The sequence below is a fragment of the Giraffa tippelskirchi genome, chromosome 11 (genome assembly GCF_054371585.1).
Source record: "Giraffa tippelskirchi isolate mGirTip1 chromosome 11, T2T-mGirTip1v1.2.pri, whole genome shotgun sequence".
In the NCBI taxonomy this organism is placed as follows: domain Eukaryota; kingdom Metazoa; phylum Chordata; class Mammalia; order Artiodactyla; family Giraffidae; genus Giraffa; species Giraffa tippelskirchi.
The window spans coordinates 3,635,016-3,754,951 of record NC_137285.1 but is presented as its reverse complement, the minus strand read 5'-3'; the positions used below and the strand labels follow the sequence as shown (position 1 = coordinate 3,754,951).

Sequence of the window (119,936 nt, the reverse complement as noted above, 5' to 3'; positions counted from 1 at the left end):
CCAAGTAACATCTGATTTGAAGGAAGGTTTTGATGATTAAAATTTGAAATTACTGATTTAATCCATCCTCCTGGTTTTATTTTTTACAGTGGTCCTTGTTGGTTATCTGTTTTAAATACAGCAGTGTGTACATGTGAATTCCAAACTCCCAAACTATCCTCTCCTGCCTTACCCCGACCCTTCCCCTCTGGTAACCATAAATTCATTGTTTCTGTTTTGTAAATAACATTATAGTTTTGATTTGCATTTCTCTAATAATTAGTGGTGATGATCATCTTTTTATGTGGCTATTGGCCATCTGTATGTCTTCTTTGGAGAAATGTCTGTTTAGGTTTTCTGCCCATTTTTTGATTGGGTTGGGTGTGTTTGTTTTGTTAAGAGTTGTATGAGCTGTTTGGAGACTAATCCCTTGTGGGTCACGTTGTTTGCGATTTCTTTTGTTGTGTAAAAGCTTTCACATTTAATTGGGTCCCCTTTATTTTTGTTTTTATTCCCATAACTCGGAGATGGACTGAAAAAGATGATATTGCTGCTATTTATATCAAAGAGTATTCTGCCCATGTTTTCCTCTGAGAGGTTTATAGTATCTGGTCTTACATTTAGGTCTTTAATCCATTTTGAGTTTGTGATGCTTTGTTGAGAAAAATGAGATTCAGGGAGCAGCAAAGATTCATCCAGGGTTACCAGTGAATAAACAGCAAAATGTGAATAAGAAACATTCTCTCCTGATGCCTTCCCCTCAGAGCTCTTGGGCTTTCAGAAAGCAGCCTTAGATAAACAGTTATTCTAACCTGGTTCTCTTTGAATTAGCCAAATCAGAAATCTTGGAGAAGAGCCTAGTAGTCACTACACAAAGGCTTAAACTTAAGTCCTCCTATCCCTGGTACCAAAATCAAAAAGTTTTAATATTGTATATAATTCAGGTTTTTTTTTTTGCTTTTAACCTTTCAAGTACATAAAAACAATGTTAATAGAATGAACTAAGTTCAAGTCATAATGTCTCAAAATCAGTGGGGCGGCAAGGGTCAGGGTGGGGAAGCATTTTTGACGAGTGCAAGTTGTGAGCTCAGTGTCCAATTCATGTGTTTTTATTTGGAATGCTATAGAGGAAAAAAACCTGATTTTTGTCTATGTAAGTGGAAATAGTTACAGCTTGTCTTCAGTCTCTGGTTATGGACAAAACTGAAGTAGATGCTTGAAAAAAAAGGTTTAATCGAGGACTATCCAGTACCTGCTTTCAGCCCTTATCTTCCATACTGCTGCTGCTGCTAAGTCGCTTCAGTTGTGTCCGACTCTGTGTGACCCCATAGACGGCAGCCCACCAGGCACCACTGTCCCTGGGATTCTCCAGGCAAGAATACTGGAGTGGGTTGCCAGTTCCTTCTCCAGTGCATGAAAGGGAAAAGTGAAAGTGAAGTCGCTCAGTCGTGTCTGACTCTTAGCGACCCCATGGACTGCAGCCTACCAGGCTCCTCCGTCCATGGGATTTTCCAGGCAAGAGTACTGGAGTGGGGTGCCATTGCCTTCTCCGATCTTCCATACATCAGGTGAGAAATACCCAAAGGTTATATCACTAACCTTACACATGGTGACAGCCATTAGCAGCCAAGTGTGGTGATCCCAGCACCAGGGTTGCACCCTCCCAGCAGCGACCCAAGAAGCCCTCACAAGCACAAAACTGGAGGCCTTACCTGAGGTCTCCAGCAGCCTAAGCCATGCATGTTTTAACTCTGAGCATACCTGTTAAGGATGATTTTCCATATTTAATATGACACTTGGAGTGAGTGAGTGCAGGGAACCTCTGAAGTGCTGCCACAAAAGCCAGTTTCAAAACCAGTTATTTGGTGTAAAGAACCTGGGGTTTCTGAGCCCACAAGCTTGGGGTGGAATCCAGCGCTGCGCCAGCTGAGCACCTCCTCAGCTGGAGCAGAGCACCGGCCCCAGGGTGGGGGCCGATGAGGAGGACCTAGTAAGTGCTCCCCGCCCCTCTGTCCATGAAATGAGGGGACGCTTCCACTGCTGGCGGACACTGGGAATGGTCAGAGCCAGATGGGCTCCTGACTCACCATGTCGTACAACTTGAAGACAGCCGGGCCTGCCCTGGGTCTTCCACCTAAGACAGCCGGGCCTGCCCTGGGTCTTCCACCTGACAAAGGTAACATTCGGAGTTTACTTACTATAACGTGCAATTGTGTCACTACTTGAAGACTTCAAAGTTCATATGAACTTTAAATATATTTTAATGAATGCAGGTCTGGAGGTGCACTGCTGCTTTAGAATTCTACAAAAGCAATGGGAAAGAGGGTCCAGAGAAAAACTGCTTGTTGGAGTTGAGGTGGCCTCAGTTTGCTGAACAGCTGGTGAGTTTTAGCTTCCTGACCGAAGACTGCACAAGCCGTGAGATCACAGAGCGGCCGGCTCTCCTGGCTGAGCGCAGGGGAGGGAGAGGGAGGCGGGCCTTGCCTCTGCACAGCCTGGATGTCTGAGGCACGGGCCTGGGCCAGGTTGTGTCTCCTACTTAGCAGGTGAGCCTAAGGTTGGAAAAGAGTGACGACCCTTACCTTCAGCTCACCCTTGCCATCTCCAGTGCCAGAGGAGCCTGGGTGGATGAACATACTTAAGGCTTCGTCATCCAAATGAAAACAGATGTGAGTTCATTATAAATGGTTCCCCTCCTGTACTCTGCCTGTTGGACAATCATCCCCTAGAACTGGAGGTCTTTCAAGTCCCCCTTAGATGCTGGTATTTGCTGACACTCTACTGGGGCGGCTCCCAGGTATGAAGTTCCTGCCAGCCCTGGGGACCCGACCTGGGTGACATTTCTGTTCTTTCATTTGACTTGATAGGCCAGCCAGCTGCTGCCTCAGACTTCTGTACCCGACACGTATGTTCTCTGGGGTCCCCAGGCACCTTGCGTACCTGCTGGCTCTTCTGCCTTTGCTGCGGCTGGCCTTCGGGGCTGTGCCAGACTGTCCTGTCCTTGCTCCTGTGGGGTGCTGCTGTTCCTGACATTCAGTTCTCTGCTCTCCTTCCACACATGCTTCCTTGGAGGCTTGTATAAATCAAGGTACTTTATTAACAACAGTTCCATCTGTGTCTCTGCCAGAAATGCAGTGGAGGCCTCCTTCCCCAGGGGCTCGGAGAAGCTGTTAAGGCATCAGGTGTTCCCTGAGCCAGCGTGCCGGCCGCCTCACACAAACAGCCTGTGCAGCCCGAGGGGCTAGTTCTCAGGGGCCTGAGGACCCCGCTCACCCAGTCTTCTCAGCTGGAAGGAGGCTGACCCAGAAGGCCTGCAGCCCGGGCCTTGTCGCTAGTCCTCTGTGTGCCGGGTCTAAGGCGCTGGGATGTCGCAGTTCCTGCCCAGTCAGCCTGGAGCAGATGTGAACCTGATGCCCCTCTGCCTTCCTCTTCCCCCACGTCCAGGTAGGAAGTTAACCATCTCTTTCCAGGCGGTAGTTGAATTCCTCCCCAAAGCCCCACCCACCTTAGGGAAGCTCAGTCATAGGAAGTTCTGACCCACACTAGGCAGGAATGAAGCGTGGCAGCTAAAACCGCTGCCCACGGCTCCTGGTGCTGCCCGAGGCAGGGAGGGCGAGGGGGCGTGGGCGCCTGTGCCTCTCCTTACCTGGACATGCTGGATCACCCTTGCCTCTCATGTCCTCCACGTAGCTCTGCCCTCTAGACTTTCGGAGATCACTGCCAAGGCCTAAAAAGCTGAGGACAAGAGCCTGGGTGTCTGAAGTCACCTGCTTGCCCCTCATCTCTGGGGCCCTAACTGAGACCTCAGCTTACACTTTGCTTCTGACAGCTCTGGATATACCAGCTGACTCACTCTTTTAACAATTAATGAGACCGGTGGTTCTGCACAGCCTTCTTTAGTGACTTAGATGCATCCCTATCCCAGGAGATAACATGGCATTTCTGTCTCTGGCACTGCCGTCTTTTAGGGAAGACTGGGCAGATAAAAGATCCTCATTATTCAGAAAGAACTGGGACCTGGAAAGCCCTTTTAGAGTTAAACCACTGTAAACAGAGACCAAAGTTTCACATAGTAAATAGTGAAAAAGGCTTGATTGGAACAAGTATCTGTTAGTAAAGTGTATTTGCAACTATGAGCTAATTCTTAGAAAAAGAGTATTTTATATATATATATTTCCGTCCTAAAGTTATGATTGTACAACAGGACATTGTTTCATGTTTGATTTCCACAGTACAGTCAGCCACAAGGGTGCTTTGAGTCAAGGCCTGCTCCGGTTTTCCCGAGAGCTTCTCTTCAGCCCCGTGATGGCCAAACCGCCTGCCGTGCAGCTTCTCCCGTGTTCCTGGACCTCCTTCTCAGTCCTCAGTGGCCAGGGGCTGCACTCATGTGCTAAGTGGCAGCAGACACAGACTCCATCAGGGTAGAGATGGCTCTTAGCCTGAAGAAGCCAGAGCTGGGTGTCTGCCTAGGCGTGTGCCTGTGTTTGTGTAGCTCTGTGCTGCCCTGATCCAGAGATCATGGGACCTGTGTTCTAGCTCTTTCGCTGATTTAGGCTGTAGCTCTGACCATTCCAGTCTGTTCTGATTCTCCTCTGTGGGGAAGTTTGTCTGGTTAACCCACAAAGCTGTTGAGGATCCAATGAGGAAATAGTCATGTTTTACAAAGTTAATTGCCATGCAGCCTGGGGGTTAGCATCGTGAAAGCTTGCACTTGAACTTCTGCTCTGCTGGAGTGCCCCCCCATACCTGCTTTCCCATGTCGTCCAGAGTTGGAGTGGGCAGGAACCCTTGTTTTCTAGGCAGGCGGCCTGCTCCAAGGCAAGGAACTCCTCTCACCTGTACCTGCCCAACCAGAGGGAGAAGGGAGATGTGTCAGGCTCTCGGTGCTCACAGGATTCCTGGCCGTCTCTAGACAGGATGGTTCCCAACGTGAACCAGCTAAGATCCAGCCACTGGGGGGTGGAGTGTGACCGAGGACAGTTTCTCTGGCTGGGTGGCTCTGCCCGGGGAGCCTCACTTCCAGGGCAGGTGAGGGCTGAGCCACAGGCCGCCGTCTCACCTCCATTCTGGGCAGTGGCGACCCCTGAACTTCCCAAACACAAACCTCTTGATGTCTGCCCGTCTTTGAAAAGGAGAGCCACCAGAGGTGCCCCTAGGGCAGTATTCTGCTGTCAGCTGCCCTGCACCCCCTAGGGAGCAGAGTAGTGGGCTCAGGTAGAGAAGGTGGGGCAGTTGCACCCCTGCCTGCTAAATCCCCTGGCCATAGCCTCTGGCAGGCGGAACACCTGCCCTCAGAGGGGAGCTGCACTCCTGTAGTCCGAGTAGGGGTAAACTTTCAGAGGGGCCCTCCGGCACCCCTTCCTCCACAGCACCGCCAGCCCCGCTCCCACAGCCCTGTCTGAGCTGGGAGTCCCTCCTACCTGCCCACCGCTGTGCCCAGGGCTGCGCCTGCTTCTCCCCCGCCCTCTCTGCTCCAAACCCCCGTCACCTTGGCAAGTCCTCCAGGACAGCCTCACCCGAAGGCAGTGAAAGCACACAAGCCAAAAACAGCGCGCTGTCCACCAACGGGGCAAGGGCTCAACAGTCTGAAACGTTCACCTGCAGAGTATGACAGGGCAGTGGGTGAAGGAGCTAGTTACATATACAAACACATGGATGAATCTCATGTTACACTGAATGGAAAAAAAAAAAATTATGTGCTGTATGATTCCATTCTTTAAAAGTTCAAAACCAGGCAAAAGTGTTATCTCAGGTGCAGAGACACGGTAACTACAAAAGCCAGGGCCCTGGCCATCTCTAGAGGTTGGAGAGTGGTGGGTTTCACCACTGCTCATCTCATAACTCATCAACCTCTGCAGATTTTTAACGTACTCTTCTAGTCATGTTATTTTACAAAGTTAAAACAACAACCCAGTCCCTCCATACCTTGGGCTTCTCAGGGCATCAACCCCTTGGCGTGCACACCTCTCCCGTGATGGATCAGCCTCCGTGGAGAGCTGTCAAGGCCTGAGAAGCGGAGGCTCAACCGCTCAGGGGGCTCTGGGTCGACAAGCGGAGGGCCACTCATGCCCCCCGGGGGTGGGCTTGTCCGGCCCTTACTGCCGGCACTTCCTTGCCCCAGCCTGACTGCATCCCCAGAGAAGTGTGTGTCAGTCTGGAGCACTGGCTGCAGCAGCCTGTCCCTGAACGGGTCTTACCTGAACAGGATCTGCTATGATGAGTTGCCCCAGCGCCATAGGTCTAACTTGAATCAGGTGGGGTACTCTTGGTTTCCACTGTTTGTTTATATAATGTGGTCATCTGTCCACTCACCTGGAGTTGGTGGGGGAACATTACAGGGATCCCCTCCCCTGCCACGCCTGGAAACCTTTGATTATGTACAGGGATAGCAGTCAAATAGCAAAATACGAACCCCTCCTTCCTGTAAGGCACCTCAGTAGATGAGGCAGAGAGAGCCAGAATCCTGCGTGTGGGAACCTGCAGCAAGTCAGGAGAGGGGTCCCTAGGGAAGTAATGTGTGAACTAGGGCCTGAGGGATGAAGAGGGAGACAAGAAGCCAATTCGTTGAGCATGTACTGTGTGCTAAGCCACTTTCGTCCAGACGACCATTGTTTAAGGTAGCTGTATCATCCCCATTTTATGGATGAAGTAGCTGAGGCTCAGCAAGGTGAAGAGCCCTATCCAAGGTCGCTCAGCTAACCAGCAGAATGAGGACTTAAACTCCAGTCTGATGATCCAAAAGCCAGGCAGTGAGGCGGCTGCTGTCACAGACAAGGCCAGAAGTGGTGGTGGCCTCAGTGGATCCAGAGAGAAGCAGACGTGCGGGCCCAGCAGGGACCTGGAGGGGGAAGTGACAGGGGCAGGACGTGCTGCGGGTCCACCTTGATCAGCTGGACAGACAGCATCCCGCTGGATCATTTACTGCAATGGAGAATGAGGGGAAGGACAGAGGTTTAGAGGGAAAAAATCATCTAAATTTGATATATTCTACTTCAGTTTAAAACCTGATGAAATGAAAATAAACCCAGCACAATCCCACGCCTAGAAACTCCCTCTCTTCATGCCCCAGTCCCAGTGTTCTCTACACCCGTTCCTGGCCCTCCTCCCGGCGTCCAAGGCACCCAGTTCTTTTGTGATCCTCCAGCCTTCTAATACCTCACCCCAGGCAGGTCAGAGCTGGGAGGCCCACCAAGAGGATGCTGTCCTCGGCCACACCATCTGCCCCCTGGCACCCCCGGCTTTGTTCAGGTGTCTCCTGACGCTCCCTCCACTGCAGAGGCTCTGCCGGGGGGAGGAGCTGCTTGTGTGCCGAGCTCCTCAGGGTGGAGTCTTCCAACCCCTTCCCTCGCCACCAGGGCCCAGAACGTTCTGTGTGCGCCCAGCCTCCACAGTCACAGGGACCTTGTCTTGGTCTAATGCGCTTCTTTCTACTGCAGTTCCAAATATATTCCTACTGTATATAACAAGGGGCCCCAAGTTTTCATTTTGGATTAGGTCCTGCACACTGTAGCTGTCCTGTCCCTGTACGGTAATGATGGGAGACCCTGAGTGGCAGGCAGCCTTTCCCAGCTGTGGGAGTGAACCTCATTTCTAGCTAGGAAGGCCCACTGTTTTAAATCAGAAGGAAATAAAACAAAAAAGAGCTCACTTACTTTGTTTCTATGAAATACACAGTTTTATGTGCAGTTTTATGTTTCTTCATGGGTAATAACTTAGGAGGGAACCTTGGGAATAGAATACAGAAATAACAAATTATGGGCCATTAACCGTGGTTAATTGTTTCTTTATAGCCTAGTGTGGAGGCGCATCTGGGTTGCTTTGCACTCGCAGTCACAGGTAGGGAAGGAGGTCTGCTTAAGTATAACCTAGCAGCTGGTGATCCCAGCCTGGCTCCCAAAGCAGAGACTGCCGTCAAGGCCTCACCTCCAGTTAAATAGTGTTTCTCTCACAAGCCGACTTATTGAGCAATCATGGACCACTTACCTGAGGTCCCTTAGGCTCTCAGGTGTGGAGGAGGTCCACGTGTTGTCCGGGCATCCAGCAACAGCTTTTGGGGTGTAACCCACCCTGTGCCCAGTAAGCTGGATGAGTCTGCCACTCAGGCTCCAAACAGCTGCGGGTCCTTGCTTACTTTAGTAAACACCTGTTGAAAAGACAAAATGAATTCAAAAAGTGTTGGACTCTGCTCAAGAAAGGTACAGAAAAGCTCCCCTGGTTATCACCGTGGGCCTGCCCGTCCTGATGAGCTAATGGATGAAGCACCAGGACCGCTGAGTGCGAGTCCTCCCAAGTCAGCCCCCCAGAGCAGTCACAGTAGAGACGGCATGAGCACAGCACACAGAAGAGAAAACCCACCCCCACGGTCCTTCTCTCAGAGACACAGCCAGCATCAGTCCAGACTGGCTGTGGACGGCTTTCTGGAAAGCACTCGGTCATCCTGTTCCCTCTGTTGAGCTGACCCACGTAACTCAGTGGTCCCACCCCAGCAGCATGGCTGACCTCCTTCAGTTCACAAAATACAACCCAGGTTCCTTGCTCTGACAGCAGCTGGCTCCCAGGCATACTCAGCTGTTCTTCACCCCATGGACCTTCTCCCCTAACTCTTCTGTCTCCTCTCCCCCAACTTCCACATTTCTATTACTGAGTCCCTGTCCTTGCCTGATCTGGGGGACATGGAGGGGGAGAAATAAGCCCAGTCCCCAGCCTGAGCTTTCCGCCTACTGAGTCCATGGGTTACGCAGACCTTCGTGGTAAACCCCGAGGAGGGCTGTGATGGGGCTCTGAGCCCCCAACAGGGGGTGGCTCTAGTTTGGGCATCAGGAAGGGTTTCCCTGAGGAGGGTGATTTCTGTGGCAAGCAAGAGGTGGTAACCAGGCACCAACCAGGGGGCAGGAGAGGCTGTGAGGAGCGCACACCGAGGCCAGACCAGCAGGGCAGTGGACCCGGAAGCAAGGCCCTTTAGGGGGAGGCACTGTAAGGCCAGTGGGGCTCAAGTGCAGGGGGCACAGAGGGAGGTGGGCTCGGCTCAGATAAGTGAAGTCTGGGCTCGAAGAGGATGGTCTGTGTCCCTAGAGCCATGGGAAGCCCCCGGGGGACTTTCAGTGGGGAGAACACCGGAGTTGTGTTTTCAAGAACCTTCAGGAGGAGGTACAGAGCCTTCGTGCTCAGGCTGCGAAGGGAGCAGCCACACAATAAAGAAAAGTATTTGCCCTGCAGAGAGGGGAGAAGAGCACGGGAAGGACGACCATGCCACCTGCTGCAGGGTTTGTGTGCTCAGAGGGAGGTGTGGGCTGGGGCTGGACGCGGGAGAGGGAGGCAGAGCAGAAGCAGGGGACGGGCACGTTCTCGCTCACCCCAGAGAGAAGAGGTGGCCAAGGACTGAGCCGAAGGCCAGGGAGGAGAAGGGAGCTGGCAAAGCGGGCCAGGAGGAAAGGAAAAAGGGAAACAAAGCAATATGCTGACAATCTGTAGGGAAGAACGCAGTTCAGCAAGCGCCAACCCTGGAGGATAAACCGAAGCCAGCGCCATGGAGAGAAGGGAAAAGAAAGGCGAAGAGGAAGCCCAGAGGGCAGAGAGGAAGCCCAGAGGGCAGAGAGCCCGAGCCCTGGGAGCTGCAGTGGGGGAGGGGGCCTGGAGGCTGGCGGATCAAGAGGGCCCTCAGTAAGGAATTTGGACACGATCCTGAGGGCCAGCAGAGGGCTGTGAGAAGTTTCTGTTTAATTAGAAACAGGATCTATGCTCCGTGTAAATAGAAACAGGATCTATGCTCCGTGTAAATAAAACAAGATGAACCCCCTCCTGCAAAAAAAAAAACTCTAGCAACAAAGAAAGGTATATGTTAACAAGTGAAAGTTCTGCCAAATGCCCCTCCTTCGGTGTTATTCCAGACCTCTTGCTGCCACTCACCAACATCGTTAGTTATGTGCAAACAGGATTCCGCTACATATAATCTCTGCACCTTTCCTCATTCGGTCAGCACCCATCTTGAGTATCCTGGGTGGATACACGCAGATGTGCCCACGGGTTTGAACAGCTGGATCGTCCTCCACAGCCTGTGGATGTACTTGTGTCCTAGGATGCTCATTTATTTTCTTTAACCTAAAATGGCTGTGGAGGTGCATAAGGAGAGGAGTGTTCTGCGGGGCGTTAAGTCCCAGGTTGGTTCTGCCATTAGGTAACTGGCTTTGGGGTGACACGGCCCCTCCTGGGCCTCAGTTTCCTGGTTTACTGTGTGCTGGGCACTATTATATCATAAAACAAAGTGAGTGTTGATATTTCTCATCGATGAAGGGCTTTAGGTAGAGGACTGTCATGATTAGATTTGTGCTTCAGAAAGATCACTCGGGTTGCAGTATGAAAAATTGTTTGCTCTTCTCATTCACATTTGTCTTACAGTCTGTCAAGGACTAGTTCAGTTTCCCTCTTCCAAAAGTTCCCTCTCCAGCACACATAACCTCTTAACTGGAATTCTCCTCTACCCGGTTCTCCCCTAGAACATAAAACCCCTAGAAGTTGAGAATCGTGTTTTTCATCCTTGCATGCGCCACAGGGATAAGTCTATACAAGGGCTTAATAAATCTTGGCAGAGTTGTCCATGCACTACAGAAATCATTTTGGTCGACAAAAGAAGGAGTAACTGAGCCACTCGATACTTGTTTGGGACCCAAGCCTCCTTTTGATACAGAGTTTTATCCACAGGCCTCGAGATGCGTATGATTAAGCACTACAGGAGGTATTTTCCTGGCTCTGACCTGCCCGGAGTGCTGATGTTGAATAAGACTGTCTGGAAAGACGCTCTAAAAACCAGCCAGGTGTATTGTCCTTGTGCTTTAAGAAGATCCTGCAATTCGGAAGCCTGAGAGCTTCCTTTTCACCTTGCACAATATACTGAGAGCTTTGCTTTCACTGGACTATTGCTGAATAGGAATGAGTGACCTGCTTTTTCTTCCCTTTGAAAGTTTTGCTCATTAAATACAGTTTTCTTAGATCCATGCAGTTTAGTGTTATGGAAATAAAAAGCTTGTATCGAACACCTGCAACTTGAAGATCAGTTCTGTTTCATAATTTAAAATAACTTACAAAAATGGAAACAAATGGGACCCAACTAAACTAAAAAGCTGTTGTATAGCCAATGAAATCAAAATTGAAATGAAAAGACAGCCCACAGATGGAAGGAACATCTGCAAACAGAGCGACCGACCAAGGGGTCAGTCTCCAAAATTCACAAGCAGCTCATGAAGCTCACTGTCAAAAACACAACCCAATCAAAAAATAGTCAGGAAACAAAGAAAAAAAAAACGGTCAGAAGATCTAACCAGACATTTCTCCAAAGAAGACATACAGATGGCCTACAGCCACATAAACAGATGCTCATCACCACTAATTATTAGAGAAATGCAAATCAAAACTGTAATGAGGTTACCACCTCATACTGGCCAGAATGGACACCATTAAAAACTCAACAAATAAGAAATGCTCGAGAGGGTGTGATGAAAAGGGAACCCTCCCACACTGCTGGTGGGGGAGTAGATTGACACAGCCACTATGGAGAACAGTATGGAGGTTCCTTAAAAAACTAAAAATAAGAGTTTCCATATGACCTAGCAATCCCACCCTTGGGCATATACTCAGACAAAACTATAATCTGAAAAGATAGACGCACATCTATGTTCATAGCAGCACTATTTGCAATAGCCAAGTGAGTGATGGGAGCAACCTAAATGTCCACTGACAGATGAATGGATACAAAAGATGTGGTGTGTGTGTGTGTGTGTGTGTGTGTGTGTGTGTGTGTGTGTGTGTGTGTGTGTGTGTGCGCGTGTGTGTGTGTGTGTGTGTGTGTGTGTGTGTGTGTGTGTGTATAAAATAATGGGATATTACTCAGCCATAGAAAAGAATGAGATAATACCATTTGCAGCAACAAGGATGGGCCCAGAGATTACCCTACTAAGTGAAATAAGCCAGAAAGACAAACACCATGTGAAATCACTTATATGTGGAATCTAAATACAGTACAAATGAACAAATCTACAAAACAGACACACACACAGAGAACAGACTGTGGTTGTCAAGGGGGTGGATGAGGGAGGGAGGAATTGGGAGTTTGGGATTAGCAGATGCAAACTATTTTATATACATATATATATATATATATATATATGTGATGGTTAAAAAAACAAGGTCTTACTGTGTAGCACAGGAAGCTGAATTCAATATCCTGCAATGAGCTATAATCAAAAACAATATGAGAATATAGATATGAGTCATTTTGCTGTACAGCAGAAGTTAACACATTATAAATTAACTATACTTCAATAAATTTTTTTAAAAGAAATCAATAACAGGATGTAATGTGGGAAAATCACATAAATGTGGAAATCACACAACACACACCAAAATCACCAAGAGGTCAAAGAAGGAAATTAGGAAATTCAAGGAAAATTGGGAAATTCTTTGCGATAAATGAAAACAAGAACAGAGTGTATCAAGCAACTCCATGCAGCTGAAGCGCAGACGGAAAGCTACGGCTATAAACGGTACCCTAAAAAACCTCTCATTAATTACTAACCATATACCTTAAGAGGATTCCCTGGTAGCTCAACTGGTAAAGAATCCGCCTGCAGTGCAGGAGACCCTGGTTCGATTCCTGGGTCAGGAAGAGCCCCTGGAGAAGGGATAAGCTACCCACTCCAGTTTTCTTGGGCTTTCCTGGTGGCTCAGATGGTAAAGAATCTGCCTGCAATGCGGGAGACCTGGGTTCAATCCCTAAATCAGGAAGATCCCCTATAGAAGAGAATGCTACCCACTCCAGTATTCTTGCCTGGAGAATTCCATGACAGAGGAGCCTGGCAGGCTACAGACCATGGGGTCACAAAGGGTCGGACACAACTGAGCGACTAAAACTTTCTATATACTAAGCACATACACCTTAAGAAACTAAAAAAGATGTGCAAAATAAACCTAAAGCAAGCAAGAGGGAACAATACACATTCTAGCAGAAATAAATGAAGTAGAGAACAGAACAACAGGAAAAAAAATCAATGAAATAACAAGTTGATTCTTTGGAAAGACCAACAAACTTGACAAAAATGAGAAAAGAATCAATTAAAAGATGGAATGAGAGACATGATAGCCATTCTTATAGCAATAAAAAAAAATAAGAGGATTTTATGAACAAATGTAAGCCAACAAATTAGATAACCTAGGTGAAATGAAAATATTTCTATAAAGACACAAACCACTGAAATGGAATCAAGAAGAAAAAGAAAGCCTGAACAGGCATGTAAAGCAAAAGGACTGAATCAGTAATCAGAAAACTTCCCACAAGGAAAAGCCCAGAACCAGACAGCTTCACCGTTGACATCTACCGAACATACATAAATGAGAATCCACACACTCGTTAAAAACAACAACGACACAAAACGAGGGCCTTCCCTGGGGGTCGAGTGGCTAAGACTGCTCACAATTCAGGAGACGCGGGTTCCATCTCCGGTCCGGGAAGACCCCACGTGCCATGGAGCAACTAAGCCTGCGGACCACAGCTACTCAGCCTGTGCTCTGGAGCCCGGGAACCGACTGCCTGTTGAGTCCACGCGCCTTAGAGCCTATGCTCCGCAACAAGAGAAGCCACTGCAATAGAAGCCTGTGTACCGCAACCAAGAGTAAGCCCCACTTCCCACAACTAGAGAAAAGCCTGCACAGCAGTGAAGACCCAGCACAGCCCAAAATAAATACATAATTTTTTTTAAAAAAGCAATACTCCCCACATCTGATTTACCTTAATTCATGCACTTAACATTCCAAGTTTGTATGCAATATTGTTCTTTACAGCATCGGACTTTACTTTCACCACCAGACACATCCACAACTGAACGTTGTTTCTGCCTTGGCTCAGCCTCTTAATTCTTTCTGGAGCTATTGGTCTGCTCTTCTCCAATTGGACCCTACCGACCTGGGGGACTCATCTGGTGTCATATCTTTTTGCCTTTTCATACTGTTCATGGGGTTCTCAAGGCAGGAATACTGAAGTGTTTTGCCATTCCCTTCTCCAGTGGACTGTTTTGTCAGAACTCCCCACCATGACCTGTCCATCTTGGGTGGCCCTACACGGCATGGCTCATAACTTCACTGAGGGACCAGAAATTGCCAACATCCATTGGAGCATAGAAAAAAGCAAGGAAATTCCAGGAAATATCTGCTTCATTGACTATGCTAAAGCCTTAGGCTGTGTGGATGACAACAAACTGTGGGAAATTCTTACAGAGACAGGAATAAGACCACCTTACTTGCCTCCTGAGAAACCTGTATGCAGGTCAAGAAGCAAGTTAGAACCAGACATGGAACAACTGGCTGGTTCAAAATTGGGAAAGGAGTACATCAGGTTGTCTATTGTCACCCTGCTTATTTAACTTCTGTGCAGGAGTACATCATGCAAAATGCTGGGCTGGATGAGTCTCAAGCTGGAACCAAGACTGCCGGGAGAAATATCAACAACCTCAGATATGCACATGATACCACTATACTGGCAGAAAGTGAAGAGGAACTAAAGAGTCTCTTGGTGAGGGTGATAGAGGAAAGTGAAAAAGCTGGCTTAAAACTCAACATTCAAAAAACTAAGATCATGGCATCCAGTACCATCACTTCATGCAAATAGATGGGGAAAAAGTGAAGACAGTGGCAGATTTTACTTCGTGGGCTCCAAAATCACTGTGGACAGTGACTGCAGCCATAAAATTAAAAAACTCTTGCTCCTTGGAAGAGAAACTATAACAAACCTAGACAATGCATTAAAAAAACAGAGACATCACTTTGCCATATAGTCAAAGCTATGGTTTTCCCAGCAGTCATGTATGGATGTGAGAGTTGGACCATTAAGAAGGCTGAGCACTGAAGAATTGATGCTTTCAAACTGTGATGTTTGAGAAGACTCTTGAGAGTCCCTTGGACTGCAAAGAGATCAAACCAGTCAATCCTAAAGGAAATCAACCCTGAATATTCATTGGAAGGACTGATGCTGAAGCTCCAATACTTTGGTTACCTAATGCAAAGAGCCGACTCATTTGAAAAGACCCTAATGCTGGGAAAGACTGAAGGCAGGAGGAGAAGGGAACGACAGAGGATGAGATGGTTGGATGGCATCACCGACTTAATGGACATGAGTCTAAACAAACTCTGGGAGACAATGAAGGACAGGGAATCCTGGCGTGCTGCAGTGTGAGGTCGTGAAGAGTTGGACATAACTTACTTACTGAACAGCAGTACTTCCCAGTCTGCATATTCAGTGCAATCCCTATCAAAATCCTAGGTGCCTCTTTTGCAGGAATTGACAAATTGATCCTAAAATTAATGTAAAGGAGGGGCTTCCTTGGTGGCTCAGTTTTACAGAATCTGCCTGCTAATGCAAGAGACACGGGTTCCATCTCTGATCCAGGAAGACCCCACATGCCACAGGGCAAGTAATCCCAGCACCACAACTATTGAGCCTGTGCTCTAGAGCCTGGGAACTGCAACTACTGAGCCCACAGGCCACAACTTTGGAAGCCCACGTGTCCTAGAGCACGTGCTCCACAACAAGAAAAGCCGCCAGCCCTGCTCAAAGCAATGAAGACCCAGGACAGTCAAAAGTAAATAAACAATTTTTTAAAATCAATGCACAGGACCCAGAATTGCCAAAACAATCTTGAAAAAGAACAACATTGGAAGACGCACACTTCTCTGATCTCAGAACTTAACAAAAGGGTTCAGTAATCAAGACAATGTGACAGTGACAAAAGGATACATATACACACATATATGTGTGGATATATATGGAATAGAAATTTGAGTCGATAAAGAAACGCTCACAGTTTCGGTTAACTGATTTTTGACAGAGGTAACGTGACAATTCCATGGGAGAAAGAGTCTTTTCAACACTTTTGTTCTTGGATAAGTGGATAGTCACATGCAAAAGAATGAAGTTGGGTCCCTACCTCACACGATATATCAAAGTTAACTCAAAATGGACTGAAGGTCCACATCTAAGTATAAAATTCTTAGTGAAAAACCACACTCATATATCGTTATCACCTTGAATTGGCAATGATTTCTTAGGAGAGCAAAAGCACAAGCAACAGAGAAAAAACAGGTTGTATTTCATCAAAATTAAAGCCTTTTGTGATTTGAAGGGCACCATCAAGGCAATCCACAGAATGGGAGAGAACAGTTGGATATCATGTATCTTTCAAAGGACTTGTATCCAGAATATATAAAGAAGGCTTACCACTACCATAAGAAGACAACCCAGTTTTTAAATGGGCATAGGATTAGAACAGACATTTCCCCCAAAGAAATACAAACGGCCAACAAGAACATGAAAAGATGTTCACCATTAGTCAATAGGGAAATGCAAATCAAAATCACAGTAAGCTATTATTTCACATCCACTAGGATAGCTTGAAGCAAACAAAAAATGCCTGGGGAGATGGAAAGGACAAGGCAAAGATGTGGAGAAATCAGAACCCTCATATACTGCTGTAGGGAATATAAAACGGTGCAGCTGGTGTGAAAAGAGTTTGGCAGGTAATCAAAAAGTTCGTATCAGGATTATTTTTAATAGCAAAAAGGTGGTAATCCAAATGTCCACTGACAGATGAATGGAATAGCAAAATGTTGTATACCCGTGCAATGGAATACTATTTAGCCATAAAAAGGAATGAAGTACTGATACATGGTACAACATGGACGGATATCATACTTTGTTTCACTAAATGCAAGATGTCAGACACCAAAGGCTATATATTGTATGAGTCCGTTTATGATGACAGTCAAATCCATGGAGGCAGTAGATTAATGCTGAGTGGCTGCTGACAAGCATGCAGTTTCTTTCTGGGGTGACAAATGTATTTTGGAATTAGTGGTGATGGCTGCACAACTTTGACTATACTAAAACCTACCAATTTGTATGCTTTAAAGTGGTGAATTTTATGTATATATAAATAAATAAAAATTACATTTAAAAAAGAGGATGGTTGGAGTTCAGGCCAAGCTGGCCGAGTAGGAAGACCTGAGCTCACCTCCTCTCACGGGCAGGCCAAAATTACAACTTCACAGAGCAACTCCTGTTGAGGAAGCCAGGACCTCGAGGACCTAGATACAAAGATGGAACCATGTGGCAGGATGGGTAGGCGGGGTGGAGCAGTACAGCCAAGACCCATACCTCTGAGTGGGGGACCCACAAACTGGAAGATGAGCGCTACTGCAGAAGCTCTCACCAAGGAGCAATGGGTCTGAGCCCCACACAGCTCCCCAGCCCTGGGGTCCTGCCCCAGGAAGATGAGCCCACAGAATGTTTGGCTTTGAAAGCCAACAGGGCTTACTTTTGGGAGTCCCAGAGGACTGTGGGAAAGAGAAACTCCACTCTTAGAGGGTGCACACAAAATCTCACACACTCCAGGACCCAGGGCAGAGGCACCAGTGGGTGAACACCAGCCTCAGAACCACCGCAGCCCTGCAGCCTGCCATGGCAAGACCTAGCCCACCTGCCAACAGGCCAGCACGGGCCCTGGGACCACCTGCGCCCCTGCTGCCCACCAGCAGGCCAACACCAGTTCTGAGACACTGCGGGCCTATCGGCCAGCCACCCTGGGGTCTGGTCCCCCCATCCGTGGGCCAACACAAGACTTGGGACACCCCAGATCCTGTAGCTAGCTGTGTCAGGAAATGGCCCTGTCTACCAGCAGACCCACACGAGCTCCAGGATCCCCAGGGCCCTGTGGCCAGAGCCCTGGGAACTGGATCTGCCCACCAGTGAGCCAGCACGAGCCCCAGTAACCCCAGGCCCTCGGCTACACCCCCCAGCAGTTCAACACCAGCTCTGGGACCCTGGGCCTTGCAGTCAGAGACCACAGGACCTAGCGCCGCCTGCCAGTGTGCAGACACTAAGCCCAGGACCCGGCTCCATCCACTGATGGGGGGCTCCAGCACGGTTAGCCTGGGCCCTGACCTCGCCCACCAGCAGGTGGGCACCAGCCCCAGGACAACCACAGCTCCACAGCCTGCCTTGTCAGGACCCAGCCAACATACCAGCAGCAGCTCCAGGACCCCCACCCCAGACCCCATGCATCCAGCCCTGCCCACCAGCAGGTCAGCTCTGGGACACCTTGGGCTCCTCAGCCAGCAGCCCTGGAGTCCATCCCCACCCCCAGCAGGCCAATACCACCTCCACGGGACCTCAGTCTCCTCAGTTAGCTATGCCGATCCAGCCCACTCACCACTGCCCCAGAACCAGCTCTGGGACACCTCGAACCCACAGCCAGCCACATAGGAACTGACCCCACCTACCAGAGGGCCAACACTAGATCCAAAAACCCTGGGCCCACAACTTACTGTCCCAGAAGCCGGCTCTGTCAGTGGGCCGACACTAACCCCAAGACCCGCCAGGGTTCTGCAGCCAGTGCCTCCCGATCAGGCCCTGCCAGCCAGTGGCCAGCAGCCTCCTCCCCCAGCAGGGCCTAGCAACCTGACTGGACTGAGGACCTGCCACATCCACCATACTGCCCACCATAACAGAAGGACCTATGCAGCCTACATGGGGCACCCCCAGAGCACGTGGACCCGGTGAGCAGAGGGGGGCGCAGTGCTGGGACATAGAGGATGTCTCCCACAAAAGGCCACTTCTCAAAACTGGGGAAACAGAACCAACTTACTAGAGACATAGAAATAAATCAGCCAATTAGGCAAAATGAGGCAACCGAGGAACACGTCCCAAACAAAGGAACAAGATAAAACCCAGAAGAACTAAGTGAAATGGAGATACAGGCAATCTACCTGATACAGAGTTCAAAGTAATGATCATAAAGATGGTCAAAGAACTCACAATAAGAATGGATGAAAACAGTGAGAAGTTGAACAAAGTTAAAAGCTATAGAGAAGAACCAAATAGAGCCGAAGAACACAATAACTGAAATTTAAAATACTTCAGAAGGAATCAATAGAAGATACAGAAGAATGGATCAGTTGAGATCACTGAAGCTGAACAGAGAAAAGAAAAAGAAATGAGGACAGTTTAAGAGTCCTCTGGGACAACGTCAAGCATACTAATATTTGCACTGTAGAGATCCCAGAAGGAGAAGAAAGGGGTGGAGACTATATTTGAAGATAAAGAGCTAAACATGTCCCTAACCCAGGAAAGGAAACAGACATCCAGGTCCAAGAAACACAGCGAGTCCCAAACAGGATAAACTGAAAAGGGGTCACTTCAAAACACACCGCAATTAAAATGGCAAAAATGAAAGATGAAGATACTGTTAAGAGCAGCAAAGGGAAAGCAACAAGTTATGTACAAAGGAAATCCCATTAAGTCTACCAGCTGAATTTTCAGCAGAAACTCTGAAGACCAGAAAGGGGTGGTATGATATATTTAAAGTGATGAAAGGGAAAAACCTACAACCAAGAAAACTCTATTCAGCAAAGTTTTCATTCAGATTTGACAGAGAAAACAAAAGTTTTACAGACAAGCAAAGACTAAAGGAGTTCACCTCTAAACTAGCTTTACAAGAAACGTTAAAGGGACTTCTCTAAGCAAAAAACAAAAGGCCACAACTAAAAACATGAAAATTACAAAAATCAAAAGCTCATTGACAGCAAGAAATATACAGAAAAGGTAGTAAATCAATCACATACAAGCTAATAGGAAGGTTAAAAGACAAGCAGTAAAACCAGTCTATATCCACAGTGAGTATTCAGTGGGCACGCAAAACAGAAAGATGTAAAATATGTCAAAACCAGTAATCATGGGGGAAGGGGAATGTTAACTAAAATGCATTTGAAATTAAGAGATCAGCAACTTAAAATGATCATGTATACACACATGTTGTTACATCCAAACCTCATGGTAGCCACAAACCAAAAATAACAGATACATGCACAGAAAAGAAAAAGGAATCCAAACATCAAATCATAAAGGACAGTCATCAAATCACAAGGCAAGAGAACGAAGAAAGAAACAAAAATGAACTACAACTCCAACGAAACAATTCACAGTGGCAGTAAGTACAAACCTATCAATGACCACTTTAAATGTAAATGGACTGACAATTCTAATAAAAAGACACAGAGCAGCTGCATGGATAAAAAAACAAGACCCTTATATACATATGTTGCCCACAAGAGACTCACTTCAGATCTGAAGACAGACAGACTGAAAGGGAGGGGAGGGAAAGAGGTCCTTTGTGAAAATGGAAATCAAAAGGAAGCCAAGGCAGCAATAGTTAGAGCAGACAAAATAGACTTTCAAACAAAGATTGTAATAAGAAACAAAGAAGGGATCAATCCAAGAAGAAAATGTAACAATTGTAAGTACATATGCACCCAACACAGGAACACCTAAATATATACAGCAATATATATTAAGTGGCATAAAGGGAGAGGTTGACAGTAACACAATAATTGTAGGGGACCCCACTTACATCAATGGACAGATCATCCCGACAGAAAATCAATAAGGAAAACATTGCCTTAGGTGACATACTAGACCAAATGGAATGTACATATACATATACAACATTCCATCCAAAAGCAGTAGATAATACAGTTTCCAAGTACATACAAAACACTCTTCAGGATAGACCACATGCTAGACCACAAGTGTAAGTTCAAGAAAACTGAAATTGTATCACGCATCTTTCCAACCACAATGCTATAAGACTAGAAATCAACTACAATAAAAAACTGCAGAAAACCACAAACACGTGGAGGGTAAACAATATGCAACAAATATATGACAAAGGTCCGTATAGTCAAAGCTGTGGTTTTTCCAGTAGTCATATATGGATGTGAGAGCTGGACCATAAAGAAGGCTGAGCACCAAAGAACTGATGCCTTTGACCTGTGGTGCTGGAGAAGATTTTTGAGACCCTTGGACTGCAAGGAGATCAAACCAGTCAATCCTAAAGGAAATCACCTCTGAATATTCATTGGAAGGACTGAGGCTGAAGCGCTAACACTGGCCACTTGATGCAAAGAGCTGACTCACTGCAAAAGACCCTGATGCTGGGAAAGACTGAAGGCAAAAGGAGAAGAGGACGGTAGAGGATGAGACAGTTAGATAGCATCACTAACTCAATGGACATGATCTGAGCAAACTCGGGGACAGGGAAGCCTGGCATGCTACATTCCACAGGGTTGCAAAGAGTTGGACATGATTTGGTGACTGAACAACAAATATGCTACTAAGCAACCACGGAAGAAATCAGAGAAGAAATTTAAAAAACACCTGGAATTGAATGAAAATGAGAATACAACAACCCAAAATCTGTGAGATGTACTAGAAGCAGCCCTAAGAGGGAAATTTATATTTGTACAAGCCTACCTCAGGAAACAAGAAAAATCTCAAATAAGCAACTGAACCTTACACCTAATGGAACTTAAAAAATAAGAACAAACAAAACCCAAAGTTAGTAGAAGGAAAGAAATCATAAAGGTAAGAGCAGAAATAAATGAAATAGAGACTTAAAAAACAATAGAAAAGATGAGTGAAACTAACAGCTGGCTCTTTGATAAGATAAACAAAATGGATAAACCTTTAGCTAGACTCATCAAGAAAAACAGGGCCCAAATCAATAAAATCAGTAATGAAAAAAGAGAAGCCACAATCAACACCACATAAGTACAAAGGATAAGATTACTATGAACAACTATATGTCAACAAAATGGACAACCTAGAAGAAATGAACAGATTCCTAGAAATGTACAGTCTTCCAAGACTCAACCAGGAAGAAACAGAAAACATAAAAAATTTACCAGCAATTAAACTGAATTAGTAATAAAAAAAATCCCAACAAACAAAAGCCCAGGACTAGATGCCTTCACAGGTGAATTCTACCAAACATTTAGGGAAGAGTTAATACCAATTCTTCTCAAACTATTTCAAAAAACTGCAGAGGAAGGAAAGCTTCCAAACACTGTATAAGGCCAGCATAATTTGAACATATCTCAGTTAATTACTTGGATAATTGGGATTCTTACAATAACATATGTGCATTCACTCGATGTGTTTATTGAGTAAGCCCTATATCTAGTCCCTTTTCAACACGTAAAAGATTGGTGGGGGGAATAGCCACAGCTTATTGATGAAATCACACTTTGAATTTTCTCAATGCCTCTTAACTACGGTCTTTCTGAGCTGTGCACTGAGGTTACCGAGGTTAACACAGCCCCTGGCAAATATGAGAATATGACTTCAGAGAAATCTGGCTTTCTGGTATAGCTTTTCTAGGTGTAAGTTACAGCAAACCTCTGAATGATGCCTTCTTGCAATTCTCTCTCCCTTTCATTTTTAAAGCTCTGTTGGTAATTTACTGTGTAATGTCTTACTCACTTTCCAGTTGTTTAACCTTTCTCTTGGCAGGAAGCAGTTGCTTTTTGTTTGTTTAATGAGGAGAGATGTTAGAAAGGCCTGCCTCAGATGTCTTGTATTATTGTATTCAGTTCATGCTAAGATTGTTAAGTATCCTGAATCTTAAATTAGGGATCTTCTCAGTCAGAGGCTATTAGCACTTACATATTTGCATTAGATTAGCATGAACTAAAGGAAGGGGGGAAAAGCCTCTCATGGGGCTGAGTTGGACCATGTTCTCATAGGACTTCTAAGCCAATTTTGCTGTCCTTTTCCAAGCATCAAAACCTGTAGAAAGGGCCTTAAAATATGGACTGTCAGTAGTGTGGCACATCACCTCTCAGATCCATGTACAGATGTACCAAGGTGCAATCACAGAAAGGCAGTTTAAAATCTATTTCATTTGAAATCTTTTCTATTAAATGGTAAACATTAAGAAGAAGAAAATCGTTTTACATGTCAACAAAGTTCACAGCAAAAAACAGAACTAAGTAGCCAAACAGAACATTTCTATAACGTTTGAGCATTCAGTACCTTCCTTGACGTCATTTCTTAGGGCACTCAAGCAGGCAGCAGCCTGTCACCGCACAGCCCCTGTCATTCCCTGCTCCAATTCACTAAACCCTAGGCTTTCCCCGGAAACACACAACCCACGTGGAGATTCTTCTGCCAGTCAGAAAAGATCAATTCAAAGGATGCAGAGATTGATACGCCACTCTAGAGTGGGTATGAATGCCATAATAAATTGTTGCCTACACATGGAATTGTGTTTTAGGTTGATAGCGTGTGGGCAAAAGCAGCAGGAGCATTAAGTTTAGACCTTATATTCGGGGTTTCTTTCATACTGACTGGGTTCTCTGTGGCTGCCAATGAATGGATCAAGTTCAAAAGCTAAAGCCAAGTTGGCAATTTTTTATTTTTGCCTTCCTCTCTGAAAAAATACAATAAATGAGTAAGGTGATATAGCCAATTTACACAGAGGCTTGATGAAAAACTTCAATCATTTGTCTCTCTTTCCTTCTCAGTGATACTTAAAATTCTAGGATTTCAGAGTCACATTCACAAATACTTTTATAAACACCACTGATCAAAAAAAAAAAAAAAAATCACATGGCTACCGTATGCCCCAATGGAAATGAGGATAACATCCTAATGCAGAAATGAGAGGGCTCAAAATAACATATTAACCATGAGTGAGGCACCTGGGATTACGAAGGCAACACTGAGCTTTCAGAAGCTTGTTGCTGACAGGAGTGGAAAGACAGGATCTTACATCTCCCTTTCTTTCCTGGTTCTAAAGTCGTCGGCAAAATGTCTGCTTTTATTGTTTTGAAGTGGCCGAAACAACTGCCATAAAATGTGCAAAGCAAGTTATATAAACACATTCTCCTCCTAAAATGCCACCTCCTTTGTGAAGCTGTCTTGATTCCCCACTCAGAATGTAGAGCTCCCTTCTCTACATGCTATAATTTATACCTCCATTAATGTTTGCAAACTATTTTCTATATGAGTAATGTGTTTACAGGTCTCCTTCTCTTACCAAACTCCCTCTCTCTGAAAAGTTCCACAGCTCAGGGACCAAGTCATTATGTCTCTGGTCACCACAAAGCCAAGCAGAGTTCTTTATAAATGGTAGGGGCAAAATAAATGTTTGATGAATGAATAAATATGGTGGTGTCAGATTTATGATGGCTGGAAGTTATGATGACGTTAAGAGCAGTTGCTCCCCCACCTCAATCTCTTTTCTCTGTATTTGGCATCGTGATTATGTGCACTGAAGAGGGAGAAAGATTGAGAGATTACATTTTCTATTCAATATGTCTATTCTGATAATGCTCAAGTAAAAACTGTCTTTTGGAAAAATTTCCAGTGTTGAAGTGAATTTGGTGGGGAAGAGTTTCAGTCACTCAGACAAAAGGCATCTCTACTTTCTGTGATGGCAGTGTGCGGTCACACACCAGAAAAAAAAGGGCAAAATACTAAAAGCTGAGAGGACTCCGTAAGACTCTACACACCAGGTGCTACCTACAAAAACTGCCAAGAAGAAGGAAGGAACCCTGAATAGTCTTTGGTTCTCAAAAGTGGAAGTCTCCCTAGACGCTAATGAGGGACAACTGTTTCAGGTGCACAGAGTAAAAGGAGACACATGTGTCTGAAGAGAGAAAAGTCAACTTTAGGCAATGAAAAGTCATCTCAAAAAAGTTTTCCCCTCCATTTTCATTTGTTTCACATGTTATTTTACTACTGGACACAGGATTTGGCAAAACGTTAACAACTGGTTATTTGGAAATTTCTAAACAATGATCACTCTCTCCTACAACGAACGTTTTCTCCTTCCAAAACAAACACGAAACTTTGCTTTGACAGGGGCAATTTCCAATCTCTTAGCACTGAAAGGCATAAAAGAAGATGGAAAATTGTTTGAAATACCATATAGCACTTTTGAGTTTATTCGGCCATTATCCCAAGGGCTGGATTTAATCAAAAGATGAAAAGTACAAGCTCAAAAGCTTAGCTGACAAGAAGCAAGTCTTGGGACTTTTGTGTTTAAGCTGTAAGCCAGGTTCTCAGAAAAGTAATCAGAAACTAGACTGGCTAGAAATAAGAAAGAGCCTTGAAGTGAGAGGTGTGATACCGTGGGTTGTAGCTGTGACTTGGTCTCTCAAAAACCCTGGCGACCTTGAGCAAATTACCCAAACTCTCATCTGTAAAGTTCCTTCACAATTTCTAAAGCCCCTTGCAGCACAGTCAATTTTTTTCAATATTAAAAAAAATTAAAATTTTACAAATTTATTTGGCTGCACCAGGTCTTAGCTGCAGCATGCAGAATCTAGCTCCCTGACCAGGCATGGAACCCCGGCCCCCTGCACTGGGGAGTCTTAGCCACTGGACCACCAGGGATGCATACGTACATGCACGCTCAGTCATGTCTGACTCTTTGCGACCCCATAGACTCAGCCCGCCAGGCGCCTCTGTCCATGGAATTTTCCAGGCAAGAATATGGGAGTGGGGTGTCATTTCCTTCCTTCTCCAGGGAATCTTCCTGACCCAGGGATCTAACCTGTCTCTCTCTCGTCTCTTGCATTGGCAGGCAGGTTCTTCACCACTGCGCCACCTGGGGAGCCTAGCATGATCCATTTTTAATTGTCTAATGTTTCTTAAGTCATCTATTAGTTCATCCAACACTATGAATACTTATTGAATACCTTCAATAAATATAATAAAGGACAGCTTCTGTCCCCAAAGAGTGGTTAAGTCAGTGAGGAAAGTGAAGGCTTCACCCATAGCTGCTAGGTGCTCATTTATCCATTTAAGTTCTAAACAAAGGTCACAAAGGAGCGCACAAGGGACAGTGAATGGAAAGGGGAGGAGAAACTACACGGAAGCTCTTGGGAGGAAAAGAGGGTAATTTATCATTTCAGTCCATCAAACTTATTGAGTGATTACCGTGTGTGAGCCACTGTGTTGGGCACTGGGGATTCTGCGGAGACCTGAAGAGATGAGACCTTTAATGAAGCTTACTTGCATTCTCGGTGGTGAAGAGAGAAAAACCAGTTAACACATAAATGAAATCCAGATTGTGCTTAGTTCTAGGAAGAAAACAGTGATAATGAGAGAGAAGAACGGCATGTGTCTGTGGTGTGGACTTCATCAGCACAGGGAAGGCTCTTTGGAGATGGTGGTGGATCAGCTGACTGAGACCTGAAGGCAGGTGAGAATGAGCACAGCCAGCACAAAGGGGCTAGTGGTCCAGCTAGAGGGAAGCAGGAAAATGCTGGGACTGGAGAGGGCTAGAGCAGAGAGACCATCTGCAGGGTCGGCTCAAAGAGCAGTTACTTTTGGAAAACGGAGAATTAAAGCGGTATGGCTGACCCTTGAACAACACAGGTTTGAACTGCATGGGTCCATCTACACGCTGACTGTTGCCAATAAATACTAGAGTAACTCTACGATCCACAGCTGGCTTAAACTTCAGATGCAAATCTCAGATGAGGGCGGCCGACTACAAATTTACACTGGGATTTTTGACTGTGAGGGCTGTCAGCACCCCGACACCCCAGTTGTTCAAGGGTCAACGGTAGTTCTCAACTAAGGGTGATTTTGCCTCCCAGGGGACATCTGACAATGTCTGAAAGCATTCTGAGTGGTCAAACGATTTGGATGTGAGCTGGGCGGGTACTACCGCTGAGACTGAGAAAACCTGTACTAAAGGCATTAGCTGCCCAACGATGGGTTTTAGTCGTTGTGTTATCAACTCACGGTTTTGCCAACTTGAATCTTTTTTTTAACTGCGGAAACAAATTAAAAATAGGTTTCAAGGGGACTTCCCTGGCAGCCCAGTGGTTAAGAATCTGCCTTCTAATGCCGGGGACACAGGTTCGAGCTCTGGTGGAAGAACTAGAATCCCACGTGCTGCGGGGCTGCTAAGCCAGCCGACCGCAACAAAAGATGCCACAATGACGATGCCACGTGCTACAACTAAGGCCAGACACAGCCAAAAATAAATGAAATAAATATTCAAAAAAATAGATTTCAAGTGACCTGCCGCTTCATCCACTCTCTCAGGAAACCCCACTGCAGAGGTTCTAGGGGCTCTGCGACCCGCTGAGGAACTCCAGAAGATTCTACGTGTGCAGCTGAACCCGTGGGAACGGGGCCTGAGGGGACGCACCCCGCTGCTCACTGGGGTTACCTCTGCCCAAGGGACGAGGTTAGGGGCAGTGTAAGAGGAGTACATATTAAGTGCTTTATTTCCAAAATTACCAACGCATATTAAAAATAACGCAAAGCGGGGTCCACACAGGGAAGAGCTGGAGATGCCCTCAGGCGCGACACCTCTGTGGCCTGGGTCTCCACCGCCCTTCGCCGTCGTCGTCAACCCGCTCCCTCGGGCGCTTGCCTCCGGTCCCCTGCGCCGCCCCCACGCGGGCCCCCTGGCCTCGCCGGGACTCCTCGCTCCCGGCCTTGGCCAACAGGAACCCCGTGGTCCCTCAACCCAGGCCCCTCGCCGCCCGCGAGATGCTCGCCGCTGCTCTCTCACCTCAGCCGGCAGGCGTCTCCTCGACGTAAGGTTTACCGCGCGGAGCGGCCCCGAGCCGAGAGCCCCGTCGAGGTCCGTGTGCGGCGCCTCGAGCTCGGCGCGGGTCGCTCAGGCCGGAGCGAGCCCTCAGAAAAGCGAGAAACGCCGCAGAACCGGCGCCGCGCCGGCGGCCCCAAGGCTCTGCTCGTGGGCTGCGAACCGCCGCCCAGCGGGGCACGCGGACGCGGCGTGGGGGGCGGGGCTCCCTGGGGGCCTGCCGGCCGCCTCTCGCTGTCATTTGCATATGCGTGAACGGCGCGAGGCAGGGCGCTCAGGAGCGCGCGAGAACTAATGAATTATTCACGAGGCGTCTCGTCTCGCCCCGCCCAGGAAGGCCTCGATGATTATTCACAAGAGCCGGAGGCGAGTTGCAGCCAGAAAAGGCGGTTGAGTGCCAGTCAGTGGAAGGCGTCAACCGGCTGAGGTGAGAGCTGCGCAAACGCGAGGAATACGCAGAAAAACGGGCGCTTTGAACGTTGTTCGTTCTCTTAGTGTTTTTTTTTTCGTTTCTTTTTACCTGAGGCTTTAAGTTTGATTTGAAAGTATTTCCCTTGAGGCGTGAAGTACTCTGAGGAGTAGCGAGAAAGCTGGGGCTGAGAGGAAGGACAGAGGGAACCCCCCAGGTTCCATTTTCCCCCAAACGCTTGATGATGAAAAATGTCACGTTTACTGAGGGGTCGGGGCGGGGGGTGGGGGGTGGAAAGAATTGTACTGGAAACACTCACATTTCCACTATCAAGGTAGCTTTTAAATGAGATATCGGTGGAAAAGAAGGAATCAGTTCTGGTGGAGGGGGGCATTGGCGGGTTATCGGTCCCCAAAACAGACCGATACCTGCGTATTCCGACACGCAGTCGGATGGGGAGCTTTGGAGGATTATCTTCTCGATCAGGTTTTCTCCAGCCGTGGAGGCGTTTTGTCAGAATCAATGGCTGGCGCAGACCGAGAGGGGAGCGAGAAGGGTGTGAGTCCCCACGGGCTGACCTCAGCTCCTCTTTCGCCTTATCCAGGATTTGCCATTTAATCTTCTGGATTTCAGTTCCCCAAACAGTGCAGAGTGTGTCTTGAAACTCAAGATTAGCCAGTCACCAAAATGTGTTCAGTTGCGCAGAGCAGTGGACTCTGTGTGCAGTAGTACATCGTGGACTTGGCTGACGAAATCGAAGAAAAAGTAAAGGAGTTTTAATCTAATTAGGATAATCTGATTTCTCCTCCACTGGGCCATAAATCTCTTGAGATGGGAACAGTATTTTACATCTTTGTAAGCCTACTCAAAGACTTGTACATGGTAGTCGCCCAGTAAATGTTGAATAGAATGAATAATTGAAGTAGCATGAAGAAGATATTAAAAAACCAAAAGAGCATGAACAAATACCCAGTTAATACGGTGGAAACCATTTACTCTGAGTGAGCAGGGAGTAGGGGAATTAACAGGACCAAATGGGATTTGTTAAAATAGAGAATAGTAATTTACGGGACCAAACTCTGTGAAACCTCTGAGTAACAGGGTGAATTTTGGCAACAAAGTCCCCTTGCTGGACTTTCCTAGTCTTTGTAGTTTTATATTTTACATTTAAATCTATGATCCATTTTTAATTAATATTAGTATGTGATGTCAGATTTAGGTTGAGGGTTTTGGGGGTTTTTTGGTCTATGGATGTCCTGTTGTTCCAGCACTATTTGTTAAAAAGACCATCCTTCCTCCACTGAATTGACTTTCCTTTTCTTTAAACGTGAAGGGATTGGGTTAGTTGCAGAGGATGTCTCCTCCTCCTTCCAACTTTATGATGCAAGCCCATTTATGTTGACATGTACTTCCTTTGAGTAAAGCCATCCTTCATATCATATACATGTAAGGAAGGCCATCTAGCTGCATTTTAGAATCCAGCTATTGGATATTATTCCTTTGCTAGAAAATGGATTTTCTTGTTTTAAAAAGGTTTTGAAAGATTGGGAAAGATGGGTGGAAAGCATTAGGAAATCAACTGTTATTGTCTTTGGGCACATGTAACGAAACTGTTTTTTTGTGTGTCACTCAGAATGCCACCTCCCCTTCTACCCCCGCCACCTTCCAAGGAGGCTTAGGCCTTCAGAAACTAAACAATAGCTGGTTAATCTTTATCTGAATCTTGGATTCACACATAAAAGGGTAAAGTAGTAATTGTGCCTCCATTTTAAATAGGGCAGTTGACATGTAGGTCAAGAGGTAAGCCCAGAGTGAGTCTTTATCTGAGAAAACACAGAAATTTTGCCTTTCTCAAGAAGATCATAATCCTTGTCAGAGTAGACATATCAAGCATAAGAATGAATGGTATCGAGGCCCTGTGAAGTTTCAGTTGTGTGTGAATCCAATACACAAGCAAAGTGTAAGACAAATGTCAAAGACATTTGAAAGTTAGAGTTCTGTTCTTAAAACTCACACTGAAATTTCACATTTTGAAATCTCTCTTAGGTTTTTAGATAATGAGTCAGAACAAGGTGATTAAAAAAATCAGAATAATTCTCTGAGAATACATGATCTATGGAGTCATAACCTCGTGGGGCTGTCAGCTTGTAAGCTTTCAAAATTAAGCAGAGTTTGTACTTGAATAGGAGACCTCCACAAAACACCTGCTCAAAGGGAAAACAACAGTTGCAACAGAATAGTTAGAAGTTGAAAGGAAACTGGCTATTTAAAACAATTATTTAGATCTTTTTTGCCTTCCTGAAGCCAGTTTATTTTAGAACACCAAAAAGAGACACTACCATGTTTAGAAACCAGCAAAAAAGCCCAGCAACTAGGAAGGTGCTGGTAGTGCATTATTTTGGATGCAGTGAAAACAAGGGAATTTCATTGTGTTGAGTCACTGTAGGAAAACCCCTAAATTATGAGTCAAATTTTCTTGATTTTTATTCTCAGTTCTTCCACTAAGTGGTTGATTGACCTTGAATAAATCAGTTGACTTCTCTGGACCTTGATTTTTTTCATCTAGAAAAATAAATGTTTGGACTAGATCATTTAAAGTTCCTTCTACCTCTAAAATTCTATAATTCTTTTCTAGACCCTTAATTCTTCCTTGTCCCTGTATTACTTCTGTGTTGATTCAGCATATATTTTTTGAGCACCTACCTACTTTATTCTAGAACTGCATAGTGCAAATCATTGCAGATGGTGACTGCAGCCATGAAATTAAAAGATGCTTGCTCCTTGGAAGGAAAGCTATGACAAACCTAGACAGCGTATTAAAAAGCAGAGACATCACTTTGCCAACAAAGATCTGCATAGTCAAAGCTATGGTTTTTCCGGTTGTCATGTACAGAGACAGAGTTGGACCATAAAGAATGCCGAGTGCCGAAGAATGGATGCTTTCAAACTGTGGTGCTGGAGAAGATTCTTGAATCCCCTGGACTGCAAGGAGAGCAAATCAGTCAATCCTAAAGGAAATCAACCCTGAATATTCATCGAAAGGACTGATGCTGACGCTCCAATACTTTGGCCACCTGATGGAAAGAGCTGACTCATTGGAAACGAGCCTGATGCTGGGAGAGATTGGAGGCAAATGGAGAAGGGGGCAGCAGAGGATAAAATCGTTAGATAGCATAATCAACTCAATGGACATGAATTTGAGTAAGCTCCAGGAGATAGTGGAGGACAGAGGAACCTGGTGTGCTACAGTCCATGGGGTTGCAAAGAGTCAGACACAACTTAGCAACTGAAAAACAACAACCCACTTTATTCCAGTACTGCATGGTGCTAACGACTCCAGAATGATCTAAACTAGACACAAAAGTTTATATGTGATTCCATTTATATGAAATAATGTCCAGAATAGGCAAACTGATAGAGATGAAAAGTAGATTAATGGTTGCAAGGAGTCAGGGGAGGGGAAAATGAGGAGTGATTGCTAGTGGAAATGGGGTTTCTTTTAGAGTAATGAAAATCCTCTGAAATTAGATAGTAGTGATGGTTGCAAAACTTCATGAATATACTGAAACCTACTGAAATACCTTAAGACAAAAACTTAAAAAATAAAGAACGAACTAGGCAGATACAACTTTGCCCTCATGTTATCTCACAGCAGGGTGGGGTGGATACATAAATGCGAAATGATACGGTATATATTACAATGTGCACATAACTGGGACTTGATGGTGAAGCAGGGAATAATTCCTTGAGAAACTGATACTAACCCCGTGTCTAGAAGGTGAGTAGGAATTGGAAAGGAAGGAGGATGTTTCAGGCAGAGGGAACATTACAAAAACCTGAAAGCTGAGAGAATATAGGTTAATTAAAGTAGATCAAGTTCATGGGGTTGCAAAGAGTCAGACACAGCTGAGCGATTAACACTTCTTTTCGGCTTCCCTAGCAGCTCAGTGGTTAAGAATCTGCCTGCAATGCTGAAGACCCAGGTTCAATCCTGAACTGAGTGACTAACGCTTTCAAAATAGACAAGGGACTTCCCTGTTTGGGAAGAATCTGCCTGCCAATTCAGGGGACATGGGTTTGATCTCTGGTCTGGGAAGATCCCACATGCCGCAGAGCAACCAAGTCCATGTGCCACAACTACTGAGCCCATGTTTACAGCCTGTGAGCTGCAACTGCTGATGCCAGCACACCTCGAGCCCATGCTTTGCAACAAGAGAAGCCACCACAGTGAGAAGCCCACACCCTGCAACTAAAGAGTAGTCCCCTCAGGCAGCAGTGAAGATCCAGGGCAGCCAAAAATAAATAATTAAAAATTTAAAAAGTAGGTAAGAATAGCTGATCCATAAAAGTATAAGGGAAAATGGTTAGAGATGTGACTAAGGAGGATTGAGCCAGATCTTGAGAAGTTTGGATTTCATCCTGAGGGCACTGGGGGCCCACTGAATCATTTCAGTCCAGGAAATTACAGAGTCCCGTTGGTAATCTAAGAAGAATACTCGGGCTGCAATACCAAGAACAGACTGGAGATGGGTAAGGCCAATGACAGACTGGTGGTTGAAGAAATCCAGGCAATAGATGAAGCTGATCTGATCTAAAGCAGAGATGACAACCATGTGCATAAAGTGAGGAGTGGACGCTTGAGAAATATTAGGAGACTGGATATAGGAATGAGGGAGGGAACAGAGTTGAGTGATAGTTTTTAGGCTGGAGCAGTCTAGGTATTTGATGTTGTCATTCACTCAGCTAAGGTACAGAAATTGGTTTACAGCACAAGAATTCACATTTGGATATGTTGGGAAAATCCAACTGAAACTGGTTCATTGTCAGAGGTACAGATCTGCAACTCCCCAGCGAAACCTAGGTTAGGGGTATATATATAAGAGTTGTTAGAATAGAAATAGTAATTGAAACAGTGAGAATGTATTTGTTCACCCAGGGAGTGTGTTTAAAATTTTAAAAAGAAAAAAGCTTCCTAGGACAGAACCATGAAGAATACCAAAAGCTTAAAAAGGGGTAAAGAAAAAAGCCTGAAGATGACAATGAGAAGGAACTGGGAGGTGGGAAGAAAAGCAGGAGTTCAGGTACTAACGTAAGATTTTTAAAACTACACATGCATATAATGAAATGTGTGTCAGACAGTGCTCCAGATGCCTTACAAATAATGGCTTATTTAGTCCTCACAGCAAGCCTGGGATGTAGATACTATTACTGACTGTATTTTACAGATGGGAAAACTGAGGCAAACATGTGCATGAAACGATATGGCAATTGATTGCAGGCTGGGATTCGATCCTAGACAATTTGGCTCCACAAAAGTTCATGTGCTTAACCACTATGCTGTATTTCCTCTCCAGATAAATACGTGTCCTGATGAACACTATAAGGGCCCTGAAAAGCTGGATTTACTGTCTTCATTTTACAAAAAGGATACTGAGGCCCAGCAAGACTAAGTAATTGGACCAAAACATAGAGTTGCTAGGTAGTTGAGCAGAATTCGAACTCAGGTTCCTTAACTCCAAAGACTTTCTCCCAGACTGCACTAGCAGTGCAGTTAATGTTCTCTGTATACATACATGTGTCTATGGAAAACTTAACTTCACTAATTTTATAAATGTTAATTCCCCAGATACGTACCAGATGCTTAATAGTGACTAGCTTTGAATCCCTTCTCAAAAGCAAGTACCCTGGAGGTTTGAGCTTTCAGCGATAATATCAATGAAAACCAGGTTATTCATATATTCCAAATATATGGATGTAGTAAAATGCAGTGTGTTCTAATAGCCTGATACTATTTTCAGGGCTTGATTTTCTAGAAATGCCATCAAAATACCTTGTGATCCTAGAGAAGTTATTTAAAAACCCACCAATATGGAAAGCCACCCACTTGAAATCATTATTCCCTATTATTTATTGTCTTTAGTAACTACCCCAATAGAGGGTAGTTTACCGGGTCAGAACCGGAGTGTAAACTCTTACAGTTACTTATTTTTCCCATTTTATTTCTTGAAGTTGTAAAGGAGACAGTGATCATGTTGAGTCAGTTTTGAAGGTTACGCTCAAAAATGAAGGTTATAATCTGAAGTCAACAAAAGACACCTTGGAATCTTTAAGGACCAAAGGACTATCAGGTGGCTGTCAGTCTCATTTAAATCTTGTAAAAGAGTGTCCCCTAGTGCTGCTCTGAAGAAGTAAATTGAGAGAAATTATTACCTGTTTATAATCTCTGTCACCACCTTGTGGCAATGTCCTTAAATAATTCTGCCCTCTTTTATTTGCAAAATCTTCCAGAATCTTGCATTAATTTATACACAAAATCAAGTCATAGGCTATCCTAGGTGATCCAGAATTTCTTTAAATGGATTATTTTACTAATATTTTGGTCAGAACTCCATAAAATCTTGAAAAGAAACTACAATATAAATTAAGTCCTTTAAAAAGAAAAAGGGAAATTTGCTTCTTTTTTGTTAGTGAAGTGAGATAGTGAAAACTGTATGTATTTTTAGCATTAATGCTTTTTTATTGTGGTAAAATGTGCATAAAACTCATCATCTCAACCATCACTGAGTATATAATAGAGTGGCACTAAGTGCATTCACAGTGTTATACAACCATTGCCACTACCCATTTCTAAAAATGTTACATCATCCTGTGTTCTTGCCTGGAGAATCCCAGGGACGGGGGAGCCTGGTGGGCTTCCGTCTCTGGGGTCGCACAGAGTCGGACGTGACTGAAGTGACTTAGCAGCAGCAGAGTGAAACTCTGTACCAGTTGAACGCCCCATTCCTTCCACCCTCCAGCCCCTAGTGACCTCTGTTCTATTCTCTGTCACTATGAATCTGACTACTTTAGGTATCTCTATTCATATAAGTGGAATCATGTGATAGGCATCCTTTTGTGTCTGGTTTATTTCATTTAGCATAATGTTTTCAAATTTATCCATGTTGCAACATATATCTTAATTTCATTACTTTTTAATACGGAATAATATTCCATTGTATATACCATATTTTAAAAGCCCATTCAACTGTTCTTGGACCTTTGGGTTGTTTCTACCTTTTGGCTATTATAAATAATACTGCTATGAACATTGGTGTGTGTCTGTTTGAATCCCTCCTTTCAATACTTTTTGGGCTTCCCTGGTGGCTTAGATGGTAAAGAATCTGCCTGCAATACAGGAGACATGGTTTTGATCCCTGGGTGGGGAAGACCCCCTGGAAAAGGAAATGGCAACCCACTCCAGTATTCTTGCCTGGGAAATCCAACGGACAGGGGCCTGGTGGAGTGCAGTTCATGGGGTCACAAAGAGTTGGGTACAACTGAGCAACTAACAGTTTTTGATACTTCTGAGTTTACACCTAGAAGTGGAAGTGCTGGATAGTATGGTAAACCTATTGCATTTTTTGAGGACCTGCCATACTGTTGTCTACAGCAGCTGCTCCACTTTACATTCCTACCAGTAGTGTACAAGGATTCCAATTTTGCCACATCTTCACTTGTTCTTTTCCATCTTTTTGAATAGCCATCCTAATGGGTATGAAATGTAAACTTTAATTTTTGAGTTGACCTCGAAAATCAATTATACATGAAGTTAATTCAAGAAATACTTTTTAAGCCCCTGTTACATAGAGAGCACTGTTAACACTCGGAGAGAATAACAAGGATGAGTAAAATACATTGTCGAACCTTTCAGTTCAGTTCAGTTCAGTCGCTCAGTCGTGTCGACTCCCTGTGGTTTAGGGGATTTGTAATTTATTATTCTCCAAATGTATTTGGGAACGAGTAAGTCAACTTATATTTTCCTTGGGTGGTTGGAAAAACTAATCCAGAGATCTTACTCTAATTTATAGAAAATTGATAGTGGAGATGTTTATTAAACTAATTTTCCAAAGAATACAATCAAATGCTAGTTATACAGTTCTTTGGAAGATTCACAATAAAAGGATTATGTTAGGCAAGGTCTCTAATTAATTTTTTTTTTCTACAGGTTAGATTTGTTAAAAGAATCCTGATACATTACTATCATGGCCACTGTTCAGCTTTCTCGCTCTATCAGAATTCACAAGACATCTAAGGTATTTATTAAGAATTAAAAGAAAATCAATGACTATTTAGTGAGTTAATTCAGAATCATGACTTTAATCTTTGGTGTTTTTTAAAACAGCAGCTTTATCAGTTAATTGGCACATAATATCCTGGCAGAGTGTGTCTACATTTTAACTGGCTAATGGACTGAGGATGTTCAGGAAATTAGACTAGATTCCTATGAAGTGACTTCCTGGGTGCTTGTTTCATGTTTATATATTTAGACTTTCTAGAGTAAAAGAGTTTTGTGCAGTTATGAGTCCAGAGAACTACCAGTTGAGGGGAGAGTTCTAGATGTCAGGCTCGAAGCGTCTTCAGATGAAGGTTCATCTCATGAGACATTCATAAAACGAAGATCATGGTATCCTGTCCCATCATGGCAAATAGATGGGGAAACAATGGAAACCATGACAGACTTTTATTTTCTCAGGCACCAAAATCACTGCAGATGGTGGCTGCAGCCCCAAAATTAAAAGACGCTTGCTCCTTGGAAGAAAAGCTACGACAAATCTAGACAGAGTATTAAAAAGCTGAGACATTACTTTGCCAACAAAGGTCTGTATAGTCAAAGCTACCATTTTTCCAGTGGTCATGTATAGATGTGAGAGTTGGACCATAAAGAAGGCTGAGCGCCAAAGAATTGGTGCTCTTGAGCTGTGGTGTTGGAGAAGACTCCTGAGAGTCCCTTGGATTTCAAGGAGATCAAACCAGTCAATCCTAAAGGAAATGAATCCTGAATATTCTTTAGAAAGACTAATGCTGAAGCTGAAGCTCCAATGCTTTGGCCACCTGATATGAAGAACTGACTCATTGGAAAGGACCCTGATGCTGGGAAAGATTGAAGGCAGGAGAAGGGGAAGACAGAGGATGAGATGGTTAGATGGCATTACTGACTCAGTGGACATGAGTTTGAGCAAGCTCCAGGAGATGGTGAAGGACAGGGAAGCCTGGCATGCTGCAGTCCATGGGGTCACAAAGGGTCAGACACTGAGTGACTGAACAACAACAAGAGTAAAAGAAATTAGAAACAAAAAAAGATATTTAAAGAGAAAGAGATATTTCTTTGTTATACATTCACTTCCTGACACACTTAGGAAACTTCTGATACACACTGTGATGCAATTATAAGAACTGAAGGAGGGGGCACTGAGAGAAACTAGGATCCTGGGGGACCATGCTGGGGCCAGGCAACCTTGCTGGGTTCATCTGGGCAAGTTTATCTTGTCCCATGACAGTCATTAATGAATCATTCATTTATTCATTGAGAGCTCAGTATTATATAAAATATATGTAACACTGTGTTCTTTTCTGAGAGAATAAAAAAAAAGAATCTTCATGTTCCAGAAGTTTAGGATCTGGTTGGGGAAATGACTTACAGGAGGTAAGTCAATATACAATGCAGTATATACATTAAATATTTGTGACAAGAATAAAGCAATACAAATGATAGAAATTTAGAGATTTTTGTATAGACTGGAATAGTTTGTATATTCCTCAGGAAGGAGACAGATTTAAGGTGGGCCTTAAATAATGAAAAGAATTAGGATGGAGGAGAGAGAAGAGAATTCCATGAGGAAAAACTAGCATATACCTTGGCTCTAATAAGTAATGAGCATGGTATGTTTCAGAGAGGAACAAAGAACCCATCCTTACTGGAGTGGAGCTTCATCATGTCAGACAGAAGTAGGAAAATTAATCAAATAGGAACTTTGGGGACAAATTAGTGTGGATCTTAAAAGCCAGGCTAAGGAACTTTTGCTTTATTCTGCAATCAATGGAAAGTCAGCAGTTTCACCAGGACAGTTGAGTAAATTACTGTTTTAAGAATATTAAGCTGTAGCAGAGGTAGGAAGGATTGAAGTTGAAGGAGAATTAGGGCAGAGAGAAAGCCGTCATCTTTCTGGCTTGAATTCAATATATTCAACAAGCAGACTCCTGATCTCATCGAATTTCCTAAGTGTGCTTCCTTCCTGGGGTGAAAATGCTTAGCTGGGTAGATGAATTGCAATCAGTTTGGCAGTTATTTTTCTCACTGTCAATTAACAAATTGACCTTTTGATATAAACAGATCTTTGTAGTTTGGACTGCATGAACTACTCCCAGCAAATTTCAAGTGACTGTATGATTTTGCTATTTTTTTTTTTTTACTGAAAACAATAATTACTATAGAAGCTAACATTTATTCAGCACTTACATGTGCTGGGCACTGTGCCAAGGGCTTGGTATTATTATTTCAATTAAGCCTTGAAATAAGGAGAAAACTGAAGCTCAGATAAGTACTATAACTTGTCATAGGGCTTCCCTAGTGGCTCAGATGGTAAAGAATCTGCCTGCAATGTGGGAGAACCGGGTTCAATCCCTGGGTTGGAAAGATCCCCTGGAGAAGGAAATGGCAACCCACGCCAGTATTCTTGCCTGGAGAATCCCATGGACAGAGGAGCCTGGCCGGCTACAGTTTATGTGGTAGTAAAGAGCTGGACACGACTGAGCAACTAAGGCACACACGTAGCTTGACAGCTGAGCTCAAGAGCCCATGGGGTCACAAAGAGTCAGACACGACTGAGCAACTAAGGCACACACATAGCTTGACAGTTGAGCTGTCCAACATTACTTACGTCATTAGCACACTTTCGTATTAAAATAACTTATCATAGTGTTTTCTATTATTAAGCCCCAGTATTTTCATGTATTAGACATTTATAAAAATGTGCATGATACCTCTTAAAATATCAGACCAGTTGAGCTGAGAAAAAAATTCCTCGAGTATAGAAAAATAACAATTTTAGAGGCCTTTTCCAATCATTGATCTTCATTACTACACATGGCCCTTTTGATTCCATATTTAAAATAAATGTCTTTATATTTTTAGATTATTTAATTTTACAGATGGTTATTAAGTATTGTCTCTAAGTTTTGGCATGTTTTCAATATGTTGTTATATATACATGTCATGCCAGCTATTACCCAATTAACCCCAAATAAACCTTAATTTCTCAGAATCTATGGGTACAAAAAGCAATTTTCTCTAAAATTTTACACACTTACAAATGCAGACACATGCACGTTCCATACCAAATTCCCTTTAAACTGTAATCTTTCCTACTTCTGCTATAGCTTAATATTCCTAAAACAATTATTCTACTGACCTGATCAAACCTGCTGCCTTTCCACTGGTTACAGAATAAAAATAAAAAGCCTTAGGCTGGCTTTAAGATTCCTATTAATTTTTTCCCCCAAATTCCTCTCATACATGCAAGAGTAATAATTATATGTTTTTAAAAACTGAATATAATGTGGTTTGACGAAAAGGATGAACTGATAATTCATTTTCACTATATAGTGTACCCAAGAAGCAGCTTAAATTGCAAAATCATGTCCAGAATGTCCAGAAGACATTCTAGAACCAGATCTAGATATAGAAAAGCTTTGGAGGAGTTCTCTTTCATCTAAAGGCATATTCGTGGGTAGTACCTGCCTCCAAGTAACAGAATTATTAAAACCGAACAGTTGAAACTGCATACCATAGTTTAAAGACCTCTGAATTTGAACAAGGTTATTGGAGCTTTACTGTCCTGACTGCTAATAACATGGATTCATTTCACCTGCTTTTGTACTTTATATAAGAGCACTCATACAGTAGTACTCATTTGTACCAGGTTTCCTGTGCTCAGCTTCATGTGTGAGAGTCACTTATATTGCAGAACTTCTGCTTAAGCAAAGCACAAAAGGTGGAAATGCGTGGTAGCAGAATAGTCAATGAGGAGTAGTTACGTGGCTAGAGAGAAGGGCGCGTGGGAGAGGGTGAAGGAGGAGGGGAGGGCTGGGAGATGAGGCAAGGAAAGTGGGCAGAGATAAGGTTTGGGCAGTTCTCAAATGCCACACTTGAACTCTATCCTGTATGAACACTGGGAGTGTCGTGATAAGATTTGTATTCTTTAAAGTTAATGATGACGGCAACATGAAGGACAGATTGAATGAAAGGAACGATTGGCAGGGAGGTCAGAGGCTACTGAAGTAATAAAGGGGAGAAATGAGCACGTGCTGAGCCAAGTCAGCGAGAAGAGAAAGGAGAAAACGAGTTGATTCTAGAGAGAATTAAGAGTACTGTGTGATTGGATATGGAGTATGGAGGAGGGTGAGAAGCCAAAGGGGACTCTACGTCTGGCTTGGATGATTTGACTGAAGTGGACACTGATTCATTTGTTTGAGATTGAACCTTGGGATGAGGTTTCAGTCAGGGTGAGAGCGAGAAACTGAGTCTGAGAGGTCCACAAAGTGGTCTGGGCGCAGACGTTCAGGAAATAGACACGTGGACGTCAAGCTCAGAACAGAAATGAGGACATTTTCTCTATGCTGGCTGCAGGCGAAGCGATGCGACTAGACGAAATGACTCAAGAAGAGAGAGCTGGGCAAAGAGAGAGACTGGAGACAATTCTGGGCTGGGAGCAACACCCAGAAAAGGCAGAAAAACTGAAGGAAAAAAAGAGACTGAAATAGCTATGGAGGAAAAAAACAAGAAAATAGTGTAAGGGAAGCTGAGAGAGAGTGTGGGCAAAAGTGTCAGACACTGCAGGAGCGTCACCCAGTATGGGACCGAGATGAGGCCAGTGATAGGATGTGCTTGCTGACTGGAGAGAACAGTGCAGAACGGAGGGGGTGAAGGGCAGATTGTGGCGCCTTCTGAGGAGTGTGTGAAAGGGAAGACCACATAATCAGAGTACAACTCCCAGTTTTGCCTCAAATTCACAGATCATTGTAAAATAAATTATATTAGTCTTGAATTACTTGAATACATGTCTCTGCCTTTCATTCTGCCTTGCCAGTGAAGATCTAATTTAAAGCAATATTCAAAGCCTTGTTTCCTTTTGATTATCTATAAAGGTATCAGACTTAAAGTCTTGAAAAGTCTTTCCATTTTGCTTGTGGTAATGATATGATGGGCTGAATATATTAAAGAATACTAATCTTTTTCATTTTTTCCTCCCTCCTAGAAAACAGTTTTCCCATCTCAAATCACTAACGAGCATGAGTCACTGATAATGGTGAAGAAACTTTTCGCTACTTCTATCTCATGTATAACGTATCTACGGGGCCTATTTCCAGAGAGCTCTTACGGAGAACGCCATTTGGATGGTAAAGTCTTAACTAAATGGTTACTTTGGCTGGTGGAGTGGAGCCCTTTCCCTCTATTTGGCAGGAGTAAAACTTTAATTTCTCATGGAGTATGCTAATTCCAGGTCATGGGCCTGTTTGTCAGGATCAATTTGCTAATTCATTTTCCATTTTAATTTCACTTTGTGTAGTGGTTTTACTTGTAGGAACCATTAGTTCCTGGCTAGATACCAAATGACAGGCTGAAGAAAAAAGAAATCTGTATGGACAAGCCCGGTAATTCTAAACTACACCTACAAAAGCAGCAGCCAGGTTGAAATCTATGTGGGTGCTGTACGTTTGCACTATTTTGTGTCTCAACTTTGAGATAGACTTCCACATTGAGGAACTTTAATTGAGAAGTTTTTTAAAATTCTTTCTGTTAACAATTAGAAATAAGCTAGAAAAAAATGCATACCCATCCCAAAGCCATCTATTGATTAACAATGGAGATGTCAACAATTACTATTCCAATCAGTTCTGTTCTTTTCTCAATTTTCTCTCTTTTCTAGTTTTCTTCCTTTTATTTCTTATGTCCTTAAATTTATGATCTCATTTCCTTGTATTACAAGCTGTTTCTGTCTCCTTTCCTTCTCTTGTATTAAGAAGAATGTACCTAGGACTCTTCAGTTTTTCAAAAATCTTTTTATTTTTTTAAAAAGCTGGATTGTGATAACCATTCAGAAAATCTTGCTGATTTGTCACCAAAGTGGGAAAGTATCATTTGGAAAATAAATATAGAGGGCTACAAGTTTCCTTGTAAGATGCTATTTTTCAAAATCTAATTTTACTTTGTTTCTCACATCTGTATTTAATGATAACTTAGGCCTCATTCCAATTTATTTTTTCTTAAACACCATTTGCTTCTCTACATGAGCATCAGTGACATCCATGTGTGCTATAAACACAAAAGCATATTTGCAACTGTGACAGCCTCATTTGTGTTATGCTCTTCTGATCAGGATAGAAATCTGTAATAGTGAAAATGTTTATATGCAGCATATAGTTGCCGTTTCTCCTCTTGTTTGGAATATAGAATTGGAGAAAGACACGTTTGGGGTAATTAATTAAGCACTTACTGTGTGCCAATCACTAACCTATGCATGGAGGGCAATACCATTGTTTACAGCTCTATTTTTTGTGATAGTTTTAATGGAAGTTATATATCTTCCTCGTAGTGTTTGTACTTAAAGTAGCACATGACATAAAAATGCCTAGTAATACTTTTCATATCCCTCAACAGCAACAGAGGTAACATCAATTTTAGAATAGGAAAACACTGAAAAGGTGAAGTGGTTTATACGAAGTCATACATGAATCAGTAATCGATTTTAGACTAATCTAAACCAAACCTTTTTTTTTTCTTTTTTTCTTTTCTTTTTTTTAAAATAAATTTATTTATTTTAGTTGGGGGCTAATTACTTTACAATATTGTAGTGGTTTTTGCCATACATTGACATGAATCAGCCATGGGTTTACATGTGTTCCCCATCCTGAACCCCCCTCCCACCTCCCTCCCCATCCCATCCCTCTGGGTCATCCCATTGCCCCAGCCCTGAGCATTTGTCTCATGCATTGAACCTGGAATGGTGTTCTGTTTCACATATGATAATATACATGTTTCAATGCTATTCTCCCAGAACGTCCCACCCTCACCTTCTCGCTCAGAGTCCATAAGACTGTTCTATGCATCTGTGTCTCTTACTCTGTCTCGCATATAGGGTTATCGTTACCATCTTTCAAATTCCATATATATGCATTAGTATACTGTATTGGTGTTTTTCTTTCTGGCTTACTTCATTCTGTATAATGGCCTCCAGTTTCATCCATCTCAATAGAACCGATTCAAATGTATTTTTTTTTAATGGCTGAGTAATATTCCATTGTGTGTATGTACCACAGCTTCCTTATCCATTCGTCTGCTGATGGACATCTAGGTTGCTTCCATGTCCTGGCTATTGTAAACAGTGCTGCAATGAACACTGGGGTACACGCGTCTCTTTCAATTCTGGTTTCCTCAGTGTGTAAACCAAAACTTTTAATGATTTTCTTATTCTTCCTTCCTATAGTAAGGTGGTTGAATTTCAGATGGAAAGTAATATCTGAGAATAATCCATGAAAACATTTTGTATCCTTTTTTTTTTCCCGCTGAGAGAGAAATACCAGAGAAGTGATTTGAAATTGAGGTGTATATTTTAAATTGCTTGATATAGCTGGTCTCAGTACTACCTTATGATAACTTAGAGTTCAGCAGAAGCAAAGAAGTGACACAAATTGATTTCACAACCAACTCAGTTGTATACATTGTAGAAGAGGAGACTGCTAATCTATAATAAAAATGGGAACTAAGCCAATTGTCAACATAGGATTTGTTTTAAAATTAGACATTTAGAGATTCAAAATGTTTTTATAAGCTATAAAACTAAGTAAGTTGTATAAATAAAATCATGAAAGGAAATACCCTTATTCAGCATGGACAATTTTAGTACAGCAGACTATGTTTCTATTTTTGTAGACCTCAGTTTAAAAATCCTCAGAGAAGATAAAAAATGTCCTGGGTCACTGCATATTATCAAGTGGTAAGTAACTGAAATTCCACCAAAGTCGAACAACGTTGTTTTTATTATGGCTGAAATTACCCATAAGACTTTATTTGGTAAGATCATTTCCTTGAAACTATTGCCTTCTTCCTTTCTTTCTTTTCATGTATTATTTTTTTTTTTACAACTTCCTAGAAATGTGTAACAATTATCCAATATTATTTTAAGGTACTGATTTAGTTTTTTTTTTTTTTAAGGATACAGACTTTCTTTATACAAGGAAGAAAAATACCAATCAAAATTTGGTTACTCATCAAATATATGTCAGTGTCCTGAACATTACAGGATGCAAAAAGAAAAATAAGATGTGGTTCCCTACCTCAAAATTGCTTACCTATTATTTATTATAAGTACTGTTAATACATGAAAACATACTAGGAGTTTCTAGAAAATGGTTAAATGGGTGAAAAGTGAGATGGTTATCAAAGTATTTCAAAGCAAAAAAAAGTAAATTAGTTTTGTAATTGGGATTCTTTTTGGCTTTGCATCTGATCCAAATTGACATCAAGCATTTATTTCTTGACAGGATTCAAGGTTGTTTTGATGCTTTGGAAAAGAGATACGTAAGAACGTCTTTAAATTTATACCAGGATCAAAGACTCACCCTTTATCCCTTTAAAAGAAAATTTCAGCCTTTATTTCGTTATTGTGTTTCACCAGCGCAGCAGTCCCTACACACGCCTCCATGAACCAGTGTCTTTTTACTTTGCCTCTCTGTTGTCCTGTTCATGTCTCGTTTACATCAGTTAGAATTGACACCATCAGTTTTCTCTTTTACATACTCATATCTTTTTGACCACAAAATTTCCTCTGAAGTCACTGGAAGAGATCCACAGGATGTGGGACAGGGGAGACAAGAATCTGGCATTTAGCACATTGAGCTTGTTCGTAATAGTGGCGATGCAATGTGCAGATATGAAAGGAAAAAATGGAATTGAATACTCGATTTTTATTCTATGTTAGTTATTTCATTATCTATGTTTGGCACATGTATATAACCTGTTCCCTCAAAATAGCTAGTATTATAGCTTGGATTTTTTAAAATGCAGCCTGAATTTTAAGTGCATTAGATTTTTCTCACTGCCCAAGACAGCTGTGAAGGGTATAAACATTAGAAGCTCCAGTCTAGTGGAAGAGATAATTTAATAAATGAACTTTGCGCTGCAGCTTCCTCCTTTTCCCCATCCGTGTCTTTTTACCCCTTCTCAATTCCTATTCCTTTAAGAAAACTTAAGGTGAGTAAGCCTTACATAGGATCATTTAGTTGCACTGATACATTTCCTCTTTCATTGAACAGTCATTAGTTATGAGTTATTCAACACTGACCAGGAGGTTGAGGAATACAGAAATAAAACAGACATGAGATTGTGCACACAAAGAGCGTATAGACCACGGCAGAAGATGAATGACATCCATATGCACAAACGCTGGTGTCGCTGTCCGTTTTGTTAAAATACTGAAGTACTCTATATCCAGTGTTAAATAGAGGCTTCTCTGAGGCCCCAAATGACTCCCACCATGTCCTCCCCCTCACCCCACCAGTCTCTGGGGAGTCTGGGATCTCCCCAGACCACTCCATAATCTAGCAACTAAAGGGCTGACAGCTGGCTCGGGGAGCTTCCAGGAACCCAACCTAAGGCTAAGTTGGCACCTTTTCTGATTGGTCTCTACCTGGGCCAGGTTGGGCTATTAAATTTTGAGTTTTTTCATATCAGTTTGATATTTTTATTTAAAAAATTGTCTTTATCACAAGTATAAATAATCATAATATTCATTAGAAAATGAGGCAATGCCAGAGGCAAGATATTGATCATGTGCAAAGGAAGTATGGAAAAGGTGGGATTATAGCCAGTGAGAGGCATGAGGGAAATCTTTGGGAGAAAATGACTTCTGAGATTTGAAGGCCCTTAGTATTTAGACGGGTTGAGAGGGGTAGAAGGCCATCACCAGTACACCAAACAGCACTCATTCATTCTCCTGTCCATTCATTGAGCAACATTTCTTGAGTGTCCATCACTGAGGGGCAGTGCAATGCAGTTAAGAGCTCAAGGTTTGGAAAAAGCCAGTCTGAAGGGAATCATAGTTCTGCCACCTAATCCCTGTGTCTTGGCATGTAACCTACCTCTTAGGGTTTCTTTTCAGTAATATTAGAACCTACCTCAGGGTTGTTTGAGAATCAAATGAGTTAATAATCCAAGGCAGCAGTTTTCAAATGTTAGCTTGCGTCAGAGTCACCTGGAGGGCCTGGTAAAACACATATTGCCAAGTTCCACCCCCAAATTTCTGGTGTGAGAATTTTCATTTCAGACAAGTTCCAAGTGATGCTGAGGCTGCTGGCCTAGGGATCACACTTTTTAAGGCATCACTCTCACCACTGTTCACCAAGTTCAAGCCACACAAGGATTCTAGAACATGCTGAGTGCCTTTTACCTTTATACATATTGTTACTTTTGCCTGCAAAAGTTTCTTCCCTACCCCACACCCTTTATCTGGCTAATTCCAATTTATCCTTCATGTCCCAGCCTAAATATTTACCTCCTCCCAAGAAGCTTTCCTTGACAAGCCGCCCCACCCCCGCCACCCTTCTCCCAGCCTACATTGTCCATCTGTTTAATGTTCACAACCTAACTGCTTCATAGCAGTTAACACACTTGTGATGATGTACCTATCTGTGTGGGGTTTTTTTTGTCCTCTCCTGCTGGTCTGCATGTTCCCTGAGATCAGGGGCCATTTCTACTTTTGAATGAATGAATGAGCTATTAATTAAATAATGTAAGTTAGAGTTTCACTGGGTAGTCCTAAAATCAATTGTATGCAGTAACCAAAATGGCCACACAGCGTCACTAAAGTTTTAGTCCTTTGGGTGAAATAGGTGAATAATTTGATACGAAGTTATGGTCCTGAAAATTTTCTCATCTGTATCATAGTGTTTAAAAGTTTGTGATAGACTTGATTCTGTCTCTGTGTATCTATGTATTCTGTTATTCTTTAAAACAGAGAATCTGATCTGTAATGTATAGGTAGGGAGGGCAGGGGTTTTGTAGAACTTGTATCAGACTTTAGATTTTTTACTCTAGTAGGTTTCTTTCAAAGGGCAAAATGTTTTAGAGATGCTAATGGCATATTTAACTCTTGTAATGAATTATTTTGTGTATCTTTTGCCTCCCAAACTAGAATGTAACTTTATAGAGAGTAAGTATAGTTATCTTTTTTTTTTTTTTCCATCCTTCCCCTCCCCAGCAGAACCTTGGGTATGTAATAGACATTCACTTGGATGAATGGATAATTAGTACCCATTTCTCTGACCTTCTGAATAATATGTTTTTCTACCCAAATTTTTGTAACCTCTCTGATGTCATAGTTTAACTAGACTTTATTGAAAAAAACAATAACACAGGTGCAGGTGTGTAGTAACGATAGTTTTCTTTTCTCTTAAAGCTACACATGGCAGTACTTACAGTAAGTACACATTTAAAGACCAAGCCTCTGTCTCTGCTTCATTGTCTTTTGGCAAGTGAAAGGTGAAACCGTGGACTCTCTCCCATCCTTCCTGAATTTCATTGTTTGTCCTATGACATTTTGGAATGAGAAAAAAAAAAACTCTATCAAAACTGTTACTAAAATGTCACAGTCTATATATTTCTTTGGCATATTATAATAACTGAGGAAATATATAGGATATACTATCTGTTCTCTCTACTGGCTATTAGGATTTCATTTTCTGAGTTACTTTACAGACTCAAGGTTCCTTGTTTTTGAAGTTTTGCAGACTTTTTTGAAGTTTTGTATACTGCTGGGTATAGCATAGTATATGTCATTAAGAACAGAAAGAAAATGAGACGATACTACTGACAGTCTTAGATATATAAATTATTTTAAAAATTTAAAACCATAACCAATAATTTAGAATTTATTTGTAGCTCAGTTATAGTAATTATAAATACCTGGCTATCAATTTCCTTATACTCAGTGTTCATGGAATACTCTAAAGACTCGCTATGTTCACAAAATTAGAGCTTATCCCACCTCTAGCTTGAAATATATATCTCAGGATGTATATAATCTCTGCATATATGTATTTCAGTACTCAATTAATATAGCACAAATTGAACTCTTCACATAGCAAATGTATTCTGTAAGGAGTAACCTAGTTTCAGAAATTAAATGCTGTTTATTTTTCCTTAAATAGCTTTACACAAATCCCAAGGAACCTGAGGTAAGAACACCCATAGAGATGGGCAGTGTATGTATATTTAAATATGTTTACCTGAGTTGAGGCCGTAGATTATGTCACTAGACTACCAAATGAGCAAAGTAACTCCTAGTGAGCTCTTTCTGTGTGTTTTATTATAAATGTCACCAATTCTTTATTATGAGATTTAAAAAAACTACCTAGCAGTACTGGGGAAAAAACATTGAGTGGAACTGAAGCCTAGTCCCTCACATTTACCAATGAGAGTCTGATTTATGAAGACCACACTTCCTTTTCATTTTGACTGATGCTGAATCCTTTCTATTTGTGGTCATTGGGGCATAAAAATGCTAACTAAATTCTCCCCCTTCTGACCTTCTCATAGATTTCAGAGCTTTACCTTTTTCCTTCTCTCTGTAAATTTCTTCCCTCTGCTTATTGAATCCTACTCATCCTCAACATCAACTTGTGTCTGAAACTTCCATGAGAGCCTCTTTGATTATTTTGTTCACACTAAGTTCTTCCTTCTCTGAATTCCCTTTTCCATCAGGACCTCACAATTCAACACTCTTGATTCCTATAGATTACTTTATCTTCCTAGCCAGACTGTAAATTCTTGAGGACAAGGGTCTTGTCTTCTTTTCATCCCCCAGAGGGACTGCCATCGTACTGGGTACACGGTGGTTACCTGTGCTGCTTTGAACAGCAGCCGAGGTCACAGCGCAGGAGTGGAGGGAGATGCCCTTCCTCCTTTCTTCTCATTCTGACCTCTAATTTCCTCCCAGCTTTCTTTCCTCTTCCCCTTTCCTTGCTTTCAGTTTTCCTTCTGTAAGCCTATGAATTTAGCCTAAATGGTGACCTTCACAACTAAGCTGAGCATTTTTTTAGCCTTTACTATCCACTCTTTGGCAAGATTATAAATAGCTGTTTGAGCAAGGCCAAAGTAAACTGGTGCATGCAGGTGGGTGACAGGTGGGTAACAATTCCTCAGTGCCCAAGCTGCTTCTATTTATCTTTATCTCTAGTTTAGTTTTCAGGGTTTTTTCCCAGTACATTTGAAGAGAAGTTTCCCAAAGTAAGATCTCCAATAAATTGTTAATAAATTGGTCATTTCCTTCATGCAATAGATTACTATGTTTTCTTCTGCATGCGAAACTCCTAGTCTGAAATTTTTTGAGGCATTTTGAGGTAGTACGATGCTTAGGAAATTGGGCTTATCTACAGAAAAATATTACAGGGTGGGAAGAAAACTGTTAAATGAAATTTGATGTAGGCAATATATATAATAAAGTTAGAAGGCAAAATCAGCTTATTATAAGTTCTGAGCCATCATTTGTGACCCAGAAAAAATATTCTGAACTCTTACATATTGTTTCGTATAGCAATGATCCCTAACCTCTGTGTTCATGGAACACTTTTGATTACTAGATAATTTGGTGGCATGTTTAAGAGTATTAAAAGACTCAAAAAGACCCCACACATCTCACAATAATTATGGTATAACTATGGCACAGCGATGCCCAGAGCCTGAGAGCATCCATGGGTTACACTGTTTCATGATCGTTCTTTAGCATCAAGTCACTGGGAGGACTATTTACCTCTTTGATCTCACTCTTTTATATACTCTCAAAACAACATTCTCACATAAACAGTCTTACCTAATATGGTACCATGTTTCTTAACTCATATTGGTAGAAGCATAGCCTCTCCTAAGCAGAATTGCACAAACAATAACAACATTAATATTTACTTGAAGCAAAAAAAGCATGTTACATATGGACTAAAATTTGCAGCGCTCTTGTGAAGAGTCTGTCATGGTACACCCGTTGAGAACCTCTGGCTTAAACAAGTGTGCTTATTCTGTCCAGAGACCAGCAGAGTTTGGGGCACTGCACAGAGCTGTGGTGCTTCTGCACCTGAGGTTTTGTTCTGGTTGCTCCATCTCAAGAAAGATGAACTGACAAAAGTAACTAAAGCAGTGAAGAGGGACAGTGTAGCTTTTCTGCAGATGCATGCTACAGAATGTGTGGAGGATATTAATAAGACGTGTAACCTAACACATGATACACCCATAAAGAATTACTATATTTGAATAAAAGACACTTGTTCCTTGGAAGAAAAGCTATGACAAACCTAGACAGAGTATAAAAAGCAGAGACATCACTTTGCCAACAAAGGTCCGTATGGTCAAAGCTATGGTTTTTCCAGTAGTCATGTATGGATGTAAGAGCTGGACCATAAAGAAGATTGAGTGCCAAAGAATTGATGCTTTAGATTGTGGTGTTGGAGAAGGCTCTTGAGAGTCCCTTGGACTGCACAGAGATCCAACCAGTCAATCTTAAAGGAAATCAACTCTGAATATTCATTAGAAGGACTGATTCTGAAGCTGAAGCTCCAATACTCTGGCCACCTGATGTGAAGAGCTGATTTGTTGAAACAGACCCTGATGCTGGGAAAGATTGAGGGCAGGAGGAGAAGGGGGTGACAGAGGAGATGGTTGGATGGCATCATCAACTCAATGGACATAAATCTGAGCCCAGGAGATAGTGAAGGATAGGAAAGCATGGCACGCGGCAGTCCATGGAGTTGCAAAGAGTTGGACACAACTGAGCAACTGAACAACAACACAGATCTTACCGTTTCACCATCTGGTTTTCTTTGTGACTATTAGAGGTGGTCAACACCACTTTTAATAGATCATTTCAGAAACTGAACTGTAGATGGTCCCTGTTTCTAGCCACAATATACTTTTGGAGACTTTTTTTTTTTAATTCTGTAAGATGAAATCCAATTGAATGTGAACTCTATCCTGGCTGAATATTTATTCATTCAGCAAGTATTAATTAGGTTCCACTTATGTGTCTGACACACAGGAATTAATGGGATAGACAAGGTCCCTGCTGTCTGGAAGCTTACATTAAGCTTATGAAGGAGGATAAACAATAAACAAACAAAAGTTAGCAACAGTTTCAGATACATCATAAAGCTATGAAAGTAAAAGAAGGCGGTATGCTGGAGAGTGCCAAGTGGGAATGGAGGAAGAAAAATTGGAGGGCTGTGCCTGGAAGGTCTCCCTGTTTGCACTGAGACTGAGTGCCCAGCAGAGCCACCCTGTGCAGCCTGTGAAAGGCACCAGCGTGGGACTGGCGTGACAACACAGGAGTGAACACCGCAGACGCCAGAGGCAGACCCCAGCTGCACTGCTCACTAGCGTCATCTGTGATGGTGTAGTACCTGCTCCCAGTCTGGCTATGTAAGAACAACCAGATGTAGAGCATTTAGGGAAGTGCCCAAGTATCACGATTACTATCATCAACTGCAGACAACATACCCCAGAGGGCAGAAGGCGTTTTGTATGTTTATGGACAGAGAGGCTGCCCTGAGCCTGGAGCTGAGTGAGTGGGGTGGAAGGAAGAGGCGAGAGAGAAGGTCAGAGAGGTCGGCAGGGCACAGGTGAGTCAGGCCGGTGGACCAAGGTAAACCGGATTTTATCCTGAGGGCACTGGGAAACCATTAACAAAGGAGTGACACGGTCTGATTTGCATTTTCCAGACTTTTTTTGGCCATAGAACAGAGAATGAATTTGGAGGAGGAATGGTTTGGAAGCAAGCAGATCAGATGGAAAGAGCTGGTCTTGGCGTGGATAGGGTGAAGAGAATGGAGGTGAAGAGAACCAGATGGCCTGGGGATGCGCTTTGGAGACAGGCCTGAAAAGTCTTGCCAGTGGGTTGGAACATGGAGGGAGAATGAAAGGCTGTATATGTTGCTGTTGCTCTGGTCCATGTGGATACATTCAGTATGATTAATAGAAACCATTGGGGAGCAGCTTAAAGGCTCATCTTTATTAGGCAACACATTAATCTGAAAAGCAGGAGCATGTTTTATGAGGTGTTAAGAAGAGACTAGTGCCTGCTGTAAATATACCTTCTTTGATCAATCAGACACAGATTGAAGTTATTAAGGATGAGCATCTTCTGTAAAACATTGGGCTTCCCTGGTGGCTCAGACGGTAAAGAGTCTGCCTGCAATGCAGGAGACCTGAGTTCAATCCCTGGGTCAGGAAGATCCCCTGGAGGAGGGAATGGCTACCCACTCCAGTATTCTTGCCTGGAGAATTCCATGGAGCTAGAGGAGCCTGGTGGGCTGCTGTCCCTGGGATCACAAAGAATCAGACACAACTAACAGTGTAAAACAATTACAAACACGACTCTTCTATCAGTTGCCCTACAAACCAAATAAAGTGTCAATTTTTTTTATCAACCACTACAGGATCTACTCTTGATACGATTAAAATAAAAGTTATCTTGGAGCATCAAAAAGCTAGAGCTGGTTGAGAAACATGGGCAGGCAGGAAGAACAGGCATTGTTTACCTGACAGGGCAACTACACCCTCATCCACGAAGAAGGGTGTTGTGTATCTTGCCTGTCTGGAGGAAACCTGTTGCTGTAGGCTCCTCCAGTCTCATACATCTCTCCTATTGGACTCACAAAGCAGCCTTCTGATCTTGGTTTGATTTCTCGCTTAGATTGTTTTGCTAGAAAATTTTTTTTCTCTTAAAATTAACTCCATTACAAATCAGTCTTTTAAGAATGTAAGCAGCATGAGCCCGTACCCCCAGGACTGGTTCACTGTGATTAATGGGACACCAAATCTCAGACAGACACAGGACACGACGACGTTGTGAGTTTTTCCTCATCAATTTAACATTCCCATGCCCACACTGTCGAGGAACAAACCACTAAAGTGATGCAGGAAGAGTATTTTTTGTGTTCTGACTTACACTCACACCCTTTGCCTGTCTTCGGCACCTTCTCCAGCTCTGTGGATAGATTACTGTTGACTCTTTAACAACAAAGGGGTTGGGGTGGTGACCCCCACGCAGTGGAAGTTCATGTATAATTTATGGTAGGTCCTCCATGTACAGAGTTCCTCTGTATCCTTGGTTCTGCATCCTCTGGATTCAACAATCATGTATCACATACAGCTGTAGTATTTACTATTGGGAAAAAAAATCCACGTTTAAGTGGGCCTGCATGGTTCAAACCTGTGTTGTTCAAGAGTCAACTGTATGTGTATCTGGGTCAAATGTTAGCTTCAACTGCTAGGCGATCATTTTATTTTATGGACTACATCTCTCATGAGGAAATCTGTCCCTCTCTATTTCCAGCTTATTTATTTATGTTTGTCTCTATTTACACCTAGCAGCGGTTTCTAGTTTTTAGTGCAAGATCACAAAAGTAAAAAGAAAAGATCTGATACCACAGACTCGGGTTCTTTTTCGAATTTTTCTAGTTTACCTGCTGCCATTGTAGTCTTCCCTGAATTACTACCATCTTAACTGCTCTCATGGTTCCCACTTCTCTCGACTCTTAAAATAGCCAAGGTGATCTTTAAAAAATGCAAATCACACCCATGCTTAATACCATTCACCATTCACTTCCTGTTTACTTGGAATAAAGTCCAAGCCTTTTAGTTACAAGGCACCACAACTTCCTCTACAACCTCATCTCCTACGCTCTCCCCTTTGCTCACTCATCATCAGCCAGTTGGCCTCCTCTGTAATCCTGAAGGAGGCTTCCTTTCCTCCTCTGGAGCGTTAGCCTCGCTGTTTCTTCTGCCCGGGGTGCCCCGCCTTCCCTGACGTCTGCACAGGACTGACCCTTCTTGTCAAGGAGGCTCAGCTCAAACATCACCTCATTAGCGAGGGCTTCCTTGACCCTTTCCAACCCAATCAGCACGTCTCCCTTCCGTCCTCTGTCACAGGCTGTGCTTCATATTGTCCACAGCACTTATTACTACCTGAAATTATGTTATTTGTTTACTTATTTACTGGCCATTTCTCTCACCAGTCTGTATACTCCAGAAAACAGGGACCTTTTCTGTCATGTTCACCACAGTGACTCCAGTTCTTGACCCAAAGTAGACATTCAATAAATATCCGTTCCATGAATGAATGGTTTCTTAGCTGGTTCCACTGTTACTGACAAAAGCCAGGTCAGACACTTGACTCTGGGCTTTAGTTTCTCCAGCTTTAAAGCAGTAACAATAGACGATGCCATCTGACTCATTTTCAGCTTGGAGGAGAAAAACTGTTATCTTTTTATCTGGAGATATCACTCCTGAATAATGTCATGCTATGAAACAAACAGGTATGTAGGAGGGATAGAAGGCATACAATGAAGGTGTATACTGCTACTAGATAGGGAAACCCCTGATAAGTAACACCTGTTACTAGATAAGAAAACCCGGAGATTTTCTGAAAGTAATATCTTTCTTTCTTCCCTTTGATATTTCTAGAAAGTGACTGAGATATACCAGTTCAAATTCAAATACACAAAAGAAGGAGCCACTATGGATTTTGACAGGTAGAATCTAATTGTTTAATGAACATAAGAAATACATAGGATTGAGGTAAACATATGCCTCTTGAGGCCAGAGATAGGCCTTATACTTCCTTGTAACTTCCCCAATAATCTTACAAAAAACCTGTTGTTACAAAAAGGGGATGTAATAATTGTTTAAATTTCTGAAATCCATGGATGAAGGTGGTGGGAGAAGAGGCTTCCTTTGCTTCTTTCCCTCTTCTCCTTGTAGGTGATATTAGTAGGTCTAAAGGCAGTTAAGTTTAGTGGTTAAGAGTCCTAATTCTTAAGGCAGAAAGATCTAGCTTGGATCCCCAGCTCTGACTATTTCTGGTCATATAATTTTGGACAGAATATTCAGCCTCCCCAGATGTTAGCATTCTCATCCACACAGTGGAATTAATAATATCTACTTCATATGGTTGCTGTGATTGTTAAATCATAATGCATAGGTAAAGGTTTACCCATCCCTGGCAGGTAAGAAGCACACAGCAAATGGTATCTGGTGGTCATGGTGGTGATGGTGGTGATCTTCATGGTGGCTGGTGGGTAGCACAGAAGTAGAAATTATATTGATGAGGCTGTGCACGTGGTGTTGATTGAAGACCTCTATGAGGCTCTATCTAACCACTAACCCAAAGCTTCTGAATTGCAATGCCAAGATAGCTATCCTCTCTACCCTCAGTACAGTCAGATGGGGGCTGGGATAGGTGAAGCCCCTGCTGTATTTACCTGTAGACACAAATATTCTCATCTGCTCACCCCCGTATGTCATACGAATATAGCCATCTATATTGTATCCTTGTATGGAAAAGACTGGAAAGCACTGCATTTTCCTATCAAGTCTAAAATTTTAATTGTTTTATTCCTCTCCCAGCTTTTGGATTCAGATAGAGCTGAGGATTCCTAACGAGATGGAATAGAAGCGGGGCGGGTGGAGGATGGAGAAAAGTCCTGGGTGGCAGAGAGCTCCACCTCAGAGGCGTGAGTCTCCGAAAGGAATGGCTCTGAAGAGAAATGTGGCCTCATTCTCAGTTTTCCATACAATGAGCTCTGTCTCATCATTTACTACAAGTTTTACAATTTCTCTCCAAGATTCATACCCTTATAATCCTCCCCCTTGTAAAATTTCCGGACCGCACTAGGATGTGAAGAGGAAGTAAGTTCTAGGAATAAGAATTAAGGTACTAAACATCATTAGCTAACATCTTTAAAATACTTTACAGAGTGTTCAGAGCTTTTCATGTATATTCTCTTACATAAAACAGCTGCCTTTTGCTCTCTAAATTTCAAATCTAAGTACCACTGACAACCAGATTAATCTCTTTTGTCACGAAGGTGCATATATCTAGAGGTGAGCAGTATAACAGAAATAACCAAATCTTTCTGCTACTCAGGGGAAGAGAAGGTAATGCATACTAGACCAAAGCTGGGCCTTTGTTCGGGTGACTGTTTATACAAAATTACCTTATCACCTCTTACATAGTAAAGATGATTTTCCTTTTAAAAAACAGTACAGGGAAGTCTTGAATGTGATTTTACATGAAACGATTTCATGACTGTGATGTATACTGAAGGATCCCATGAACTTCATGGCTATCACCCTTCCCTCTGATTACTTATTTCAAACTTGCTAGATCCTGGCAGACAAAACTTTAAGTTGTTCAAAACTGAAAAAGGAGCAAATGTGTTTACTTAATAATGTTTGTTTTATGAATTCACACTACCTCTAGTAGTTCAGTTACTAAGGATTACTTTTCAGTATTGCGTACTTACTACGTGAAAGGCATTGTACAAATATATTGCAGTCATAGTCCTTCCTGGAAACTACTCAAATGTGAGACTAATCAGGGGAAAATTTTTGGAGAGAAATAAAAAATGTTTAGAGTTGGAAGGTAATTTAGCTCAATTTGTTCATTCACTCATTAATACAACAAATGTTTATTGAGTATTTAGTGGGGTTGGGCACCAAACTTAGTACTGTGGAGATGAAAAATACAACTACTCGGTCTAGGGGGGACATACAGTTACACATAGGGGTAAGGTATAGGGATGACCAGAGAAGACTTCCCTGAAGAGATGACACATGAGTGTCAGGAAGACAGGTGGGGAAAGCTCAGTGTAAGCAGAGTGAACAGCATACACAAATGCATAGGAGTAAGAAGGACTCAGGGACTAGTTACAGATGAAGGTGGAGGTGAGGGTGCGGCTGGTGAAAGGCCATTGTACACACACAGTTCTCGAATTTTATTGAAAAGTAACGGATACAATATAAGAAATGTAAGAGAGTGACACGAGTGGATTTTCCTATTAGGAATATATACTAGGAGTGGTGTGGAGAATGTTTTGCAGTGTGAACAAGAAGGAAAACAGGAAGAATAGTCAGTCATGGTGATGATCCATGCAAGAGTGAGAAGGGGATGCCTCTGAGAGATACCCAGATGGTACAAAGGCCAGAGATGATGACTGATTTAATTTGGAGAGGTATAGAAACATGTGTAAGCTTATCTCACAAAGGAGCTAACTGACCTAGTGTGTCTAAGTGACTTGACCGGAGTCATTCATCTAGTTAGCAACAGAGCCAATATTAAATGTCAAGTCCATTGTTCTCAGTATTAAATTATGTGGTCATTTATAAATCAAATTAAAAAAAATCAGGTCACATTTAAAATGCCTTAAGGGAACTTGCTACTTAAGAACCCCTTTGTATATACATTGCAAAAAGTACAATAACTCCTTTAATTTACATTCTAAAATAGTCTCAAGAGTGTCCTGTGTTTAGTTTATATCTGCTCATACAGTAAAAATTTTTGTTCTTTTTGAAATAGATTTTCAATATTATATGTGATTGAAAAGTGTGCTGTTTTCTTATGTGATTATAGCAGTAACACAAGCTTTGAAAGTGTGACAAACAGTGAAGGTATTAAGAAAGCCAGTGTTCTGCTGATCCGTAAACTGTACATACTGATGCAGAACCTTGGACCCCTTCCTAACGACGTTATACTGACTATGACACTCCACTACTACAATGCAGGTGGGTGGAGACCTCTAATCAAATCCCCTCTTTAGTGCTGAAGTAGTCTTTTGGATAAACAGGATTTTGGCAAGCCTTTGAAAGAGATAGTTGTTGTTACACACGAAAGACTAATCTGACTTGTTCTCCTGAAAGTCACAGTTTTCTTGGTTTTCTGCCTTTTCCATTTTGCAGTGACCCCAAATGATTACCAGCCCCCTGGTTTTAAAGAAGGAGTGAACTCGCACTTCCTGCTGTTCGAAGGGGAGCCTGTAAACCTGCAAGTGGGAATGGTCTCCACGGGCTTTCACAGCCTGAAAGTAAAAGTCACAACCGAGGCCACCAGGGTGTCTGATCTGGAGAACAGTCTCTTCCGCGAGAGCGGCACGACCGAGATTGCCCATCAGGGCCTCGACTGCGATGAGGAGGAGGAGGAAGGCAACAGTGAGGTAAGGCAAAGCCACAGTGCCCCCCTCTACTGCTTCCGTTAAACCCAGCTGGCATGGCAGTCCAGTGGAGTGTGCTGGGGATAGAAATGAAACAAAGCTAGCCCCCGACCTCGAGTCTTTATTCTAAAAAAGCACTGTCTTCAAGAAGGAAATACTTTGTTAAATGAAACTGTCCATGTCTAGGAGGAAAAAAATAGACTTTGTTGGGTTGGCCAAAGATTTTGTTTGGGTTTTTCCATAGCACCTTACGCAAAACCCAAACAAACTTTCTGGCCAACCCAATAATATACTTCTTTTTACAAAAGGTACCCATGAATTTCAGAAATTTGGGATTTTCTTAAACTTAAAAGAGCATATTAAACATTTTAAAATATTCTAAGTGTTTATTCATACTCACTGGAAGTATAAGTAAGTTCTTGATGACCAGGGTAGAAGTGTTATGGATAACCCTAAGTTAGAGTGCCTTCATTTTCACTGCTGTAGAATATTCTACTCTTGATAGACATATTTTCTCTTTGTAATTGTTATAAACATTCATGTATACACCTCCTTGTACACATATGTAAGAGTGTCTCTGAGGACAATTCCAAAGAGTCCTAGGGCTTGCACATTTTCAACTTTCTTAGGTAATGAAAAACTGTTTTCCAAAATGGTTGTACCAATTTGTGTTCTGGCACCAGTGGAGGGGGTGCTCGCCATCCTTGACAACACCTAGTATTACCCACGTTTATGGTTTCTGCCTAACCGCTGGATATAAATGGTAATGCCTCATGATTTGATTTTGATTTGCATTTCCCTGATTATTAATGAGCTTAAGCATCTTTTCACGTGTATTGGCTGTTCTGGTTTTTTATGTATATAAAGTAACTATTCAAGTCTTTTATGCATTTTTCTATTGGGTTATTTATCTTTTCCTTGTTGATTTAAAAATATATCCTAAATAATAACTTGTTTCCATTATTTATGTTACAGTATTTCTTTTTAGGTTTATGGCTTGTCTCTTCACTTTCTTTAAGATGCTTTTTGCTAAAGGGAAGTTCTTAGTCTTAACGTAGTCAAACTTTTCCTCTAACATGTGCTTTTGGATATTCTTAAGAAACCCTTCCTTATCTGAGGTCATTTATTATACTTTCCTTTATTTTGTTATAAAAGTTTAAGGTTTTTCTTTTTACAGTTACATTTTTATTCCACTTGGAGTTAATTTTTATTTGTGTGGTAAGGTAGACCAGACTCCTTTTACATTTTAAAATCCAAGTGTAATACACATACAGAAAACAACTTACATCATAATATATATCTTGCACGCATGCTCAGTCATATTTGACTCTTTTCAACCCCATGGATTCTAGCCCACCAGGCTCCTCTGTCTACGGGATTCTTCAGGCAAGAATACTGGAGTGGGTTGCCATGCCCTCCTCCAGGGGATCTTCCCAACTCAGGGATTGAACCTGCATTTCTTTATGTCTCCTGCATTGACAGACACATTCTTTACCACTAGTGCCATCAGGGAAGCCCATACATCATAATGATACAGCTCAATAAATGTTCACAAACTAAACCCAAGGACTGGGATGGGAGGTGAGAGAGAATGCCTCCCTCAGTACAGCTCCCTAGGTATCTTGCTTGCCTCACCCTATTCCAGCCCTACTGAATACACGTGTGACATCAGCACCCAGATCAAGAAACATAATAGTGCCAGCACTCCAAGAAAACTCAGTCCTGCTTTGCAGTCACTATTCTATCCAACAGGAATATCTCTATCCTGGCTTCTATTAGAATAATTAGTTTCTCTTGTTTTTTATTTTATAGATGTGGAATCATGGAGTGTGAAACATTTTTTCACTTCTTAAGTATTCTGAACATGTTTTTTAGTAAAATAGGCACATTTCTGGTAGATTTGCTAGGAGTAGAATTGCTGGGTCACAGGATATGAGTACGTTTAGCTTTAATAGATACTACAAAACAACTTCCAAAGTGCTTGTGTCAACTTACACTTCCATCAGCAGGTTTTGGTTGCTCCACATCCTCACCAACCATTGGCATTTTCCATCTTTTTAATTTTAGCCGTTCTGGTGGGTGTGTAGTGGTATGTCACTGTGGTTTTAATTTGCAGTTTCCTGATGACTAAGGAAGATGAGCACCTTTTCATATGTTTCTTGGCCATGTTGGATGTCCGCTTTTGTGAAATTTTTTTTTAAGTCTTTTGTCATTTTTCTATTGGGTTCTGTTGGGTTTGTCTTTCATTCTTAAGAATTTGTAGGAGTTCTGAATATACATTCTACATAAGTCCTTTGTCAGATACATGTATTGTGAATATCTATTCAACTTTATGAGTTGCCTTTTTACTCTCTTAATGGTGTGTTGTGATGAAGAGAATATTAATTTTAGCATAGTTCAACTTATCAGTCTTTTCAGCTATCTTTGGCAGTTTTTATTTAAAAATTTTTTTTCACTCTAAAGTTTACAGAGATGTACTCTATATTTTTCCTCTAACAAGGAGAAATAGCTACAGAAACAGAGGTGAATTTTAAAATTACAAGACACTTCCATGAATAACATCACACCACAAATATAAATAGCTGAGCTTTCTCTCCCCCGTCTTCAAGTACTCGCACTCTGGTGATATTATTCATGGAGGGCTGCTTATGTAGTTATTTCCCTATTTTTGTATCTGGTATTTATTTGTGCCCCATTTGTTTTTCTTAGGTTATACTGGCCCAAATCAGTAATTCTCTATTTCTCTCTTCAAAGTCATCTTTTGGTTGTGCTGATCCCTTCTATGGCTTTGTTTCTCTATTTTGCTCATGTTTTGCTTTCATCTTTGTCTTCTTATATTTCTCTGGTTTGGTTTGTCTCCCTATTCCAAACTGACCTCTCCATCAATATGTAGACATATATATTGTATGAGTACCTCAAATTCAGCATTAAATGGGATTTCAACTTCTAACCAAACATGCTCTTCCTCCTTCCAGGTTCCTTATCTTTGTATTGCATTAAATCTTTACCAAACAGCCTGATCAGGAATGTGTTCATGTCCTATTTTCTTCTCACTTCTCACATCCTTTTGGTTACCATTTCTGTTTCATATCTGAAATACTTCAGACCATAATTTGGTCATGGATCAGAAATGATGAAAAGAGACAAACTTGACATTTAAAAATTCTTAAACGATAAGAACTCTTAAAACCAAACTCCACTTGGAAAACAGGACACAGAACCCAAGTAAAGAGACCAAGGAATCCCAGGACAAAACAGGTTTATGCAGCGCTGTCTGAAAACCCCATCCTAAATGTGTCCTTATCATCTCATCTGCTTCAGCCACATCTTCAGGACAGGCCATCCTTCCCTGTAGGGTGTCTTGAGCTTTAGGCCTTAGGGCGTAAGGCACACAACACAGCGCCACCTCACAGTGCTCTGTGAAGGGGCACCTGCTTTCTCTGCTGCGCTCAGCTGGATAGGTACCCTAGAGAGAGACTCTTGGACAAGCTTCTTCTTTAAAGAACTCATCTATATGGTTACAATAACCTATGGATATAGAATTTTTAAAAAATTTTATGCTAAGTTTAAATCCTGAGGGAAAAGTACTTCTTTCTAATACAGGTAGTTAACCCAGGCTTCTTAAACGACTCTAGTAATTACTAACACATCCAGACAGCTATAAAAAGATGGACGGCTAATGTTCCACCGTGTCAGTTGTAGAGACCAATGTTCTTAGTTTTTTAAGCCATTAAAGCTTTTCGGGGCTTCCCTGGTGACTCAGGTGGTAAAGAATCTGCCTGCAGTGCAGGAGACCTGGTTCAGTTCCTGGGAAGGGAATGGCAACTCATTGCAGTATTCTTGCCTGGAAAATCCCATGGACAGAGGAGCCTGGCAGGCTACCGTCCATGGGGTCACAAAGAGTCAGACATGACTGAGTGACTAATACTGGTGGCTCAGTGGTAAAGAATCCACCTGCCAATGCAGGATACATGGGCTCCATCCCTGGTCTGGGAAAACTCCACATGCCGTGGAGCAACTAGGCCCTTGGGCCACAAGTACTGAACCTGTGCCCTGGAGCCCAGGGGATGCAACTCCTGAAGCCCACTCTAGAACTGTGCTCTGCGACAAGAGAAGTCACTGCCATGAGAAGTCTCTGCACTGCAACTAGAGAGAAGCCCCAGCAGCAGTGAAGATCCAGCACAGCCAAAGATAAAGAAATAACTAAATATTGTAAAAGAGAAAGCTCTTTGGGAATTTGTATTTTTATCAATTTTTAAGTGGGGATCCACAGGCGGTAATTTTCTAATTTTGTGAGCTCTTTATGAGTCTTTGTACCCTTAGAAAGGGTTGCTTTTTCTTCTTGATGATTTCCACAGAAGAATACATATAACAATGTATGGCTTACCTGAATGCATTTTTTGCCCTGTGTGAAGGTCATTTCTTACCTTTTTTGCTAACACTTTGGATTTAAGTATAAATGATTTGTTTTTGAGAAATCAGAATGTACAGTATATTGGTGCCAAAGTAAATGGTACCATTTAAGTGTGGACTAGAAAGATACTTTCTGAAATTCCTTACAATTGCTATGTATTCTAGTCAGAGGATTAAAACAAGAGCCTTTTCACTCAAAACCCTATTTTCTCCCACTAAACTCTGAAGTTCTGAATTTTTGAAGTATAGGCTGTTGATTTTCATATCATTACATCTCATGAAGCATATATGCCTTGTCTGATACAATGTAGTGTTGGCAAGAATATCTTAGATTCTTGGAAACGGAGTTGATTATTGAAAACGTTGGAGGAGGCACATTATCTACAGAAAATATTCATACTTCAAAACCACACATCATTCTCTTTATCACAGGGCTATAGTCCTTTTCACAAAGTTTCTTTTTGTCTAATAGGACATTTTTTTTCAACTAATTTTTCTGTTCTGCGTTACAGAATATAATTGGTATCCTCTGTTAACCATGAAAATAGGAATGAAAGTCGGTTGACTTTCCCATCAGTCATATAAGTCATCTTTTTTTCATATATGAATCACTCTTTAACATATCAGAGAATTATTTCCTTCCTATTGTGAGTAGGAAGAGCCACTCTGATGAGCTGTGTATGTATCACTTTTACATAAAGAAAAAAAGAGTATATTGATAGATGTTGTTGTTTAGTCCCTAAGTCATGTTTGACTCTTTTGAGACCCCATGGACTGTTGCCCGCCAGGCTCTTTTGTCCATGGGATTTCCTAGACAGGAATAGTGGAGTGGGTTGCCATTTTTTTCTCCAGGGAATCTTCCCAACCCAGGGATCGAACCAGTTCCTGCATTGGCAGGCAGATTCTTTACCACTGAGCCACCTAGGAAGTCCATATTGATATGTAGATGTGTGTGTATATATTTATATATATATATATATAAAATAGCAGAAGAAAAGCATAGTGAGTAATCTTAGGTAGTAACACTTTGGATTTTACTATTATTAAGCCCTAGCCTAAGAGGAGTAAGTTTTGTTGTTCTTGTTTCTAAAGGAGTAAGACCGAGAGTGTTGTTTGGTTTAAAAAAAAGTGCCTGTAATAACCTGAAATAATACAGTGTTATCATTATACTAAAACCAGTGTAGTATTAGGTTAGGAGCAATCTTCTACTGTTTGGGAAAGTTTGTGAAGAGTTGACATTAATTTTTCTTTGAATTAAAGTAAGCCATCTGGGTCTAGGCTTTTCTTTGTGGGTAATTTTAAACTTATTAATTCCGTCTTTTCAGTTGGTACGGATCTATTTAGATTTTCTATTACTTCTTGAGCCAGTTTTGGTAGTTTGTGTCTTTCTAGGAATTTGTTATTTCATTTATGTTATCTCTATGGACATATACAGCAAATGACAAGAGATTTATATAGTACCTCTTTATAATGCTTTCTTATATTTTTGTAAAGTCAGTAGTAATTTTTGCTGTTCTACTTCTAATTTGATGGCTTCCCTGGTGGCTCAGATGGTAAATAATCTGCCTGCAATGCAGGAGACCTAGGTTCGATTCCTGGGTCAGGAAGATTCCCTGGAGAAAGAAATGGCTACCCACTTCAGTATTCTTGCCTGGAGAATTCCATAATTTGAGTCTTCTCTCATTTTCTTGACTATACGTTTGTCAATATTGTTGATCTGTCAAAGAAGTGGTTTATGGATTCATCAATTTTCTCTGTATTTGTTTTTGTATTCTCCATTTCACAAATTTCCCATATAGTCTTTACCTCCTTTCTTCTGCTTGTTTTCAGGTTTAGTTTGCACTTTTCCAGTGCAAACTAAGTTGGAATCTTAGGTTCTTTGAGGCATTTATACCTATGCTTTGGCATAGTCAATAAAGCAGAAATAGATGTTTTTCTGGAACTCTCTTGCTTTTTCGATGATCCAGCGGATGTTGGCAATTTGATCTCTGGTTCCTCTGCCTTTTCTAAAAACCAGCTTGAACATCTGGAATTTCATGGTTCACGTATTGCTGAAGCCTGGCTTGGAGAATTTTGAGCATTACTTTACTAGCATGTGAGATGAGTGCAATTGTGCGGTAGTTTGAGCATTCTTTGGCATTGCCTTTCTTTGGGATTGGAATGAAAACTGACCTTTTCCAGTCCTGTGGCCACTGCTGAGTTTTCCAGATTTTCTGGCATCTTGAGTGCAGCACTTTCACAGCATCATCTTTCAGGATTTGAATTAGCTGTATGTATACATATATATATATATCTCCCCTCTCTTTTTCCCTTCCTCCCATCCTGCCCACATCCCACCCGTCTTGGTCACCACAGAGCACAGAAGTGAGCCCCTCTGCTCCACAGGCCAGCTGTCTGTCTTACACACGGCAGTGCACGTACGTCAATCCCAGTCTCCCAGTTCATCCTGCCTCTTCCCCTGCAACCCAGGGCCACACATCTGCTCTCTACATCTGCATCTCTATTCCTGCCCTGTAATAGGGTTATCTGTACCATTTTTCTAGATTCCACATATTCATTAATATACGATGTTTTTCTCTTTCTGATTTCTACGGTGAGACCTTTTTTGACGCAAATCCTAGAGTAATGAAAATAAAAACAAAAGTACACAAATAGGACCTAATTAAACTTAAAAGCTTTTGCACTGCAAAGAAAACCATAAACAAGACGAAAAGACAATCTTCAGAATGGGAGAAAATATTTGCAAACGAAGCAAATGACAAGGGATTTATCTCCAAAATATACAAATAGCTCTCGAAGCTCAGTATCAAAAAACAAACAACCCAATCAAAAAATGGGTGTATCTTCTTTTTTATTCATCTCAAATAATCTTCTGACTTCTCTTTTGATTTCTTCTTTGACCTATTGGTTATTTAGGAGTATGTTGTTTAATTTTCACATATTTGTGAGTTTCCCAATTTTATTCTGTTCTTTATTTCTAATTTTATACCACTGTGGTCAGAGTGAAAACTATAAAACTTCCAGGAGGCAACAAAATGTCCAACGAAAAGTTTTTAAGCAGCTCCCTGAAAACACAAACAGCAAAAGGAAAAATATCGACATACTGAACTTTATCAAAATCTAAAACTTCTCTTCCAGAGAGATATCACTGAGAAAATGAAAAAGCAAGCTAGAAACTGAGTGAAAAGTAGTCCTACTACATAAATCTGTCAAAGAACTTGTATTCATAATATATGATTTTTATATGTACAGATTATATTCATACAGATTATTTTCAACTCAAGAAGACCAACCCCATTTTAAAAAATGCCCAAGAATGTGAACAGACACTTAACCAGAAAATAGGTACCAATAGCCAAATGAGACATAAAAAGACACTTTATGCCATTAGTCATCCGGGAAACGCAAATTTAAAACCAAAATGTGATACTAGTCTGCATTCACTAGAAGGACTAAAATCACAATTGAGAATGCCAAGTGTCGTCAAGGATGTAGATCTCTTGGAATTTTCACCTCTTTTTCGTGGGTGTGTTACATGGTACAGCCACTGTGGAGACCATGTTGTCAGTTTCCTGTAACGTTAAACATACGCTGATTATGTGGTACAGCAATCTCACTCCTAGTTATCCAAGAGAAATGAAAACGTATAATCACAAGAATACTGGAACACAAATGTTCACAGCAGCTTTATTCATAATAACTCCTAACTGGAAACAACCCAGACACTCAACAACAGGTCAAGGGATCAGTAAATTGTGGTATCTCAGTACAAAGGATTAGTAGTAGCAATAATAAGAATAAAGAATAAACAACTGTGCAAAACCGTGAATGAATTTTTAAAAGTCAGATAAGAGTACATACTATATGATTTCATTTGCATGAAATTCTAGACACAAAACTAATCTAAAATGAGAGGAAACAAACTGATGTTTCCCTAGGTGTGGGGGTTGGATGGGGATTTAGCGCAAAGAAGCATAAAGAAACTTTAAGGTGATGAAATGTTCTCTACTTTGATTGTAGTGAGGGTACATACAGTTACCAAGGCTCATAGAAATGCATAATATACTTAGAGTAGATGCAGCGGTGTGTGTGTGCTGTGTGTGCTGCGTCGTTTCAGTCATGGACTGGAGCTCTCCAGGCTCCTCTGCCCATGGGGTTCTCCAGGCACAGATACTGGAGCGGATTGCCATTTCCTTCTCCAGGGGAGCAACAGTATATATAATAGTATATAAACTTTGCCTTATTACAGTTAAATTCTAAAAAGCAGTGATCCATGGTATTAGGTATTAACATTAAAGCCCTATTGGTGACTGTTCCAGATTGGAAACAACCTAAGTGTCCCTCAATGAAAGATTGGTTCAGTAAGTTTTGGTAGACCAGCTAAATGAGGTGCTATTAGCCATTGAGAACATAGTAGACAAGTAAAGGGCTTCCCAGCTAATGCTAGTGGTAAAGAACCCACCTGCCAATGCAGGCGACATAAGAGATGCGGGTTCGATCCCTCGGTCAGGAAAATCTGGAGGAGGGCATGGCAACCCACTCTAGTATTCTTGCCTAAAGAATCCTATGGACTGAGGAGCCTGGCATGCTATGGTCCATAGGGTCGCAAAAAGTCAGACCACAACTGAAGCGACTTAGCACAAATGCAGAGAAGTAAAATTATTGATCTGGAGAAAATATTTGTACCTTTTTTGGTAAGTGAAGGTAAGATAAAAGAAGCCACCTAATACTCTCCCAATATGTAATATAGTTTGGGTTATGTCAATAATTTGCAGTAGACTCTTTCATCTATATAATTCTCTAAAGAGCCGAGTTATGCAGTAAGTCATGATTGCTTTTCCTTTCTTGTCTAAATTTTTGCTTTTCCTACAGTTAATAATTGTTCATTTGCTTAGCTTTTTCTCTACTTATTCCTAATTCAATTCCAAACTTTCTGCAGATTATCTAGACCTGCACAGTCCAAAATGGTAGCCGCTCACCACATGTGGCTATTGAAATTTTAAATAAGTTTAGCTACTCAGTCACACACTTCAGTGTTCTGGCTAGTGACTACTGTGTTGGACAGTACAAATGCAGAACACTTCCATCGTCACAGAAAGATCTACTGACAGTGCTGCTCTAAGACCCCTCTCAGATATTCAAATGCAGTAACTTCGTCCTCACTGAGAAATTTCTTCTGGAGCTTTTCACCTTTGACCAAATCTGCATGACTGCTGTGCCTCGTGGCTGCCTCTCGTACTGAAATCTCCTTTCCACAGCTTCTGGGGAATTCTCTGCCTCTCCTGTGTTAGACCTTTTGTTTCCTGATTCGGTTTTCTCCCTCGTTTCTGTGGCGCCTGTGCTTTGATAACTTCCTTAGAGAGGGGTGATGGGTGGTAAGTTGTTGAGATCCTTCAAGCCCTAAAAATATTATTTTACTGTTATATTTGTTTCTCCAGAAATAAAGATCTAGGAGGACAGTTATTTTTCACGAGAATTTTGAGGCATTGTTCCTCAAAATATTCTAGTTTCTGGTGTTTCTGTTAAGAATTTCCAAGCCATTTCTGATTTTGAGCTTTTGTCTATTATCTCTTTTTAAGTTTCCTGTCTGGAAACTGCTTCCTCAGATTTCTGAAATTTTATTAATTCTTTTAATTAATTATTTATGTTTGTCACTCTGGCCAATTTGAATCTGGTAACTTGAGTGCTCCTTCAGTTCTGGGAAATTCTCTTGAATTATTTCCTTGATGAAAATTATGTGTGCTCAAAACTCTCTACTCTTTCTTTCTGGATCTCCTGGTGTGGTATTTAAATAACAGACCTCCTGTATACAGCCATTCTATTTTTAAAAATCTTTTCTCCTCCACTTTCCGTATCCTTGTGCTTTCAGTTTGTGCTCGCGGGGATAGCTCTTACATGTTAACGTGACCCTGTTCTTCCGTTGAGTCTTTGTTTGTGCTATTGTGTTTCTGTCTCTGAGAGCCTTCTCTTGTTGTTCTCTGGTGTTCCTTCTTCCAGTTACAGCATCCTGCTCTTGTTCATGCTCGCAGAATGGTCTCTTGTCTCAGAGGATATTGATACTCTAGATACATTTCTTCCCTTTGTATGTCTTTGTTTCTTCTATTTGTTTGCTGTTTCCTCCTCCACCCTTGTTCACCTTCCCGACCTCTCTCTCCTCAGAGGCCAAAGATGGCTGGCAGTCCTTGGTTGTCTGCTCATACTTAAAAGTGCAAGGACTAGAAAGCTCTGAGCTCATGGGCCTTCATTGTAGAGTGACATGATCAGGCCTCTGGGGGAATGCTCAACATCTGTATACTTAAAGGCTTCCTCTTGGTCACTTTCCTCAGTCTATGTTGGTCACCAGTGTTTTGGGAGCCAAACAGAGATAGAGGGCTGAGGCTCTACATTCAGTGTGCATAATTTCACTTAATCCCCCCGTTTCTGGCACCACAACCCTGCCTCAGCTGTGATCTAGGTCTCACTACCTTCTACCACCTTCTTCAAGGAATTTCCAGTTTTATGCCTGGGTGGGCAACTGTTTGGTTTTGCAAAGTTGAAGAAGGGGTCTGAGGATTCCAACTGCTTCATAAATGTCTTTTACTAGGTCTTTAGTTAGCTCCATGCTTCCCTCATAGCTCAGTTGGTAAAGAATCCACTTGTGATGCAGGAGACCCCGGTTCAATTCCTGGGTCGGGAAGATCCGCTGGAGAAGGGATAGGCTGCCCACTCCAGTGTTCTTGGGCTTCCCTTGTGGCTCAGCTGGTAAAGAATCCATGTGCCGTGTGGGAGACCTGGGTTCGATCCCTGGGTTGGGAAGATCCCCTGGAGAAGGGAAAGACTACCCACTCCAGTATTCTGGCCTGGAGAATTCCATGGACTGTATAGTCCATGGGGTCACAAAGAGTAGGACAAGACTGAGCAACTTTCACTTTCTTTAGTTAGCTCCAGGTGGCGCTAGTGGTAAAGAACCCGCCTGCCAACGCAGGAGGCAAAAGGGATACGGGTTTGATCCCTGGGTCAGGAAGATCCCCTGGAGGAGGGCATGGCAATTCATTCTGGTATTTTTGCCTGGAGAACCCCCGTGGACAGAGGAGCCTGGCAGGCTGCAGTCCATGGGTCTCAAAAAGTAAGACACCGCTGAGCAACTAACACCTGCAGTTTCACTGCCCACCCTCCTCGTGCCTTATTCCGAGAGCACCTGATGCTGGAACTTCTTTAGGCCCCTGTACGTGTGGGTGGTTCTCGGTTTGCCCCACTGCTGGTTTAAGTGACCAGCGACATTAGTTACCTCTTATCTGTCTGCTTTCTAGCTTTCAAACTCTCATTGCTGTTGTTTTCTGTCTTATTCTTCCAGTCCTTTGGGGTTTCTACTCTTAAATCCCTTTACTGTCACTCTAGTGAGGTTTGGGGAGGAAACTAAATAAATATTGATGGCATGTCAATGTACCACTTCACCCAGAAATCAGTAAACGTAATCCTCAAAAACTAATTAACCGAGAATTAATTTATAGGACTAGCAATGCATTTTTTTTTCTTTAAGCATTTTGGTTTGAAGAATAAAGGTTTGGTCTAACTTGCTTTAGACAGGACTTCTCAGAATTGGTGAAATATTGCTTAACAATTTTAACATTAAAAACACTTCATAATACTGTAAAGATACTATAAAGTCACATTTAAAGTATTTAAGTCTGAATGGTCTTAAGAAGAGAATATTAGCTCATAGTCTCCCACTTGGAAATAAATATCTCAGATGTGTAGAAGGCCACTGAATATAATAATGATATTATCTGAAAATATTTGAATGTTTTAAATTCGTCATGCATATTGTATCTTTTCGGAGCTTCTTGCCAGAACATCCATAGTCTCAATTTAGGGGAAAAAATATTATTAAAAGATAGTTTGTAAGTCCACCAAGATACTTTCCTATTAACTTAGAAGAACACGCAGAGATAAATTCTTCCACTTGGTTTTGGAAGCTTTGTGTCAGAATCCTGACTCTGTTCAAAAGCCAGACTTTGACATTCTCACAGTAGAAGGTGAGGAGGAAAATTTGGATGAAATTGTTCAGACATTAGGTAGGAAAAAGAAAAAGCTTCACATGATCCTGATTATCCTTCTAGTTATCTGTGCTCTTTCCATACCCAGTTTTTCACAAGATGCTGTCCATTTACTGCAACCCTTCTCACCTGCTCTTTGAATCAAAAAGTGGGCTTTTCCCCTCATCTTCACCTTCCTTCACTTTTTCTAATAATGACTTTTTCAATGAGAGATCTCACAGTCTTTACTCTTTTAGTTTTCATTCCTCTTGACCTGTTTGATGATGTTGACTGTATATTCTCTTTTAAATGTTTCTTCTTATTCCTATGACATTACACTGTTCTCACTCTCTTCTACCCGCCTGAGCTGTCATCCGATTCTCTCTGTTACTTTTGTTCCTTCTCCCGCCTCTAATTATGGGCAAACCCCAACCTCTCCAAGGTCCTGACTCTATACTCTTCGATGTCCATGTACTTTACTTCAGAGGATTCATCCATTCTCAGGGTTTTGATCATCACATGTGTGCTGTTGACTCTCAAATGTCTCATCTTGTGCCCTGACCATGAGGACAGAACAGAGCTTCAGTTCTGTATCTTTAATCTTCTGTTGGGCATTTCCACCTTGATGTCCCGCTGTCCTGTCAAATCCAGGATGCTCGTCTTTTTATTCCTCACTGCCCTCTCCTTCCCACACCCAAAACATCTTTCTTTATCCAGTTTCCCTCCCTCTGAGCATCACTTTCATCCTCTTAGGTACAGAATCTTGAGATCATTTATTTAGTCGGGCATCAAAATTCCCCCAAGCCTTCCTTTCCCAGTCTGTTCTTACTGCCAGAACTCGAGTCCAGGCCTTCATCCCCTTGCACGTGAATTGCTGCCACAGCCTCCAAGCTCTCCCACCGCCTCCTGCTCCGTCTCACATCTTCTTTAAATGCAACTCTCATCATATCACTTCCTTAATCAAAATATCTCATGGTTCCCATTTCCTACTATGTCAAGTCTGAACACCTCTACCTGGCTCAGGCTGCTCACGATCTGGCTGCACGTTACCTGTCTTATTTCCCACTATTCCCCCTTCCCTGAGTCAGTTTTCTCACTGTCACGAGAACAAGCCAAGTTCGTTTCTGCCTCCATAACTTAATAAGTAATCTTGTCTAACTTGGAATGCCTTTCTTCTTTCTATTGACCTAAATCATACCCACCTTGCGAGAGAGTTGCCTGCACTTGCTGTGCCCACCTCCCTTGCTCTTCTCTTTGCATGCCACAGTGATCAGGTAATCACCCCACTCCTCCTCCACTGTCCAAGACACGATTATTTTTCTATCATGAATCCGTGAATTCACACCTCTACCACCAATTCCCATCTAATCCTATAGAAATTCTGGTTTTATCTCTTTCCATATTTGTAACTTCTTTCTCCATCAGTGAGAAACCTGGCCCTCATTATACGTAACATATTACTTATGTTTTCCATCCCCTCGAATGTAACCAAGCTCCCACCCTCGCCATCTTCCCCACACACGTACAGGTACCCATGTCACCCTGCTCGGGCCAACGCCCCAGGAGTCACCCATACCTGTGAGCCCTCCTGGCTCCATTCAGCCTCTGACTCCCCGCAGCAGGCGTGTCCTCCACGGGGACACCCTCTTCACCCCGCCCAGGCCCTGACACCCCCGGGCACGAGCCTCTCCGCTCTGCTGCACCTGGCACCGGCGTGAGGACTGAACTGCTCATCGAGGGAGAACCACTAGGGTCAATATTTCATTTAGAAAAAGCTTTCCAGTTCATGTCGATTTTACTCCCCAGTTTAGGAGGCAATAACGTTTCTGTTTCCTTTCTCCTAAAAAAGCACCTATTGACAATATCAATCAGTCTGAAATACAGAAAGCAGTGGACAAGGAAGCCAAATCATTTCTAAAAGAATACGCAACCTACATCAATGTAGAAACAAAACACCCAGCTTTTAAAAAAAGAAGTATTTCTTCACATTCTCCATCTCTTGTTCAAATATTTTGATATTATGGCCACAGCCTCAGAATCACTATCAAGTGCCAGTGGTTTTGGTAAATTCATGAACTTTACATTTTTTGAAGATGGTGGTCTCTGATCCCTGAGGTGCAAAATTAACTTTATCTTTTAAAACTGAGAAATGAAAGTATTTCGTCACCTTACTGTCATTCAGTTAGACCTCTGCAAGATCACCCTTGAGAACCAGTTCACAGAGACGAAGCACTGACGAGGAGACAGAAAGTAGTCATCAAAGAGCCTGCAGACAGTCCCCGGAGACCACAGCTTTCCCAGGACAGAAATACCCAAGTCTGCCTCCAAATCCTTTAAAGACATAAACTAACCATTCCAAGAAGCAGCTTTCTCATTCCTACTCTTAATCCCAATTTTCTTTGTCTGAGAAAGGCAAATTTAGCCCTTCTTCTAAATCAAAATACAATATGACTGGACTTTTGTTTAATTCTAAGCCAAAACATTCCCAAACTCCCACTGCATTCTTGGGAAGCCCTGCATGCTGCTGAAGTGCTCCCTTGGCCATGTCTCATTCCTTCAGGGAGTCAAGCTCGCTCCCTCTGCACCCTCTCAGAGGCCATGAGAAGGGGGCGCGGCCTCCATGGGTGCTCCCACCTGGTGGGTCCAGATTAGCTCTATGGTCCACTTACGAGGAAGTTAACAAGGCTCCTCTGTGGGTGTCTGAGCACACGTTACCAAACTGCGGGTGACCTCATGAGCCAGAGAAAGCAGGTCTCACATTGTGGACTAAGCCTAAATATTAATACTACTTTATATTTATGTAGTGTCTTTTTTCCAAGGAGCTCCAACTTCTTTACAGACATTATGTCATTAATCCTCAAAGCATTGCTGTTTGGTCCATGGCAAATATGATCCCCCTCCCTTTTTTTTTTTTTCACTGTGATGGAAACTTTCAAGTCAGTGATGGAACCCAGCCCCCTAGTTCTCAGTCTTTGCACTATACCGTGAAAATAACCAGATGAATAATTTTTCAAGCTTATTCATTGCTTCTTGGGTGGGATTTGAGAGGCTGTCTCCATTTGTATGCATTTCAGTTTTCAGTCCCACTATTGCACTTATAGGAACACTATAGGTTTGCAGCTGAAATTTGAACTGGAGGACTATTATTAAATATATAATTTCACTTATCACTCAGAGATCCTGTATACTTCTCATACCCCAAGAGAAGGTAGATTTTTAAAAATTCATATGCCAGTTTAGGGCACATTTCATCTATAGCAAGCACATATTCACCAAAATCAGGCAACTAGACACAATCAGTTTGTATTGAGTGATTAACATGTACCAGATACTGTGCCAAACATTTTCAAATCCATGATCTTATTTTACATATATAATATTTCATGAAAGCCTGTTAGATTAAGTCTTATGTGTATGGAAACACTCTGAGTGGGGCAAGAAAAAAAAAGGCACTAATAGAAATATGGCCTCAGCTGCTATATCCCTTCCATCATGCCCCCAACACACACCCCCCAAAGAGCTCTATTAACTCGAATTCCCTTAGTGGAAATCCCCAGAGTAAATATTTCCACAAAAAGGGAAAATGCGGGTAAACTCTAAAAACCACTAGGAATTAGCTCAATACCTACCCACCAAAAACAAAAACAAAAAACCCCAGCCCCAACAACTTAAAAAAGATCAGTGCCTGCATATTCACCAATTAATGCAAAACACGGAGAACAGAACACAACTGTATCCAACGATGACAAATATTTCTTGATTTCACTTGGCTAGATGCTTCCTAACCAGGAATATGCGAACCAGGAATTATGAACCATGCTGGCATAACTTTAAACGCGCACAGAAACTGTTTCCACATTGTTGTTTTATTCTCTCACGTGACCCACCATCATACTGTTTTTCAAATGGGTAGATGTCTTTACCCTGCTGGATTTGACAATGGCCATGAAAAGAGACATGCTGAGGGGAAATCAGGAAAACTCTTCTGAAACTTTCAACTTTGAATCATAAAACCTGAAAGCCTCAGAGTGACAATGTATGTGCCAGACGCCCTGCACAATAATACTATTCCACCCTGCTCTCTGGCCGACTTGATTTGAAATAGCCTTACATTTCTGAATAAATAATATTTGAGACCGAGCAGTCCTACCCCATCATGGAAAATCTTTACACGTTGGAAAATATGCACACTATGTCATATTTTAGGTATATAATCTAGCCACATTCTGTAGCATAGCTACAGTTTATACTCAGTTTGTTTATACTCAACAAACTTGCAGTTTTAAGAAAGCATATTCATATTTCTAAATATCTGATTTCTTATCATAGAAAATATTAGCCCAAAGGAAAATCTTGTATCCAAAGTAAAAATTTAGTGTTGGGGAAACTTAGGAAGTGGTCGCCCAAAAAGTGACGTTTGCCCTCGTAGGGTTGCCGTGCACGGATATGTCGACGACGTTGCACAATTCCAGGGGCTACCGAAGTCACGGGCAGCGATGTGAATGGCGCCCCCTGGAGGCGAGCAACGCCTGGCAGCCTCGATGTTAATTAATTAGTAAAGCTTTTGAAAATGTGTGTTTTGTTTTGTTTCTGAGATTCACAACAGACCAGTCGTGAGCTGCTGGGGGACTTATTGTTGATCCCTACATTTTTGTGCGTGTGCAAGTTCTGAGTGCTTCCTCCCCATATTGGTTTTTAAAGGCTTCCCTACTGACTGAGCTTCAGCACACGGGTCTGGCATTCTCCCAGCTCTCGGTTTTCATGAGTCAGGGAAAAACGTGTGCTGTTTTGAGCAGACGCTCATCAGACATGCTCAAGCAGCCCTGGACTGATTGATGAAGCCCCTCCCCCCATTCTCTTTCTCCCTCTATGTACCTCCAGCATCCTGCTTGCATCTTGGTTTGGCCCTCACTTCATCCTACCCATGGGAGATGCTGGTTAGAACTCATTGTCCCACATCTGTGTTCCCACTACCTTGAAACGCTCTGCCACCCATGCCTGCCCCGTCATCCTGCTGCCCCATCATCACCTGAACGCCTGGCACCTGAATCTCTGCTTGCACAACCCTCATTTTCACCCTCCTACAGTCTGGTTCTCTCTCACTTCCTTTAGTCAGGAGGAACACATGGGGTCTCCAGATGGGGACGATAACTGATAACTCTAGGCAGCGGGAAGAAAGCCCACCTTCATGTGCTATGAGACCAGGCGTGACCCTGCAACTAGGTCGGTGACTTGGTCACAACCCTTCACTTCCTCATTGGTCCAGGCCTGATCCAGCTCTAGTAAAACAATTTGAAGAGGATGATACTGTGAACTTTTTTCTAGCAGTTTAAGTTTTTTAGCAGTACACGCGTGCCAAGTTGCTTCAGTCGTGTCCAACTCTTGGCGACACCATGGACTGTAGCCCATCAGGCTCCTCTGTCTCCTCTGTCTATGGGATTTTCCAGGCAACAATATTGGAGTAGGTTGCCATGCCCTCCTCCAGGGGATCTTCCCAACCCAGGGATTGAACCCGCATCTCCTGTGGCTCCTGCATTGGCAGGCAGGTTCTTTACCACTAGTGCCACCTGTACAGTTAATTTCAAAATGGAAACAGAACAGTTTCTGGGAGGATGTACAAGAAACTGGTAGAGGTTGTCTTCTAGACAGGGCACTGAGTGGCAGGGAGAATCTCACTGTGCACCTCTATTCTACATTTTGAATTTCATACCATGTGACTATACTAGTTATTGCAATAGGTAGATAAAATCCAGAAAAAGGAATCAGGCAGATGTGAACTGAACTGATGCCATGGAAAGTTCCGTTAATTATAGGAAAGGATTCAAATATATTAGTAAATAAAAGTAGATCAGAAAGAGAGGTATGATTATTTTCATTTTCTGTTTAAAACTTGGAAAATGTTTCACTGTTTTCTGAAAAAGCAAAATACAACTTAAGGTTAGGTGTCTGTCCCTCATATAAAACCTATCCACACTCTAAACACTCAACTACTTCTTTTTAGTTTTTTTTTTTTCTTTGTTTCTTCACGTGAACTTAGAGCCAGTTTAAAGTGAAAATCTGACTTCTCAGTGAAGGGATCTTTGCCATTCTGCCTCCACCTTGTATGCAAGAACTGTTTTGGGGGTGCCAGAGCTCCTAAGTGTCCTCAGCTTCGCCCTCTCTTTCCTGCCAGCAGGAGCAGGCAGTCATGATCCAAGGTTTGGACATCACACTGATAAGAGATCTTCCACCTCAGACAGCCCTCACACCAGAGTGGTCCTTTTCTGTCTGGTTTACAGGGCCTGTCTCTATAGAGTCATTTCTGTACTTACAGTTATACTGTGTCTCTTTCAACACCTGCTGAAGCACTTTTCAGAGACTCAGACTCAAGCAAATGACCTACATAGCAAGTCTATGAGAAGCCAGGTATCATTTCCAATTCTGTATCTACTATCTGTTCATCTCTTTTTTGAAGACTCAGCAAACCTATGTCAAGTTTAGTGCATCTAATAACATCATCATGTCGTTGCCTGCAGGTCTCCTCCTACATGCCACAAACTGAAAACAACTTTTTCATTCTTATAATTACTTCAAGTATGTGCTTGAATTTGTTTATATGTGTTTTATATTTCCACTTTAGTTACCACAGAACTAATAGTTAATTACTCAGGCATGTGGAAGTAGGAAAGTAGATGACATTCTTCTATTGAAAAGTATCTAATAATAGTTTAGAATATTTTGTTATTGTAAAAGGTAAACCATACAAATTTTAAGGCTTTTAATGTTCTTTTATGACCTTCCCAGTTTACGAATAATGTAATAAAACTTTTATCACATCGAAATAAAGGAAAACAAAGAGATAAAGATTGTTGATTATAAACATAGCAATTAATAAAAGATATAGTTTTAACAGAATAAACAAATACGGAACTTCAAATTTTTAATGTAACTAATTATATTGGGTTGGCCAAAAAGTTTGTTTGGGCTTTTCTGTAAGATGTTTCAAAAAACTCAAATGAATTTTGGTCAACCCAATACAATTTACACATGAATACATTCTCACAGATAATTCAAAAACCACCAATAAGGATAGTCCATATCATTGACTTTGAATTTAAAACATACACACAAGTTGTGCTGTCCAGCATGGTAGCCAGTAGTCACATGTGGCTGTAAACCACTTGAAATGCGGCTGACTTGAGTTGAAATGTGCTGTACATGGAAAATACATAGCAGATTGTAAAGACATAGTATAAACAATGCAAACTATCTCAATTTGATATTGATTACATATTGAAATAATATTTTTTGTATACTGGATCAAATAATTATTAAAATTTAATTTCATCTGTTTCCTTTTACTTTTTACAGTGTACCTACTAGAAAATTTTAAATTTTATATGTGGCTTGTAATGGTGTCTTGCATCTATTTCTACTGGATAGCACTATATACATACACATATATACACACATATATGCATATATTTGTGGATATTTTAAAAGCATAAATGGGATTATGGCATCTTTTCCTGAAACTTACTTTCTTCACTTAACACATGTCTTAGAGATTTTTCCTTGTTAGTATATTTAGAAAACCCATATAAGTGGAATCATACACTAGTTGTCCTTTTTGTGACTGGCTTATTTCACTTAGCATAATGTCTTCAAGTTTCATCCATGTTGTAGCATGTGTCAGAATTTCCATCCTTTTTAAGACTAAACAATATTCCATTGTATGTATACACTGCATTTTGTTTACCCATTCATCCATCTCTGGACATTGAGGTAGCTCCCACTTTTTGGCTATTGTGAATTATGCTGCTATTAACATGAGTGTAGAAATATCTGTTCAAATTCACACTTTGAGTTCTTTCGGGCATATACCTAGAAGTGAAATTGTTGGGATCGTATGGTAATTACATTTTTGATTACATGAGGAGCAGCCATACTGTTTTCCGTAGCAGCTGAACCATTTTACATTCCCAGTAGCAGTGCACAAGGGTTCCAATTTCTCCACATTGTCCCCGATACTTGTTATTTTCTTATTTTTTACTAATAGCCATCCTAATGAGTATGAAGTGATTTCACTGTGGTTTTTATTTGCATTTCCCTAATGATTAGTGATGTTGAGAATCTTTTTCATTTGCTTTTGTGCCACTTGTATATTTTCTTTTTTGCCCACTTTTTAATCAGATTGTTTTGTTGCAATTGTAGTTTTTTTTATATATTCTGGGTGTTAATATCTTACAAGATATGACTTGCAAATATTTCCTCTTATTCCATGGGTCGTCTAGTCCATCTCTTGGTAGTGTCCTCTGGTGCACAAAAGTTTTTAATTGGGATGAAGTTAAATTTATCTGTTTTTAATTTTGTTGCTTGTGTTTTTTGTGTCATGTCCAAGAAAGTCTTGCCCAATCCAATGTCACGAGGCTTCCCCCTTCATTTTCTTCTATGAGTTTTATGGTTTTAGCTTTTATGTTTAGGTCTTCAGTTCATTTTGAGTTAATATTTGTATGTGGTACAAGGGTCCAACTTCATTATTTTGCACATGGATATCCAGGTCTACCAACATCATTTCTTGAAAAGACTTTCCTTTCCCTACTGGGCATCCCCTCTGTCAAAAATCAATCTCCACTGGGCATCCCCTCTGGACATCCTTGTCAAAAATCATTTGACTATATATGTGAGGGTTTATTTCTGGACTCTATTCTATTTCTTGATCCGTATGTCTATCTTTAGACCAATACAACATTTTGATCACTGTAGCTTTGTAGTTGTTTTGAAATCAAAAGTGTGAGGCCTATACATTTGTTCTTCTTTTTCAAGGTTGTTTTGGCAATTCAGGGTCCCTTGAGATTTCATATGAATTCTAGAATGAAGTTTTCTATTTCTGGAAAAAAAAAAAGTCACTAGGATTTTGACAGGGATTATATTGAATCTGTAGATTGCTTTGGGTAGTATTGACAGCTTAACAACACTAGGTCTTCCAATTTAGGAACACAGGATAACTTTCCGTGGTTTTACCATTGTATATCTCGCTTAAAAAGATCTTTGCAGGAATTTCCCTGGTGGTCCAGTGGGTGAGACTCTGTGCCCCCTAAGGGGCCCAGGTTCAATCCCCCATCAGGGAATTAGATCCCACATGCTGCAACTAAGACCCAGCATGTCCAAATAAATAAACATTAAAAAAAAAAAAGTCTCTGCAATGCTAAAGCTATAAACATGTTTTTCCATATTTTCTTCTAAGAAGTTTTTCTGTTGATACATTTTCTTCTAATAAACTAATTTTAGTTTTTACTTTTGGCTCCCTAAGCTAGCTGGATTTTGTTTTTCCTGGTGTAAGAGAGTCTTCTCATTGTGTTGATGTTGAATTGCTACCATTTCTCTGCTAATTCGAATGCTATTTCTATCATAAATTAAAAATCCTAGATAGTTTGTTTTTAGACTTGCTATTGTATTTTACTGTATTGATTCATATGTGTATTCTTATTGCTATTGTGTTTTAATTACTCTGTGTTTGCAGTCTGGAAAGGCAACTCTTTTCCCCCCTCATAGTTCTTCTTTTTTAGTATTTTAAATATTTTTCTGTATATTTTCACTTCTAGACAACTATTAGAATCATCTGCAGTTCCAAAAGACATATTGATGGGATATTGATTGGGATTGCATTGATTTGATAAAGTAATCTTGGAAAATTGTGACTTTTTTACAATAATGGGTCTTTGCATTTTTGAGGAAAATTTGTTTCTAATTTCTTTACTGTCACCACGGTCCCTAGGAAACTTGTCTGCTTGGATTAGTCACAGATTGCCTCTGTGAAGCAGTTCTGTGCATGAGAACTTCAGTGACGATGACACTGTTCTATACCTGTGATGTCTGACGTGGTTATTCTGCACTTGAATTGAGCACCCACAGGTGGCTTCTGAACACTTGAAATGCGACTAAGGCAACTGAGGAACCAAATTCTAAATTTTAATTAATTTTGACTAAATTTAAGTGATCACGTATGGTTAATGGCTACCATATTGACAGTGCAGCTTTAGGATGTGTGAATAACTGTGTAATCGAATACTTTTGTAGGTAGTTCAGGTAGATAGCGAAAGAATTACTGATGTGTATAAAAGACACCATGTAAACCATTGCAGGGAGTCTAAAAATCATATTAATACAAATTAATTCTTAAAGAACTTAAAACCCTGTTCTAGGTAAAGGACAAATTGTTTACAAATATTAATGCTGTCAGGAAAATATAATTACAAAAAATGTGCTGTGGGTATTTGCTCAAGAAAGAAAATTCATATCAGATTAAAGAAACAGGAAAGACTTTGTGGATGAAATACTTTTAGAGATTGACCTTGAAAGAATTATTCAAAACCTAAGAGAATAAGTATTAATAATAGAAGATTTCTGTCTTCTGAAACATGGAAGAAATAGAGAAGAGGGGAGAGAATGAGGTGTTTGGGGGAATAACTGTTCGATTCCTAGGGCTGCTGTAACAAATGACCACAAATCCCGTGGCTTAAAACATTAGAAATGTATTCTGTCACTAAAGGCCAGAAATACAAAACTCAGTCACTGGGCCGAAAGCAAGCCATACGCCTCTAAATGATCCAGGGGAGAATTGGTCCTCTGCTTTCTCCAGCTTCTGGTAGCTGTGGCATTCCTTGGCTTATGGCCATATCACCCCAGTTTCTGCCTCAGGGGTCACACTGTCTCTTCCTCATCTGTCACTGTTCCAATCTCCCTCTTCTTCACCTTATAAGGATACACGTGCTCATGGGTCGGGTCACCTGGATAATCCAGGATAAGCTCTTCATCTCAAGACCCTCAGGCACACCTGCGGAGACTGCCCCCCGCATGTCTTTTTTGCCGTATAAGGTATTGTTCACAGGCTCCAGGGACTAGGACACGGACATCTTTCGGTGGCTCTCCTCAGCCTGCCACAAGGATCCAGTCTGGCTGGAGTGGGGATGACAGCGGCCAGCAGGCGCTGAATGACTTGCGCGTGGGAGACGGACCAGGTGCTCCATCTGCGCCACTTCATGTGCTCATTACAAGAGCGCTGCGTAGGCATTAGGAAGCGAGAGAGGAATCGAGGGTGACTGTGTTTTCTACCTTTGATGACTGGGAGATGGTGATCAACAGAAATTGAAAAGTCAGGAGGAAAAACTGGTCACAAAGGAAGATTAGTGAACTCAGCGTTGGCTTTTCATTTGAGACCCCAGCAGGCTGTGCCAACAATGGTCAGCCTCAGACAGAAACCCAGGAACCCTACCCGGAGTTCTGATGGCTGAGTTCTCCTACCTTTGTTTCCCTTTTGGGTTGAAAACAGATTATAAAAAGTACTGAATTTAAAGTCAGGAGACCTGTGTTCAAGACTTCCACTTACTAAATGTGTGAAGTGGACAAGTCATTTCATTTCTCCGAGCTTCAGTTTTCACATCTGTAAGAGGAATAAAAAGCCCCTCTCTGTCCTCACATAGTTGTGACAAGGAATGAAAGAGATAACATTTGTGATGTTCTTAGCACAGTCTATTGTAAGCATTCAAATGGTTGTAAAAAGAAGAGCAAAATGTTTAATATGTCAAAGTTATTTTTCATTTGAAGGTGCTGTATCTTAAAGTCACGGGGATCCTAAGCAATAACTGTTAGTTTTGAAAGTCCATCAGTGGCTCCTTTCCACTCTCCATGCTTACACCATGTAAGTGTCTTCAATGCCACCCAAGACAATTGACTCCCTTTCTAAACAGATGACCTGAACTCTACTTCATAGAAATGACTAAGCCCATCAGGAACGAATCGTTCAACTTCCTGCCCCCCTGTTTAAAGAGGTACCTATTTCTTCAGCCACATCAACCACCTTCCTGCCAGAGCTCGGGTGATGGCCCGTCTTTGATGTGACGTGAATACACCCTCTCTGCGTCCTCCTGACACAGTGCCCTCCCTCCTCCTGGGCTCCAGATCACCCAGCTGGGGCCCTGGGGGACGTCTGCATTTGGCGAGCTCACCTCCAGCGCAGAATCTTGAAAGCAGGGTCAGCTGCTTCTCCATCCACCCTCCTCACCTTGTTTCTACCACCCACCCCCTCAGCTTCCTCTCTTCCCCATCTTGATTCGTGGCATCATTGATCATTTTTGTCATTTTGTTTTACTCCTTTCTTTCCTTTGCCATCTCCGTGCCCATCACAATGAATGGCAAGGATGTGTCAGGGTCCAGGGTCAGACCCTCACTCTCTCTCCTCTGCCCTCTGCCCCCATCGCCCTCCCTGGTCTACCCTCGCTGCAGCCCTTGTTCTCCCTTGGATCAGTCCTCTGGAAGTAACCTTCCTGCTCCTTGTCTCACTGACCCCAGCTCCCCCCTTACTTTGCTGCCGTCAGGACCTCTCCACAACACACCTGCCCTGAGAACTCTTTGGAGGCACTCCATGATAGCACAAAAAGTCCAGACTTGGGGGAACGACATTGTCTGACCCAGCCCACCACCCTGTGCCCTTCCTGTTAGTCCTGTTAGTCCCGCCGAACGAGTCCCAGTCCTCCAGGGGTATTCTGCTTTCTGTAGCATCCCTGTGCTTCTTTTGTCTAGAATGTTCTCCCTAATGCCATCTGCCTGGTGAATGTCTGCTCATCTCACCGGTCTTAGTTCAGGTTTCACATCCTCTTTGAAGCCTTGCCAGGCCTCCCCAGGAGGAGCTGATACGATCTTTTTGGAACCTTCACCGTACCCTACACATGACTCTATCATTTCGTCTGTAGCCAGTTTGTTTCCCCCCATAATCTCTTGGAGGACATGAGGTATGTCATGATCAGCTTTGTGTCTTCAGTGCTCAGCACAATATCTGACACAGAGAAGATGCCCCAAACATTGGCTGAGTAAATGAATGAATAATGGAACTTTTAAAGCCACATGATGGGTTAGAAAATGTACAGGAAGGAAGAACTGACAGAATAAACTTTAGAGATTAATGGAAATATGTGATTTCTAAGGAGACTACATATTTACCTCCCAAATAGAGATAAACGTGGTCCAGAACCCTAAGTCAGTGGGCAAACTCTTCATAAATCCCAGGAAAATGCGAGACACTTCCCAGCCCATCAGAGAGCTCACAGCTCCACTGAAGTGGAGGTCAGCATTCCTTTTAAGCATTTGGTTTCCTAACCGCTCATTCATCACAATGTTAACAACAAGCTCCATTCATGCTAATAGCATTTATTGGATAATCACTGTTGATCTACCTTTCATTATGCAAAAAAGATACATTTTAAGGGAGAGGATTTGAAACTAACATCATGGCTATAACTTAGTTATAGGGGCATAAACCCTCTCTGAACCATAAATGTCCTTGATCTGGGAACTTCTAAGTCCAGAGATTCCATACTTAACACTTGATTATACATCTATGCTGGCAAGGACTGGCTTTCTAAACAGAAAACATTTTCCCAGATCTGACCTGGCAGATAGTTTTGAAGTAATAAACAAAATTCTCTGCACTGTCACCCCAGGCACCAAAAGTTCTCACGGTATTTCCTGGTTGTCTGGGGCTGCCCACCCGCTCTGTTCCCCAGACAGATCAACCTCCTAATGCAAAGCACGGTGCCCTGACTGCTCTTTCTGTATTGATACTTATCTGTCTTCTTCCCAAAGCCTGTGAGAAGGCCATTTGATAAGGTAATTTACACTAACATCTTACTGAGTAATAATTACAGGGGAATTTACATTTTTAATAAGAGAGTGTTGATATGTAACGCCTCACCCTAAGGGCCAGTCTCATAAAGGGACATTTCTCACTGTTGCATGTACCTGCCATGTGTTTTCATACCTTAGTGCTTTAAACATGCTGAATGAACCTTCCACCTAGAATGACCTCTCTTACCCACTTTCCCCATCTCCAGTGCGGTGAACCCATACTTTAAGACCCATCTCAATGTTTCTCTTATGGTCAGGGGCCTTCTCTAAATTCCCCAGGTTGAGCTGGTCACTCCCTCTTGACTTTTTATAAAACTTTGGATACTTGCTGTCTCAACGTCTTTAGATTTTTATGCATTCTTCAACTGACTTCAAGGTGACGTCTGCCCCCCAAACTTCAAAGCAGTTAGTAACTTCCCTGTCTAAATCAAGTAGACATATTTCAGTCCTTATCATCCTTGACTTCTCAGCAACCCCTGACACTACAGGAAAAAAAGGCTTCATTGCTTTTATTTTCTCTATTCCCTCTTCTTAAACCTCTCTTCCCTCGGCTTGCTTTGTAGGACAATCTAGACTTGTCCGTCTCTTTCTCACCCTTCTTTGTTGGCTCTCTTTCACCTCTCTCTAAGTGTTGGCGTTCCTTATGGCTGTATCCTGGCCTCCTTTCCCTCCTCACGCTCTGATCTCTCAATAAGCAAACTCTTCTACACCCACGGCATTAATTAGCCTCCATATACTGATGACTCTCACATTTACATGTCCAACCCAGACTTCCATCCCGAGCTCCAGACTTCCATACATAGCTGCCGATCCCCTGTGTCTACTTGGGGTTTCTCAAGTACTTCAAACACAGCAGGTTCAAAACCCTCATTGTTCTCTGCCTGAGAGAACAGTCCCTCCATCCCTGAAGTTAGCTGAACCAGAAGCTGGGAGTCATTGTTGACCTACCCACCTCTCCTTGACCACTGGGTCCAGTTGATCATCCTGCTGACTCTACCTTCTCAATACTTCTCTCACTATTGACATCTCTCTGCACCGGTACCCAGGGTTCTCACCTGACCACTCCAGTAGCATGACTCACCACCCTGCATCCACCTGATGCCTCCACACACCTTTCTACAGAGCGGGCAGAGTGTTGTTTGAGGACAGATTCATTAATTCATTCATAGAAAAACAATGTATTCAGGCCCTACTATATGCAAGCTGTGACCAAGACGGGCAAGTCCCTAATCTCCCGGGACTCTATGAACAGCATACGATTGGGGTGCTTAACTTAATTGAAATAAGGGTAGGGAAAGTTTTTTGAGGAAATAATGTTTCATCTGAAGAATGAGTAGGAATTAATCAGGCAAAAAGAGGACTGATGGAGGAGAAAGAGCTTGTTGAACAGAGGAAGGTCCAGACTCGGGACAAGGCTTTTGGCTTAATGATTTCCTATGGCATCTCACCACTTTTAGGCCAAGTCCAAAGTGCCTACCTTGGCTTTTCGTGCACCATTAGTGGTTCTGGGAAAGGGAGGAGGCACAGAGGGGCTCTAAGACCCTGATGGCAGCTCTGCACTCATTCCTTAGGAAAATGCTCCCGCCCCCAACTCACACAGGCATCCCCTGTGATGGGCCATTTGCCATTTGTGGGGTCTGAGAAAACTGAGAGGGCAGAGAGGGAGAGACGGAGTAGAGGAGATGAGGCGGATACTGCTGGGCACAGCCAGGCCCCGGCAGATGTTGACTCGAACTGGGGAGTGTTCAGAGGGTAGCAGCCCCCACAAATGACAAATGGCCCATCACAGCGGATGTGTGTGTGAGTTGGGGGCGGGAACATTTTCCTAAGGAATGAGTGCAGAGCTGCTGTCAGGGTCTTAGAGCCCCTCTGTGCCCCCTCCCTTTCCCAGAACCACCAATGGTGTACGAAAAGCCGAGGTAGGCACTTTGGACTTTGCCTAAAAGTGGTGAGATGCCATAGGAAATCATTAAGCCAAAAAGTAACATGGCCAGGTTGTACAATCTACAGGGCAAGGATTTTTATCTCATTTGTTCACTAATGTGCCCCCAAGCACCCAGAACAATACCACTCACAGAGCTGGCACTCCATTAATAATTGCTGAATGAATGAATGTCTATTATGTTGTACTGCCTTATTTTGCAATCATGTGCTTAATGTCTCTCCCTTACAAGATTCAATCCTTGAAAACAACTGTGTCTCATGCACTTTTACATTACCAGAGACACAATATTAGTGCCAGCACAGAACACATTCATTCATTTGGCCAATAATGCCCTGCACCCAGTGATGGAGGAGGAGCAGAGTGCGGGAGTAGACACCAGAGGCCAAGTCCAGAGTGGGGCAAGCAGGGGCCATGTGAGAAATGCAATTGGCCAAGGAAGTCTAGCGCAAGATGGAGCTGCAGAGATGGGCCAGGGCCATAGAAAGTGTGGACTTTGCCTGAAAACAATGGGAAGTCACTACGGATGGGTGATGAATCAGGAGAGCCATGTAGTCAGATTTAACAGAGACTACGTAGGCTCCAGAGTGGGAGAGTGGATTGGAGAGGCAGGAAGAGTGGGAGTTTGAGGTCCAGGAGTTGGGAGAGATGATACTGGCCTATGGTAAACCAGAGGCAGGGCAAGAGAGAAAAATTAATGGGTCTGAAAGACATTAAGAAGGTCGGCTCAACTGGAATTAGTGATTAGTTAGACGTTAGGGTGAGGATGACAGAATAGCCGTGGATGAATCCCAGGTTTTTAACCTGGACACCCCCAGTGGAATGCTTGCCTGGGTGGCTTTAACATCAATGATGCAAACTCAGCGAGTTAGAGCACATCTGAAAAATGTGTCTCAAATGTCGCTTTGTACGGGTCAATTTGTGGGTGTATATAGCTCAGAACATGGACTGTTTATCTATGTTAGGAAGCATCCCAGCTGATCACATACTTGCTTTCGAACCCACTAGTTTTCTATAAACCATTGAACTTCCCAGACCTCACTAGTTGCCTTGTATACATTATGAAAATGTTTCAGCGAACTCACTGCAATAAAATTAAAGCTCTGAAGCTTGTAACAAAATTCTGGTTGATTCAAGCAAAGAAGAAAAAGAGAACAGAACTATTAAGCCATCAGACCAACTTGAACACCCATCTTCTCTTCTTCCCAGTGTAACCTGACTTGATAGAAGTGGGGATAATTTCATTTGAATGGAAAGCATATCCAAGCAACATTTTTAGAAAAGCTCAATTTTACCAAGTACTTCTCCTTACAGCGACACTGAAACAAATTCACCTCCCAGATAAAGAAGTTGGTTTTTGTGCTTTGGGTTTTTATGTTGCTATTTCCTTACCTTTAGAGCACACCTTTCAAACTTTTGCATATCTAAGCAAACCAGTTACTTGATGAGCAGCTTTACTTATTTTCTCAGAGTTTTCCTGTTTCATATAGCCAATGTCTTGGTTTAAGCCAAAGGGAATTTGTAGTTTCTGAGATCAGAAATTCAACTACTTTCTAAAATGCAAAACCGGTGATGAAGTTAGCTGTTTGTAGAACCAATCTTTGGTTCTAAGTGGTACTTAGCTGCTTTACTGATACTTCCATTGTTTTGTAGTAAAAGCATGTCAACAATAATAACCTGTACCTATAACAAAAGAAAAGAATAATATTGGAACTTCTACTAGATATGCTGACAAGTCTTGCTTAAAAATATGTATCTTATTCCATTTTCCTCCAAAGAAATAACAGAGAACATGGAAAAACCTTTCCTCCCATCTAGTGGTTGGAAAATATAAAAATGTCCTCCATGCCTTTCTTGGAATTCCAGGCATTAGGGATTGTCTGACATCAAGTTGTTCGCTCAGTTAAGCAAAAATAAATTCTAAAATCTTTACCAAAGCTGAGCCCAATGGAGAAATATATATCCATGATGATTCACTAACCGACTTCTCTTTAGTCAATAACATAATTCTCATCAAGCAGAAAGAAGGTCATGGTCCCACCTTGTTAATCTGAACCTATAGTTAAAAAAAGGTAAGACTGTGTGATTCTGCTCCCTGAAAAGGTGACCTGAATTGTGTTTGCCTCTAAAGCTATCAATGCCCTAGATCTCCCCTGACCCTTAATGGCTCCTTGTTGGCCCCACCTCTTGACAGCTCTTTTTCTCAAGAGCTGGATGTGCTGAATCCACTAAAGAGAGCCAAGAAACTGTCCCAGAACCTGAACCTGGCTGCCTCCAGGGCCCTCCGCTCCTGAAAGCTGGAATGCCAGGCTCCGCTTCCGGCAGCAGGGCCTCTGAGCAGGGCTAGCCCAGCCCACAGGAAGGCAGGTTTGGATCCGTTACGCCGCTCAGGGGATTAGTGCTTGGCCGGTCTTGTGGGCCTTGTGCAGATATCGGAATCTCTGCTGAACTGTGCCTCTCTCTGGTGATTCTCACAGATTCAAAGAATGAATTTCGTGCACAGTCAGCAAAGTTCTCAGAGATCCAGAAAGAAGAGGAAGGTCAGCGAACCAGTGAAAGTCTTCATCCCTGACAGAAAGTGAAACTTGGCTGCCTTTGCTACTTTTAGTCTAAAATAAGTTCATTTTGCAACAAGTGTGCATGAAGTGTCTTAGTATGAAAGTAAGTTTCTATCACCAAATCCCTTTACTAAGTGTGTTGCTCAACTTTCGGTGTGAATCCACTGAGTGCTGAATGAGCGGGTAGGACATGGGTTCACTTGGCCACAAGGAAACGAGGTCACCAGGACTGGAGTTAGAGATGAGACACCCTTTATAGCTGCAAAAGAACCACAGCAGCTCTTTGGAAGAGAAACAAGCTGTCCTTCTCAAGGGGAAGAGGGTTTTCTTTCCATAATTCAACTCCCCAGGTACTCAGACGACCGCAAAAGGTTTTAACTTGTTGTAACCTGTGTGCTGGAATCCCTCTGCAGTTCACTAGAATTCCCACAGAATCGCATAGCATGTGTGTGGCGCTGCTGATCCAGGTGTGATTTCTGTGTTAACTTCAATCACGAGGTTAATCAGCCAAGTGTTGGACCAAAGTGTTGTCTCCCTGTAGAGTTCCCCAAAGCTGGCCCTATGCCCTCTTCTGCTGGCCAGCCGGAGATGGGAATGGGCTGCAATGCAGGAGCCTGGTTCCCTTCCGAGACCCCCGTGACACACTTCCCCCCACCCCAAACTTCAGCTCATCAGTCTGTAACCTGCAGATGATGCCCCCAGTCCTCCCCTCATTCTGGAAGAATTCTGATAGACTTAATGATTAGCATCAGATGAATAATAAATGTCACTGTTATTTGAATTATTTATATACCGTGAAATTTAATAATTTAATTTAAACAGATAGGACCAACAAGTTAAATGTTGTAAGTGTGTATGCTTTCTGGTTAAATAAAATCAAAACACAGGTATTTTTTGGCTCGTCTAGTTTTCTTCATTCAGATCAGGGTAGTGAGGATATCAGGACATGGAGTGCTTGTTAAAATGCAGATTACTAGGCCTGCCTCATTTCTAGTCATCAGAACCCCAGGGGGTGGGCCCTCTGGAGAACTCCCTGGGTTCTAATGCACATGAAAAACTCAGAACCCAGGACAGACCTCTGAACTGGGCTGAGAGGAGACTCTCGGGGGCCAGATGTGCACTCAAGCCAGCGGCAGGCTGTGGTTGTCACACTCCCCTTCGGGAGGCTCTCATCCAACTTCCGATTGCCCACAGGCAGCCCCCCAACTGGGGTCCTGAGTTGGGCTGTAGCCCCGAGGCCTGCCAGGGAGGAGCGCGTTCCCTTCCCCCAGCACGTGCAGTGTCCTCCCATGAGCTCGCCCCGCCGCTGAGGGGGGGAGAAGGTACGGGCTTATTATATCCTTGATAGAACTGGAGCCTGAGTCACCATAACTTCTTTCAAGAGAATCATATGAAGAGATTAGCTGTCTAGTAGAGGGATTAGGTTTGTTTTGTGTCTCTCCAGAGCGTAGAGCTAAGACCAGACTGGCAAAAGCTATAAGAGGTCACTCACGCTCAGTGTCAGAAGGAACTTAACTCCACAGGTTGTCAAAAATCTGACACAGCGAACACTGTGCGGCAGTGAGCCTGCCTGGGAGCCTCAGGTGTCTGAACACAAAGCAGCTTCGTCAATACCCCAGGAGGCTCTGACTCTCCGAGCAGATAAGTTATAGGCAGTAATTAGTCAATCTGGATTTCAGAGAGAACCATTTTGTTTAAAAGAGGAATTTAGCTCTCAATCTATAATTTTCATAAACTTAGCCTAAGGTAGGAGATCCTTTAAGTCAAAGTCTAGAGCCTGAATCTGTCTACATAGTCTTTTAGTGCTTTTATTGTTTCTATTAACACCCCTCTCCTCCTGCAATGGATGCCAACAGGCAGGATGTGTGTGTCTGATGGAAAGAGGGAGAGAAACAGAGAGAGACAGGTGTGTGTGTGTGTGTGTGTGTGTGTGCATGCGTGCGTGCGTGCGTGCGTGCGTGTGTGCGTGTGTGTGTGTGCGTGCGTGCAGCAGAGAGAAGGTGCTGGACCAGTGCCCTGGCTGGGCACATCAAGGAGGAGATGCATTGTCAAGAGGATCCGAGAACCATGAAAACGTGAACTTGCTGGTTTGACACAGCAGAGCTCAGATGTTCAGCCAACTATCAAGATGGGAGGGTGTTCAATTCTATTTACTGGATGATTTATTGGGATGGGGAGAGAAAAAAAAAAAACCTTTTACTAGCCTATTCATTTCTGTCCTTAATAATAACGGAATGAATAACCACAAGTACATCACGAAGCTAGAAGTTCAGTGAAAAGGACAACTCAGACCCCAAGCTGGGGAGCCTAAACCGCAGAGCCATTCCCTCACCCCAACAGCACTGGCGCTTGCAAAGATCTGCTGCAGGTCGCCTGGAAACTGGGATGTCGTTAAACTGAAATCTATGCAGGGGAAATTTGACTTGGGCTGCCTGCGGTTTTTCTGTCTTTACAGAAAATTGGTCTAGCTGGAAAGAGGGTTGGTGTAGCTCATGACTGCCACCAGCCTTTGAAGCCAGGCACCGACCGAAACCACACCTTCATTTCCCTTCTCGAAGTTCCCTCTGGTGTCAGGGTCCTTTCATTCTCCAGCTCACCTCTACCAGGAAGAGGCTGGAAAGATTCACCAGTGTCAAAGTGACATTCACACAAGTTCAGAGTTGTGTATGTTTTGTTCTTTTTATTTATTTTTAAAGGGAGGATAATTGCTTTACAGTGTTGGGCTGGTCTCTGCCATACATCAACATGAATCAGCCACAGGTGTACCTATGTTCCCTCCCTCTTGAACCTCCCTCCCACTCCATCCCACCCCTCTAGGCTGCCACAGAGCACCAGGGGAGCTCCCTGTGTTAAAGAGCAACTTCCCACTAGCTATCTATTTCCCACATGATATAGATTTCAATGCTACTCTCTCAAGTCACCCCCTGCTTCTGTCCCTGCTGTGTCCGTAAGTCTGTTCTCTATGTCTGAATCTCTATTCCTGCCTGCAAATAGGTTTATCAGTACCATTTTTCTAGATTCCACATATATGTGTTAATATACATATTTTTTAATAACACTGAAGCTCTCAGGGTGTCTTAACATTGTCAGTTCACGGTTTCAAACCCAGTAGTACTGGATCTTTAGAGATTCCCAGTAAATTTCCAGATTTATAGTAAAAATAATTCTCAGTGGTGATCATCCTCAGTCAGAAGGAAGACTCAGATGATAAAATGTGCTCGTAAGAGTCAAGGCAATGGGCGGCCCTCCCACGGCATGAGTCCGAGATTCTGGACAAACGAGATGCCTCTGTTCCAAATGTATCCTCTTCAGAAATTATTAGCGCATATATATATGTATTTTTAAAAGGTAATATTTTCAATGTGGTTGTGTGTTTGTGTAATGAGGCCCTGGCTGAGACTGGCTATGTAGTTTGCAGTTTCCGTTAGGATGAGGGCCTTAATTAGTGGGCTCTTTGGTTAGGCAATGGTAAAGCCAAAATCCTACCCAGAAATGGAAAGACCTGAGGTGCTAATGGACTCACATCACTTCCCCTGGGTGACTACATCTCTACAAACAGGGAGTGTCAAAGTTGTTGAGACTGACTCTTGGAGGTGGCGGACTCACGGTTACCAGTAGCCAACTGTAGGGGAGGCAGAGGGTCAACTGACCCCTACAACCCAGCCAGAAGTTGGACATGAGATCTGCTCAATAGGAGCCCTTCGGGGACAAGCCTCCCTAAACACTCTCATCTGGTCCTAACTGTGCCATGAGGTTCAGCTGTACAAAGGTTTCCCCGAGACAGGAGTGGTGAGGCAGACAGATTCAGAGAGCCAGAAACACCCAAGACAGACCGTTCCTCAGGGACTCGAATACTTAGGGACAGAAAGCTGCTGTAAGAGTGGGGCTCTTCACTGAGTATCACAGGACTCCTGAAGGCTGGAGAAGTCTGGGGCATCTGGATTCCGTCTGAATAATTATTGATCAGCTCTAGGGTGAGCAGGCAGGTTTAGGTTTTCATCTTTCTTTGAGCAAGGTTGTTAAGGAAAAGGCTAGGGTGTGGCTGCTGAACCTGGCTGGCAGTTTTTAGACAGGCTATTTCCCTGCTCCACCTCAGGTTACTCAGGATAACAGCGGCACCTACCTAGCGACCACTGGTGAGGATTAAGCCAGGCAACTCAAGCTAAGTGCCCAGCATGTATACAGCTGGTGCTCAACAGGTGTTCATCACTTGTCCTATTTTTAGCTCTTGGCCTGTCCTGTTGCTTCATGTCAGGAGTGCCGGGTCCCAGTGCTGCTTTTTTCCTGCCCCCGAGATCCTGCATCGACCCCCGAGCCACGCTCCCCACTGCGTCTGTTCTCAGCACCTCCCCTCTCCTTTCCCAAATTGAGACTCTCTTTCCCTCAAGACAGTCTGATGGGAGCGAAGCTTCAGATGAAGCTCCGTGGGCTGCCCTCCCCACATTTGCGTTTTAAAACGGAAGCTTGTTTCTAAGAAAAGTGAATCTCACATTGGGAATGTGATATGAGAAGAGACTGAATAAAGAGGGGAGAAGAATGTCTAAGGAGAACTTCACAGCTGTCTTCAAACTGTGAGGCCAAGTCAGGAGATGAGGGAAGCACAGACCCAATCTGGGTTGTTCCAAAGACAGAACACAGACTCAGTAGGAAGAGGCTGCAGGGAGGCAAGTTTGGGCTCCACAGCTGGAAGACTTTCTCCTTCATGCCCTAGAGCGACGCCTGGCACAGGGATGTAAATGTTCCCATTATTAAAATTGTCATCCCATGACTGTTTCCAGCTGTAATGAGTTCCCCATCACTAAAAGTGTTCAAGTTGAGTTGACCGGGATGTTGCTCTTTGGGTAAGAATCAAATCAAATGAGGGGACTTCCCTAGTGGTCCAATGGCTAAGACTCTGTGCTCGCAATGCAGGGGCCCCTGGTCAGGAAACTAGATCCCGCACACTGCAACTAAAGGTCCCAGACAATGAAGACTGAAGATCCCACATGCTACAACTAAGACCTGGTGCAGCCAAATAAATAAAAATAATTTTTTTAAAAAAGAAGAATCAAGTAAATACTGAGAATATTGAGGGCTCCCCTAGCTGTAAAATTCTATTCTATGACATTGTTATTAAAGGTAGAATTTCAACAGAGATGGAGCAAAGGGACATTTTCTAAATCCTTTTCCCAAAAGACAGTAAATTGAAGTGGTCAAAGCTGACGGTTCTGCTGCCATACAGCCCAGCAATCCCACTGCTGGGCATACACACCAAGGAAACCAGAATTGAAAGAGACATGTGTACCCCAATGTTCATCACAGCGCTGTTTACAATGGCTAGGACATGGAAGCAACCTTGATGTCCATCAGCAGATGAATGGGTAAGAAAGCTGTGGTACATATACACAATGGAATATTACTCAGCTATTAAAAAGAACCAATTGAGTCTGTTCTAATGTGATGGATGAAACTGGAGCCTATTATACAGAGTGATGTAAGTCGGAAAGAAAAACATCAATACAGTGTATTAATGCATATATATATGGAATTCAGAAAGATGGTAACAATGACCCTATATTCAAGCCAGCAAAAGAGACACAGATGTAAAGAACAGACATTTGGACTCTGTGGGAGAAGGCAAGGGTGGGATGATTTGAGAGAATAGCACTGAAACATGTACATTATCACATGTGAACTAGATCGCCAGTCCAAGTTCGATGCAGGAAGCAGGGCACTCAAAGCTGGTGTGCTGGGAGAACCCAGAGGGATGGGGTGGGGAGGGAGGAGGGTTCAGGCCGAGGGGACATATGTACACCCGTGGCTGATTCACGTCAATGGATGGCAAAAACCACCACAATATTGTGAAGGAATTAGCCTCCAATTAAAATAAATTAATTAATTTAAAAAAAGAAAAGCTGAGGGTTCTGGAGTCTAGACACTGCCTGGGATCAAACCCTGATCATCCTATTTCCGGGCTGTGTGACTCTAAGCAAGCTGGCTGCGCTCTCTGCGCTTCAATTTCCCCATGTGTAAAAGTGGGGGCCGCGATAGCGTCTCCCTTCAGAGTTATCGTGAAAACTAAGTGAATTGATTCAAGTAAAGCACCCAGAAGAGGGCCTGGCACAAAGAGAGTTAATGCTTCAGACACATTAGGGATGAGGTATTATCCGATCCCCTTGCCACGCTGCAGCTTTCTGCGTCTTTTCAGTATGTGGAAGGAAGTCCCTTATACCATAATTGACCCTGACCTTGTTTTTTCCCTAAATCATATGCCAGCCACGGCCACTGTAATTAACCAGGGCCCTTTCGATCTCCTGTAAGCCAGCTTTCAAGCTGAACAAGCACACAGGGTCTGTGATGCAGCGTTTGTGAGGGACCGCGCGGGAGAAGCCCAGCCCCGGGCACCTTAGCGCTGCCTGCCTGCCTGCCAAGCGGTGGGTGCCCGGGAAATATTTGTTGAACGAATGGACGAACTCGCCAGGGTTCTTGTTATTTCCTACGTTTTATTTATTTTTTTGATTAGGTAATTCATTCACGGGATTGAACATTCAAAAGGAACAAAAGGCTACAGAACAAGACACATCCCTCCCGCCCTGTCCCGAGGTCCCCTCCCCATCGGAGACTAACATAACCACTTTCTCATATGTCTTTCTAGAGCTATTTTAGGGCATAAACAGGTAAACCTACTGGCATATGCATGCCTGTTTCTTCCCCTCCTTTTTAAACAAACGGCCACATACACCGTTCCAGGCGTACTTATTGACACATCACGGAAGTGAGGGTGAACACGCACACACGAAGGGGCATTAGAGAAGAAATCGCTCAGAGACATGAAATCAACCAGGCAAACTCTGCCTTAAGCCAGACGTCAAGTGGTTACGGCCTGGGCTGATGTATGAAAGGGGGTGATCAGGGAAAGAATGGTCTGAGTGAGTTATTTTTTTTTTAAAGTTTACACCAGGGTAACCGCCACCACAACCAAGATACAGAGCATTTCTGTCACCCCCAGAAGTTCCTTCATGTCCCTTTGTAGCTGGGCCCCACCCTGGACCCACACACCCACTCCTCTGCTCCGTCAGAGTTTTTCGGCTTCTGTGTTTCAGGCCTGCGTGGTGCAGTGCGACCTCCACTCGGCAGAACTAATCGCGGTATTAGTCAACATCAGTGGGGCTCGCTCTGGGCTGGGCTTTCTGTTGAGCACCCACCCACTCATGCTCAATCATTTAATCCCCCCCACAAGCAAAGGAGGCAGGTCCTGCTGTCATCTCGATTTCAGACGAGATGTGTAAGACACAGAGAAGCGAAACCACTTGCCCAAGGCCACGCAGGCTTTGTTGCTGAGTCGCTCAGTCGCATCCCACTCTTTGCACCCACGTGGACTGCAGCACCCCAGGCTTCCCTGTCCTTCACGATCTCCTAGAGTTTGCTCAAACTCACGTCCATTGAGTCGATGATGCCATCCAACCATGTTACCCTCAGTTGCCCCCTTCACCTCCTGCCCTCAATCTTTCCCAGCATCAGGGTCTTTTCTGAACCCAAAGCAATGTGAAAATAATCAAGAAAATATTCAGACTCCAGCAGAAAGACTTTATTACTATTTTTAAAAAAATATTTATGTATTTGGCTGCTCCAGGTCTTGGTTGCAGCACGTGGGATCTAGTTCCCTGATCAGGAGATTGAACCCGGGCCCGCTGTGTTGGGGGCACGAAGTCTTAGCCACCAGACCACCAGGGAAGTCCCAAGAAAGATTTCATTACTATTTAACAAGATCAAGGCAGGTGGGGGGTGGGGGGCAATCCTGAATTTTACGTTAACATAGAATGGGTTTGTCCAGCAGCCTGCAAGTGTATTTTAAGTGGCTCTTGGCCTTTCTTCACAGGCATCAGTCAGTCCGCAGGCAGTGTTTCATTCCCTCACTTTCAGTGTGCACACTCGCCACGACGCTCTCTTCTAAGAAACGACAACATTGAGAACTATCTCTTAATGTTAAAGAGCTGGTGTGGTCAGGGTATTACTGAGAAGACAATTATCTCTGACTATCTACAGGTCCAAGAATACGCATGTCATTCTGAAACCACAAGGAACGTGGTTAAGTCCCCCGGTCACATCTCTCAACAAAGATTGACCTGTTTCACTGTTGCCTCCAAGGGCTTTTCTCCCGGGCTAAGATGTTAATTCATAATGATGTCTGCTAATGGGCCTTCCCTAGAGAGGAGCCTATTAAAGGAATTAATCACACTGCAGGTTCAGAAACTTCCTGGCACATAATGACATGGCTCCCCAGCTGAAACAGTCTGAGAAAAAAACCACCGATCTAAATCCTGAGACCAGTTCCTATAAAGGGAGAGGCAAGTTTGCTCAGATAACTGCAGATCCTGGGAGAAACAGGAGAGTGAAAATGTTAACAATGAAACCAATGTTCACTCATTGATGTGAGCGTGTGCTAAGTTGCTTCAGTCGTGTCCAACGCTTTGTGACCCTATGGACTATAGCCCGCCAGGTTCCTCTGTCCATGGGATTCTCCAGGCAAGATTACTGGAGTGGGTAGCCATTCCCTCCTCTAGGAAATCTTCCCAAACCAGGGATCAAACCAGAGTCTCACGTCTCCTGCATTGGAGGCAAGTTCACTAGTGTCACCTGGCAAGCCTTCAGTCACTGATGGGGTTTCATTAAATATAGATCATATTTTTCTAAAAATTTCTAGTTCTTTATTACCTGCTCTTATTTGAGACCTATGTTTGCCACTTACAAATATTGCCAATTAACCTTACAATGCAATTTTAATGTGTTTTCTTTTTGATAAGAAAATAGTTCTCGGGACTCCTCTGGTGGTTCAGCAGCTAGGGTTCCCCACTCCCAGTGCAGGGGACTCAGGTTCAATCTCTGCTCAGGGAACTAGACCCCACATGCTGTCACTAAGACCCGGCACAGCCGAATAACTAGAAATAAATATTTTTTAAAAACCCATTTTTTTCCACTTAACATAGAATAAGTGATAGTGGACCTAGGATCGGGAGAATGGATACATGTATATGTATGGCTGAGTCCCTTTGCTGTCCACCTGAAACTATCACAACATTGATATTCGGCTATGCTCCAGTGTAAAATTAAAAGTTTAATAAAAAAAGAGAGAGAGATAAGGGACTTAGGATGCATTATATCTCATTCAAACTCAAGAGACGGTGGTAGAATTACCCTTTCTGGAAGTCTAGGTTGGTTTCAATGCAGCCTAAAGCCTGGGGAGTAGACTAGATGACTTTCTGGTCTCTCATTTCCTCTGTATGGCCTGTGTCACACAGTCCACATCTCCAGAAATGACAATAGCAAAAGAAAGAGATAATGGCAATGAACTATAGCACAGTTACTGATGAACCACCAATTTGTTGGTTTCTAGGTAAACTGAGGAGGGTGATGCAGGATGGCATGATCTGCAGAATTGACTAGAGATCCTCTCAAAGTCAGTTTTCATCTTACTTGGTTTTCCCTTTATTTCTGCACAAGGCCTTTATTTCCTCTCTTCTTATGGTCCATTAGCAGCAAAAAGCAGACGGCGACCACCTAGGGTTTTGAACCACCAAGAGGCAGAAGCAAGGGATGGTGCCAGTCCACTCTAAATACAGCCTGGTGCCTGGATGAGATTCCTCAGCCTGGGCTCTGGGGTAGTTTGCGGGGAGGGAAGGCGAGCTCTCTTGGGAGCCCAGCCCAAAAGATTGAGGGCATAAGGAGAAGAGGGTGGCAGAGGATGAGATGGTTGGATGGCATCATCGACTCAATGGACATGAGTTTGAGCAAACTCCAGGAGACAGTGAAGGACAGAGAAGCCTGTTGTGCTGCCATCCATGGGGTCGCAAAGAGTCAGACACGACTTAGCGACTGAACAACAACTAGAGAAAGCCTGATCCTCACGAGTCAGAAGGGACCACACCAGTCCTCCGGCCCCTCCTCCAGGGATCGAGGTTACTGTTGAGCAAAAGTGAGATTTATCTGAACCTAGGCTATGGTCAGCTGTAACACAGGCTTTACTTGGAATGAACTCAGATATAAGGATGGAGCCCAGGGGAAACAGGATTTTTTTTTTTTAATTATTATTGTGAATGAAACTCATTTACAATTACAATACCGAGAATGGTCATTTGCATGCTTTAAACTCTTCAGCAGATAATGGTGACACACTGTGTTAAGTGACTTTGAAAAGTTACAAGATGATTAAACACTGTCTGGCAATTGCTTGGATTTTTAAGTGTTTCTTAGAATGGGCAAGCTACATAAAACCTAACCAAGTTCCAGCTAAAAGTCTAACAGTTCTGATGGAAACTGTTAAACCAATTCTGCAAAAAAAGACAAACAGCTTCAAACTGCCAGGTATCAGTATTATTGTAATATTCCCTTTATCAAAAACCTATAACTGAAATTTATAGGTAAGAATTTACAGTAAGCAGCAGGTACTTGGAAACTTGTCAGTTAAGATTTCCCATTAGAGAAGAGATTCTGCTGTAAGCTTTTTAACCCTCTAATGTCAGAGAAAAAAAAAAAAACTTTCACAATTAGTTTCTAAGGAAATTATATAAAAGTCATAATAACTAAGAGGAAAAGTTTTAGATTGTCATTTCCAATAGGACACAACCTCCTACAGAAAACACAACCTGGTGAAGTTTTTTTTAGAAGACTGTATATAAATAAAAATCAAAATCTATATTCTTTATGTATTTCTAAAGAAAATAGTTAACAAAATCACCTTAAAGTGACTTCATTTCCTGCTGCTCCCCCAACCTCCTCAAAACTGAGAATATAACAAATATTTGCATAGGTTTATTATTCACATTTAATCATGAATAATTCACTTTGTACAGACAGCTGGGTAAACAAGAGTTTTGGAGTTTCCTTTTTCTAGAATATTTTCCCCTTGGCTGAAAGGAAACAGCTTCAGTGTGGTTTGACATGGTTTTCAGTGCCATCCTGTCCCAGTCCCCAAGCAGGAGGAATCCCTTGTTTCATGCATATTCTTTGCTTTTTTTCCCCCTTTCGTTCTGTCAGTTCTTAGGCTACAGTTGACAAACATACACACATATATATATTGTTATTATTATGAAATGAAAAATGAGCTCCACCACTCAAGTCTGCGGTCTGCAAAACAAGTGAATGGTCACAGATGTGCTTTCGGGTGGATCCTCTTCTGAGTGCTGGGAAAAGATCTCCCCAGCTCCTTCTGCCTCGTCATTAGCTCCTTCACCTTCTCCTATCAGTCATGAGCAATTTCACAATTATTTGACTATCTGCCACAAAGCCGGCTCCCGTTTCCCTCTGCTCCTCCCAGGGCTACGTGAGCAGGTGGCGCACGTACCACTGCACACAGGTTTACCCAGGGCATTTCCATCTGGGCAAGGGGGCATCGTTTACCAAAGGTCAAGGATCCTTCCAGCTCTGTGGACGTCACCAGCCAAACTGTGATAGTATAACTTGCGGTTTAGGAGACAATTAGGCTTGCCGTCACTCGGCTATGACCAAATGTGGGGGGGCTGTGGTGGGGGGAGGTCACAGTATACCCTTGGGAAATCCCTGCTCCTTGTCATGACCTGGCAAATAGCTTTGAGAATTTGAGCCACCCAGCAAATGCCACGTGTTCTCCCTAACTGTGTTAGTTGAGGGCAGACATGGGCCTAGGGATATATGTACCCTCTCTTCAGCAGTCGGTGTCATAAAGCATGAATGCCATGGACGAGAGCGCTCCAGGGAAAATTAGCCACAACTTGACTAAATTAGAAAAACGGTACTGATGAAAACACCGATGAACCTATTTGCAGGGCAGTGATAGAGACACAGAGATCGAGAACAGGCTTGGGGGAGGGGCAGGGGGCGGAGACGGTGGGACGAGTTGGGAGGCGAGCAGTGGGAAGCCGCTGTGCATCATGGGGAGCGCGCCGGGATGACCTAGGAGGGCAGGGTGGAGGTGGGAGGGGATGACCTAGGAGGGCAGGGTGGAGGTGGGAGGGGATGACCTAGGAGGGCAGGGTGGAGGTGGGAGGGGATATGTGTACACATTATGGCTGATTCACGCTGCTGTATGGCAGAAGCTAACACAACATTGTAAAGCGATTATACTCCAGTTAAAACTTAAAAAAGTAAGGATTATTTTCTTCATTTAACAAAAGTGCTAGACATGTTCTAAGCACTTAACACATATAAACTCTTTAATTGCTATAACCTCCTTAGAAAAGAAGTACAATCCTTACCCCCATTTCACAGATGAGGAAAATGAGGCACAGGGAAATCAAGCAATTTGCTGAAGGTCACCACAGGAAGTGGGAGTGCCAGGACTCAAACCAGGCAGTCCAGCCCCAAAGTCTGTGCTTTCACTCACTCACCATGCTCTACTGTGGGTATAAATCCCTGCTTACATTAAAGAGTTTGGAAAGACAAGAAAAACATGGAGAAGAGAGCAATTACTCCTGGTCTCACCACCCATTTTAGAGCATTTCCTTCGTGTGTGTGTGTGTGTGTGTGTACAAAAGCATTTAACTTAGTGGAATTTCTCATCAACTCCGCTCTTTCAATTTTCTGTATCCAATGAACATTTTCTCCCATGCAAAGATATTAATTTGATTGAACATTCAATTTTCTGAGTCTACTTTGTAAATACCCACCCAGTCAACTTTGCAAGCATTTATGCTTGGAGGTGGGCGGGAGGCAGGGGGTTTCCCAGGTGGCACAGTGGCAAAGAATCCACTTGCCAATGCAGGAGATGCAAGAGAAGAGGGTTCGATCCCTGGGTCAGGAAGATCCCCTGGAGAAGGAAACGGCAACCCACTCCAGTATTCTTGCCCGGAAAATTCTGTGGGCAGAGGAGCCTGGCGGGGCTACAGTCCGGGGAGTTGCAAAGAGTTGGGCACGACTGAGTGACTGAGCGAGCAGACACGTACGTCGAGGGGAAGGAGAGGTCGGGGGCAGCTGGTTTAGAAGAGGCCTTCTCCCCCCAAACCCAAAGACCTTCTCTGAGAATGAGCTCGACCTGAAAAAAAAAAACAAAAACGTGCTGTGTCTGGAAACATAGCGTGACTTTCCCCGTCAAAGCGTTTCGTGTTATGTCCACTTCATATTGTTCAGTTTCCTCAGGGGCGGGGCAGGGGGAGTGAGCGGGCTAGTCAACAGGAAACCCGAAGGCCCTGATACAGCACGGCGGCCTCTAATCACAGCCCGGCCGGGCCGCTTTCTCTTTCTTTGACAGGTGTTGCAAAAATAATAATAAATGCTCGAAAGAACCATTTGTCTGGTAAACAGAGCTGTTATTAAAAACTGGCATCATATACCAAGACACTGAGGAGCAGTCTTGGAAGCCAAGACGGGAGTGGTCACTGCTGTGACTTGGTGACAGCCTTTGGCCAAGTCACATGCCATCCCGTCAACAGCCAGAGAAGTAAACAGCACAGCTATGGGGCTGACCTAACCTCAAAACCTCTCGGGAGCACAAGGAAATTGGCTTGAGAAGACCGTTTCTCTTTTTCCCCCTCCTTGTTAATTGAATTTCTAGCTCTAATTACAACGGCAGAAACAGAAAACAATATTCAAAAGGGGAAGTCAGAGAATGACCCCCTTTTCTGAAAAAGAGGAGTCACGGAGTCATTAGAAACACAGCTGCAGCCACCCTCACCCTTGCCTTGAGCTGTTTTACCCACCTACAGATGAGGCCGCTGGGAGCGGGGGCCCAGGGCCAGGGTTTTCAGAGGGCCCTCGCTGGGAATTACTCTCACATGCATGTAAATTTCCCCAAGAAGCACCTTCTGGAGTTTGCATACAACGGAGTTAAACGCTTCAGAGCTTCCTGTCCAATGTTCTAACTTGAGTTGTGCAACCAGAAAATCAGGTAAGCATCTCGACTGCTAGGTCAAACTTGGCTTTTTCTGGAAACTAGATCTCATGAACTTGAGCCCCTAAACCCACCACCCTGTCTTTCCTTTAAAAGACATTTTACCCATAGTCATTGGTCCTAGGTCCGCTTGGAGCTAATGAGGCAGGAGCTGTCTGAAACGTAAGGTGCAATAACAAGCAGCCAAACGGAGAAAATGAAATTTTTCTTTGACCCTAAAACTCAGGTCAAATCTGTTTCCTCTTCCTTTCCGTTGCAAGTGTTTTGAAAACTAGTTCTACTTCTTTCAGTCTGAGTCTTCTCATCCCAGGGGAATGACAAGGCACTGGAACAGGAAACTAATCAACTCTTCTAACCATCAGCCTGGTAAGGATGGAGGGTTCCCACTTCTCCCAGATTCCATAGAGCCTCCTTCAGGGAGGGGTTGATCTGGGAGAAGTGAGAGGTGAGGACCAGACTAACAACCTGTCCCTGGAGAGGAGCTGAGCAGACAAAAGAACCAAACCACAATTCAGGACCACACAGAACTCGCCTTCTCACAGGATTTACAGAGTACCTCTAACATACATGGTTTCTTTGAAGTTCAGTAACTATCTTGAGGTGGGGAACGACCGTCGCCTGCAGCCTGGAGAGGTTGTGTTGGCTGGCCTGGATCACAGCATTCACCTAGGGCCTGGGTCTGGGGGATGTGGGGCCTGCACTGGCCTTGCTCCCCCACCCTCTGTCAGCTTGGTCCACACCTTGTCCAGCCCAATGCAGCGCGTTCCCTGCAGTCGAAGGCTGTCTTCTTAAAATATATATTTATTTTATTTAATAAATATAAACCCGACTGTGCTGGGTCTTAGTTGCGGCATGCAAACTCTTAGTTGCCGCAGTGTGGGATCTAGTTCACTGACTAGGGATCGAACCCAGGCCCCCTGCATTGGGGGTGCAGAGTGTTAGCCACTGGACCACCAGGGACGTCCTAAAGGCTGTCTTTCACTAAGGCACACTGATTAATTAAATGATTCTGCTAAACAGTCAACATCTGATCTTGGTGGCTATCTACCCCATCCTGAAGGCCCCTCTGCTAGGATCCCGGAGCCAACACCACACCAGGCCTCCATCCTGGAGAACCACTTAGGCCATCAGCTTAGACCTTTTCTCCCATGATTAAACCCACTCACTCTGAGTCTCATCTCTCCAAGTCCCATGTAGGGGGCAACTTGTGCTAAGAGACTATAATGTCCTAATATCCCACTGGGAGATTGGGACTGACATATATACACTACCATGTGTAAAACAGGTAGCTAGTGATAAGCTTCTATACAGCGCAGGGAACTCAGCTTGGTGCTCTGTGATGACCTAGAGGGATGGGATGGCCCAAGAGGGAGAGGACACATGCATACATATAGCTGATTCATTTTGTTGTACAGCAGAAACTAACACAACATTGCAAAGCAACTATATCCCAATTAAAAAAAAAAAACATTCTGACACCCCAACCCCTTGCTGGCTGTGCGTGCTTGGACAAGCAACTCAGCGGGCACCCCCTCCCCCCGAGTGTCACCTGTAAAATGGAGATACTAGTTCTTTATAAGTAAGGATTGACTGAAACCACAAGTCAACAGAATTCCTTCTCTTCCCCTCAACCCGTCTTTCCCCCCTAAAGTGAATCTCGGAGCACCACCCTCAGATCACTGTAGCGTCCTCTGACCCGTCTCTCTGCTTCCAGACAAGGCCCCACCACGCATTCTCCACCCTGGCTAAGGCAATCCTGGCGAGGATAAGTATGAACAGATTTACCCTCCTGAAAACCGCCAGCCTCAAAAAGTCCAGGCTCCCAGCTCAGCCCACGCGCCTGCAGCCTTGGCCCGTGTTGACCTCACCAGCATCCCGTGCTCAGCGCCCAGCGGGTACCACGCGCTCCTCTGCCGCCAGGGCTCTGAGCAGGCAGTTGGCCTACGACACTCTCTCCCCGTGGCCTCTGTCATTCCTATTCCTTTTTTTAGTTTAAGCATCATTTCCTCAAGGAAGTCTCCCTGAGCGGACTCGGATACTTCCCCTGCCGTCCTGTCTCCCCACCCTGGCATCTCGGACACACAGTCCTCGCCTGGCTGCTCACCCCTTGCTTGCTCTTGGCTGTCGGGGGGGGGGGGCCCCAGCCCTTCTCCTGACCCACAACAAGCAAGAGAGCAGTGAATATTCATTCTGGAAACTTTACTGAAGCATGGGATTTCTTTTAAAAGTATTCTACTTTCTTGAAAATATTTGTATTTCAAAATGCCCACCCTTCCCTTTGCATCTCAGAACGCCCTCAGCCTTCAATGTCTTATGCCACATAAAAGAGTAACTTTGGAATATTAAATCTAGCCAGTGAATATAGTACTTTTTATTTTAAAAGGGGGGGGGCTCGTATAATAACAATATCGTAAAGTAAATTAGCGTTAATACTTCCATGGCGTGAGCTTCATAGAAGTGGTGCAGCGGTAAAGAATCTGCCTGCTGATGCAGGAGATGCAGGAGAAGCAGGTTCAATCCCCGGGTCAGGAAGATCCCCTGGAGGAGGAAATGGCAGCCCACTCCAGTATTCTTGCCTGGAAAATCCCATGGACAGAAAAGCCTGGCAGGCTACAGTCCGTGGGGTCGCAAAGAATCAGACACGACTGAGTGATTGAGTATGCACTTCTATGGCGTATTCATACAAATATCTCAATTTATTCTTAAAAATCTCCTATGGGTTGGATTCATCTGTTACAGGATATTTTAGTTATAATTCTGCAACTGCAAGTGGCAGAAACCATCCTCAGTTTGCTTAAGCAAAAAAGAAAAAACAGAAAAAAAGGGGAAAAAAGGAGGCGAGTTTGTTTTATTTGTGCAGGGGTGGAACCCCAGGCTTACAGACAGAGCTTGGGAAGGAATTCTCAGGCTCCACTCCCAGAGACCAGACGCAAGGAGTCTGAGATCTTCCCAGGAAGCCCAGCCAGTTCTGATACAGGAGCTCCTCCAAGCCCCTTTCGCAGGAGCCACTGGGCCCAGGTCACTAGCTGCAGAGCTGGAACGGAGACCCAGGTTCCCTGATGTCCAGGTCAAGGCTTTCCCCACCACACTCCACTGCCTCTTAACTCTCCATTTGTTAAAAATAACAAACTTCACTACTTTAAAAAAAACAGAACCAAATGACAATGAAGAGCTAAACAAAATGTGGTCTATACATACAGCGGAGTATCATTCAGCCTTTAAGAAGGAAAGAAATTCTGACATGCGCTACAACAGGGACAAACCTTAAGGACACTATGCTAAGTGAAATAAGTCAATCACAAAAGGACGTATGTCGTGTGATTCCACTCATACGAGGTATTCAGGGCTGTAAAAACCATAGAGGCAGAAAGTAGATGGTAATTTTCAGGGGCTGCAGGAGAGAGGATGGAAGTCATTGCTTACTGGGTATGGTTTCAGTTGGAAAAGAAGAGAAAGTTCTGGAGATGGGAGCTGGTGTTGGCCACGTGACAGTTGTGAATGTACTTACTGCCACAGAACTGTATACTCAAAAATGGTCAAGAGAGTAAAATTTTTGGTTCTGTATAATTTTACCACAATTAAAAAAAAAAAGGAATCAAAATTTTCTCTGCCCTGCAAGCAGATTTCACTTTTGGGTCAGCCCAAAAGTTCATTCATGTTTTTCTGTAAGATGTTACATTTTGTGGATGGGAAGACATTGACAAGTCAGCTGGCTTCTCAGCCAACAGGAGGAACAGCCTGACTCACAGAAGGCTGTTCATTTAGAAGGAAGCAACACTGACTGATGATCCACATAGCTTCCTGAATTTGTGTTCTATCGCAGAAAGCCTTATCAGTTCAGTAATTTCAATTAATCTATCAAGACAGTGTAATCACATTTCATTCTGTACAGCATACAACAGCGCTCTCCTATTTTGGGTGTCAGGTTTTCAATAAAGTTTTGATTAAGGGCAAAAAAAAAAATCAGCTGGCTTCTGGATACAGGTTCTGGAGGTGACGTTCACCCAACTGCTTTAACTGTGCCTTCAGTTACCCCAGAACGGTCCCCTCTCATGCTGCCGACTCTGCATGCTGCCATGAAGCTCTGCGTTGGCACCAGCTCTCGCCTCAGCCTAACACCGGCCCAGGGGACAACAAAGGTCCTGGGGTCCTGGAAGCTCACAAGGACCTTGTGAAACAAGGGAGTGAAAAGTGGAGGCTGGAAAGAAACTCCAGAAATGGTGACAGTGGTCTTGAGCTCACATGAAGTGAAAGCCAGGGACAGCGTCAAGATGGGAAACTCTATGTGGGTCCTTTCGTTGACAACTGCTGTAGCATTGCAGTGTCCTAGGAATATGGATGAAGACGGTGAAGCGCCCTGAAAATGGGCTTCCTCCTGATCTTGGAACGTCCAATCACAGAGAAGTTATAAGAGAGGCCAGGGCTTCCTTGATGGCTCAGCGGTAAAGGAATCCACCTGGCACCGCAGGAGACACGGGTTCGGTCCCTGATTGGGGAGGATCCCACATGCGGTGGGCCAACTAAGCCGTGAGTCACAACCAATGAGCCTGTACGCCTGGGGCCCGGGAGCCACGACTCCTGAGCCCACGCGCCCCAGAGCCCGCGCTCCGCAACAGGAGTAGCCACCGCGATGAAAAGCCCATGCAGCAATGGAGACCCAACACGGCTAAAATAAATAAATACAACTTTTTTAAGGGAGGGCGGGCGGGCAAAGCTGGATATCCACATAAGTCCTTGTTGATAGCTGGGAACCCAAATTCCATTCTTAGTGGAAGAAAGCGATGTAAATTGCCTTGAGCAAGAAAAAAGAGCGACGTAGGAGGGGGAAAGGAAGAGGGGAGAGGTCGGGGCTGACCCTGGGGTGAGTTCTCTCTCTCTGCCCGGAGTTCACAGGGTGGTCGTAAGCCTCGGGCAATTTCCCAAATATTTGGGGAAGTTACTCATGAAGGAGAAGCCACCTCCAGACAGCCAGTTGGGAAATGTGGAGAGTCAGTGCCTGGGTGGTTTTCATACTAATCCCAGATTTATTAAGGTCAGAAAGCAAGCAGCAGAAAGGGTTTGATAATCAGAGTCGTCAGTGTTTCGATAGAAAGGAAAATTTCTCTCTGGTCTGAGGGAGTTGGCCGTCTCAAGGGGCTGGGACGAGGGAGGGCTCCTTTAGTCACTGGAGGGGCAGAATTGCCCCTTTCTAAGCCACCTGCCCTGAAGGGTACAAGGTGTTCCACTGCATTTGAGAGGGACTGGACTCAAAAGATCTGAAACAGCTAACTCCCCCTCACCCCAACCTAGTCCCCAAATATGGTGTGATGTGGCATCAGCACCTTCACTAGATTCTTTTTTTTTTAATATTTCTTTTTATCTATTTGACTGCATGGGGTCTTAGCTGCAACATGCAAACTCTTAGTTGAGGCATGTGGGATCTAGTTCCCTGACCAGGGATTGAACCTGGGTCCCTGTGTTGGGAACACAGAGTCTTAGCCACTGGACCACCAGGGAGGTTCCCCTCTACCAGATTCTGATGCTGCTGCTGGTGGGGGGTGGGGGGCACAGTTTAAACAGGAGCATTTCATTTTATAACACTTTTTCTTCCAAAGCTATATGGAAAATAAATTGTTTTAAATCTACAAAGGTAGTTCAAGAAACCCTACTGGAAATCTTTTTGTAAATCTGTTTCTGAAAGGCAGAAAATATTTTGCATGTGGCTCTGATTTTTGATTCATCTCCTTTGCCTGTGCAACATTCAGGATGTTGTAAGTGTTGCATTTGGATCATCTGTCATGACCTAATCTTGATTTCCCAGACTGTTACATCAGCCAGGTTGGTTTCCTTTAGTTGATGATCCAGTAAATCTATAGCTTCCTTGGAATTTTACAAGATACTACATTTTTATTATATAAAAAAGTTTTTTTTCAAACACACTGGAAGACCACATCACCTGGCTCTAGACCACAGCTTAGGCCGAAGTTCCAATAAAGGGCTAATTGGTGGGCATAAGTGGAAGCTGGTTTTCAGTGGTCAACTCAACCCATACACCTTGTTGGAAGAGGGCTTGGTGTGAGGCCAGGCTGAGCGCCTTGAGAGAAAGATCCGAAAGTCTGCCCAGGTGGCAGCAACAAGTCCCGAGGAGGAATGTGGTTAACGAACTCCACGAGGACCCAGAGCACAGAGAGACCTGGAATGCGGAGGGGGCCCCTGTCCAGCTAGATGTGGAAAGGAGGTCAGGGTTTAGATACTCAGAGCCGGACAGGAGAAACCTTTCCTACAGAGGTGTGAGGATAGAGGTGTTGCATTTGAGGACAGATAATGGACCCATGCGGCAGGGTTTCCAGGAAGGTTAGATCCTGGAAACGTTTCAGAAGAAATTAAGAATTAAAGGTTTGCAAACACTTATGAGAGAACAGTAATTGTTAGGAATCACTAAGCATGGATTCACTAAGAACGAGTCATTTCCTGTTTTTTATAGGATTACCAGACTGGTAAACTAGAGGGTGTTGTCAAGGGGATTCTTGCCATTGGCTGGAAGTTTCTATCGTCCCGGGCAGGAGTGGAACAGGAGGCCCTGAGTTCTAATGTGTATCTCATTTCAGCAGGGCATCTGACACAGCCAGGCTGAGTGAGATGCTTATCAAGAATGGGGTTTGCATGAGAAAACATTCATTCCCAAAGGCAGCCCGTGACGGACTGATGGTTGGATGGAGGACAGGCTGCAGTATTGACAGGGGCTTCACATTTGATCCTTTCCCCCCGTCTCCATCAATGTCTGCCAACAGCAATAAGGAAAAACACAGGCTTATCTATCAGGAGAAATAAATGTATTCACTGATATATCAAAGAAAGGTCTTTGGGGGACTAGGGCAATGTCTAAAACAAGCAGCAGAAATACAACAGGTATTCAGCATAAAATGCTGGATCTGTGGCCAAAAAGTCAACTTCTTAAGAAGCAGATGGAGAAATATGTCTTAGGAAGAGGTGCTGCAAGAAGAGAAACGGGGCTTTTAGTTCACGGCAAGTGAAACCAGTGTGATGAGCTTGGAAGAAAAGACTATATTCAGGAAGCATCCAGTGTCTGTATGGGGCTACCCTGATGGCACGGCTGGTAAAGAGTCTGTCTGCAATGCAGGACACACATGAGACGCGGGTTCAATCCCTGGGTTGGGCAGACCCCCTGGAGGAGGAAATGGGCAACCCATTCAATATTCTTGCTTGAAAAGTCCCATGGACAGAGGAGCCTGGTGGGCTACAGTCCAAAGGGTCACAAAGACTCGGACACCACTGAACGACTAAATACGCAGGGTCTCTATATTCTCTGATTTGGCAAACCCTTATTTAGCTGCGCAGTTTGTGTGTCAGGCACTGACTGAGCTGGGCAGTGAATACACCAGAGGACCAGACAGGTGGGGTGCCTACCCACATACGGCCCGTAGTTTTCTAGGGCAAAGAAGCAAACACAGACACACAGGTTTGCTGAAACTTGTGACAGGGCCTAGGAGGATACAAACGAAGGCTGGAAAGAGTGTGATGAGGGATGTACTTTTCCTGGGGTGGCCAGGCTAGGCCTCTCTGGGAAAGTGGCACTGAAGCCAAGACCATATGAAGGGGAAGGGGAGACAGGGAGATGGAACATTCCGGGCAGGACAAGGGGCGTATTGGCGGTGACCATGGAAGGAGCTTGCTGTCTTCCCAGAACTGAAAGCCCATTGAGGCTTGTCCGTATTCGTGGCTGCCAACATCCCTTCTCCTGCTTCTCCCTGGTGATGGTACCACCTTTCCCAGCCTCCCTTGCAGCTGAGAACCTTGGGCTGAGTTCTCAGCAGTGAGATGCTAAGAGGTGGTCTGTATTGGGAGCCGGGGCCCTTAAGAGGTGGACACACCTCCTCACTCTCTGTGTTTCCTCCTGGTTGCATCTGGGACCCGGCAGCCAGGCAGCCTGGACCCCATGCAACAGTGGCGCCCCAGCTGGAAGGGGCCTGGGTCCCTGAATGACTGCAGAGAATCGGCCACTTGCCAATACCTGGATCACTCACCTCACCCAGGTACTCGAGACAGAGAAAAAACATCCTATATTCTTTAAGTCACCGAGTTACTGTCACATCTCTTACCTGACCTGTTACAGAAACACAGGAGGTGCACGTTTACAACACTGCATTTGGTTCAAAGCCTCACTTTTTTTTCTTAAGAGACACTGACCATTTGAAGCATGTAAAGCACAACGACATTTAGGAATCCAAAAAGCAAGTCAACAAAAATCTGTTTAAGATGCCACAGTTGTTTAGTCTGGAAGAGAGGTTTCTTGGGGGTGGCATGTCTTCAAGCACTGTGAAAGAGGAGGAATGAAGCGGGAACGGAGTAACTCCTACAGGGGCGATGGGTGGTTCGGATTTACTCGACAAGGCTGATTCTTAATCAACAGAGGGGAGACATTCCTAACGATCAGGGATGATTCAGAAAAGGCCAGATGGCTTCAGGAGCCGAGGATTCTCCCTGCCACTGCGTCCCAGCAGGGACCGGCGGCCCACCTGTGAGGAGATGTTTACAGGACTGATTCTGGCATCACTGAATTTCACAGCCCACGCTGGTCATTCAATGCTTGCACTTGCTGGACCAGTAGCCATTTAAGGAAAGCCAAGAGTAAAGAATTCAGATTCTCATGACTTTATTCTTGAGATAATCCAAAAAATATTTGGGGACTAGCATTTTTTTTAAACTTATCTTCGGAGATGAATGATCCATTTAGCCCAAGGAACTCCAAGTACTTTACACCCTTGTCTCATTCAGGCTTGTCACATATCTGAGCTGCTGTGTCAGGGGCAAGACCATCAAACCCCCTCTCTCAGATAAGGAGAAGGACTCACAAAGAGGGCCAGTGAGTTGTCCAAGGTCATGGTGAGTCACGGGTACGGTGGTAGGGCAGGCTCCTCACCCGAGGTCTCCCACGCTGCCCTGAGCCCATGAGAAGGGGACCCTCAGCTAGGAAAGTCTCCCACGGACAGGAAGAACCAACCTAAACCAACAGTCTTTCCAGAGTCGGAAATGACCTGAGACATTTCAAGTTCAATCAATTTCATTTCGCAGGTGAGGAAACTGAGGCTTATGTGAGGTCACCTGGACTAAGGCAGAGCTAGGACTTAAACCCAGCACCCAGGATCATATCCTGCCTACTCATAAATGGCCTGGGAACACCCCCCTACACAATCACCTGGAATCAACTGGGTCATCACCATTAGCTCCACTGTCTGGAAATCTAAAGGCTCATATTGGCTTTGGCCACCAAAGAGAGGAAACATCCTGCAATGCTCGAAGACTCCACAGCGGATGGGGGCGGGGAGCATCATTTGTGCCTTGTACTACAAAGTCCAAAGGCAAAACATATGTTTCCCATTTGTCCCGGGATGGGAAAGAAAAACTTTTCCTTTCGCTTAATCTTGGTTTAAACAAACAGAGAGACTGCCCTTTTTGTAAACTCATCCAACGTCAAATATTGTTCACTCGCCCAGCATCGGCTTACTAAGCCACTACACAGCGCCTTTTCCCCACGTAATCCCCTTATGAGAAGGCACTTCAACTCCAAGAGGGGGCAAGTAAGACAAGACATGTTTCCTCTGATGAACTGAACAAGAGTCAGCTGATGGGAGTCAAGTTTCCAAATCTAGAACCTCTGGTTTCAGCCAGAGAGACCCGAGGCAATCGACTTCAGTCGTGACTCAGGGTTTGGGTAGTGAAAGCAAGCACGTCAAGTGATGTAAGAAAATTCCCCCCCATTCCCCCATCCTCCTGGCATCCTCCTCCCCCAGGGAGGTGGGGGGAGGTCAGTCTGGGAGCCTCAGGGGGAGCTGCTGCCCAGTCACTGGGTCCCATCCCCATTGCAGTGGCAAAGGAAGTACTCAGTTACAATTACTTTCCTGTTGGCCTATGAGCTCGGATAATTGCTTTGCGATGTGTGTGTGTGTGTGTGTGTGTGAGAGAGAGAGAGAGAGAGAGAGAGCGCGCGAGAGAGAGCGAGAGAGCAAGCCTCATAAAGTAAACCAAGAAACAGAAGGGCCAGGTCTGGCCTAAAGGGAAGTGTCAGGAGAGGGAGGGAGGCTGGTGATGCAAGCCTGCCTTTGAAGTCACTTTGTTTGTGAAAAGTCTGCTGTGCGCCTCTCTTAAGGAAACTCCGCTGGAATGAGGTTTCTGTGCATGTGGGGTTTAGGGCTATTGTTTTTGGCTCCGATGTTCACCTCAAGCCCTAGCTAGGACATGTATAAATCCCATAACAACAGCCTGACATGAAATTGCTCACCCTCGCATTGCATCAGGGGACTTTTACTCAGGCGGAGTTTGAATGCCTCATTGTTTAATGGGACAGGAAGTTTACTCTTGATGCAAATGAAGAATCTTTTTTTTTTCTCCTTACCTCCTTGGAAGATTTTCACAGAGGCCTGTCTTGTCATCCCTCGCTCTTTCCATGGGAGCAGCTGCACCCAGGTTCCTTCTCAGAGTCGGGTTTTCTTAGGACCGGAGGACCAGTTTGAGGCAGGCTTCTCCGTGAAGGCGACACTGGGAGATGGGCCAAGGGCCCCTCAGGAACACAGAAGGGTGGGGGTCTTCTGAAAAGGGCTGGATTTTCCTCTTTTCAGTTTCTTTAATCCTGATCTCAACCTCGGTTTATTTCTTCTACACAGAGAGAGGGAAGCCCCATCCCCAAACCTTTTCAGGTTTTTTTGGTTTTTTTCTCTTAAGCTACACCACCTGGTGACCAGCTCACATTGGGGTCATGGGGCTAGGACTCTGGCATCCACAAGAAGATGCCTCATTCAGAACCATGACCCCACCTTCCACTGGAGCAAATCCCTAAGATAGAAACTTCTAGAAAAAGCTTTTTGGGGTTCCCCATCTCTGTACACTCTCTAGGCAAATTCCCCAAAGAGCATTAGAGGAACCCTCTTAACCTTCTGCTGATGACCTCGACCAAGAGACCGGCTAAGAGAGACCCACAAAGAAAGAAAGGGTTCACTACTTTCAGTCAAAGGAAACCAGATCAGGATCATGATGGGTGAATGATAGGAACACTGACCCAAAGCCCTAATTTAATTGGATCTGTATTTTCAGAATCTTTTTTTCCCCTATACATCCAGAAGAAATTGTTCATGGGAAGGAGGGAGGGAGGAAAGAAGGGTGAGAGAAAAAAGAAAAAACTCACATGCTATGGGCATATGCCCTAGGGAATAGCCTGAAGTTGCAATTCCATTGCAATTCTGCCCCCCAGCTTCATCAGCATGTTCTTAAGAGTCACAATGCTACCTGACAACATATATGCTCAATTTTGTTTGTTCAAAATGACAGGATTTTTACATGTTTATATACATGTACGTGGCTGTGTTTTCACTGTACCACATCAAGTGCAATTAAGCAAGAAGAAACCACCTCCCTCCTGGCCAAGCTCTGTTCTCTCACCGGCTTTCACCTTGGTGCCACCTGCAGAGCCTGAGGGTCTCCCCTAGAGATCCTGATTTAATCAGGCAGTGCTGGGATCTGGAGGCAGATTTTTCTTTTAAGCTCCCCAGGTCACTGTAAGGTGCATCCAGGGTGACCAGCCCCCGCGCGGCCTCCCTGCACGGGCCCACAGTCAGCCACACGCCTTGCACAACTTCCCTCTTACTCAGGCACTGGCACTTCTCTCTGTGGTCCTCACCCTGGCTTCACCCCATCTGGGATCTGGCATCCCCTGTGACCATCAACCATGGCAAGAAAAAAAAAACTTCTCCTGGAAATGCCTGTGAACATAATTTCACATTCGAAGTTACTCCTTCACACTCAATAAAAAAGACTGTGCTTGTAACACATCTGGTCATTCTTACATGATGAGGTGGGAAACACCAAGCTGTGTTCGGTGGCACTTGACTGCCTGGCTACACCCTTCCTTGGCGAGTCCGCGCCCGAGCTTCCTCAGTGGGCAGTGAGAATCCAGCTCGTGTAAGGCATACATCACGATCTGTCGCCAACCTTCCAGGCTCAACGCCTGGCACATCAAAGAGGCTCAGCAAACTTCTGATGAAAGAGACGACTGAGTCTGCAGATTCTGGGTGCTTCCCCAACCTAATTTAGGTCTGGAAATTCAAACAACTGGGTTGAGAAAAAGATGTCCTGGTGATTACAAAACCCCATCTCTGAGAACACAGTGCGGGACAGAACTAGCCAAGGAAATGCAGTGATGATCAGCAGATATGCATAGATTTCACCCTCCCTGCCTCTCCTCCGTTCCAGCTCTTTCGAGGGGGGGGCGGTGGGAGGAAGAGTCTCTCCTATCTTCACAATGCCTTCTTCCCCATGAGTGTGTCTGCACATCTCCAGATCTCTTTGTAAGGATGCCAGTCACTGAATCTGGGACCCACCCTACCCCAGTATGGGCTTCCCTGGTGGCTCAGACGGTAAAGAATCCACCTGCAATGCAGGAGACCCGGGTTCAATCCTTGGGTCGGGAAGATCCCCTGGAGAAGGGAATGGCTACCCACTCCAGTATTCTTGTCTGGGAAATCCCATGGACAGAGGAGCCTGGTGGGCTACAGTCCATGGGGTCACAAAGAGTCAGACACAATTGAGTGACTAACACTACTCCAACATGGCCATCTTGACTGGATGACATCTGTAAAACCCCTACAAGGTCACACTTCCAGGTGCCAGGGGTTAGGACTTTAACTTCCTACAACAGCTAGCATGCTGGTCTCTCTGATCAGACTATACCTGATTTTGGGTCCAGCTTATGAGCCACGTTTTAAGATGTCCAGTGAAAAAACTGCTCACATTTGTGTGATATGAGGAGCAGTTATGGGATCTATATTCAGTTTAGATCCAGGAAGCATTAAGAAGAGTACATGTCTAGAAAACCATAATTTGAAAAGATACAGGCACCCCAATGTTCACTGCAGTACTATTTACAATAGTCAGGACACAAAAGCAACCTAAATGTCCATTGACAGAGGAATGGCTAAAGAATATATGGTGTATAATGGAATATTACGCAGTCATAAAAAGAATGATCTAATGCCAGTAGCAGCAACATGGATGGACCTAGAAATTGTCATACTGAGTGAAGTAAGTCAGAGACAAATATCATATGATATTGCTTATATGTGCAATTTTTTAAAACAGTAGAAATGAACTTATCTAAAGAACAGAGATAGAATTACAGATATAGAAAATTTATGGTTGCCACAGGTGAGGAGGATAAATTGGGAAACTGGGATTACTACTGTATATATAGTAGATAAGTTCTAAGAACCTACTATATAACACAGGGAACTCTACCCAATACTCTCTAATGGCCTATATGGGAAAAGAATGTTAAAAAGAGTGGATATATGTATATGTATAACTGATTCACTTTGCTGTACACCTGAAACTAACATTATAAATCAACTGTAGTCCAACAAAAATTTTAAAAAGAAAAAAAATAAAAGAGGAGTAAATGTTTGTGATCAAATCAGTCAATCCTAAAAGAAATCAACCCTGAATATTCACTGGAAGGATCGAAGCTGAAGCTCCAATACTCTGGCCACCTGATGCAAAGAGCCAACTCATTGGAAAAGACCCTGATGCTGGGAAAGACTGAAGGCAAAGGAGAAGAGGGCCACAGAGGATGAGATGGTTGGATGGCTTCACCGACTCAATGGACTTGAGTTTGAGCAGACTCCAGGAGATAGTGGAGGACAGAGGAGCCTGGCGTGCTGCAGTCCATGGGGTCAGAAAGAGCCGGACTTAGTGACTCAACAATAGTATGTTTGCCTTCACTTAGTTATGGCTTTTGTGGTACACCTAATCTGTATTGATTCAGAGGGAAACACATTTTGGCTCAATAGAATTTTACTCAAATATCCCAATGATCTTTGGATGAAGGCCATCTACCAAGGGCTGTCTACCCAGACATGAGTTACCTCATCCTTCATTCATCGGATAAACTTGTACCAAAGCCCATTATGCAGCCACGCAGCAGGCTCCTGGCCAGACGTCTGAGGCAATGACAGGTCTTGTTCTCAGCAGGCTTACCGTCTAGCGACCCCAAAATGGTCCAGGCCGCTTGGGTGGGCAGATGCTTAGGGTGTTACCCAGGAGGTTCTCTGCAGAGAGGGTGTGGACCACCGCATCCCCTCAGAGCTAAGGCACTGCAGTCTTTATAATCCCTGAGAGGCGAAATAGAGAGGAAATTGGAGGTTTGGGGCCAGAAGCGCGGAGGCAGAATGACTGAAGAAAACATTTTAAAGGGTTTCAATGAGCCCAGAGTGGTTTTCCCTGGTGGAACACATGCAGAGAAGCGGATTCCCTCACACCATCACGCAGAGGAGAACTTTTATCTCACAAGCCCTCTTCCCACCCACCCTAAGGAGCAGACACTCAACAAACAGCCCAAACCTACCAGGGCTGCTAGAGCTCAGCAGTGGGAAAACGGAACCCCTCTCCCCACTCTCAGCAGACAAAACAGCCCGGGCCCTGGGTGCTTCCCCTCCTGCCGGGACTCCCAGCCCCGAGGAGCAGAGCGAGAAGCTGTAAATCAAGTGTTTTTCAGCAAAACCAGGGCCCCAGGGTGGAAGGGAGAGCCCTGCGTTCTCTGCGGCTGCTCCTCCATAATGAGCCTAAACAAAGCCGGTGCCAGGGAAGTTAATCTGCGCTGAGATAGTGCAGCCACGCCCGGGGTGGAGCAGGAGCCCCAGCCCGGGCATGGCTGGCCCAGGAAACTGGGCCCGCAGAGTCCAGCCGCTGGCCAAGGTAAACCTTCCTCTGCGATGCCCAGGGTGGGCCGGCCCAGCCCTCCAGGAAGAGAAACCCCCTCTTTGCCTGAATGCTGCCCTTTGACCACGTGAGAAGATAAATCCGTCCGCGGTGCTGGGAAGCGCCTGGTACGAAACACCAAGGAGGTCTCGCAAAACAAGGAAACCATCTGGTCGCCATTACAGTGCTCCGCCCCCACTGTCCATTCGCGCCCAGCTTTCCACGCACGCGCAGACGCCCTCACGTGTGTGCGCAGCCGCCCTAAGGAGCACACGTCCTCACACGTGTATGCATAGGTACACACGGGCACACACACCAGCGTGCCAGCGTTCACCCTGTTTCACCCTGCCACACACATTCCCCACACATATCCTCACACATAAAGACACATAACTTCACACAGATATGCATATACTTCCACCCGGGTGTACACACATCCACCCTCACACAAGGACACACATGTGCACCGTCATATACAAACCTGTGTGCATGCACATCTTCAAACACAAGGCACACGTGGCCTCACCATGCACAGTGTAATTCTCCCACATACCTATCCACAAACACCCACTGTGCACACATACACAGACCCTCAATCTTCATGCATGTATGCACACTTGTATGTGCACACACACCCTCACACATAAATGCACTTTTACACAGAAACACACATGTGGTACACATTTTCATACCACAACATGTCCTCACATGCAGCAAAGGTTCACACCCATATGCGCATCCCCAGACACACACACACATCCTAATATAAACACACATCCTCTACTGTACAGCACAGGGAACTTTGTTCAATGTCACGCGGCAGCCTGGATGGGGGTGGTTTGGGGGAGAATGGATACATGTGTATGTATGGCTGAGTCCCTCTGCAGTGCACCTGAAACTATCACAATGCGGTTAATCAATTATGCATGCATGGTCAGTCACTCAGTCGTGTGTGACTTTGTGACCCCATGGACTGCAGCCCACCAGGATCCTCTGTCCATGGGATTTCCCAGGCAAGAATACTAGAGTGGGTTGCCATGCCCTTCTCCAGGGAATCTTTCCTATCCAAGGATCATACCCATGTCTCCTGCATTGGCAGGCGGATTCTTTACCACTGAGCAACCTGGGAAGCTTGTTAATCCGCTATCCTCCAATATAGAATAAAAAGTTTAAAAAGAAAAAAAAAGAAGAAACTAATAAAGTGTGAAACAAGTTAACAAAAACAAAGAAAACACACCTTCACACCTGGATGCACACTCACCCTCATGTGCACACACCTGTCTTTTGCTGCTGCTTCCCCGGGGCTCCAGCACATCCAGGGGAGGACCAGTGAAATCCTAGTAGTAAAAGCAGGTCATGTTGTTGCTGGTAAAAGGGGGCATTTTATGAGGTATTTGGCTATCCCCCCGGGGGGCCTTCCCTTTGTGAAGTCTGGCCAGTTGGAGGAAAGAGAAGCTGCAGGAAAGGAGATCCAAAGGAACGGAACCTGAAACATCTGGAAATACGGGAACGGGCTTGAGGAAGATAGCCCGGCGCCAAGCCACCTCCTGGCAGGGGCGCCAAGAGCCGCCCCGGGAGCTGGAGCTCCTCTCTGAAGCTGGCCCAGTGCAGAGACCGAAACGCGCTCTGAATTCTCTTCCCACCAACCACCACCACCTAACCTCAGTTTCTCGGTCTCTAAGGCGAGAAGCTCAGGCACAATGACCAAGCCCATGCTTCTGGGGAAAAAATTATAATATCGTGAGTGCCAGGCACCTCGCTGTGTTCTACACATGCATCATCTCATATAATCCCGAAGACAGTTCCGGAGGTGGTTATTAGTATGCCCGTTTTACACCTCCGTGCCAAAGGTCACAGAGCTGGCCAGGGGACAGGGTGAGGATTCGAACCCAGAGTCACTTGTCACCTAACCTCTGTGCTCTCCTGCCAAAGAGGAACAAGTGTTCATCTGGCAGGCTCTCCCCCGCCCACAGGAGCCAGGAAACCCTGGGACTGAGCCACCGGAAATGGATGACCTCAGCCAGCCTCCTTGTTTCACAGACGATGGGGAAAGTGGAAAGGGCCAGGGACTGGCCCAAGGTCTCGTCCTGAGTCCCATCCTCATTCCCGGACTTCACTCTCCCCAGCAGCCCCCGGAAGGAGCTGGGGAAAAACCTTCAGAGATATCCCCGGGGAAGACAGCTGGAAGGCAGGGCCCGCCAGGGCTGTAATGGTGCGGTGATGAGGTGGTGACGATGGGACTGTTTCCCCCTTTTGAGAAATGCTCTGGCGTCAGACAAGTCCTGGGGGGCGGAGGTAAGAGGAATTTGGCAGGATCTGGTCAGAAGCCATCTGGAGGCCGACGTGAGTACCAGAAAAGCCTCTTCGGGGCCATTGTGGGCTCATTCCTGAGCGTGTGCACAGCCCTCTGCTCCCGGAGGCTCTGCAGGGACGGGGGAGAGTCAGACAGTGGTGGCTCTACCCACGATCCCAGGCCAGGCAGGGACATTCTCCCCACCTGTCTTGCAGCCTTCCTCCTGGAGGACCAAGCAGGGCCCCATTACACACTTGCCTGCCCGCCTGGGAACAATCTCACGTCATTGCCTCGAAGGGGTGGGGTGGGGGTGGTCCTAGCACAAGTCACCATTGTTAAGCAATTCTGTGCCGCGACTGTGATCAGCGTCTTACCCACATGCTTGCTTCATTCTCACCACCGCGCGGTGGAGGTGGAACCAGTACTGCCCTCCCACCCGCACCGCATTCCCACTCCAGGACGCTGAGACCCAGAGAGGTTTGATGAGGTCTCCCAAAGTTATAACGATGGAGCCAGAACTCAGATCCTGAGGTAGCCGAGGTCCCGGCTCACGTTCCCGGCCACGACGTCACGCTGCACCTGTTTCACTATTTCCTGGCGCCTCGAGGGACACCTGAGCATCCCTTAAGCCAAAAAAAAAAAAAAAGCCTGAATCCGGGCCATCGCCCCTCCCCACCCCCGCCCCACTTTCCCTTCTGAATTGGGGGGCCTGGTCAGAGGCAGACCCCAGGAGATTCCACTCGTCCCCTCGCGTTGGCCTCGCTCACCCACGGATGAGTCAGCCGGA

At 43.7% G+C, this 119,936-nt stretch overlaps 2 protein-coding genes, 1 long non-coding RNA gene and 1 other non-coding gene across 15 annotated transcripts; 1 reads left to right on the top strand and 3 right to left on the bottom strand.

Annotated features, from left to right (window-relative positions):
- Nucleotides 1–2,222: 2,222 nt before the first annotated feature.
- LOC145526582 (uncharacterized) lies at nt 2,223–27,587 on the bottom strand. 4 transcript variants are annotated; one of them, XM_081542659.1, is made up of 10 exons: nt 27,393–27,587; nt 7,963–8,122; nt 7,632–7,703; nt 5,905–6,900; nt 5,468–5,577; nt 4,726–4,821; nt 3,626–3,714; nt 3,253–3,369; nt 2,920–3,146; nt 2,223–2,531 (listed from the first exon to the last, which is right to left on the bottom strand). In XM_081542659.1, exons 7-10 carry the CDS (start codon nt 3,631–3,633, stop codon nt 2,515–2,517), a joined length of 369 nt encoding a protein of 122 aa, XP_081398785.1. In that variant the 5' UTR covers nt 3,634–3,714; nt 4,726–4,821; nt 5,468–5,577; nt 5,905–6,900; nt 7,632–7,703; nt 7,963–8,122; nt 27,393–27,587; the 3' UTR covers nt 2,223–2,514. The 4 variants fall into 4 exon arrangements, 3 of the variants coding, with proteins under 3 accessions (XP_081398785.1, XP_081398786.1, XP_081398787.1); XM_081542660.1 differs by lacking the exon at nt 7,632–7,703 and adding an exon at nt 5,084–5,168 and having other exon boundaries at nt 6,680–6,817; XM_081542661.1 differs by lacking the exons at nt 7,632–7,703; nt 27,393–27,587 and having other exon boundaries at nt 6,680–6,900; nt 7,963–8,046.
- Nucleotides 27,588–27,827: 240 nt separating this feature from the next.
- Nucleotides 27,828–89,164, top strand: HORMAD2 (HORMA domain containing 2). 8 transcript variants are annotated; one of them, XM_081542652.1, is made up of 12 exons: nt 27,828–27,855; nt 30,731–31,038; nt 35,822–35,909; nt 40,911–41,052; nt 43,586–43,649; nt 44,197–44,233; nt 47,109–47,129; nt 47,860–47,886; nt 54,161–54,228; nt 57,108–57,259; nt 57,434–57,687; nt 88,194–89,164. In XM_081542652.1, the coding sequence occupies exons 3-12, from the start codon at nt 35,859–35,861 to the stop codon at nt 88,296–88,298; spliced, it is 921 nt and encodes a 306-aa protein (XP_081398778.1). In that variant the 5' UTR covers nt 27,828–27,855; nt 30,731–31,038; nt 35,822–35,858; the 3' UTR covers nt 88,299–89,164. The 8 variants fall into 8 exon arrangements, with proteins under 8 accessions (XP_081398778.1, XP_081398777.1, XP_081398780.1 ...); XM_081542651.1 differs by lacking the exon at nt 30,731–31,038; XM_081542654.1 differs by lacking the exon at nt 30,731–31,038 and having other exon boundaries at nt 86,926–89,164.
- A 15,603-nt stretch (nt 89,165–104,767) lies between these two features.
- LOC145526583 (uncharacterized) lies at nt 104,768–117,066 on the bottom strand. Of its 2 annotated transcripts, none has more exons than XR_014069002.1 (5): nt 116,923–117,066; nt 116,137–116,270; nt 113,952–114,200; nt 112,508–113,867; nt 104,768–106,780 (listed from the first exon to the last, which is right to left on the bottom strand). It is a non-coding gene; the product is annotated as an uncharacterized LOC145526583 (long non-coding RNA). The 2 variants fall into 2 exon arrangements; XR_014069001.1 differs by lacking the exon at nt 104,768–106,780 and adding an exon at nt 110,755–111,054.
- TRNAG-CCC (transfer RNA glycine (anticodon CCC)) lies at nt 107,539–107,610 on the bottom strand. The gene has a single exon. It is a non-coding gene; the product is annotated as a tRNA-Gly (tRNA).
- Nucleotides 117,067–119,936: the final 2,870 nt, after the last annotated feature.

What these genes read in the sequence shown, in the direction of transcription:
- LOC145526582 (XM_081542659.1), bottom strand. An exon ending in CTTCCAGCTGAGAAGACTGG is followed by an intron (nt 3,147 to 3,252) that starts GTGAGCGGGGTC and finishes ATGCCTTAACAG; the next exon opens with CTTCTCCGAGCCCCTGGGGA.
- HORMAD2 (XM_081542650.1), top strand. Translation starts at nt 35,859, where the DNA reads ATGGCCACTGTTCAGCTTTCTCGCTCTATCAGAATTCACAAGACATCT. An exon ending in CGGAGAACGCCATTTGGATG is followed by an intron (nt 41,053 to 43,585) that starts GTAAAGTCTTAA and finishes CTATTTTTGTAG; the next exon opens with ACCTCAGTTTAAAAATCCTC. An exon ending in AGGAGGAAGGCAACAGTGAG is followed by an intron (nt 57,688 to 74,541) that starts GTAAGGCAAAGC and finishes TTGCCCTCGTAG; the next exon opens with GGTTGCCGTGCACGGATATG.